Below are 132,766 nucleotides of genomic sequence, written 5' to 3' on the forward strand. Positions count from 1 at the left end.
CAGCAAAGCAAAAAGCCTATTTGATCAACTATAGTTATATAAATTATTATCAGGCCAAGTTTACTAAAACCAGACTTTTTTATTTGCCAGAATTTAGTTTTAATTTGGATATATTTGGTAGAAATGAGAGAAATTTTAGAGACAAAAAGATTATGTTTCAATGAACATTAAATACAAGTTACACTAATGATGGGGAAACAGTGGAAACAGTGTCAGACTTTATTTTTTTGGTCTCCAAAATCACTGCAGATGGTGATTGCAGCCATGAAATTAAAAGACGCTTACTCCTTGGAAGGAAAGTTATGACGAACCTAGATAGCATATTAAAAAGCAGAGACATTACTTTGTCAACAAAGGTCCATCTAGTCAAGACTATGGTTTTTCCAGTGGTCATGTATGGATGTGAGAGTTGGACTGTGAAGAAAGCTGAGCACCGAAAAATTGATGTTTTGAACTGTGGTGTTGGAGATGAACTGTGGTGTTGGAGAAGACTCTTGAGAGTCCCTTGAACTGCAAGGAGATCCAACCAGTCCATCCTAAAGATCAGTGCTGGGTGTGCATTGGAAGGACTGATGCTGAAGCTAAAACTCCAATACTTTGACCACCTCATGCAAAGAGTTGACTCAATGGAAAAGACCCTGATGCTGGGAGGGATTGGGGGCAGGAGGAGAAGGGGATGACAGAGGATGAGATGGCTGGATGGCATCAATGACTCGATGGGCATGAGTTTGAGTAAACTCCGGGAGTTGGTGATGGACAGGGAGGCCTGGCGTGCTGTAGTCCATGGGGTTGCAAAGAGTCGGACATGACTGAGCAACTGAACTGAACTGAACACTAATGGAGGTCTGTATTTACTGACTCATTTCACAGATAGTTCTTTGATGTTATGCTTTAAGTTAATTAAATTATTTAAAGGACACTCTAAGTTTTGTTTCTGAAGCTTACCTCAATAATCTCTGGATGAAGATCAGATGCCTCATGACCTGCAAGCAGGGGATTATGTATACTGGAAAAGACACAATTTAAAATACTGTCTCCAACCTGGATGGAAGGACTTTTTATCATGTACTCTTTTTTTTTTTTCAATTATTTTTATTAGTTGGAGGCTAATTACTTCGCAACATTGCAGTGTACTCTTAACTAGCTCATGTACAGTGAAACAAGGGAAACTGACACTTGGATTAATTGCCACTTCTAAACGCCCCTGCACCAAACTGGTCTATAGAGAGGACTACTGACCTCAAACTCACCTTGAAACAATGCTCAAAGGAAATGACGTTTAAAACAGGCCAAGAAGAAGACAACATCAGAAAATAGCTTACCCAAGATGCTGGACCTGATTCATATGATCATTTAGTTTATAATGTTTTCTTGACTTCTTGGACCTTTGCATATAGATCAAATGTTTTCTATCATGGACACAATCCTATGCTAATTTTAAAAATCAATAAAATTGCGGGTTCTGGCAAATTACCTGTATGTAATACATATCTGCTCTGACCCTGGCCATAAATATGACTTTTCCTCTAAGTTACTCAAGCTCAATCAGAGCAACAAGCAAAAATTTAGCCAGGGAATAAAACTTCCCACAATTATGGGATGGATTTATGTGGTTAACACCAGGCTGTGGTCATTTAAATTTTAAGGCCCTCCTTTATCTGAGAACAATCAAATTATACTAAGGATAACCAGCTTAGTGACACTGGGAAACTGGGCTGGGATCCTTATGAACAATGCCAATGTATAATTTCCCTGAAAGATAAAGATTGGTATAGAATAGACAAAGTTAGATGATCTGAGTATAAACTGGGCTACACTTGGCCACCTGATGTGAAGAGCCGACTCACTAGAAAAGACCCTGATGCTGGGAAAGACTGAAGGCAGGAGGAGAAGGGGAAGACAGAGGATGAGACGGTTGGATGGCATCACCGATTCAATGGACATGAGTTTGAGCAAACTCTGGGAGATAGTGAAGGACAGGGAAGCCTGGCATACTGTAGTCCAAGGGGTTGCAAGCAGTCAGACACGACTGAGCAACTGAATAACACCTAATGGAAGTTCTTGGCTTAATTCTTACTTATGACTTTAATAATACTGCTAGCTTTGTCAGTTTTATAAGACTGTTGTTTCTTATATTACCAAATGTGTGACACAGCCTCCTACAAAAATAGCTTTATATTAGATCAATGATTGTAATAGTATAACTCTAGATATGGATACAACAAGAGGGCATTTTTCCTGGACCATAACAAACTGAGTAAGACAGATTGGCCTAGAACCCTTTGATTACTGTTGATAAGACCTAGTCCAGTAATAGCATAATGAGGGGACTATCAGCGAAACCATCGCCAAACATAGAAATGAGACTCCCTAGGACCATGGAATTGAAATGGTCATGAAATGTCTCCCAAAGTATGGTCAAATTTAGGATCAAGAGGGGGCCCTGTCAACTACAAATTGGCACTTGCCATGGGTACTTGTCATCTGCCTCGACAAGGATTAAATCATGTGCTGCTATAGCTGCTGATCCTCAACACCCCCTGAAAGGAGTTCGTTGTGTAGAGTAGAAAATGCGGTACTTTGTGTTCAAGGAAAAACTGGCAGGACAGATTTTCAGTTAGATATTTTCAGGAACTGATTTTATGAACCCAATTCTTGTATCTCTGCATATATAGAAAAGCACTAAAAATCCCTCATGGAGATGACTATTCCACATGACTAGCAAAAACTTCATGAGACTGGTAGAAACCTTCTAGAAAAGTATGTGCTTAATTGCATGTATTCTTTAATTGCATGCTTTCTTTATAATACCACACAGGGGATGAATTCCCCAGTGAAACATGCTTATTCCACAATATAATAAACAAAAGAGATGTAATCATCTTATTTAAGGTGCATTCAAGTCTACCAATTTTATACACTTTCATCTCAATTCTGTCAACTTTTATATCATTAACTTTACTCTTCATTAGGATCATATCAACAAGCTTTCATCTTACAGGAGGAGTTTTAAGACTTCTTTTTTCTTCTTTATTTCATTTCCTGCCCATTTTATCCACTTTTATATAAAAGGCTCCAGGATCCCCACAGGGGTATTGAGCGAAGGAATTCAGGCTCTTTGGCCTAATTGTTGCCCCAAATATTTGCTGGTCAGGCATCTCAGTGTAAATTTTTTTAGCCTCTTAAATATTTTAAAACTGGGATAAATAGAATGCTCTTGTCTAGCTTTCAATGCTAGGGACCAGTAGGGAGTCACTTTCGGCCCGTTTAACTTTAAGTAGTGTAGTAATATTAAAACCTTCTATTTTAATCATATAAATGTCCGTTTTGTTTGTCTCATTTTAAATAACCATCTAAAGATTTCATTATTCACTTGAGATAATTTTTAAAAATTTCTACCTTGGACACGTGTACCCCAATGTTCATCGCAGCACTGTTTACAATAGCCAGAACATGGAAGCAACCTAGATGTCCATCAGCAGACGAATGGATAAGAAAGCTGTGGTACATATACATGGTGGAATATTACTTAGCTATTAAAAAGAATGCACTCGAATCAATTCTAATGAGGTGGATGAAACTGGAGCCTATTATACAGAGCAAAGTACGTCAGAAAGACAAACACCAATACAGTATATTAACGCATATATATGGAATTTATTTTAAAGATGGTAACAATGACCCTATATGTGAGACAGCAAAAGAGACACAGATGTACAGAACAGACTTTTGGACTCTGTGGGAGAAGGCGAGGGTGGGATGATTTGAGAGAATAGCATTGAAACATGTATATTATCATATGTGAAATAGACCACCAGTCCAGGTTTGATGCATGAGACAGGGTGCTCAGGGTGGTGCACTGGGATGACCCTGAGGGATGGGATGGGGAGGGCAGTGGAAGGGGGTTCAGGATGGGGGACACATGTACACACATGGCTGATTCATGTGAATGTATGGCAAAAACCACCACAATATTGTAAAGTAATAAACGTCCAATTAAAATAAATTTTAAAAAAAGAAAGAAAAAATCTCTACCTTGTTAGAAATAGCATCTAGACTCTCCTTACAAGGTTTTCCTGTTAACATTAACTATTCTAACACTCTTATTAGCATCTGTAAGACCCACTGAGGGGAAGCAAAGACCACAAAGGAAGCTTCCCAAGCCAGTTTTTCTTACTTGTTTTAAACTAAAGAATTTCTTAGGTTAATCATTAGATATATTTTTTCAAAGTGTAATTTGATTTTTGTTTTCATAGGTGCCAATAAAACAGCTGTTTACAATGAGAGTGCTCTAAATTCACTGATTTGTTAGTGTTGCCAACATGTGGCCATTAATAAAACCATTATATATATACTATAGTGATTCAAACCACTAAGATGCAAGAGATTTCTTCATAAGAGAGTGATGGAGGACATAACCTAAGTAAACTCTGGAGAGTTTACTTTCAAAAATAGTATGGCAGAGGTCAAGTTTTCAAAACATGTACATACAAATGCACACGTACAAAGAAAGTCCTAGGAAAGTCATTTACATCTCAAAGACACTGAGAAACGCAAGCTCCCCTTAGAAGGCCTTTGTTTAAAGTCAGAATTCTGAAATGATATTTTTACCAAGTCAACTTTTTAACCTTAACTGCGTATGTAATAAAAGAGCTCCCTTATTTTTAGGGCAAAATATCCTTTAATTTCCAAATGAGTAAATACTAATTGATGCTGATCGAAAAACCTGGGCTTGTAGGTCTGGATAGTTAATTCAAAATCCTTAGCAAATCCCAATGGATTTTGACTCAGATGGGGAAATTCTTTAGCCAAGACTCTAAGTTCTGCTAGGGTCCAGGGTGTGTATTTAAGCACCAAGGACAGTTTACCTCTCCCTGTAATAGGTTTCACCTTAAAGGGAGATATAATCACTTCTGATTTTTTTTTTTTTTTTAATATTCCCTTGCTGGGGAAGGGAGCAACAGGAGGCAAAGGAGTTGGAAGAGAAAAAGAGCATCAGAGCCAGGTAATTCAAATAGAAGAGGCTACATAGAAGAAGCAGAGGGACAGTCAGTGCTAGTGATCTTTTTTAGTCTTCATATAGTTTCAAGCAATTTCTTGTTGGTTTCCTGCAAAGAACTTACCCTACCATCTCCTCCTCTAGATGCTTCTAAATGCCAATCAAAATAAGCATTCTATTTAGCCTATTTGATCTTATGGCCAGCTGTTTCTAATTGTGTGTGCAAAAATATCAATTTTGAAATATCAAAAGAATCCCAACTTGGCCATTTTAAGTTGAGATCTCCTTTAGTATATTTTTCCCAAATAACTAAGTACTTGCAAGTATGAGCTCCGTATATATTGTACATGAATCTGGCTGAGGTGTTAGTCAGAGGTTGATTTCCTAGTGTTCCTTGTTTCTCCACTTGAGAGATCCTATTTCCCATTTTACTTGAATTTGTTAGGGATAAACTTTACAAATGAAGTTGTGTGGTGGGCCAATGTGCTGCTGTGAGCTTCACTCCTCTAAGGCACCATTACAGCATTGTTTCAGGTTTCTTATGTGTCTTAGTTTTCTTCCTTTAGCAGTCTAAAATCACTGAGGTTTCTTGGATCGTTAAATGGCCAATTCTTACTTTAGATTCCTGGCAGGCAAGTGTTTTATTTAATGAATGGGTTTCCCTATGAGACCACTGCACATTATAAGGACTCTCCTCCACCACTCCTGTAAATTTCTCAATCATCTGAGAAAGCTGTAACCAGCCAGGAGGAGTCTTGCCCCTTTGCTTCAGAGCAAAGCTCTCATGTAACATCTTCACTTTTCAGTTCAGTTCAGTTCAGTCGCTCAATCGTGTCCGATTCTTTGCTACCCCGTGGACTGCAGCACACCAGGCTTCCCTGTCCATCACCAACTCCCGGAGCCTACTCAAACTCATGGCCATTGGGTCAGGGATGCCATCCAACCATCTCATCCTCTGTCGTCCCCTTCTCCTACCACCTTCAGTCTTTCCTAACATCAGGGTCTTTTCAAATGAGTCAGCTCTTCACATCAGGAGGCCAAAATATTGGAGTTTCTGCTTCAGCATCAGTCTTTCCAGTGAATAGTCGGGACTACTTTCCTTTAGGATAGACTGGTTGGATCTCCTTGCAGTCCAAGGGACTTTTAAGAGTCTTCTCCAACACCACAGTTCAAAAATACCAATTATTCAGCACTCAGCTTTCTTTATAGTCCAACTCTTACATCCACACATGACTACTGGAAAAACCATAGTTGACTAGATGGACCTTTGCTGGCCAAGTAATGTCTCTGCCTTTTAATATGCTGTCTAGGTTGGTCATTACTTTTCTTCCAAGGAGCAAGCGTCTTTTAATTTCATGGCTGCAGTCACCATCCGCAGTGATTTTGGAGCCCAAAAAAACAAAGTCTGTCACTGTTTCCACTGTTTCCCCATCTATTTGCCATGAAGTGATGGGACCGGATGCCATGATCTTAGTTTTCTGAATGTTGAGTTTTAGGCCAACTTTTTCACTGTCCTCTTTTTCATCAATGGGTTCTTTAGTTCTTCTTCACTTTCTGCCATAAGGGTGGTGTCATCTGCATATCTGAGGTTATTGATATTTCTCCCAGAAATCTTGATTTCAACTTGTGATTCATCCAGCCCAGTGTTTCTCATGATGTACTCTGCATATAAGTTAAATAAGCAGGATGACATTATACAGCCTTGACGTACTCCTTTCCCGATTAGGAACCAGTCTGTTGTTCTATATCCGGTTCTTATTTTTGCTTCTTGACCTACATACAGATTTCTTAGGAGGCAGGTCAGGTTGTCTGGTATTCCCATCTCTTGAAGAATTTTCCACAGTTTCTTGTGATCCACACAGTCAAAGGTTTTGGCATAGTCAATAAAGCAGAAACAGATGTTTTTCTGGAACTCTCCTCCTTTTTCGATGATCCAACGAATGTTGCCAATTTGATCTCTGGTTCCTCTGCCTTTTCTAAATCCAGCTTGAACATCTTGAAGTTCATGGTTCATGTACTGTTGAAGCCTTGCTTGGAGAATTTTCAGCATTACTTTGCTAGCATGTAAGGTGAGTGCAACTGTGCAGTAGTTTGAGCATTCTTTGGCATTGCATTTCTTTGGGATTGGAATGAAAACTGACTTTTTCCAGTCCTGTGGCCACTGATGAGTTTTCCAAATTTGCTGGCATATTGAGTGAAACACTTTCACAGCATCATCTTTTAGGATTTGAAATAGCTCAGCTGGAATTCCATCACCTCCATTAGCTTTGTTCGTAGTGATGCTTCCTAAGGCCTACTTGACTTCACATTCCAGGATGTCTGGCTCTAGGTGAGTGATCATACCATCGTAATTATCTTCACTTTTATCCCCACAATTTCTATTAAGGCAGCAGAATTGAGGGAAAGCATCAGATCGGTTTATCTAAGCACTCAGCAAAGACCACTCAGTCTCCTACAATGGAGCCAAACACTGCTGTCTTTTAACCAGCCCTCACTCCCAGTATCTTCACCTGGGCAGGCATTCCCTGGTATCTCTCAACTGGGTTTCCAGTATCTTTCAACTTGGAGTGGAGAAGTACATGCTATACACTGCCCAATAAAACTCAGGATCACCAAACAATACAAGAGATCTGAGAACCAGGGGAAACTTACTCAGTTTGTCTGGAATCCCTAAGGAGATGGAAGAGGGCTGGTACCAAGGCTCTGGTTCCTTGTGGCGTTCAGGTGAAAGAGGGAAGTCCACTCTGGTTCACTTCATTGGTTGCCATAATGGTTGAAAACAAAATTTTGCACAACATGAGAATTCTATTTGGGGCAAAATGAGGACTGCAGTCTGGGAGCCCAAGTTTCAGATAGCTCTGAGAAACTGCTCTGAAGAGGCAAGGGGTGGGGTCAGGTTATATGGAAATTTTACAACAAAGGGCAGGTAGTCTGAACAACAAAACATTATTAAAGAAAACCAGAGACATCAAAGGGCTTCCCTCATAGCTTGTAGCTCAGTCAATAAAGAATCTGCCTGCAACGCAGGAGACCCGGGTTCGATTACTGGGTCAGGAAGATCCCCTGGAGAAGGAAATGGCAACCCACTCCAATATTCTTGCCTGGAGAATCTCATGGACAGAGGAGCCTGGCAGGCTACAGTCCATGGGGTTACAAGAGTCGGACACAACTTAGCGACTAAACCACCAAGGAATTTAGTGTTTTTCTATGTATGGAAAGATAAGTGTCTGGGTTCATGGAAATCATTCCTTTGATATGCACATCCCCTATGTAGAGCCTGAGTCCTGTGTTTACACATCCTGAGTTTCCTCAGGGCTCACTGTAGCAAGTGGCTGCAGTCTGATTGCTGCTAGATGGCAGGTATTTTTTCCTTCCTGAGTTCCCTCAGGACTCACCAGGCTCACCATCTGTGGTGGCTGCATTTGCTGGAGACTGTGACATCCTTGTTTACTGCTATGGCAGGAAATATTTTATTTCTCACTCTAACTCCAGTTCCTGCCCATGTACTTTGAAAGCTTTTCTCCTTGTAGTCCCTAAGAAGGAGCAAGATCAGATTCCCAGGACTTCCTTCCATCCCCTTCCAGAGGGTGCTCTTATTCAGAGCAAATAAAAAACATTGGGAAAACCTCCTGAGTGAATCTTTCAGCTTTTCTTCCCCCAATCCATGAATGTATCAGGGATCCTTAATGGGGATCCTGAACTGGCCCTAGGCTCAAGGAGGAAGTAGGGACAGGAGTGGGAGTAGAGGGAAGGAAGCTCAAAGGGCAGAAAGGAAATAAGAAAGCAGGGAAGAAAAAATATTCTTAGTATGAACACCCTTCCCTTCCCACCAGCCCTACCAATAACTATACACAGACATCTATATAACTTTCTATAGACCCTACAAGTCCCAGCCTTATCAGGCAACCTCTTCTCCTAACACTCTCCCTCTTCCTCTTTTTCCTCTCATTTTACAATTTTTGCCATAGAAATGAAGTACACTTTACATTTCTAGGTTTTATTTATACTCTGGCCACTTTATAACCTCACTGAGGGCAATAAGAATTGAACCTTGAGGCTGAGAAGGATGGAGGTCCTGGAGAGGTTGAAAAGTTGTGCCATACTGGTCACACCTCATCCCCAAGTTATTATAGCTAACAAACATCAATTTAATGACCTTGAAAACACAGAGATCATTTTAAGGGAGCACAAGAGTCTGTCTGCAACTTTCTCTTCCCCAAGGAGGGCTCTTTTCTCTTACCACTTCACAGGCTATAGAAGATCAACCCACAGAAAGTGGCAGGGAGCACTTTGGAAGATTGGTCTACTTAATGAGATTCTAGAGTCCATATAGCTGCCATTTTCTTCCTATATGTGTCTGCTGGTAAGCTTTTGTAGTGTTTGAATGCAGATCTTATAATATGTGTTTTCAAATAAGGTGTCATGACCCCATCCCCTCCCTCCAGCAGTTTCATTTTAAAGCTCTAAACCGCTATGGGTGGCGGGGGAGGAAGGAACAGTTAGGGAATTTGAGATGGACAGGTAGACATTGCTAAAGCCTTTGACTGTGTGGATCAAAGTAAACTGTGGACAATTCTGAAAGAGATGGGAATACCAGACCACCTGACCTGCCTCCTAAGAATCCTGTATGCAGGTCAAGAAGCAACAGTGAGAATCGGACATGGAACAAGGGACTGGTTTAAAATTTGGAAAGGAGTAGGTCATGGCTGTATATTGTCATCCTGCTTATTTAATTTATATGCAGAGTACTTCATGGGACATGCTGGGCTGAATGAAGCACAAGCTGGAATCAAGATTGCCGAGAGAAATATCAACAACCTCAGATAGGCAGATGACACCACCCTAATGGCAGAAAGCAAAGAGGAACTAAAGAGCCTCTTGATGAAAATGAAAGAGGAGAGTGAAAAAGTTGGCTTAAAACTCAACATTCAGAAAACTAAAATCATGACATCTGGTTCCATCACTTCATGGCAAATAGATAGGGGAAAATGGAAATTGTGACAGACTTTATTTTCTTGGGCTCCAAAGTGACTGCAGATGGTGACTGCAGCCATGAAATTAAAAGATGCTTGCTCCATGGAAGAAAAGCTATGACAAACCTAGATAGCATATTTAAAAAAAAAAAAGGACATCTCTCTCTTTTTTTTTTTTTTTTTTTAGTTGGAAGGCTAATTACTTTACAATATTGTAGTGGTTTTTGTCATACATTGACATGAATCAGCCATGGATTTACATGTATTCCCCATCCTGATCCCCTCTCCCACCTCCTTCTCCAACCGATTCCCCTGGGTCTTCCCAGTGCATTTGAATCAGTTCTAATGAGATGGATGAAACTGGAGCCCAGTATACAGAGTGAAGTAAGTCAGAAAGATAAAGACCAATACAGCATACTAACGCATATATATGGAATTTAGAAAGATGGTAACGATAACCCTATATGCAAAACAGAAAAAGAGACACAGATGTATAGAAGAGAATTTTGGAATCTGTGGGAGAAGGCGAGGGTGGGATGTTTCGAGGGAACAGCATCGAAACATGTATATTATCAAGGGTGAAACAGATCACCAGCCCAGGCTGGATGCATGAGACAAGTGCCAGAGACATCTCTTTGCCGACAAAGGTCCATATAGTCAAAGCTGTCATTTTTCCAGTAGTCATGTACAGATGTGAGAGTTGGATAAAGAAGTCTGAGCGCCAAGGAACTGATGCTTTTGAACTGTGGTGTTGGAAAAGACTCTTGAGAATCCCTTGGACAGCAAGGAGATCAAACCAGTCAATCCTAAAGGAAATCAACCCTAAATATTCACTGGAAGGACTGATGCTAAAGCTGAAGCTCCAATATTTTGGCCATCTGATGCAAAGAGTTAACTCTTTGGAAAAGACCCTGATGCTGGGAAAGACTGGAGGCAGGAGGAGAAGGGGACAACAGAGGAGATGGTTGGATGGCATTGCTGATTCAATGAACATGAGTTTGAGTAACTTTGGGAGATTGTGAAGGACAGGGAAGGCTGGTATGCTGCAGTCCACAGGGTCACAGAGTAGGACATGACTGAGCGACTGAACAACAAAAATGTACACACTGCTATATTCAAAACGGATAACCAACAAGGACATACTATGTAGCACATGGAACTCTGCTCAATGTTGTCTGGCAGCCTGGATGGGAGGGAAGTTTAGAGGAGAATAGATACATACACATGCATGGCTGAGTTCCTTCAGTGTTCACTGGAAACTGTTACATCATTCTTAATTGCCTATAAGTGCACAGATGCTCAGTTGCTCAACTGTATCTTACTCTGTGACCACTTGAACTGCAGTTCACCAGGCTCCTCTGTCCATGGAATTCTCAATGCAAGGGTACTGGACTGGGTTGACATTTCCTACTCCAGGGGATCTTCTTGACCCAGGGATCAAACTTGCATCTCCTGTGTCTCCAGCATTGGCAGATGGATTCTTTACCACTGAGCTACATGGGAATATCCCAGTACAAAATAAAATGTCTTAAAAAAAAGTAAAAGCTCTGAAACTATATGGTGCATGTACTAAATTCACAAAGTTTTTATCAGGTATAAAACAAACTGTAAGGATATTTTGTACAACTTGCAGAATATCCATGGAAGGGCAGTAATTAAATTGTTCCATTTGTCTGACGGAAAAACCACTGGATTCTTTTGGATTTTTTAAAGGTTAGGTCATATAATCTGTGAACAGAGGCAGCTTTAGCCCTTCATTTTCAATGCTGATGCCAAAGTTTTGTCTCACATAATAGTAAGAAATGAATGGCAAATGATGAAAGTGCAAATCCTTCTCTTGTTAGCGATCTTAGGGGTAAAATTTGCAGCCTTTCAGCAATGAATATGATGTTAACTGTGGGGTTTTTCATAAATGTCCTATATCATGTTAAGAAATTTTCTCTATGTTCTTAGTTTTCAGAGAGGTTTTCTCATGAAATGATACTGGAATTTGTCAAATGCCTTTCCTGCATCAACTGAGATGATCATAAGGGCGTTTGTCCCTTTGCTGTAATCATATCAAGTCCTACATTGATTTTCTTACGTTGAACCAACTTCACATTCTTGGAATAAATTTGACTTTTTCATGATGAGTAATCCATTTAATATGCACCTGGATTTGGTTTGATAACATTTTATTGAGGAGTTCTATATCTATTTTCATAAGGGATATTGAACTTCAGAATTTTCATCATTATGGCTTTATTTGGTTTTGTATCAGAGTAATGCTGCTCGCACAGAATGAATTGGCAAGTGTTCCCATCTTATTAATTTTCTGAAAGAGTTTTATAAGTATTGTTTTATGTCTTCTTAAATGTTTGGTGGAAATACCACCAAAATTAATTCAGGACTTAATTTTGTTGTCACATGTTATGTTAGTGATTCATTCTTTTTACTTGTTATGGGTCTGTTGAGATTTTCTATTTCTTCCTGAGTTAGTTAAGGTAAATAGTGTGTTTCAAGAATCTATCCATTTCTTCAAAGTTATCTAATTTGCTGGTGTACAATTTTTCATACCATTTCATTTTTTACAAACCATTTAATTTTTTTAAGGTTAGTAGTCATGTCACCACTTTCATGTCTCATCTTATTTATATGTATTCTTGCTCTTTTTCTTAGTGATGGACAGGGAAGCCTGGCATGCTGCAGTCCATGGGGTCGCAAAGAGTTGGACATGACTGAGCAACTGAACTGATGGACACTGTATTCTGAATTGATTGAGGAATCTCCATAGCATTTTCCATACTTGGCTGCACAATTCCATTCCCAACAAAGTGTATGAAGGTTCCTTTTCACTATAACCTCATCAACATTTGTTAAGTCTTACTTTTTTAATAATAGCTATTCTGAGAGACATGAGGTAATATCTCATGGTTCTGATTTTCAATTATTCATGCTGAACATGTCTTCATGTACCTATGTCTTTGTTGGGAAAATGTCTTCTGTATGTCTCCTTTGGGAAAATGTCTATACATTTCCTCTGTTTTGTTCATGATTTCCTTTGATAGGCAGACTATTTAGTTTGATGTAGTCCCATTTGTTTATTTTTGTTTTGTTCCCCTTGCCCGAGGAGACATATTCAGAAAGATAATACTGAGACTGATGTCAAAGGGCATACTGTCAGCTTTCATCTAGGAGTTCTATGGTTCCAGTTCTTACATTCAAGGCTTACATACATTTCCAGTTTCAGTCTGGTTTCATTTTTTTCACCATGTGATTGTCCAGTTTCCCCAACACCATTTATTGACAACAAGATTGCTTTTCCATTGTACATTCTTTGCACCTTTATCATAAATAATTGTCCATATATGTGGGTTTCTGCCAATACTATGATGTTTTCATTAACATAGTTTCATAATACACTTTTAAATTAGTGAGGGTTATACCTCCAAGCTTGATCTTTCTCTCAGGATTGCTTTGGCTATCTGGGGTAATCTGTGGTTCCACATAAATTTTACAATATTTTTTGTTCTATTTCTCTGAAAAAATGTCCTTAACATTCTGATAGGAATTGTACCGAATTTATAGACTGCTTTAAATAATATGGACATTTAAACAATATTAATTTTTCCAGTCTATGAGCAGGAAATATCTTTCCATTTATTTGTGTCTTCTTCAACTTCCTGCAACAATGTCTTATACTTTTCACAGTACAGGTATTTCACCTGTATTTATTGCTGAGTGTTTTATTCTTTTTGGGCTTCCCTTGTGGCTCAGCTGCTAAAGAATCCTCCTGCAATGCAGGAGACCTGGGTTCAATCCCTGGGTTGGGAAGATCCCCTGGAGAAGGGAAAGGCTACCCACTCCAGTATTCTGGCCTGGAGAATTCCACAGACTGTATAGTCCACGGTGTAGCAAAGAGTCAAGACACGACTGAGAGACTTTCACTTATTCTTTTTTTTTTTTTTTTCATTTATTTTTATTAGTTGGAGGCTAATTACTTTACAATATTGTAGTGGTTTTTGTCATACATTGACATGAATCAGCCATGGATTTACATGTATTCCCCATCCAGATCCCCCCTCCCACCTCCCTCTCTACCCGATCCCTCTGGGTCTTCCCATTGCACCAGGCCCAAGCACTTGTCTCACTTATTCCTTTCTGATACAACAGTAAATGGGACAGTTTTCTCCACTTCTCTGACAGTTCACTATTAATGTACAGAAATTCAACAGATTTCTGTATATTAATTTTGTATCCTGAAACTTTACTGAATTCATCTTTTACTTATAATAGTTTTTTGGTGAAGGCTTCAGGGCTTCATGATCTGTGGTTGATGAAAGTGGTGTCTTAGGTCTGCTATTATTACTATATTGTCAATTTCTCCCTTTATGTCTGCTAATACTTGCTTTATATACTTAGGTGCTCTTATATCAAATTCATAAATGTTAACAAGTAAAATATCCTATTCTTGTGCTGATCCCTTTATCATACTATAATGTCCTTCTTTGTCATCTGTTAAAGACTTTGCTTTAAAGATGTCTTCTGATATGAGTATTGCTACCCACACTTTTCCTGACATTTCCTTTTCCATAAAATCTTTTTTCCATCCCCTAATTTTCAGCATCTATGTGTCTTTAGCTCTGAAGTGAGTCTCATGTAAGCACATATATATGAGTCTTGTTTTTTACCCAATCAGCCACCCTAATGTCAACGGGAGGCAGGAGAGGTGGGCACTTTACAGGTAACTTTACAGAAGGACATCATAATTTCTCTCTGAAATTTTTACCTTTTCATTTCTATAAAACTGTTTCTATAGGGTACAAATCCTTCTTCCACTGTTTTAGTTTCAGCACCTGTATCATGGAAGGGTCCATGTTATCAGTTCAGTCAGTTCAGTTGCTCAGTCGTGTCCGACTCTTTGCGACACAATGAACCGCAGCACACCAGGCCCCCCTGTCCATCACCAACTCCCGGAGTCCACCCAAACCCATGTCCATCAAGTCGGTGATGCCATCCAACCATCTCATCCTCTGTCATCCCCTTCTCCTCCCGCCCTCAATCTCCTCCAGCAGCAGGATCTTTTCAAATGAGTCAGCTCTTCACATCAGATGGCCAAAGTACTGGAGTTTCAGCTTCAACATCAGTCCTTCCAATGAACACCCAGGACTGATCTCCTTCAGGATGGACTGGCTGGATCTCCTTGCAGTTCAAGGCACTCTCAAGAGTCTTCTCCAACACCACTGTTCAAAAGCATCAATTCTTCAGCACTCAGCTTTCTTTATAGTCCAACTCTCACATCCATACATGACCACTGGAAAAACCACAGCCTTGCCTAGATGGACCTTTGTTGAAAAAGTAATGTCTGCTTTTTAATATGCTGTCTAGGTTGGTCAGAACTTTCCTTCCAAGGAGTAAGCGTCTTTTAATCTCAAGGCTGCAATCATCAGCTGCAGTGATTTTGGAGTCCAGAAAAATAAAGTCAGTCACTGTTTCCACTGTTTCCCCATCTATTTGCCATGAAGTGATGGGACTAGATGCCATGATCTTAGTTTTCTGAATGTTGAGCTTTAAGCCAACTTTTTCACTCTCCTCTTTCATCAAGAAGCTCTTTAGTTCTTCACTTTCTGCAATAAGGGTGGTGTCATCTGCATATCTGAGGTTATTGATATTTCTGCCGGCAATCTTGATTCCAGCTTGTTCTTCTTCCAGCCCAGCATTTCTCATGATGTACTCTGCATATAAGTTAAATAAGCAGGGTGACAATATACAGCCTTGACGTACTCCTTTTCCTATTTGGAACCAGTCTGTTGTTCCATGTCCAGTTCTAACTGTTGCTTCCTGACCTGCATACAGATTTCTCAGGAGGCAGGTCAGGTGGTCTGGTATTCCCAACTCTTTCAGAATTTTCCAGTTTACTGTGATCCGCACAAAAGCTTTGGCATAGTCAATAAAGTAGAAATAGATATTTTTCTGGAACTCTCTTGCTTTTTTGAGGATCCAGCGGATGTTGGCAATTTGATCTCTGGTTCCTCTGCCTTTTCTAAACCAGCTTGAACATCTGGAAGTTCACAGTTCATGTATTGCTGAAGCCTGGCTTGGAGAATTTTAAGCATTACTTTACTAGTGTGTGAGATGAGTGCATGTTATAAAATAAGTCAAAAGTAGTCGAGTAATTGGACAGTTTGCTAGATTGTCTAATGTCAATTTGTTTTCTGGCATTGCTACTAAGTCTTCTTCCTTGTCATCTGGTACTGGTTCAGAAACACTCATCTCCATCAAGTTGTTCTCTGTAATTCTCTGGTGTGGTGTCTATTAGCTCTTGAGTTTCTCCAAGATCCATCTCTTAAAACACTCACCCCTTCCCATTATTTCTTTTTCTTTTTTTTTTTGGTCATATCCACAATCCATTTCATGATTTATTTGATTGGCTCTGTAATAAATCCTGTGAAGTCATGCACAACATCTGGACACAGTTTTCTCCATCAGAAACTTATTGGTTGGGGCTTAATGGCTTTTTATATAACAATGATGACATCTCCAATGGTGTAATTCTTCTACACTTTTATGACACTCTATCGTAAATCTCTTCCATAGCACTGGGAAACTTTTCCATATAGTACTGTGTATGTAATGAGCTTTAAAGGATCTTATGAACCTCTGATCTATAGGCTGAATTAGAGACATTGTGTTTGGGGGCATAAATCACTCACTTTGATGCCTTCAGTATTGAACTAATGGGGTTCTGGACCACCAGGGGCATTGCCCAATATCAGAAGAACCCTAGAAGGCAGTCCCTTACTGGCAAAGTATTTCTTGACTTCAGGGACAAAGTATTAATGGAACCAATCCACAAAAAAAGGGTTTTCATCCAGTCCTTCTTCCTGTACAACCAAAAGAATGGCAGATGGTGTTTATTCTCTCTTGTCAAGGCTGAGGGGTTAGCAGCTCTATAGGTAAAGGCAGTCCTATTCATAAACTGAAATCCATTTGCACAAAACAGAAGTTATCCTATCCCTTTCTTCCTTAAATCCTGATGTTTGCTTCTGTTCATTACTAATAAAAGTCCTTTGTGGTATTCTCCCCTCAGGATAGGGCACTTCTGTCTATATTTAAAAAACCTGCTCAAGAAGGTATCCTTTCTCCTCAGTGATTTTCTTAATGGTATCTGGGGACTTGTTTGCAGTCTCCTCAATGGCAGAAGTTGCTTCTGTTGTTATTTTGACATTTTTATAAGTTAACCTCTTTCTAAAATGATCAAACCATACTTTGTGGGCCTTCACCTTGCTTTCACTTTGCCATATACTGACATTGCTTTATTTTGAATATAGAGTCTATAGGTGGTGACTTACTAATATTCTGCACCTACACACAATTTTTCAATATGAGATTAAATTTTCAATTTAATTTTCAATTAATCTCAATCTTCAATTTAATCTCAATTTTCAATATGAGATTTAAAAAAAAGTTATTTCACAAAAAGTGGAAGGTTTTTAGGTTTGCTGTTAGCCACAGCAATGACTTTCCAAATTTACTTTTTTTTTTTTACAATGGATTTTTATACTGGATTTATCTTGAAATGGCAGGTATATGTAATGTCATTCTTATAATGTAACAACTTTTCCCTGCTTCTTGGGAGCACTTCCAGCATCACTAGTGGCATTTCAAATCAGTACCATGATGTTACAGTAATACAAGGTTTACAGTATTGCACTAATATGAAAAATACACAAAAACAAGGAAAAATCACTTTTTACTGTGATACATAATTTGCTGGAGACAAACTGCTCACACGAACACGATTAACATCACACAGTGTTTGAAACAGATCCTTCCAACACTTCCCTCACTGCCACAGCAACAGGTGTGTTGTGTGCCCAGTCCCTGAGTCGTGTCTGCCTCTTTGCAACCCTATGGACTAAAGGCCATCAGACTCCTCTGTCCATGGGTTCTCCAGACAAGAATATTAGAGTGGCTTGCCACATCCTTTCCTAGCAGATCTTCCCAACCTAGGGATTGAACCCAAGTCTATGCTGTCTCCTGCACTGGCAGACGTTTTTGTTTTTGTTTTTAACCACTGAGCCACCTGAGAAGTCTGCAACAGGAGGTGGCTGCAAAACAGAAGTGATCGTACATGACTCAGGAGGACTATATCACAAAAGGTATTGCATGTTCCTTCCTTGATCTCTCTCTTGGATTATTCACTCTGAAAAAATCCAACTGCTGCACTGATGCCCACATAGAAGGAATGAAGTATTCCTACCAAAAGCAATGTGACTCAGCAATGTTACAAGTGAATCCTACAACCCAGTCAAACCTTCAGATGATTCCAGTCTCATCAGACTTCCTGGCTCCAATATTCTCAGAACTGCTGTGCCAGAGCTATTAGCTAAACTACACGCAAAGTTCTCACACCTACAAACTGCAAGGAAATTAATGTTTGTTGGTTTAAGCCATCATATTTTGGGGCAATGTTTTCTTTTTGGTCGCTCCAGACAGTTTGCAGGATCTTAGTACCCTGACCAGAGACTGAACTCAGACCCCTGGCAGTGAAAGTGTGGAGTCCTAATTGCTGGACCACTGGGGCAATTTTTTACACAACAGTAGATAGCTCATAAACATACTTGTATTGAAAACAAAAGTATTAAAATTTTTAAAGCAATTCTAAAAAATATACTAGATGATAATCCTTTCCAATGGTAACCAGAAAAAGATATTTGTAGAACAGGTCAAAGAGTATTCAAAAGGATTCAAGATATAGACAGCTTCTCTGTTAAAACTCTGACCTCTACAGAAAAGGAGACATTTAAAAGCTTAGTGTCAATTTCTAGCATGAAACTCTGAGCTTCAGGGGGTTTCTGAGGTTGAGGAAAAATATGTGACCACAAGGTGGCAGTAACATACAATGAGCTTTATTTGCGTGCTTCTTTAATAGACTTGTATGAACGATAGGGTATGTGGAAGTTATTCAGAGCATGAGACCTTCCAGAGGCCCATCAATCAGAAGGATAAGAAGGCAAAAGAACTCCCAGGAAAAAAAGGGACTAGGAGAAGGGACTTATTGTCGAGATGGTATCACTCAACAGCAAGATGGGGCATCTGGTTCAGAGAGCTGTGAAGGGCATCAGTGGCTCGGGCATCATTCATACTACCAGGGTTTACCTTATTTGTGGCCAACAGATTTGTAAGTGCAGTTTTTCCAAGTATACAAATCAGGCAAGCCCTAAAAGTCTAAAAAATATGCTTATAAGGGCACATTTAAAGCAATTGTGTACAATGTATTATTTGTAAAATGTGTTAATAACTGAGTTAAACACTGGTGGGCTTTCATGTTAGGTATTCTGGACTGCTGTGAAGGAAAAAATGTAGGGCCAATGTACTGGGACTATCTTTGGCTTACTTATGTAACAGCATACCCTACCACTTCATATGTTGACAATCTTGGTATGTTGTTTAGAAAATGTCATTCAATACAACATAACCTTTTTCCATCTTAGGTTACAGGGATTCTTCATTGGGTTCTCTATAGGTTAAATAAATTAAATAATGATTAAACTCTGACCTTGGAGAAAAAACTTGAAAGATGGGTTATTTACAGACAACCAACTAAGTTTCACTTTAAATCTTGTATTTGTTTTCTATTCCTGACTAGAATTACCATGAACGTAAAAGCTTTAAATAACACACATGTATTTGATCATGTTATCTGTGTGCCAAGGATCCGGGACACCTTAGCTGCCTCCACTTAAGAGTCTGACTAGACTGTAATCAACATGTTGGCTAGACTATACTCTCATCTGAAGGAATAGTTAGGAAAGAATATACTTCCAAGTTTATTCAGGTTGTTGACAGAAATCACGTTATTGAATTGAAACCAAACTTCCAGACATTTTGCTGGCTGCCAGCAGGAGACTGGTGCACACAGTATCTGTTTCCCATGTGTCGCCCCAACATACTGCTTATATTTTCAAAACAGTAATGAGTTTCTTCCTGCAGTCTGATAAGATAGTTTTATATAACATGATATAATCATAGAAGTGATTTTGGATCATATAATATAACCTAATCAAGCCAATGACATTCCATTACTTTTGCCATTGTTTATAATTTGTTATTGGTTACAAGTTACAGGTACTGTGTGCACACAAGGGGAGGGGAATAAACAAAGACGTGAACACTAGTAGACAAGAAATCATTAGGAGTTATCTTATGGTTTGTCTGCTACAACTTATTTTTTTCTAAAAATTGGAATAAGAGAGGCTGTTACTTACACATGATATCTCCCAGGGCTTCTCTGGTGGTTCAGACGGTAAAGAATCCACATGCAATGCAGGAGACCTAGGTTTGATGCCTGGGTTGGAAAGATCCCCTGGAGGAGGGCATGGCAACCCACTCCAGTATTCTTGCCTGGAGAGTCCCCATGGACAGAGAAGCCTGGTTTAAGAAGATACCCAACTACTATCAATTTTATATACATATTTATATGTGTGTGTGTGTGTGTGTGCATATATGCATATGTGCACACACATATACACTTGTGCCTCTGTTGTTATATGGGCTTCCCAAGTGGCCAAGTGGTAAAGAAGACATCTGCCATTTGTAAGAGATATAAGATATAAGCCCATAAGAGATGGGATCTTTCCCTGGATCAGTAAGATCCCCTGGAGTAGAAAATGGCAACCCACTCCAATATTCTTGCGTGGGAAACCCCATGGACAGAGGAGCCTGGCAGGCTACAGTTCATGGGGTTGCAACGAGTCAGACTGTGTGGTTGAGTACATACATAGACAGTTGTTATATATGACATGTATTCTTGGGAGAGGCCAGTGTCAGTTCAAGCCCTTGCAAGAGACTGAACCATACAAAATGGAGGCTGAGGAAGCAAAATTGCACAGTAGTTTAAATGTTCAACAACATATGAAACTAATCCTCACAGTAATCAACTTCATAATACTATATCTCGTTCTTTATACATTTTAAAAAATACACCGATAAAAGGAATATAGAGAAATACAAAAGTTTGGGGGAACCAAATAAGAAAATGTATAACAGAATATCATTTATAAAAAGTTTGAAAATATAGGATTATGTCATTATGTCAATTAAATATGTTTTATATCTATATGATACCTTGTACTGAATCATTTTAAAAAATTAAGATCTCATAGTTGTTAAATTAATTTGACTAATGGAAAACTGATGTTCAGAGGAGGCTCAAGCTGAAGAATAAGTTCTGCAAAAAGATTATTTGTAATGTATTTTTTGGTCACTAATTTCAACAGTCAATCATACAAAAATAACTGAAATTATTTAGTAGGTAGACAGTGTACTAACTGCTTGGATCAAGTTTGGAATACTATTAATTCTACAGATAAATTTGAGAATTGACATCCTTACTATTGATGAGTCTTCAAATCCATAAAGTACATTTCTCAATTAATTGACTGTTTTTTAGTTTTCCTTCCCATTTATGTCACCACAGAGCTCTGAGTAGAGTTTTCTGTGCAATACTCAAGGTTCACATTAGTTATCTATTTTACATTTAGTAGTGTATATATGTCAATCCCAATTTCCCAATTCATCCCAGACCACCCCTTCACCATTTCCCACCTTGGAAAACATGTCAGTTTTCTACATCTGTGACTCTTACTTCTGCTATGAAAATAATTTCATCTATACCATTTTTCGAGATTTCACATATAAGTGATATTACACAATATTGTTTTTTTCTTTCTGATTTACTTCACTCTAAATGACAATCTCTAGGCCTACGCAAATGCCATTACCTCGTTCCTTTTTTTTACAGCTAAGTAATGCTCCATTCTATATATGTACCACTTCTTTATCCACTCCCCTGCTGATAGACATTTAGGTTGCTTTCATTTCCTGGCTATTGTAAACAGTGTTGTAATAAACACAAGGGTACATGTATCCTTTAGAATTACGGTTTTCTCCAGATATATGCCAAGAAGTGGGATTGCTAGGTCATATGGTAGCTCTATTTTTAGTTTCCTAAGAAGCTTCCAGACTATTCTACACAGTGGCTATACAAATTTACATTCCCACCACCAGTATAGGAGGGTTTCCTTTTCTCCACAAGCTCCCCAGCATCTATTGTTTATAGATTTTATGACAGCTATTCTGACTGGTGTGAGGTCATATACCTCTCACTATAGTTTTGATTTGTATTTCTCTACTAACTAGTAATGCTGGGTGATTGATTTCCTCCACCAAAATTTACAATCTGAAAGATTATTTAAAAACAAATTTTAATTGATTCATAAGTATAGGTTTATTCAAATAATATATTTTGAGGGAGGTTAAACTAGTTGGTGTCTTAATATCTTTAAATGTCTTTACAATTTGTAATAATGTCACTTATTTTATTCATGATATTGATAATTTTATCATCTCTTTTTTCTTGGAGATTATAACAGGTAGCTTATCAAATTAATTGATTTTTAAAAGGTTTGCTTACCCTCACTAACACCAATGGACACATCATCTACACTGAAAACTAATAATGAAACACAAGCCTTAAATGACACATCAGACCTTATAGATTTAACTGTGATATAAATCCTGTGATTTATAGGACATTCCATCCAAAAGCAGCAGAATACACTTTCTTCTCAAGTACACATGGGACATTCTCCAGGGATTACAACCTGGGCCACAAATCAAGCATCTGTAATTTAAGAAAATGGAAATCATATTAAGGAGCTTTTCGAACCACAATGCTATGAAATTAGAAATCAATTACGGGGAGGGGGATGTAAAAAACACAAACACATGAAGGATAAACAATATGTTTCTAAATGACCAATGACTCACTGAAGAAATAATAGAGGAAATCAAAAATACCTAGAGATGAATGACAACAAGAACACAATGATGCAAAACCTATGGGATGCAGCAAAAGTTCTAAGAGGAAAGTTTATAGCAATATAATTGTACCTTGGCAAACAAGAAAAATCTCAAATAAATAGCTTAACCTTATACCTAAAGCAACAACAACAAAAAAGAACAAACAAAACTGAAATTTAGCAAAAGCAGACAATTCATAGCAGAAATAAATGAAATGGAAATGAAGAAAACAATAGCAAAAATCAATGAAAAACAAAAGTTAGTTTTTTGAGAAGATAAAATTGATAAATCTTTAGCCAGACTCATCAAGAAAAAAGGAGAGAACTCAAATCAATAAAATTAGAAAAGAAAAAGGAGAAGTTACAACTGACACCACAGAAATACAAAGGCTCATAAGACAATACTACAAGAAACTATATGCCAATAAAACAGACAACCTAGAAGAAATGGACAAATTCATAGAAAGGTCAAATTCACAGAAAAGCAGGGAATGCCTTTGAAGGAAAGCTGAGCAGCCACGCTGAGTCACACAATGGGTAGAGCCACCACTGTAGCCTCTCTCTCTCCATACACCAGAACCAGCAATTGAGCAATAGTGAAAGAGAAAGTCACTCATTCACATCTGACTCTTTTGGACCCCATGGACTGTATAGTCCATGAAATTCTCTAGGCCAGAATACTGGAGTGGGTAGTCTTTCCCTTCTCCAGGGGATCTTCCCAACCGAGGGATTGAACCCATGTTTCCTGCATTGCAGGCGGATTCTTTACCAGCTGAGCCACAAGGGAAGCCCAAGGGAAAGATGCTAAAAAAAGGTGGCCCTTGAGTGCCTGATGCACTGAGCAATAGACAAAGACGAGCCAGGGAAGCTCTTTGAGCACCAGCTGCCAGAGGCTAGAAAAGAATCCTAACAGAGTGATACTTCCTGCACCTGTGACCACCAACTTCCCTGTGCTTCTGATGCCACTGGGGTCCCTACAATCCAAGCAGCTCTGCAACCTTCACATCCAGAACTTACTGGGTCAACCCAAGTTTTCCACAGCAGCATCCAGAGGAAACTCCTATTAGTAACCCATGTGTAGAGGTAGGAATAAAACTATAATTGAGCACCAGAAGCAGAGAGACTAAGGTAGAAAATAAAAAACTTTTCCACCAGCTGCACAAGCTGCAGACTAAATCCACACGATCAACTGTGTAGACTCTGTGTCTGAAGAATATATAAAAAGACAATGAGTGTTTCCACAAAAGAAAACATTCTAGCTCTGTCACCTACGGACATTGGAGGCAAGCACACATGGGAGTAGGGTCAAATTAGAGTCCAAGCTGTAACCACAGGGACCACAGCAGGTCCAGAGACCAGCCCTCCTCAGCACTGGAGGTCTTTCTAGGGAGGCAGAAATGGGCTGTGGCTCACAAAGGGGACAAGGACACTAACAGTTGAGACCCTAGGAAAACATTTATTATTATTTTTTGTTGGGATTCATTGTTATTGATTCTGGATTTCCTTTTTTTTTTTTTCATTTTTACTCCCTTCTTTTTTCTTTGTTGTTGTGGTTGTTTTTATTATGATTATTTCTACTTAGGCTCTTGGGAAGTTTTTTCTAATCACACTTTCATTTCCTTAATATATCTCCGTCTACTTTGGCCTTCTGCTCTTCTATGTATTCAGGGGTGTTCTCTATTTGTTGTAGCTTTTCTTTAATATATATGGCTCTTTTTTATATTCTTCTACTTAACTTCGCCTTTTTATTTTTTTCACCATTTTTATTTATGTGTTTTGTTTTACTTGCTTTATTCCTCACTTGGCACTTGGGTTTCATTTCATGTTCTGTTTTGTGTTTCAGTTTTGTTTTTAATTGGTTGATATCACGTTTAGTTTCTTTTGTTCTCCTGGTCACTCTCTTGTACTTTTGTCTTCTTTGGTCTTTCTTTTTTCTTTGTTTCTATGTATATATCTGTGTGTGTTATGTTCCTTTCTTTTTGTTTCTGTTTGTCTGATTTTGCTTTTACTATTTGTCTAGGCTTCGTTTTTTGTTTCTTCTACTGGGTTTATTGTTCGTTTGTTTTAATCCCCTTTATTGATATAACAAATGGCTCATGCGGTCTTGGTACCCTGACCAGAAGTCGGGCCTGACCGTCTGGAGGTGGAGTGCCCAGTTCAGGAAGCTAGTGCCAGAGTAATCCTGACCTCAGAGATTATTAATCATGACAACTTCCACAAAGGCTTCCATCTGAATCAGAGACCTGAAACCACAAAACTGCCTGCAGCACCCAGGGCTGAACACATCACTGAAACAACAAGCAAGACAGTAATATAAAACCAATTATGAACAGACAGGCTGACAGAGACACCACAATACACATCACCTCACAAAGTCCTGCCCATCGGGGGGGGAGGGGGGGGAACTAACCTCCACCCACCAGAACGCAGGAACAAGTGCCTCCCAACACAAAGCCTACACAAGCAACTAGATGAACCTCACCCACCAGAAGCAGAGACCAAAAGCAAGAAAAAGTATGACCATATAGCCTGAAGAAACCAGACCTCAAACACAGTAACTCAGACAAAATGAAAATACACAGAAATATGATGCAGATAAAGAAATAAGGTAAAACCCCACAAGACCAAATAAAGATGAAATAAACAAACTACCTGAAAAAGAATTCAGAGTAATGATAGTAAAGATGATTCAAAGTCACAAAAACAGAATGGAGAAAATGAAAGTATCATTTAACACATTTAACAAGGACCTATAAGAAATGAGAAATAAGCAAACAGTAATAAACAACTTAATTACTAGAATTAAAAACATCTTAGAAGAAATCAATACCAGAATAACTGAGGCTGAAGAATGGATAAGTAAGCTGGAAAACAGAATGGTGGAAAAAAACTGCTGAAGAGCAGAATAAAGAAAACAGAACAAAAAGAACTGAAGATAGTCTCAGACACCTCTGGAACAATATTTAATGCAACAACATCCTAATTATTGGGGTCCCAGAAGAAGAATCAAAAGAGAAAGGGTCTGAGAAAACATTTGAAAAGATTATAGTCAAAAACTTCCCTAAGATGGGAAAAGAAATAGTCAATCAAGTCCAAGAAGGACAGAGAGACCCGTACAGAAAAAACCCAAGGAGAAACACACTGAGATATATATTAATCACAGTAATAAAAATTGAACACAAAGAAAACATATTCAAAACAGCAAGGGAAAAGCAGCAAGTAACATAAGTAACATACAAGGGAATCCTCATAATGTTGAGAGCAGATCTCTCAGGAGAAATTCTGCAGGCTAGAAGGGAGTGACAGGATACATTTAAAATACTGAAAAGGAAAACCTACAATCAAGTTTACTCTATCCAGCAAGGATCTAATTCAAAATCAATGAAGAGCTGTCTACAAGAGACCCATCTCAAAACAAGGGACACATACAGACTGAAAGTGAAGGGCTGGAAAAAAATATTTCACGCCAACAGAGACCAAAAGAAGGCAGGAGTCACAATACTCATATCAGATAAAATAGACTTTAAAATAAAGGCTGTGAAAAGAGACAAAGAAGGACACTACATAATGATCAAAGGATCGATCCAAGAAGAAGATATAACAATTACAAATATATATGCACCCAACATAGGAGAACTGCAATATGTAAGGCAAATGCTAACGAGTATGAAAGGGGTAATTAACAATAACACAATAATAGTGGGAGACTTTAATATCCCACTCACACCTATGGATAGATCAACGAAACAGAAAATTAACAAGGAAACACAAACTTTAAATGACACAATGGACCAGCTAGACCTAATTGATATCTATAGGACATTTCACCCCAAAACAATCAATTTCACCTTTTTCTCAGCTGCACACGGAACCATCTCCAGAATAGATCACATCCTGGGCCATAAATCTAGCCTTGGGAAATTCAAAAAAAATTGAAATCATTCCAGTCAAATCTTTTCTGACCACAGTGCAGTAAGATTAGATCTCAATTACAGGAAAAAATTGTTAAAATTCAAACATATGGAGGCTAAATAACATGCTTCTGAATAACCAACAAATCATAGAAGAAATCAAAAAAGAAATCAAAATATGCATAGAAATGAATGAAAATATGATACACACCACCCAAAACCTATGGGACACTGTAAAAGCAGTGCTAAGGGGAATGTTCATAGCATTACAGGCTTACCTCAAGAAACAAGCAAAAAGTCAAATAAACAACCTAACTCTACACCTAAACCAACTAGAGAAGGAAGAAATGAAGAATGCCAGGGTTAGTAGAAGGGAAGAAATCTTAAAAATTAGGGCAGAAAAAATTGCAAAAGAAACAAAAGAGACCATAGCAAAAATCAACAAAGCTAAAAGCTGGTTTTTTGAAAAGATTAATAAAATTGGCAAACCATTAGCCAGACTCATTAAGAAACCAAGGGAAAAGAACAACAAAATTAGAAGAACAACAAAATTAGAAATGAAAATGGAGAGATCATAACAGACAACACTGAAATACAAAGGATCATAAGAGATTACTACCAGGAGCTCTATGCCAATAAAATGGACAACTTGGAAGAAATCGACAAATTCTCAGAAAAGTATAACTTTCCTAAACAGAACCAGGAAGAAACAGAAGATCTTAACAGACCCATCACAAGCACGGAAATCAAAACTGTAATCAGAAATCTTCCAGCAAACAAAACCCCAGGACCAGATGGCTTCACAGCTGAATTCTACCAAAAATTTAGAGAAGAGCTAACACCTATCTTACTCAAACTCTTCCAGAAAATTGCAGAAGAAGGTAAACTTCCAAACTCATCCTATGAGGCCACCATCACCCGAATTCCAAAACCAGACAAAGGTGCCACAAAAAAAGAAAACTACAGGCCAATATCACTGATGAACTTAGATGCAACAATCCTTAACAAAATTCTAGCAAACAGAATCCAACAACATATTAAAAACATCATACATCATGACCAAGTGGGCTTTATCCCAGGAATACAAGGATTCTTTAACATCTGCAAATCAATCAATGTAATACATCACATTAACAAATTGAAAGATAAAAACCATATGATTATCTCAATAGATGCAGAAAAGGCCTTTGACAAAATTCAACATCCATTTATGCTAAAAACTCTCCAGAAAGCAGGAATAAAAGGAACATACCTCAACATAGCTATATATGACGAACCCACAGCAAACATTATCCTCAATGGTGAAAAATTGAAAGCATTTCCCCTAAAATCAGGAACAAGACAAGGGTTCCCACTCTCACCACTACTATTCAACATAGTTTTGGAAGTTCTGGCCACAGCAATCAGAGCAGAAAAAGAAATAAAAGGAATCCAGACACCAGCCCAGGTTGGATGCATGAGACAAGTGCTCAGAGCTGGTGCACTGGGAAGACCCAGAGGGATGTGATGGGGAGGGAGGCGGGATGGGGGATCGGGATGGAGAACACATGTAAATCCACGGCTGATTCATGTCAATGTATGGCAAAAGCCACTACAATATGGTAAAGTAATTAGCCTCCAACTAATAAAAATAAATGGAAAAAAAAAACCAAATCCAAAACAATTAAGAAAATGCCAGCTGGAACAGACTTATTAATAATCACTTAAAATGTAAATAGATTAAACACTCCATCCAAAAGTCACAAACTGGCTGAATAGACACAAAAACAAGACCTGTATATATGCTGTCTTCAAGAGACACGGAAAGTGAGGGGATAGAAAAAAAATTCAATGCTAATGGAAATCAGAAGAAAGTCAAAGGAGCAATTCTAAAATAAGACAAATCAGACTGCACAATGAAGAATATTACAAGAGATCAAAAATGACACCACAAAATCATGAACAGATCAATTCAAAAAGAAGACATAAAAATTCTGAATACTGATGCAAAGAAGAGCATCTCAAAACATAATGCTAAAATTAACTGTAATACAATAATAGTAGGGTACTTTAATACTCAACTTACACTAATGGACAGATGATTCACACAGAAAATCAGTAAGAAATTAAGTGGTGTTAGTGGTAAAGAATTGCCTGACATACGAAATTTGCCTGACACATGGATTCGCCATACATACAGACAGACATACAGACCAAAGGAACACAATAGACAGCCTTGAAATAAATCCACATACCTACTGTCAATTAATCTTTGACAAAGGAGGCAAGAATATGCAATGGGAAAAACTCTCTTCACTAAGTGGTGTTGAGAAAGTTGAACAGCCGCATGTAAATCAATGAAGTCGGTGATGCCATCCAACTATCTCATCCTCTGTCGTCCCCTTCATTGATTTACATCACTGACTCAATGGACATGAGTTTGAGTAAGCTCCAGGAGTTGGTGATGGACAACAGGGAGGCCTGGCATGGGGTCGCAAAGAGTCAGACACGACTGAGCAACTGAACTGAACTGAATCAAACTTAAAAGCTATTGCACAGCAAAGGAATCCATTAAAAAGAAAAAAAAAAAAAAAAGAAAAACCATACGGAAGAAAAATAAATGCAGGAATTCCCTAGTGGTGCAATGGTTACGACTCTGTACTTTCACTGCTCAGGGTATGAATTCAATCCCAGGTCAGGAAACTAAGATCACATAAGCTGCATGGTGCAGTCACAGAGAAAATGAAAATGGTTCCTAATCAAACTTACAAGCTTTTTCACACTCTCAGAAAACATAAACAAAACAAAAAGACAATCTATGAATGGGGAAAATACTTGAAAGAGATGCAAGTGACTAGGGCTGAATTTTCAAAATACAGAAACAGCAAACACAGCTCAACAACAAAAACAGACAACCCAATCCAAAAATGGGGAGAAGACCTAAAGAGACATGCCGCCAAAGAAAACACAGAGATGGCAAATAGGCACATGAAAAAATGCTCATCATCACTATGTATTCAGTTCAGTTCAATTCAATCGCTCAGGCGTGTCCGACTCTTTGTGACTCCATGAATCGCAGCACGCCAGGCCTCCCTGTCCATCACCAACTCCCAGAGTTTACTCAAACTCATGTTCATCGAGTCGGTGATGCCATCCAGCCATCTCATCCTCTGTTGCCCCCTTATCCTCCTGCCCCCATTTGCTCCGAGAATCAGGGTCTTTTCCAATGAGTCAACTCTTCGCATGAGGTGGCCAAAGTACTGGAGTTTCAACTTCAGCATCAGTCCTTCCAATGAACACCCAGGACTGATCTCCTTTAGGATGGACTGGTTGGATCTCCTTGCAGTCCAAGGGACTCTCAAGAGTCTTCTCCAACACCACAGCTCAAAAGCATCAATTTTTCGGCGCTCAGCTTTCTTCACATTCCAACTCTCACATCCATACATGACCACTGGAAAAACCATAACCTTGACTAGATGGACCTTTCTTGCCAAAGTAATGTCTCTGCTTTTTAATATGCAATCCAGGTTGGTCATAACTTTCCTTCCAAGGAGTAAGTGTCTTTTAATTTCATGGCTGCAATCACCATCTGCAGTGATTTTGGAGCCCAAAAAAATTAAGTGTGACATTGTTTCCACTGTTTCCCCATCTATTTCTGATGAAGTGAGGGGACCAGATGCCATGATCTTAGTTTTCTGAATGTTGAGCTTTAAGCCAACTTTTTCACTCTCCTCTTTCATTTTCATCAAGAGGCTTTTTAGTTCCTCTTCACTTTCTGCCATAAGGGTGGTGTCATCTGCATACCTGCAGATATTGATTATTGGGGTTATTGATTGATTACTGATTATGGGGTTATTGATATTTCTCCCAGCAATCTTTTTTTTTTTTTTTTTTTAAATCCCGGCAATCTTGATTCCAGCTTGTGCTTCTTCCAGTCCACCGTTTTAGAGAAATGCAAATCAAAACTACAATGAGGTACCAGTTCACACTGGTAAGAATGGCCACCATTAAAAAGTCTACTTGCCTGTGCTATACACTAGGTCCTTGTTGGTTACCCATTTGAAGTACAGCAGTGCATATATATCCATTCCAAATTCCCAAACTATCTGTTCCTCCTAATGTTATGTGACAGCCTGGATGGGAGAAGAGTTTGGAGAAGAGTGGATACGTATATATCTATGGCTGAGTCCCTTTGGCTGTTCACCTGAAACTATGACAACACTGTTAATCAGCTAAATCCCAATATAAAACAAAAAGATTAACAACAACAACAAAAAAACAAATAACAAGGACATAGGAACTTACCTGGTAGTCCAGTGGTTAAGATTCCACACTTCGACTGCAGGGATCACGGGGTTCGATCCCTGGTTGGAGAACAAAATTCCAGAGGCTGTGTAGAGCAGCCAAAACAAAACAAAAAACACCTAAAAGAGAAAAAAGTCTACAAATTACAACTGCTGCAGACTACATGGAGAAAATGGAAACCTCCTATAGTGTTGGTGGGAATGTAATGTGCACCCACTGCGCAATATATTATGGAGGTTCTTCAGAAAAATAAAAGTAGAAATACCATATGACCCAGCAGTCCCATTCTTGGGCATATATCCAGAGAAAATTATAGTTGAAAAAGATACATGCATAAATGTTCATGGCAGCACTAGTCACAATAGCAAAGACATGTAAACAACCTAAAGGTACACTGACAGATAAAGTATAAAGATGGTATGGTACACATACACAATGGAATAAAACTCAGCCATGAAAAACAATGAAATGCTGCCATTCACAGCAATGTGGATGCAAATACAGATTATCAGACTAAGTGAAGTAAGTCCGACAAAGACAAATACCATATGATATCTATATGTGGAATCTAAAATATGACACAAATTAATCTATCTATGAAACAAAAACAAATTCAAGGACATAGAAAATAGAATGGTTGCCAAGGGAGAGGGTTAAGTTAGGGTTTAGGGGGTTTAGGGGAGGCATAGAGTGGAAGCTTAGGGCTAACAGATAAAGACTATTATATATAGAATGAATAAACAAAAAGGTCCTACTGTATAGCAAGGAGAACTATATTCAATCATAATGGAAAATAATATTTTTTAAAAGGCATGTATATATAACTGAATCATTTTGCTGTACAGCACTGTAAATCAACCATACTTCAATTTAAAATTTTTAAAAAATAAAACACTAGAAAAAAAGAAACTAGCCAAGCATAGAAAATTATTTCAAAAAAGGATATAAATTTGATTTGATTTACCCACTAAGAATGTATGAGAGTTTCAGTTTTTTCTCATCTACATCAGGATTTCATATGGTCAATATTATGTATTTTAGCTCTTCTATCAAGTAAATGATGGTATCCAATCCTGCTATTAATTTGCATTTCTCTAGTTGTTAGCAATTTTAAATACCTTTCCATGTCCTTGGTGATACATCAGTAAAATGTTCCTACGTGCATTTTGCCCAATTTCTAATTATATAGTTTGCATTTCTATTGTTGAATATTGAATATATAAATAGGAACATGCCCAGTGACACACTAGTGGTTTGTGGATATTTCCTCTGAGAATACAAATTATCTTTCAATTTTCTTCATAGGGACTTATGCAGAGCAAAAGTATAAAATTTTAATGTCATCCAATTATCAATTCATTTTATTGAATGAATATTTTTTTGGCTGTCATCATTAAGAACAATTTGCCAAGTGCTAAGTCAAACAAATATTGTCCTATAGTTAAGTTTAAATGTTTTATACATTTGGGCATTTTACATTTAAATCCATGATCCATTTTGAATTAATCTGGGCAGATGTGAGGTTTAGGTCAAAGTTCACTTTGAAAATTTATGCCTGTTTAATTGATCCAGAAACTAGTATAAAAAAGTGATTCATGAAATTATCCTTCAATTAAGAAATAAATAAAAATTTTTAAAAGACTGTCTTTCATCCAGTAATTTGATTTTAGACATGAGTCAAAAATAGGCTGAGTAAATTTCTGAAAATCAATTTCTGGTTTCTTTTTTTTTTTTTTTTTTTTCATTGATATATGTCTCTTTTCCTCCACCAAAACCATGCAGACTTGATAAATGATAACAGTTTAATGACATAAAATCAGGTAGAGAACTGTTACTGGGAATGAAATTGGTATTGCCCCTATGGAAAATTATATGGAGATTTCTTATGATCCAGCAATCCTGGGCACACAGTCAGAAAAAACATAAACTATAATTTGAAAAGATACATGCACACCAATGTTCATAACAGCACTATTTAAAATAGATAAGACATGGAACCAAACTAAATGTCCACCAATAGATGAATGGATAAAGAAGATGTGCCATATATATGTATATATATATATATACACACACACACATATATATGGAATATGAGTGAACCATAACAAATAAAACAGTGTCATCTGCAGCAACATTTACTAAGTGAAGTCAGACAAAGAAAGATAAATATCATATGATATCACTTATATGTGGGATCTTTTTTAACAATGATACAAATCACCTTATTTGCAAAACAGTAATAGACTCAGAAAACTACGTTATGGAAATCAACACAAAATTGTAAAGCAGATTTCCTCCAATTAAAAAAAAAAGATAAAACTAAGTTATGGTTACCAAAGGGGAAATGCAGGAAGGATTAATTGCAAATCTGGGATTAACAAAAACAAACTACTATATATAACATTATCAACAACAGTCTACTGTATAGCACAGGGAACTATATTCAATATCTTGTAATAACCAAGAAAGAAAAACAATTTTTTAAAAAACCATAAATACACACATAACTGAATCACTTTGCTGTAAACCAGAATCACTGTAAACAACTATCAGTTCAGTTCAGTTGCTCAGTCGTGTCCGACTCTTTGCGACCCCATGAATCGCAGCACACCAGGCCTCCCTGTCTATCACCAACTCCTGGAGTTTACTCAAACTCAAGTTCATTGAGTCCGTGATGCCATCCAGCCATCTCATTCTCTGTCGCCCCCTTCTCCGCCTGCCCCCAATCCCTCCCAGCATCAGGGTCTTTTCCAATGAGTCAACTCTTCGCATAAGTTGGCCAAAGCATTGGAGTTTCAGTTTCAGCATCAGTCCTGCCAATGAACACCCAGGACTGATCTCCTTTAGGATGGACTGGTTGAACCTCCTTGCAGTCCAAGGGACTCTCAAGAGTCTTCTCCAACACCACGGTTCAAAAGCATCAATTTTTCGGTGCTCAGCTTTCTTCACATTCCAACTCTCACATCCATACATGACCACTGGAAAAACCATACCCTTGACTAGAAGGACCTTTGTTGTCAAAGTAATGTCTCTGCTTTTTAATATGCTATCTAGGTTGGTCGTAACTTTCCTTCCAAGGAATAAGTGTCTTTTAATTTCATGGCTGCAGTCACCATCTGCAGTGACTTTGGAGCCCCCCCAAATTTTTTTTTATTGAAGTAAACAACTATACTTCAATAAAATAAATGTTAAAAATCAGGTAAAAATGTAATGCTCACTGTAGAATTCTTTCAGTAAATTGTTTATTCTACTTACATTGTCTCTCCTATTGAGGGACATCTTAACTGCTTCCAAATTTGGTAATTAATGAATTAAGCTGATAAAAGTATACATGACCAAGTGTTTCTGGGGACACAATTTTACAACTCCTATGGGTAAATACCAATAACCACAATTGGAGAACTGAGTGTTAACGGTATGCTTACTTTTTAAGAAGCAACTGAACCATCTTCAAAAGTGGCTTTACTACTGTGCATTCCCACCAGCAATGTACAATTCCTGTTACTCGAGGCCCTCACCAGAATGTAGTTTTTAAGTGTTCTGATTTTCATCATTCTAATATGTGTACAGTGGTATCTCCTTTTTATGTTCATTTGCATTTTCCTGGTAACATATTTTCCACCTGTATATTTTCTTTGGTGAGATGTACATTAGTTCTTCTATTTACTATTTAATCAGATTGCATTCTTACTATTGAGCTTTTATTAGAGTTTTTGTACAACCTGGATGATAGTCTTTTACCTGATGTTTCTTTTGCAAATATGTTCTACCAGTCTCTGGCTGATCTTCCTATTCTCTTAACATTATCTTTTGCAAATACAACTTTTTAATTTTTTTTAAACTTTTTACTTTCTATTGGAAAATACCCAATTAACAATACTGTGATAGTTTCAGGTGAACAGCTAAAGGGTTCAGCCATACGTACACATGTATCCATTCTCCCTCATAGTCTTCCCTAGTGTCTCAGATGGTAAAGAGTGTGCCTGCAATGCGGGAGACCTCGGTTTGATCCCCGGGTCAGGAAGATCCCCTGAAGAAGGGAATGGCAACCCACTCCAGTATTCTTGCCTGGAAAATCCCATGGACAAAGGAGTCTAGTGGGCCACAATCCATGGGGTCACAGTGTCAGACATGTTGAGTGACTAGCATACATTCTCTCTCAAACTCCCCTCCCATCCAGGTTGCCACATAACAATGAGCAGAGTTCCATGTGCTATACAATAGGTTCATGTTGGTTCTCCATTTTGGATATAGCAACAACTTTTTAAGTTTAATGAAATCCAGCTTTTCACCTATATATTTCATGAATTGGGCCTTTTTTGGTGTTGTACCAAAAATACACTGCCAAATCAAAGATCATCTAGGTTTTCTGCTAGATGACACGACTGAGTGAATAACACTTACTGTTTAGAACAGGGAACTCTATTCAATATATTCTAAAATCCTACAAGGAAAAGGAATCTTAAAAATATACATATATTCAGTTATACATATATATGTATATATTTATGTATAACCATATCACTGCGCTATACAAATAAAACTAAAACAACATTGCAAATCAACTATTTTTGAAGTAGAAAAAACAAAACAGAAATAAACCCATGCACTTATGGTCAATTAATCTACAACAAAAATGAGCAAGAACATAAAATGAAGAAAGTCTCTTCAATTAGAAATGCTGGAAAAACTGGAGAGCTACAAGTAAAAGAATGAAATTAGGGACTTTCGTGGTGGTTGAGTGGTCAAGAATATGCCTTTCAATGCAGGTTCAATCCATGGTTGGAAAACTAAGATCCCACATACCAAGGGGTAACTAAGCTTGCATGCCCCAACTACTGAGCTCCTGTACTCTGGAGCCCACAAGCCAAAACTAGAAAGCCCACATGCCACAACTAAGACTGAATGCAGCCAAATAAAGAAGGAATGAACTTAGAACATTCTTGAACAAGACATACAGAAATGAACTCAAAATGGATTAAAGACCTAAATATAAGAGTGGAAACCACAAAATTCCTAATGGAAAACACAGGCAGAACAGTCTGAAATAAATCAATAGTAGGAATATTAGAGGATTTTTGTATTTCCATACAAATTGTGAAATTATATGTTCTAGTTCTGTGAAAAATACCGTTCACAGAGTGATAGGGATTGCACTGAATCTATAGGTTGCTTTGGGTAGTATAGTCATTTTGACAATATTGATTCTTCCAATTCATGAACATGATATATTTCTCCATCTATTTGTGTCCTCTTTGATTTCTTTCATCAGTGTTTTATACTTTTCTATATATCGGTCTTTCGTTTCTTTAGGTAGATATACTCCTAAGTACTTTATTCTTTTTGCTGCAATGGTGAATGGTATTGTTTCCTTAATTTCTCTTTCTGTTTTCTCATTGTTAGTGTATAGGAATGCAAGAGATTTCTGTGTGTCAATTCCACAATTCCAGAAAAATAAATGGCCCAATCAAAAAATGGGCCAAAGATCTAAATAGACATTTCTCCAAAGAAGACATACAGATGGCTAACAAACACATGAAAAGATGCTCAACATCACTCATTATCAGAGAAATGCAAATCAAAACCACAACGAGGTACCATTACACGCCAGTCAGGATGCCTGCTATCCAAAAGTCTACAAGCAATAAATGCTGGAGAGGGTGTGGAGAAAAGAGAACCCTCTTACACTGTTGGTGGGAATGCAAAGTAGTACAGCCCCTGTGGAGAACAGTGTGGAGATTCCTTAAAAACCTGGAAATAGAACTGCCATATGACCCAGCAATCCCACTCCTGGGCATACACACTGAGGAAACCAGATCTGAAAGAGACACATGCACCCCAATGTTCATTGCAGCACTCTTTATAATTGCCAGGACATGGAAGCAACCTAGATGCCCATCAGCAGATGAATGGATAAGAAAGCTGTGGTATATATACACTGTGGAATATTACTCAGCCATTAAAAAGAATTCATTTGAATCAGTTCTAATGAGATGGATGAAACTGGAGCCCATTATACAGAGTGAAGTAAGCCAGAAAGATAAAGACCAATACAGTATACTAACACATATATATGGAATTTAAAAAGATGGTAACGATAACCCTATATGCAAAACAGAAAAAGAGACACCAATGTACAGAACAGACTTTGGGACTCTGTGGGAAAAGGCGAGGGTAGTGAGAGAATAACACTGAAACAAGTATACTATCAAGGGTGAAACAGATCTCCAGCCCAGGTTGGATGCATGAGACAAGTGCTTAGGGCTGGTGCACTGGGAAGACCCAGAGGGATGTGATGGGGAGGGCGGCGAGAGGGGGGATCAGGATGGGGAACACATGTAAATCCATGGCTGATTCATGTCAATGTATGGCAAAAACCACTACAATATTGTAAAGTAATTAGCCTCCAACTAATGAAAATAAACGAAAAAAAAAAAAAATAGTAGGAATAGTTCACTGGATCTCCTATCCAAAAATAGAAGGATATAAAAGCAAAAATAAACAAATGGGATCTAAGTAAATTAAAATGCTTTTGCACAGCAAAGGAATCTATAATGAAATGAAAAGACAACCTAGAGACCGGGAGAAAATATTCACAAATGAAATGATGCATAAGAAGTTAATATTCAGCATGTATAAACAGTTCATACAATTCAACACAAAAGCAACCTGATTTTAAAATGGGCAGAAGAACTGAACAACCATTTTCCAAGGAGGAAATGCAGATGAGCAACAGACACATGAAAGGATGCTCAACACTGCAAATCATCAGGGAAGCCCAACACAATGCTTCACAATGTGCTGAAACTACAACACATCACAACCACAATGACATATCACCTCATACCTTTCAGAATGGCTATCATCAAAAAGTCTATAAATAACAAACATTGGTAAGGAAGTGGTAAAAGAGAACCCTAGTACACTGTTGATGAAAATGTAAATTAGGGCAGACACTATGGAGAATAGCATGGTGTTTTCTTAAAATACTAAAAAATTAGAGTCACCATATTATCCAGTGATCCAACTCCTAGGCATACATCCAGAGAAAACTCTAATTTGAAAAGATACATATTCACCCCATGTTCCTGGCAGCAGTATTTCTAATAGCAAGACATGAATGCAGCCTGTTTCATTGGACAGATGTACACATAATGTGGTACATACAATACAATAGAATACTACACAGAAAAACAAAAGAAAAAAATGTAATTTGCAGCAACATGCATTGGCCTAGAGATGATCATACTAAGTAAATTCAGACAAAGACAAATATAATGCTTATATATGTAATGTAAAAAATTATACAAACTAACTTATTCCAAAACAGTAACAGATTCACACAGAAAGAAAACTTATTAAGGATACCAAAGGGGAAAAGGAAAAAGAAGGATCAATTAGGAGTTTGGGATTAAAATATACACTAATATACATACTTTATTGAGCCCATCTTTGCATGAAATGTTCCCTTGTTATCTCTAATTATCTTGAAGAGATCTCCAGTCTTTCCCATTTTACTGTTTTCCTCTATTTTTTTGCATTGATCACTGACGAAGGCTTTCTTATCTCTCTTTGCTATTCTTTGGAACTCTGCATTCAAATGGGTATATCTTTCCTTTTCTCCTATGTTTTTCACTTCCCTTCCTTTCACAGCTATTTGTAAGGCCTCCTCAGACAGCCATTTTGCTTTTCTGCATTTCTTTTTCTTGGGGATGGTCTTGATTTCTGGCTCCTATGCAATGTCACAAACCTCTGTCCATAGTTCATCAGGCACTCTGTCTCTCACATCTAGTCCCTTAAATCTATTTCTCATTTCCACTGTATAGTCATAAGGGATGCAAAAATGGCAGGGATCTAACAGAAGCAGAAGATATTAAGAAAAGGTGGCAAGAATACACAGAAGAACTGTACAAAAAAAATCTTCATGACCCAGATAATCACGATGGTGTGATCACTCACCTAGAGCCAGACATCCTGGAATTCAAAGTCAAGTGGGCCTTAGGACACATCACTACGAACAAACCTAGTGGAGGTGATGGAATTCCAGTTGAGCTATTTCAAATCCTGGAAGATGATGCTGTGAAAGTGCTGCACTCAATATGTCAGCAAATTTGGAAAACTCAGCAGGGCCACAGGAATGGAAAAGGTCAGTTTTCATTCCAATCCCAAAGAAAGGCAATGCCGAAGAATGCTCAAACTACCACATACTTGCACTCATCTCACACGCTAGTAAAGCAATGCTCAAAATTCTCCAAGCCAGGCTTCAGCAATACGTGAACCATGATCTTCCAGATGTTCAACCTGGTTTTAGAAAAGGCAGAAGAGCCAGAGATCAAATTGCCAACATCTACTGGATCATCAAAAAAGCAAGAGAGTTCCAGTTAAACATCTATTTCTGCTTTATTGACTATGCCAAAGCCTCTGACTATATGGATAACAATAAACTGTGGAAAATTCTGAAAGAGATGGGAATACCAGACCACCTGACCTGCCTCTTGAGAAATATGTATGCAGGTCAGGAAGCAACAGTTAGAACCGGTCATGGAACAACAGACTGGTTCCAAATAGGGAAAGGAGTACGTCAAGGCTGTATATTGTCACCCTGCTTATTTAACTTATCTGCAGAGGACATCATGAGAAACGCTGGGCTGGAAGAAGCACATGCTGGAATTAAGATTGCTGGGAGAAATATCAATAACCTCAGATATGCAGATGACACCACCCTTATGGCAGAAAGTGAAGAAGAACAAAAGAGCCTCTTGATGAAAGTGAAAGAGGAGAGTGAAAAAGTTGTCTTAAAACTCAACACTCAGAAAACTAAGATCATGGCATCTGGTCCCATCACTTCATGGCAGATAGATGGGGAAACAGTGGAAACAGTGACAGACTTAATTTTTCTGGGCTCCAAAATCAGTGCAGATGGTGATTGCAGCCATGAAATTAAAAGATGCTTGCTCCTTGGAAGAAACGTTATGACCAACCTAGACAGCATATTAAAAAGCAGAGACATTACTTTGCCGACAAAGGTCCGTCTAGTCAAGACTATGGTTTTTTCAGTGGTTATGCATGGATGTGAGAGTTGGACTGAGATGAAACTGAGTGCCGAAAAATTGATGCTTTTGAACCGTGGTGTTGGAGAATACTCTTGAGAGTCCCTTGGACTGCAAGGAGATCCAACCAGTCCATCCTAAAGGAGATCAGTCCTGGGTGTTCATTGGAAGGACTGATGTTGAAGCTGAAATTCCAATACTTTGGCCACCTCATGCAAAGAGTTGACTCATTGGAAAAGATCCTGATGCTGGGAAAGATTGAGGGCAGGAGGAGAAGGGGATGACAGAGTATAAGATGGTTGGAAAGCATTGTTGACTCAATGGACATGAGTTTGGATGGACTCTGGGAGTTGGTGATGGACAGGGAGGCCTGGCGTGCTGTGGTTCATGTGGTCGCAAAGAGTCAGACACAACTGAGCGACTGAACTGAACTGAATATACACACCACTATATATAATGTATAAATAGATAGTTAAGGAACTACTATATAGGACAGGGAACTATAGTCAACACCTTGTAATAATTTTTCATGGAAAATAAACTTGAAAAGAAAATATATATATATATATGTAACTTTGATGTATACCTGAAGCTAACACACTGTAAATGAACTGTATTTCAATATCACTTAGAAAAATACAATTAAAAAAACATTGCCTGTGTAGGATTTTTTAATAAGTTCTTTCTTTTTTCTTTTGAAAAAAAATTATTTACATTGGAGGATAATTACAATTGGAGGTATTGTAATGGTTTTTGCCATAGATCAATATGAATCAGTCATAGACATACATATGTCCCCTCCATCCTGAACCCCCCTCCCAATGCCATCTACACCCTATCCCTCCAGCCTGTCACAGAACACTTGCTTTGGGTTCCCTGTGCCATATACTAAATTCACACTGGTTATCTATTTTACCTATGGTAATGTATATGTTACAAAAGTATTCTCTCAAATCATCCTGCTCTGTGCTTCTTCCAGTAAGTCCAAAAGTCTGTCCTTTATGGTTGTCTCCTTTGCTGCCCTGCATGTAGGATCATCACTACCATCTTTCTAGATTCTAAATATATTTGTTAAAATACAGTATTTGTCTTTCTCTTTCTTACATTGCTTTTCTTTCACTCTGTTTCATAGACTCTAGGTTCATCCACCTCATTAGAACTGACTCAAATGCATATCTTTCTATAACTGAGTAATATTCCACAGTGTAAATGTACCACAACTTCCTTATCCATTCATCTATCAAAGGACATCTAAGTTGCTTCCAAGTCCTAACTATTGTAAACAGTGCTGCAATGAACATTAGGGTCTGTGTGTATTTTTCAATTCTGGTTTCGTCAGGGTACATGCCCATGAATGGGACTGCTGGGTCAAATGGTAGTTTTATTTCTAATTTTGCAAGCAATCTCCATACTGTACTCCACAGTGACTGTATCAGTTTGCATTCTCATCGACACTGTCAGAAGGTTCCATTTCCTGCACATCCTCTCCTGCACTTATTGTTTTCAGTTTTTTCTGATGAGGGCCATTGTGACCAACGTGAAATGACACCTCACTGTGGTTTTAATTTGCATTTCTCTAATAATGAGTGATGTTGAGGATCTTCTCATGTGTTTACTAGCCATCTACATTACTTTGCCAACAAAAATCCATCCAGTCAGAGCTATGGTTTTTCCAGTAGTCATATACAGATGTGAGAGTTGGACCATAAAAAAGGCTGCATGGCAAAGAATTGATGCCTTCAAACTGTGGTGCTGGAGAAGACTCCTGAGACTCCCTTGGACTGCAAGGATATCAAACAAGTCAATCCTAAAGGAAATCAACCCTGAATATTCACTGGAAGGACTGATGCTAAAGCTGAAGCTCCAATACTGTGGTCATCTGATGCGAAGATCCAACTTACTGGAAAAGATCCTGAACTGGGAAAGATTGAGAGCAGGAGAAGGGGACAACACAGGACAAGATGGCTGGATGGCAACATGGACTCAAAAAAGAAGAACTAAAGAGCCTCTTGATGAAAGTGAAAGGGGAGAGTAAAAAAGCTGGCTTAAAACTCAACATTCAGAGGGAGGAGCTAAGATGGCAGACGAATAGGACGGGGAGACCACTTTCTCCCCCACAAATTCATCAAAAGAACATGTGAATGCTGAACAACTACACAAAACAAATTCTGATCGCTAGCAGAGGACATCAGCCACCCAGAAAAGCAACCCATTGTCTTTGAAAGGAGGAAAGACAAAATATAAAGGATAAAAAGAGAGACAAAAGAGTTAGGGATTGAGATCCGTCCAAGGAAGGGAGTTTGTTTTTTTGTTTTTTTTTTTTATTAGTTGGAGGCTAATTACTTCACAACATTTCAGTGGGTTTTGTCATACATTGATAAGAATCAGCCATAGATTTACACGTATTCCCCATCCCGATCCCCCCTCCCACCTCCCTCTCCACCCGATTCCTCTGGGTCTTCCCAGTGCACCAGGCCCGAGCACTTGTCTCATGCATCCCACCTGGGCTGGTGATCTGTTTCACCATAGATAGTATACATGCTGTTCTTTTGAAACATCCCACCCTCACCTTCTCCCACAGAGTTCAAAAGTCTGTTCTGTATTTTTGTGTCATTTCTGTGTCTCTTTTTCTGTTTTGCATATAGGGTTATCGTTACCATCTTTCTAAATTCCATATATATGTGTTAGTATGTTGTAATGTTCTTTATCTTTCTGGCTTACTTCACTCTGTATAATGGGCTCCAGTTTCATCCATCTCATTAGGACTGATTCAAATGAATTCTTTTTAACGGCTGAGTAATATTCCATGGTGTATATGTACCACAGCTTCCTTATACATTCATCTGCTGATGGGCATCTAGGTTGCTTCCATGTCCTGGCTATTATAAACCAGGAAGGGAGTCTTAACAGAGGAAGTTTCCAAACACCAGGAAACCCTCTCACCGGCAGGTCTGGGGGAAGTTTTCAAATCTCGGCGGGCAACCTAACTGGGAGGAAAACTAAATAAAACCCAAAGATTACAAGCCTAAAAGCAACTCCCAGCAGAAAAGTACCCCAGACGCTCGCATTCGCCACCAGCAAGTGGGGGCTGAACAGAGAGGAGCGGGCGGCATTGCTTAGGGTAAGGACTGGACCTGAATGCCCTGAGGGCAATCTGAGGGAGCTAACAAGAGATAGCAACTTTAACTGTGGGATAGCAAGAGAGACAGACAGAGAATTAACCTGCGAAAAGCCCTAACCTAAGGCACAGCTGGCCCATTCGCAGAACAAAGGACTGAGCAATACCAGAAAAGAGCTATCCAGCTATGGACCAGGCCATCCCCCACCAGAGGCAGCAGGCAGGAGGGAGGCAGGCGCCAGCCAGAGCCGGAAAGGGGAAAGGGTCAAACTTGGCCCCAGAGACAGCATCCCCTACCAAACCGCAAACAGGCTTCCAGTTTCTAACCAAAGACTTCCTGAGATTCTGGATGGTTGACATCCGCCGGGAGGGTCACAGAGAGATATCAGCTCCCCAGAAGAGACACAAGGCACACCTGACCGGGCATTCCCAGAAACTGAGGCAGGGACGGGGAGGGGAGAAGTTGTTCTGCACCTGAAGAGAGTGCACTCGTCAAGCTAATGGTTGCCTAAGCTGCTCGGACCAGGGAAGGCACAAAACGAAGGCCCAACCAAGTCTGCGCCTTTGTGGAGTACCTGAGAACCTGAACCTGAGCGGCTTACGCCTGGGAAGTGCACATAACTCAGGGCCCACTCCATGGAGAGCAACCTGGAGCCTGAGCAGTGTAGATGGGGAAAGCACACATGCCATTACGGGGGGGCTGGTGGGGGGCTGCAAACCCAGTGTGTCCAGAACATTGTGAGTACTCCCCACACACACCAGTGATATTTGCTTGCAGTACCCCTCTCTCCCCACAGCACAACTGAACAAGTGAACCTAAACAAGAGACCACCTCCGCCCCCTAGTGTCAGGGTAGAAATTAGACACCGAAGAGACCTGCAAACAAAAGTCAAATAAACAAGGGAACCGCTTTAGAAGTGACAGATGCAAATCCGTGTAGTTAACACCAATTGCACTGGAAGGGGCCTATAGATACTGAGAAGTATAAGATGGAAAAAGGAATTATCTGAAACTGAACCAAATCCAAACTGCCTGCAACAGCTTAAGAGAAATTCTTAGATATATTTTTACTATTATGATTTTTTTTAATTAAAATATTTTTTCTTTTTTTTTAAAGTCCTCTATTGCTCCTATATTACTCCTTAAATTTTTTTAACCCACTACAACCATGCAAAAAAAAAAAAAAAAAAAAAAAAAAAAAGACCCTATTATTAAAGCAAACTTCATATGTATTTCTTAAATTTTCTGTGTTTTTATTTTTTTTAATATGGTATTTTTAAGAGTCTAACCTCTACTCTAGATTTTTAATCTTTGTTTTTTGTATTTGATATCAATTTTGGACATTTAAGTATTCAATCTTCAGTACCCATTTTTACTCAGGAGTGTGATTACTGGTTTGATTACTCTCTACCCCTTTTGACTTTGCTTTTTCTCCCCCAGATCACCTCTATTTCCTCCCTTGCCCTTCTCTTCTCAGTCCAATTCTGTGAATCTCTGTGGGTGTTCTGGGCTGCAGAGAACACTTACAGAACAGAGTACCACCTAGATCGGTTTCTCACCTCTTGAGTCCCCCCTTTTCTCCTCCTGCTCACCTCTATCTCCTTCCTCCCACTCCTCTTCTTCATGTAACTCTGTGAACCTCTCTGGGTGTCCCTCACTGTGGAGAATCTTTTCATCATTAACCTAGAAGTTTTACTATCAGTTCTGTATGGATGGAGAAGTCTTGAGGCTACAGAAAGAATAAGACAGAAATCCAGAGGCAGGAGGCTTAAGCCCAAAACCTGAGAACACCAGAGAACTCCTGACTACAGGGAATATTAAGTAATAAGAGATCATCCAAAAGCCTCCATACCTACACTGAAACCAACCACCACCCAAGAGCCAATAAGTTCCAGAGCAAGACATACCATGCAAATTCTCCAGCAACACAGGAACATAGCCCTGAGCGTCAATATACAGGCTGCCCAAAGCCACACCAAACTCACAGACCCATCTCAAAACTCACTACTGGACACTCCACTGCACTCCAGAGAAAAGAAATCTAGCTCCACCCAGCAGAACACTGATGCAAGCTTCCCTAAACAGGAAACCTTAACAAGCCAATTGTCCAAACCCACCCACAGGGAGAAACTTCCACAATAAAAAGGAACCACAGACTACCAGAACACAGAAAGGCCACCCCAAACACAGCAATCTAAATAAGATGAAAAGGCAGAGAAATGCCCAGCAGGTAAAGGAACACGAAAAATGCCCACAAAGCCAAACAAAAGAGGAGGATATAGGGAATCTAACTGAAAAAGAATTTAAAATAATGATAATAAAAATGATCCAAAATCTTGAAAACAAAATGGAGTTACAGATAAATACCCTGGAGACAAGGATTGAGAAGATGAAAGAAATGTTCAACAAGGACTAGAAGAAATAAAACGAGTCAATTAAAAATGAATAATGCAAACCTTCTATAGAGACACAGAACTTCAGATGTCTTCAAAGATTTCAAAAGGAGGAAAGGAAGCCAGGTTGGAAGAAGGAGGAGGAGGAGGCGGGAAAGGGGGGCAAAAGGGGTGGCCTTACAGACGTCTCCTGCCACCTGCAGACACCCAGGCGTTACGGGACTTTTCCCTGGGCTTCCAGGGAAGGGAGGATGGAACTCGGCCCTACCAGAAACCAGACCAGAATTCGAGTTCTCTGCCAAGAGGAGGTGATCAGTCTCCAATCCATAGCTCAGGCTGAGGCCCTTCGACCAGATTCCTGCATCCAGGACCGGGGGACTAGAAAAACGGGAAGGATAGGAAGGGCTAGGAGAGGAAAGAGAGAGGGAAGGGGAGAGAGGTCAATAAAATCTCTTGTTCCTTACTGGTCGGGGCACTCTGGCCAGTTGTCCGCATCAGGAGGAGACCAGGGACAAAAGGGTCCCAGTCGCGGCCGCTGGGTCTGGTCCATTGGCAGTCAAGCTGGCCCCTAAGTACCCCGAGTGGTCAGGATGTCAGTCTCAGCGAAGAAGATGTCCCTTTGTGGTTGCCATTTGTTGCAGGAAGGGGGACCCTTTCCAGGGCCTGAAACTGGACTCTTGTCTAACACTCGGAAATGAATTGTCCGAGGAGACACATGCTGACAAAGCAAGAGATTTTATTGGGAAAGGGCACCCGGGTGGAGAGCAGTAGGTAAGGGAACCCAGGAGAACTGCTCTGCCGCGTGGCTTGCAGTCTTGGGTTTTATGGTGATGGGATTAGTTTCCGGGTGGTCTTTGGCCAATCATTCTAATTCAGAGTCTTTCCTGGTGGCGCACGCATCGCTCAGCCAAGATGGATGCTAGCAAGAGGGATTCTGGGAAGTGGACGGACAGGCAGTGTCTCCTCTCAACCTTTCTGGAACTCTTCCAGTTGGTGGTGGCTTATTAGTTCCATATTCCTTATCAGGATCTCCTGTCATAAAACAACTCATGCAAATGGTTACTATGGTGCCTGGCCAGGGTGGGCAGTTTCAATCAGTGTGCTTCCCCTAACACATCCATTTACAAATTTTTAAGTTATTTTATTACAGCACTCATGCCCTCAGCTGTGTTTTACTCCCTCCAAATATTATAATTCCAGTCTTCTGCCAGGGTGAGAGAGGAGAAATAATGTGGAGTGGGAGGAGGGAATTATTTCTCACACAGCTTTCAACTAAGTCCTCCCAATTTCTAATTTTAATCTCCCACCTTTACTTTCATTTCTAAAGGTATGTGGTGCCACCATTTCCTGAGTCTTTTGAATTTTCTCCACATTCCCCACTGCCAATTTAGAATTTGGCTTCCTTCTGTTTGTCAAGTTGATTAAAACTCATCTGTCTGCTCTCTGGGCTTCCCAGGTGATGCTAGTGGTAAAGAACCCACCTGACAATGCAGGAGACATAAAAGATGCCAGTTTGATCTCTGGGTCAGGAAGGCCCCCTGGAGGAGGGTCTGGCAACCCACTCCAGCATTCTTGCCTGGAGGATCCCATGGGCAGAGGAGCCTGGTGGGCTATGAGAGGGTAACAGGCAGGAAGGCCAGGGGTCTCCAAACGGAGGAAATAGGCTGCAAGTGCCAGACATTTTTATCTCTCTTAAGTGGCAAAGAGGAAACAAACCAGTGACTTTTTTTTCTTCTCTATAAAAAAAAGAAAAAAAAATTAAAAAAAAAAAGAATAATGCAATAAATGAGATCAAAAACACTCTGGAGGGAATCAGCAGTAGAATAATGGAGGCAGAAGATAGGATGAGTGAGGTAGAAGATAAAATGGTGGAAATAAATGAAGCAGAGAGGAAAAAAGAAAAAAGAATCAAAAGAAATGAGGACAACCTCAGGGACCTCTGTGACAATGTGAAACGCCCCTACATTCGAATCATAGGAGTCCCAGAAGAAGATAAAAAGAAACACCATGAGATAATACTCGGGGAGATAATAGCTGAAAACGTCCTCAAAATGGGGAAGGAAATAGTCACCCAAGTCCAAGAAACCACAGAGTACCAAATAAGATAAACGCAAGGTGAAACACCCCAAGACACATATTAATCAAATTAACAAAGATCAAACACAAAGAACAAATATTATAAGCAGCAAGGGAGAAACAACAAATAACACACAAAGGGATTCCCATAAGGATAACAGCTGATCTTTCAACAGAAACTCTTCAGGGCAAAAGGGAATGGCAGGACATACTTAAAGTAATGAGAGAATAACCTACAACCCAGATTACTGTACTCAGGAAGAATCTCATTTAGAAATGAAGGAGAATTCAAAAGCTTTACAGACAAGCAAAAGCTGAGAGAATTCAGCACCACCAAACCAGCTCTTCAACAAATGCTAAAGGATCTTCTCTAGACAGGAAACACAGAAAGGGTGCATAAACACGAACCCAAAACAACAAAGTAAATGGCAACGGGACCATACTTATCAATAATTACCTTAAATGTAAATGGGTTGAATGCCCCATCCAAAACACAAGACTGGCAGAATGGATACAAAAGCAAGAACCCTATATATACTGCCTACAAGAGAACCACCTCAAAACAAGGGACACATACAGACTGAAAGTGAAGGGCTGGAAAAAAATACTTCATGCCAATGGAGACCAAAAGAAAGCATGAGTCACAATACTCACATCAGATAAAATAGGCTTTAAAATAAAGGCTGTGAAAAGAGACAAAGAAGGACACTACATAATGACCAAAGGATCGATCCAAGAAGAAGATATAACAATTATAAACATATATGCACCCAACATAGGAGCACCACAATATGTAAGGCAAATGCTAACGAGTATGAAAGGGGTAATTAACAATAACACAATAATAGTGGGAGACTTTAATATCCCACTCACACCTATGGATAGATCAACGAAACAGAAAATTAACAAGGAAACACAAACTTTAAATGACACAATGGACCAGCTAGACCTAATTGATATCTATAGGACATTTCACCCCAAAGCAACCAATTTCACCTTTTTCTCAAGTGCACACGGAACCTTCTCCAGCACAGATCACATCCTGGGCCATAAATCTAGCCTTGGGAAATTCAAAAAAATTGAAATCATTCCAGTCATGTTTTCTGACCACAATGCGGTAAGATTCTATCTCAATTACATGAAAAAAATTATTAAAAATTCAAACATATGGAGGCTAAATAACATGCTTCTGAATAATGAACACATCATAGAAGAAATCAAAAAAGAAATCAAAATATGCATAGAAACGAATGAAAATGAATACACAACCATCCAAAACCTATGGGGCACTGTAAAAGCAGTGCTAAGGGGAAGGTTCATAGTATTACAGGTTTATCTCAAGAAACAAGAAAAAAGTCAAATAAATAACCTATTCTACACCTAAAGCAACTAGAGAAGGAAGAAATGAAGAACCCCAGGGTTAGTAGAAGGGAAGAAATCTTAAAAATTAGGGCAGAAAAAATTGCAAAAGAAACAAAAGAGACCATAGCAAAAATCAACAAAGCTAAAAGCTGGTTTTTTGAAAAGATTAATAAAATTGGCAAACCATTAGCCAGACTCATTAAGAAACCAAGGGAAAAGAACAACAAAATTAGAAGAACAACAAAATTAGAAATGAAAATGGAGAGATCACAACAGCAACACTGAAATACAAAGGATCATAAGAGATTACTACCAGGAGCTCTATGCCAATAAAATGGACAACTTGGAAGAAATCGACAAATTCTCAGAAAAGTATAACTTTCCTAAACAGAACCAGGAAGAAACAGAAGATCTTAACAGACCCATCACAAGCACGGAAATCAAAACTGTAATCAGAAATCTTCCAGCAAACAAAACCCCAGGACCAGATGGCTTCACAGCTGAATTCTACCAAAAATTTAGAGAAGAGCTAACACCTATCTTACTCAAACTCTTCCAGAAAATTGCAGAAGAAGGTAAACTTCCAAACTCATCCTATGAGGCCACCATCACCCGAATTCCAAAACCAGACAAAGGTGCCACAAAAAAAGAAAACTACAGGCCAATATCACTGATGAACTTAGATGCAAAAATCCTTAACAAAATTCTAGCAAACAGAATCCAACAACATATTAAAAACATCATACATCATGACCACGTGGGCTTTATCCCAGGAATGCAAGGATTCTTTAATATCTGCAAATCAATCAATGTAATACACCACATTAACAAATTGAAAGATAAAAACCATATGATGATCTCAATAGATGTAGAAAAGGCCTTTGACAAAATTCAACACTCATTTATGATAAAAACTCTCCAGAAAGCAGGAATAGAAGGAACATACCTCAACATAATAAAAGCTATATAGACAAACCCACAGCAAGCATTACCCTCAATGGTGAAAAATTGAAAGCATTTCCCCTAAGTCAGGAACAAGACAAGGGTGCCTACTCTCACCACTACTATTCAACATAGTTTTGGAAGTGTTGGCCACAGCAATCAGAGCAGAAAAAGAAATAAAAGGAATCCAGACAGGAAAAGAAGAAGTGAAACTCTCACTGGTGGAGATGACATGATCCTCTACATAGAAAACCCTAAAGACTCTACCAGAAAATTACTAGAGCTAATCAATGAATACGGTAATATTGCAGGATATAATATTAACACACAGAAATCCCTTGCATTCCTATATACTAACAATGAGAAAACAGAGAAATTAAGGAAACAGTAGTGTTCACCATTGCAACAAAAAGAATAAAATAGTTAGGAGTATATCTACCTAAAGAAACAAAAGACCTATACATAGAAAACTATAAAACACTGATGAAAGAAATCAAAGAGGACACAAACAGATGGAGAAATGTACCGTGTTCATGGATTGGAAAAATCAATATTGTCAAAATGACTATACTACCCAAAGCAACCTATAGATTCAGTGCAATCCCTATCAAGCTACCAACGGTATTTTTCACAGAACTAGAACAAATAATTTCACCATTTGTATGGAAATACAAAAAATCTCGAACAGCCAAAGCAATCTTGAGAGAGAAGAATGCAACTGGAGGAATCAACCTGCCTGACTTTAGGCTCTACTACAAAGCCACAGTCATCAAGACAGTATGGTATTGGCACAAAGACAGAAATATAGATCAATGGAACAAAATAGAAAGCCCAGAGATAAATCCACATACCTATGGACACCTTATCTTCAACAAAGGAGGCAAGAATATACAATGGAAAATGACAACCTCTTTAACAAGTGGTGCTGGGAAAACTGGTCAACCACTTGTAAAAGAATGAAACTAGAACACTTTCTAACACCATACACAAAAATAAACTCAAAATGGATTAAAGATCTAAATGTAAGACCAGAAACTATAAAACTCCTAAAGGAAAACATAGGCAAAACACTCTCTGACATAAATCACAGAAAGATCCTCTATGACCCACTTCCCAGCACACTGGAAATAAAAGCAAAAATAAACAAAGGGGACCTAATGAAACTTAAAAGCTTTTGCACAACAAAGGAAACTATAAGCAAGGTGAAAAGACAGCCTTCAGAATGGGAGAAAATAATAGCAAATGCAGCAACAGACAAACGATTAATCTCAAAAATATACAAGCAACTCCTGCAGCTCAATTCCAGAAAAATAAATGACCCAATCAAAAAAATGGGACAAAGAACTAAACAGACAGTTCTCCAAAGAAGGCATACAGATGGCTAACAAACACATGAAAAGATGCTCAACATCACTCATTATCAGAGAAATGCAAATCAAAACCACAACGAGGTACCATTACACGCCAGTCAGGATGCCTGCTATCCAAAAGTCTACAAGCAATAAATGCTGGAGAGGATATGGAGAAAAGTGAACCTTTCCTCTTACACTGTTGGTGGGAATGCAAACTAGTACAGCCACTATGGAGAACAGTGTGGAGATTCCTTAAAAAACTGGAAAAAGTACTGCCATATGACCCAGCAATCCCATTCCTGGGCATACACACCGAGCAAACCAGAACTGAAAGAGACACGTGTACCCCACGTTCATCGCAACACTGATTATAATAGCCAGGACATGGAAGCAACCTAGATGCCCATCAGCAGACAAATGGACAAGAAAGCTGTACTACATATACACAATGGATCCTTACTCAGCCATTAAAAAGAACACATTTCAGTCAGTTCTAATGAGATGGATGAAACTGGAGCCCATTATACAGAGTGAAGTAAGCCAGAAAGATAAAGACCAATACAGTATACTAACACATATATGTGGAATTTAAAAAGATGGTAACGACAACCCTATATGCAAGACAGAAAAAGAGACACAGATGTATAGAACAGACTTTTGGACTCTATGGGAGAAGGCGAGGGTGGGATGATCTGAGAATAGCATTGAAACATATATATTATCAAGTGTGAAACAGATCGCCAGTCCAGGTTGGATGCATGAGACAAGTGCTCAGGGCTGGTGCACTGGGATGACCCAGAGGGATGGGATAGGGAGGGAGGTGGGAGGGGGGTTCAGGATCAGGAACACATGTAAATCCATGGCTGATTCATGTCAATGTATGGCAAAAACCACTACAATACTGTAAAGTAATTAACCTCCAACTAATAAAAATAAAGGGAAAAAAAAAAACCTCAACATTCAGAAAACTAAGATTATGTCATCTGGTCCCATCACTTCATGGTAAATAGATGGGTAAACAATGGAAATAGTGACAGACTTTATTTTTGGGGGGGCTCCAAAATCACTGCAGTGACTGCGGCCATGAAATTAAAAGAGCTTGCTCGTTGGACGAAAAGTTATGATCAACCTAGACAGCTTATTAAAAAGCAGAGACATTACTTTGCCAACAAAGGTCCGTCTAGTCAAAGCTATAGTTTTTCCAGTAGTCATGTACGGATGTGAAAGTTTGACTATAGAGAAAGCTGAGCGCTGAAGAATTGATGCTTTTGAACTGTGGTGTTGGAGAAGACTCTTGAGAGTTCCTTGGACAGCAAGGAGATCCAACCAGTCCATCCTAAAGGAAATCAGTCCTGAGTTTTCATTGGAATACTGAAGCTAAAACTTCAATACTTTGGCCACCTGATGCAGAGAACAGACAAATTTGAAAAGACCCTGATGTTGGGAAAGAATGAAGGTGGGAGGAGAAGGGGATAACAGAGGATGAGATGGTTGGATGGCATCACCGACTTGATGGACATGAGTTTGACTAAGCTCCAGGAGTTGGTGATGGACAGGGAAACCTGGCGAGCTGCAATCTATGGGGTCACAAAGAGTTGGACACGACTGTGTGACTGAAATAAACTGATACTTCCCAGGCGGTGCTAATGGTAAAGAACTCACTTGACAGTGCAGATGATGTAAGAGATGCGAGTTCAATCCCTGCATCAGGAAGATCCCTTGGCAGAGGGCATGGCAACCTACTCCAGTATTCTTGCCTAGAGAATCCCACGGACAGAGGAGCCTGGCAGGCTATGGTCCATAGGGTCGCAAAGAGTCAGACACGACTTAAGTGACTTAGCACGAAAATATACACACATACATAAAAATTATTTTCCATGATATCTTATTACAAGATATTGAATAGTTTCCTATGCTATACAGTAAATCAATGTTGCTTATCTATTTTATGGGTAGTAGTAGTTTGTATCTGTTCAGTTCAGTTCAGTTGCTAAGTCGTGTCCGACTCTCTGCGACCACATGAATCGCAGCACGCCAAGCCTCCCTGTCCATCACCAACTCCCAGAGTCTACTCAAACTCTGTTAATCGCATACTATTTTTTCTAATTTTTTAATTTTTAATGAAGTATAGTTGATTTACAATGTTGTGTTAGTTTCTGATATACAGCAAAGTGAATCAGCTATACATACACATATATCCCCTTTTCTGGGTTTCTTTCTTATTTAGGTCACCACAGAGCACAGACTTCCCTGTTCTATACAGCAGGTTTGCATTCGTTATCTATTTTAAAAATTGTTGTTTAGTCTCTAAGTTGTGACCAACTCTTTTTTGATCCCATGGACTGTAGCCCACCAGTCTTCTTTATCCATGGGATTTCCCAGGCAAGAATACTGGAATGAGCTGCCCTTTCCTTCTCCAGGCTATCTTCCCAACCCAGGGATCGAACCCACATCTTCTGCATTGGCAGGTGGAATTTTTTTTACCACTGAGTCACCAGGAAAGCCTATTTTATACATGTGTGCTCAGTTGCTTCAGTCATGTCCAACTATGCTACCCTATCGACTGTAGCCTGCCTGGATCCTATGTCCTTGGGATTCTCTAGGCAACAATACTGGAGAGAGTTGCCATGCCCTTCTACAGGGGATCTTCCCAACCCAGGGATCAAACCCACATCTCTTACATCTCCTGCATCGACAGGAGGGTTCTTTACCACTAGTGCCACCTGGAAAGCCCATTTTATACACAGTATTGTATATATGTCAATCCCAATTTCCCAATTTATCCCACACCCACTTCCATACATTTGTTCTCTATTTCTGTCTTTATTTCTGCTTTGAAAATAAGTTCAACTGCTTTATTTTTCTAAATTAATTTTTCTATATTAGCAATATCATACAATATTTTTCCCTTTCTGACTTAATTCACTCTGTACGACAGTCTGTATGTCCATGCACATCCTGAAAATAGCACAATTCCATTTTTATGGCTGAGTAATATTCTATTGCATATATGTACCACATTTTCTTTATCCATCCCTCTGCTGATGGACATGTAGGTTGCTTCCATGTCCTGGCTATTGTGAATAGTGCTGCAATAAACACTAGGGTGCATGTATCATTTTGAATTATGGTTTTCTCTGGATTTATGCCCAGTAGTGCAATTCCTGGGTCATATGGTAGCTCTATTTTTAGCTTTTTAAGGAATCTCCATACTGTTCTGGATAGTGACTGTATCAATTTACTTTTCCACCAAAAGCGGAAAAGGGTTCTGTTTTCTCCATACCTTCTCCAGCATTTATCATTTAAAGATTTTTTTGATAATGACCATTCTGACCAGTGTAAGGTGACACCTCATTGTAGTTCTGACTTGCAGTTCTCTACTTAATTAGTGACGTTGGGCATCTTTTCGTGTGTTTGTTGGCCATCTGTATGTCTTCTATGGAGAAATGTCTATTTAGGTCAGACATTCATTTTTTGATTGGGTTGTTTTTTTGAGGCTGAGCTCCACGTGCTGTTCCTACATTCCTAATTTATCCATCGCCAGCCTCCCCTTGCCCTTCAGTAACCATAAGTTTCTTTTCTATGTCTGTGGACCTATTCTGTTTGGTATACAGATTCATTTGTATTATTTTTAGATTGCACATATAAGTGGTATCATGTAGCATTTGTCCTTCTCTGACTTACTTTATGAAATACATTATTCTCTATGCCCATTTGGGTTACTGCAAACGTCAACATTTCATTCTCTTCTATGGCTGAGTAGTTTTCTATTGTGTATATACCACATCCTCTTTATACATTAATCTGTTGATAGACACCAAGTTTGCTTTCTTATACCTACTATAAACAATGCTGCTATGAACATTAACTTGCACATATATTCTCTAATAGTTATCATTTTCTTTGGATATATATATATATACCCAGGAGTAGGGTTGCTGGATCATACAGTAGTTCAAAATAACTGGTTCTGACAGTATTTAGTAGCTTGATATTTCAGTAATGAGACATATTTATTATGTTCTCTACTTGCCCATCCCCACTGACATCAACTTACAGCCTATTTTATAAATAAATTTTGATTGGAACACATATGCATTCATTAATCTGCATGCTTTCCATGACTATAGAGTTCAGTAGTGTGACAGATACCATATGGTTTAAGACACAAGGTTTAAGACATTTACCATCTGGCACATTAATGGAATAAGTTGTTAGTCTCTCTAGTAAGATATGATCAAAGAAGAATTACATTGATTTATTTAAATAGTACCAAGCATCAGGAAACATTTTGATAACCAAAAAAATCACTTCTTTTTTCTGCTTCATTTCACACTTAACCTCAGGAAAACATCACTTTATTTGCTCCTGTTATACTTCCATGTGCCAAAACATCATCTCTGTATCTACACTTTCACTATGGACACTTCTATATAACAAAATCCATTTGCGATTCATCTATATTGTTATCAGTTCAGTCGCTCAGTCGTGTCTGACTCTTAGCAACCCCATGGACTGCAGCACGCCAGGCCTCCCTGTCCATCACCAACTTCCAGAGTTTACCCAAACTTATGTTCATTGAGTCGGTGATGCCATCCAACCATTTCATCCTCTGTCATCCCCTTCTCCTCCCACCTTCAATCTTTCCCAACATCAGGGTCTTTTCAAATTAGTCAGTTCTTCACATCAGGTGGTCAAAGTATTGGAGTTTCGACTTCAACATCAGTCCTTCAATGAACACTCAGGACTGATCTCTTTTAGGATACACAAGCTGGATCTCCTTGCTATGCAAGGGATTCTCAAGAGTCTTCTCCAACACCACAGCTCAAAAGCATCAATTCTTCGGCACTCAGCTTTCTCTATAGTTCAACGCTCACACCCACACATGACTACTGGAAAACCATAGGTTTAAATAGACGGACCTTTATTGGCAAAGTAACGTCTCTGCTTTTTAATAAGCTGTCTAGGCTGGTCATAACTATCCTTCCAAGGAGTAAGCGTCTTTTAATTTCATGGCTGCAATCACCATCTGCACTGATTTTGGAGCCCAGAAAAATTAAGTCTGCCACTGTTTCCACTGTTTCCCCATCTATTTGCCATGAAGTGGTGGGACCAGATGCCATGATCTTAGTTTTCTGAATGTTGAGCTTTAAGCTAACTTTTTCACTCTCCTCTTTCACTTTCATCAAGAGGCTTTTTAGTTCCTCTTCACTTTCTGCCATAAGGGTGGTGTCATCTGCATATCTGAGGTTACTGTTATTTCTCCCAGCAATCTTGATTCCAGCTTGTGCTTCCTCCAGCCCAGCGTTTCTCATGATGTACTCTGCATATAAGTTAAATAAGCAGGGTGACAATATACAGCCTTGACGTACTCCTTTCCCTATTTGGAACCAATCTGTTGTTCCATGGCCGGTTCTAACTGTTGCTTCCTGACCTGCATACATATTTCTCAAGAGGCAGGTCAGGTGGTCTGGTATTCCCATCTCTTTCAGAATTTTCCAGTTTATTGTGATCCACACAGTCAAAGACTTTGGTATCAATAATTCATTATGCTTTTTTTTAGACAGTAATGCTACTCTGGAGAGTAATGGATGGAGAATATTTTATAGATCTACTAACCTGTTGTGGGCCATTTGACTTCTTTCAAGTTTGGGCTGACAAAATAAAGCTACTAATTTTAAGGGTATACATTAATGAATAGTTCTATACGAGAAGAAATGTTGTTATTTCAACTTAGATAAATACATATGAGAGCAATTGCTTGGCTATACCATAGCTATAGAATTAATTTTATTTAAAAAAAACTGACAAATTGCTTTTACAAGGTACCTGTTCCATTTGACAAACAATACCTAAAACTTCCATTTATTCTATATCTTTAGCAGCACTTGGAAATACTGTTTTTTTTTTTTTACTCAGCCACTCTAGTAGAGATTTATATCACAGTGATTTCCAATTGGCATTTCCTTACTGACAAGTGATGTTAAGTATTTTTTGATTTGCTTACGTATCACTTTATCTTTAATGAAGAATATTTCCATCTTTTGCATATTTATTTTATTGTAACTCATGTACAACAAAGTTCAATTTTTAAGATCCTTCTAGCCTCTATAAACTACTATGTCTTTATAACTTTTTGCATTTTAGACATATCACATAAATAAATCATGTAGAAAGAAGCATCTGAATCTGGCTTCCACTTGAATAGTATTTTCAAATTCATCCATGTTAAACAACGTATCAGTACTTCATTCTTTTTATTATATTTTATTTCACTTTCTTGACAGTATCTCTTCAAGGACAAAAGCTACCGTATTTTGATTTTACTGTTTGTGGTTTAGACTTAATATCAAATCTAAGGTCCTATAGATGTACAACTATGTTTTCTCTTAAGAGCTGTGATGTTAGCCTTAAAATTTAAGTCTTTAATTCATATTTTACTCATCTTTGCAAAGTATGAAGTTGCTGGACCAAATTTATTCATTTCTATGGGGATATTCACTTGTCCCAACATTATTTGTTGAAAAGACTGATATTCCCCACTGTAGTGTCTTGACACTCTTGTCAGGAAATTAATCAATCATATATAAGTGGGTACATTTGTGGATTTTCCATTTCTGTCCTTCCATATACTTATATAACCTGTTTGTTTACCCTTACAATTTTACCATGAGGTCTTAATTATTGGATCTCTGTGCTAAGCTTTTTTAACCGTTTACTGTTTTCTTTTTTTAAATTTTATTTATTTTTGGCTGCATCGGATCTTAGTTGTGGCACACAGGATCTTTGTTGCAGCATGCACGTTCTTTTGTTGTGGCATGGGCTCCAGAGTGTGTGGGCTCAGTAGTTGTGGCATGTGGACTTAGTTGCCCCATGGCACATGGGATCTTAGTTCCCTAACCAGGGATCAAACCCATGTGCCCTGCACTAGAAGATGAATTCTTAACCACTGGACCACCAGGGAACTCCCTGTACTGAGATCTAAAATCAGGAAATGTGAGTTCTCTAATGCACTAGACTGCTTTGTCTATTCTGTATCCATATTTCCATATGAATTTTATACTCAGCTTGCCAATTTCTACAAAAATCCAAGTTGCGACACTGATAGAGGTGTCACTAACTCTCTAGGTCAATTTCAGGACTAATGTCAATTGTATTCATTTCTGAAAGCTGCCTAACAGTCAACAACTGGAAAGCTTAGCATCGACAGTTCTGGAGACTGGAAGTCTGAAATTAAACTGTCATGTTAACACAAGTAAAATTAATTATCTCACAGTTCTAGAAGTCTGAAATAAAAGCACTCATAGAGTCATGTTTCCTGTGAAGGATCTAGGAGAGAACATATGCCATGTCTTTCTAAGCTTCTATTGTGGCCATCAATCCTTTGTGCCTCTATTATTGTAGACACATCACGTCAATCTCCGCCTTTGTAGTTACACAACATTTTTCCTGTATATCTGTCTCTGTGTGCCCTTTCCTCTTATAACAACACCAGACACACTGGATTAAAATTCCACTCTCCTCAGTATGACCTCAGATTAACTTAATGACATCTGCAAAGTCCCTACTTTCAAATAAGGTAAATTCATAAGAAGCAGAGATTAGAACATTAACATATCTTTTAGGGATACATAATTCAATTGATGATACCATTTTAACATTACTAACTCTTCCAATCCATGAGCATGAGGTATGTTTTGAACTGCTCAATTCTTCTTAAATTTCTTGCAATATGGTTTTTCTGGATCTCAATGTAAGTCTTACACTTATTTTGTTCAGTTCATGCCTAAGCATTTTATTCTTTTGGATATTATTGCAAACTGAATTGGTTTTGTATTTATTTATTCAGATTATTCATTGCTACTATACAGAAAAATAACTCATTTTTCTATAGTTTCTTATATCATGCAATCTTTCTGAATTCATTTTTTAGGTCTAATTACGTAATGTGGGTTACCTAGGATTTTCCATACACAAAATCATTTCATCTGTGAATAAAGTTTTTGTGCTTCAGTACCAATCTAGATGCAATTTGTTTTTCTTGCCTAGCTGACCTGGATAAAAGTTATACTATAATGTCAAACAGAAGGAATAAGAGAAGACATTCATATCTTGTTCCTAAACTCAGGGGAAAAATACACAGTCACTGAGTACATTAAGTGTAGGTTATTCCTAGATATATATTATCTGGTTAATAATGTGTATTACCTAACTTCTCTTCCTAGTTTGTGAAATGTTTTCAATGTGAATAGGAACTGGATATTTCCAAATGCATCTATTGAGTTTATGTGCATTAAAGAAAAAAAACAGGGTTACTTCTTTTAATGTCATATTTTAAGAGTATTTCATAAATATGTTGGAAATATACTCTTTCACTCTATGACTGCTTTTTCTCATTTTCCTAGCACTTTCCTTTGAGAGAAAAATTTAATTTTTGTGAAGTCTAATTTACTTATTTTCTCACTTATGGGTAATCCTTTTGGTGTGCATGCGTGCATGCTAAGTCACTTCAGTCATATCTGACTCTGCACCCCATGGACTGTAGCCGACCTGGCTCCTCCGTCCATGGGGATTCTCTAGGCAAGAATATTGGAGTGGGTTGCTGTGTCCTCTTCCAAGGGATATTCCCAACTCAGGGATCAAACGTGCATCCCTTATGTAATACCGTAAATGGTATTAACTAATTTTTTTTTCCAAATATTCATGGCTGGTATACTGAAATGCATGCCCTTTATTGGTTTTTCTTACCTTATAGTATTGGCTAAAACTTCCAGGGCAAATTTGAACAGTAATGGTGAAATGTGATACTCGCCCAAGTTTCTGTTCATAGAAGGGGAAACCATTCTGTCTTTAATGATTAATACTACAAGTGTTTCTGAGATTCCACTTATGACATTAATGAGGTTGCCTTCTATTCTAAATCTGCTAAGCATTTTTATTATGAATAGGTTTTAAATGATGTCAAATGCTTTTCTTTTTGCACCTACTGAGATATGCTTTCTTTTCCAGTTATATGATTGCCTTCCAAATACTGAATTACTCTTTCAGTTCTGAACCAAATCATTCTATTCTCCTTTAAATAGGCATGCTCTCAAAGGAAACTATTTTATCACAGTCAAACAAACCTCATGAAAGGGAAATACCCAACTTTTGTTCCCTACAGCCTTTGATATAGAGAAAAGAAAATACCTAACTCCAGAATCCTTGAGCTTCTGACAGGAGGAAGTTCAGTTCAGTTCAGTCACTCAGTCCTGTCCACCTCTTTGTGACCCCATGGACTACAGCACGCCAGGCTTCCCTGTCCATCACCAAGTCCCAAAGCTTACTTAAACTCATGTCCATCAAGTCACTGATGTCATCCAACCATCTCATCCTCTGCATCCCCTTCTTCTCCTGCCTTCACTCTTTCCCAGCATCAGGGTCTTTTCAAATCTTTCCCAGCATCAGGGTCCTCCAGCCTCTAACGAGAGGAAGGGAAGCACCCAAATCCAGCCCTTTCTAGCCTTCCTGTCCAATCTGAAGTGGGAAAAAAGCAAGAATCATTTGGGAAGGTCACAGACAAGGGATATAGGTCAACTAAAAGACTAAAAGACTGAGACTTTATAATCACTTATAACCATAGGATTATAAACGCTACTCTTCTCCCCTATATACCTCACCAGTATATTAACAAAGCTCCTATTTACACTTCTCAGAGGTCTCCTTGAGTTGCCTCCTATTTCCAAGGATTATAGTATACTTAAGAGTAAAGAAACGGGGGGAAATGTTTCTATGTCACCCTTTCTAAAACAGAAGTCCTGGTACCTGTTTTATAAATAAAGGCTTAATGGAAAATAGTCACACTCATTCATTTACTGTCAAAGGTGACTTGTGCTACAAAAACAGAGGTAAGTAGTGTCAGAGATCAGGTTGTAAAAAGCTTAAAATACTTTTGATTTGGTCTTTACAAGAAAAGCTTTCTGATCCCTGTGTTAGAGGGCATAATGATGAAATCTCAAATACAATAGTAACAAAAAGGATAAAATATTACAAATAAGCAGAACAAAAATGTTTAAAATATATATTAAGATAACCATAAAATACACATTAAAAATTCAAAAAGAGCCTTCGATAAATAAAAAACCATCCTTTGTTTTTGGATTAAGCTGTCCCATGATCTTCAAGACATTATTTATAAGTTTATAAATTTTACAAACGTAATTTTATAAATGTAATGAAATCCTCCCAAAAAAAATCCCAATGAATTTTACAGAGGTACATGAATTGATCCTGAAGTTCAAATGGAAAAATAAATTCACATTAATTTCAATGGAAAAGAACAAGAAATTCCAGAAAGAGATCCAACTATATGTAAAAGCTTACTGTATCACAGTCCATATGCAGTTAATAATGTATTGCTTTACATCTTGCAGTGTTATAAGCTCATATCTCCCTGTTCTTTGTTACTTTTTTATATATAATACATGTATAAATGTTATAGACCTCATAAGACAATGTTACAGTTTTAATTTTTAATAAGGTATCCATCTTATAAAGCTATTAAGAGAGAAAAGGGGGAAAAAAATGATTTTGTATTTACCCAGATATTTACCAGTTCTAATGCTCTTCATTTTTTTCTGAAGATCCAAGTTTCCATGAAAGTTCATTTACTTCCATCTTAAGAACCTCCTTTATCATGTTATAATATCCATTTGTAACAAATACTCTTATAGCTTTCCTTTATTGAAAATACCTTTATCCCATCTTCATTTTTGAATCTTTTCACTGGATATTCATCAAGGGTTGACAGGTTTGTTTCTTTTTTCCCCCCTAACAACTTAAAGTTGCTGTTGCATGCAGTTTCATTGAAATGGCTTCTAATGAGAAGTCAGAAAGTAATAGGATCATTGTGACTGATTATATGTAACTTTTCTGTTGCTAAGATTTACACTTTGTGTTTCGTTTCAGACACTTTAATTATGATGTGCCTCAGGTGGACATCTTTACCTTTATCATACTTAATATTTAACATATTCTATCTGCAAATTTTTACATTTATTCAAGTTTGAGAATTTTTCAATCACTAACAAAAAGTTTTTCCCCATCTCCCTCTCTATCTCTTCTGATATCCCAATTACACAGGTTTCTGTGGCTCTGTTCAGTTTTTCTCACTCTTTTTTAACTCTTTTCTTCACATAAGATAATTTCTATTGATCTGGCTTCAAGTTCACTTTTTCTTCTGTCATGTCTATATATATATATGTAAACAAAAGTTAAAGCCCTTCAATGAACTTTATATTTCAGAAATTATATTATTCCTTTCTAAAAATTTCACTTATTTCCTCTTCATGAGTTCCTTTCTGAGAGTTCCCATTTTTCTGCTGAGATTTTCATGCATTGAAAATATGTAGTTTCACTTCTTTGAGAATAGTTTAAAATGCCCACTTTAAAATTCTCAAATCCTAGTTTACAATTTCGGTTTACCTTAGAGTAGAAACTTTCTTTTCTATAAAGAATGTGTAACATTTTTTTTTTTTTTTGGTTCTTCATAAGAATGAACACTGTAATCCATAGAAAAGCCACTATAAAAATAATGCACAAAATATAAGCTAAATATTAAATAGAAAAACTCAAATAGAATTTTAAAAATATTCAACTGTTCCCAGAAAAGCAAGAAAGGAGAAACAAGGAAATTAATAATAGAGGAAACAAATAAAAAGCCAAAAATAAAATGCTAGACTGCAGCTGAGGCACATCAATAACTATATTGAATGTTAATGGAATAAATGCTCCAATTAAAAAGCAAAAACTGTTAAGAACAGATATAAAAATTAAGATAAACTAAATATGAAGTACAGAGATTAACTTTAAATATAAAACACAAACAGAATGAAATGGATGGAAAAATGGCATCACAAGGAAATGATAAGCATAAGTAGACTAGTTGTATTAACAGTAGATAAAACAAATTTTAAAACAAAACTTATTACTAGAAATCAAGGATTCAGACTGGGACTTCCCTGGCAATTCAGTGGGGAAGACTCTGCACTCCCAATGCAGGGTGCCTGGGTATGATCCCTGGTCCGGGAGCTTGTTGCCATATGCCACAACCAAAAGATTCCACAGGAGGCAACAAAAACCCCAAATGCCGCAACTAAGACCCAGCACAGCCAAATAAATTAAAAAAAAAAAAAAAGAAAAAAAAAGGACTAAGGTCTAAAAAAGGACTGATTCAACAAGACAGAACAATCACAAATGTATCTGTACTTAGTAACAGAGTATCAAAGTACTGGAAATAAAGACTGACAAAAGACAATTCCACACTCATGACTGCTAATTTTAAACCGCTCTCTAATGGAATTCCAGTGGAGCTATTTCAAATCCTGGAAGATGATGCTGTGAAAGGGCTCCACTCAATATGCCAGCAAATTTGGAAACTTGAGCAGTAGCCACAGGACTGGAAAAGGTCCATTTTCATTCCAATCCCTAAGAAAGGCAAAGCAAATGAGCACACAATTGCACTTATCTCAAACGCTAGCAAAGTAATGCTCAAAATTCTCCAAGCCAGGCTTCAACAGTACATTAACCGTGAACTTCCAGATATCCAAGCTGGATTTAGAAAAGGCAGAGGAACCAGAGATCAAACTGCCAGCATCTGTTGGATCATCGAAAAAGCAAGAGAGTTCCAGAAAAACATCTATTTCTGCTTTATTGACTATGCCAAAGCCTTTGACTGTGTGGATCACAATAAACCATGGAAAATTCTGAAAGAGATGGGCATACCAGACCACCTGACCTGCCTCTTGAGAAACCTGTATGCAGGTCAGGAAGCAACAGTTAGAACTGGACATGGAACAACAGACTGGTTCCAAATCAGGAAAGGAGTACATCAAGGCTGTATACTGTCACCATGCTTATTTAACTTATATGCAGAGTATATCATGAGAAATGCCGGACTGGATGAAGCACAAGCTGGAATCAAGATTGTCGGGAGAAATATCAACAACCTCAGATATGGAGATGATACCACCTTTATGGTAGAAAGCGAAGAAGAACTAAAGAACCTCTTGATAAAAGTGAAAGAGGAGAGTGAAAAAGTTGTCTTAAAGCTCAACATTCAGAAAACTAAGATCATGGCATCTGGTCCCACCACTTCATGGCAAATAGATGGGGAAACAGTGGAAACAGTGGCAGACTTTACTTTTGGGGGCTCCAAAATCACTGCAGATGGTGACTGCAGCCATGAAATTAAAAGACGCTTACTCCTTGGAAGGAAAGTTATGACCAACCTAGACAGCTCATTAAAAAGCAGAGACATTACTTTGCCAACAAAGGTCCGTCTAGTCAAGGCTATGGTTTTTCCAGTAGTCATGTATGGATGTGAGAATTGGACCATAGAGAAAGCTGAGTGCAGAAGAATTGATGTTTTTGAACTGTGGTGTTGAAGAAGACTCTTGAGAGTCCCTTGGACTGCAAGGAGATCCAATCAGTCCATCCTAAAGGAAATCAGTCCTGAATATTCATTGGAAGGACTGATGCTGAAACTGAAACTCCAATACTTTGGCCACATGATGGGAAGATCTGACTCATCTGAAAAGACCTTTATGTTGGGAAGGATTGAAGGTGGGAGGAGGAGGGGATGACAGAGGATGAGATAGTTGGATGGCATCACTGACTCAAGGGACATGAGTTTGAGTAAACTCCAGGAGTTGGTAATGGACAGGGAGGCCTGGTGTGCTGCAATCCATGGGGTTGCAAAGAGTCGGACACGACTGACCAACTGAACTGAACTGAACTGAGCTGAAACAACTGAGAGACCCACAAAAGAATTTAGCAATTTATACATGCATAACATATATGAACAATATTATCAATCACCTAGATTCAATTTATATTCTTAGATAATACACCAAAAGTGACATAATGCACATTATTTCCAAATGTACCAAGTAGGTTTACTAAGATGGACAATATTCTGGACCATAATACAGTCCAGGTATAAATAAAAACATTAAGATCATACAAAATATAAAGTAAACAGGAAACCCCCAAATATATGGAAGTTAACCATTCCTTTAAATGAACACTGACTCGGTGAAAAAAATTATAGGAAAAACTAGATGACATTTGGCATTGAACAATAATGAAAGATATTTTAAATCCTTCTGTGTGCTAAGTCTCTTTAGTCATGTCTGATTCTGTGCTACCCTGTCAACTATAGCCTACCAGACTCAGATGTCCATGGGATTCTCCAGCAAGAATAGTAGAATGGGTTGCCACTCCCTTCTCCAGGGGATCTTCCCTACGCAGGGATCAAACCCACATCTGTTACATGTCCTGCATTGGCAGGCAGGTTCTTTACCCCAGCACCACCTGGGAAGCCCTTTAAATCTGCGAGATCAGCTAGAGAAATTTATGACTTTAAATGTCTATGTTAGAAAAGAAGGAAGGTCTCTGATCAATGCTCTAAGCTGAGGGCTAGGGTGGGGGAAGGGCACTGATCTACAGCTCCCAGGCCTGTGTTGTCTTTGTAAATAATGTTTTATCAGAACACAGCCACATTCACTCATTTAAGAATTATCTACGGCTGACTTCTGCCACAATGCCAGCTCTAAGCAATTGTGAAAGGCCACATAGTCCATAAAGCTAAAATATTATCCTGTCCTCTAATAAAAATTTTGCTTAAGCTTCTATAAGAAGACAAGTCAAATTCAAAGCAAGCAAAAGGAAATTATAACGAAAAGAACAGAAATCACTGAAATAAAAATTGAAAAACATTAGAGAAAATTTAAAAAAAAAAACTCAGAACTGATAAACTAGATTAAAAAAAACAAATGTCTAATATCAGGAATTAAATAAGGAATATCACTACAGATGTTTCATACATTCGAAAAATAATACAGGGATATTATGAACTGATATGTAGTTTCCAAGAAGTACTATTAAAAGGAAAATTCAAAGTGCGATATATTAAAGAACAAATATATCATGCTATCTATTGTGTGAGAAGGGAAAATAAGAAAACACGTATCTGTATTGGCAGAATAGAGCAGAAAACAATGAACCTGGTTACCCATAGGGATGAAGAGACAAATGAGGTAGAAAGGATACAGGAGAGAGTGATTTACATTTCTCTGAGTGTAACCCTTTGTATATTTTCTACCTTTTGAAGCACATTACTATCCTAAATATTCAAAAAATAAAATTATATCAATAAGAACATAATGGAAGGAAAACTAAAACTAAACAAATGAACACAGTACATTTTGAGTTTAGACCATAACCACAGGGAAAAAAGGAAAGGAGGCAAATGAGATGGGAAAAAGGAAGAGAAAGAGGAAGGATCACGGCAATGGACAAGGAAAGGGGAAGAATGGAAGGAAGGGAGGGAGGGAGGAAGAAAGGATGGATTCAAGTATCTTATAAACATAGTATCTGACAATATACCCTCAGTCTTGGGGGATGCAGCGGGGTGTCAGGGGGTGAGCAGCCGGAAATGTGAAAATTAACCCTTAACTATTTTTAATAGGTTTGTTTATTGACTTATGTGAAGCAGTTTTGAAAATATTTTAGATACATTGTAAGATTGCACAACTGAGTAAATATTTTTGGTGTTGTAGGAGCCAGTTTTCTCACTGTGCACAGACAGAAAAGACAAACATGGGGTGAGGTAAAGCAAGAAAGAACACTATAAGGATGGATTAGAACTAAAGGTACAGTATGAACACATGAAATATGTATATGTTTGCGTGTATATATATTTATGTATCTGTGTGTATATATGCATATACCTTCTAACTCTATACACTGAAAGGGCTAAGAAGAAAAGACCTCAAGAGCAATGAGCAACCAAGCACTGAAGTCTTGGTTTGTAAATACTAACCCTCCATTAAAAGGAACCAAGGCTCCTAGAAAAAACAGACAATTGCAGGATGAGTCAGGATAGGTATAAGATGAATCTTATGACGACAAAAGTAAGGAAATGTTCAAATAAATGTTGGGGACATTACAAGCGCATAATAAACAGTTTTCAAGGGCTTCCACTGGCCATATCTAGAACATTTTGAACACAAAAATAATTAAGAAATATAATGAATTATAAACCATTGAAAAAAGGCTAATTTCAATCCCTCATAATAATAAAAAGAGGAGAGGGTAGGTCTTGTTCTTATAGTATTATCCTGAGGCCTGACTGGTAAATGTGAAGGCAGTACTAGAGTTACAAAACAATCACAGTAAAGAATGGGCAAGGAAAAAGGCTACAGGGGGATATTTTTATGGTATGCAAGATATTTTCATGATTTCAAAATGTCTCACTACATTTTGATGGAAGCATTAACAATGTGAATATTCTAGTTGCCATACTGTACTATAGTTTTGCAAGGCTGTAGAAATCCTGCCGATTGTAGAAATGCTGCAGATTAAAGAAGACTAAAAAGATTATGACAACTAAATTTAATATTTACCCGTAGGCTGGATTTTGGAGAAGGAAAAGGCAACCCACTCCAGTATTCTTTCCTGGAGAATCCCATGGACAGAAGGAGCCTGGCAGGCTACAGTCCATGGGGTAACAAAGAGTCAGACACAACTTAGCAACTAAGCAGCAGCAGGCTGGATTCAGGACTAGACGGGGTAAAAATGCTATAAAGAACATTGTTATGAAATGTGAAGAATAGTTTAGAAATATGAGGTTGACAAATGTACTGTAGTTATTAAAAAAAAAAAAAGTTTGTTTAGAAAGTATCCACTGAAGTATTTAGGGGTAAAGGACCAAATATTCTAGAAAAAAAAAATTTATACAGAGTGGAAAGGGAGGAGCACAAAAGATAAAACTAATAGTGGAAAATGTAAACAACAGACAAATCCTGATAAGAGAATACATGTGTTCCTTATACTACTTTTGGTATGTTTCTGTAAGTTTAAAATTATTTTCAAGTGAAAAAAATTTTTAAAAGGAATGATATCCAGAACATTTTTAAAAAACTACTATAGACTGGAATCCAGAATATTAAAAATAATACTGCTACAAATCAATTAACAAAATTAAAAGACAAAACAACCTAACAGATAGCATTAAATGATAAAAACAGAAACATTCAGAAAAAGTAACCAGAATTTTAATAAGCATATGAAAAGATCTTCAACATCACTAATAATTAGTGAAAGGCAAATTAAAGCACGATATAATTTCATATCAATCATATTGGCAAATTATAAAAATAATAACAAAGTTTGCAAAGAATAAGCAGAGGGGAAAAGAGATATGGAGAGGAAAGAAAATGTTACTGAGAAACCAATATTTTCATATTCTTTGGTGAGAGTGTAAATTGGGACAATCACTCTGAAGAGTAACACATATTTCAATTTACATACTACATAATTTCACTTTAACAAAAACACTACAGAAATTCTCATCTATGCATAAGAAGTCCTCTAAAGATTTTACTATAGCCTGGTATTTCATAGTAAATAACTGGAAACAACCTAAACATCTATCAGTGGGATAACAGATCCACTGTATTTTCACCCAGTGCACTATGATACAGTAACTGAAATGAATTTGCTAGACTAATATACTTATCAATATAGATGAATCCCACAAAAGATACTGTAAATAGCTACTATGGCTACACTGCTCCACAGTTACTGAATATCCTGTATCTCAAAAATAATGATGAAAAAAAACAAAAAAATAATGATGAGTGAAAAAACCAAGTTGTGGAATACATAAAATATGATAGAATTTTAATAAAGCTTAGTAGCATGGAAAAACTATTACTATATATCTAAGCAGTGAAAGTATTTTAAAAATCACATGGTAAGGACATACAACTTCAGAAGAGGACTTACTTGTGGCATGTGATGAAGAGGAGGCTTTGACTGCACTGTTTAAAGTTTTTAAAAATCTGAAACAGAATACGATAAGGTTTAAGATTTGTTAAAGAAGGGTGGTGATAACAAGCACTCAGTTTGTCATTCTCAATATATTCTGTTTGAAATATTTCATTTAAAAATTTCACGAAACTCAAACAGGGACTTTGTGTCAACCTAGAGGGGTGGGATGGGGAAGGAGATGGGAGGGAGCTTCAAAAGGGAGGGGATGTGTGTATACCTATGGCTGATTCATACTGAGGTTTGACAGAGAACAGCAAAATTCTGTAAAGCAATTATCCTTCAATAAAAAATAAATTAATTAAAAAAAAATTTAGATGGCTTACTTTCCAGGAGAACCAGAGGGTAGAAGAGATTCAACTCTTAAGGGGCACACCCAAAATCTCACATACTCAGATTCTGGGAAGAAGCAATAATGTGAAAGGATCAGATGCTCCTGCTGATCCTGCAGAGGCTCTGGGAGAGGCATGAGGCAACTATAGCTCACAAAAAAATGAAATCTGACCTAGAGGGTATTATGCTATAGTTCAGTTCAGTCACTCAGTTGTGTCCAATTCTTTTTGACCCCATGGACTGCAGCATGCCAGGCTTCCCTGTCCATCATCAATTCCCGGAGCCTACTCAAACTCATGTCCCTTGAGTAGGTGAAGCCATCCAACCATCTCATCCTCTGTCATCCCCTCCTCCTCCTGCCTTCTATCTTTCCCAACATAAAGGTCTTTTCAAATGAGTCAGATCTTCCCATCAGGTGGCCAAAGTATTGGAGTTTCAGCTTCAGCATCAGTCCTTCCAATGAATATTCAGGACTGATTTCCTTTAGGATGGACTGATTGGATCTCCTTCCTGTCCAAGGGACTCTCAAGAGTCTTCTCCAACACCACAATTCAAAAAGCATCAATTATTATTATGCTAAGTGCAATTTAAAAAACAAACCAAATGAACAAATATAACAATACAGAAATATAAATACAGAGAACAGATGGTTGCCAGAGGGGAATGAGTGGGCAGAAGAGAGAGATAGATGAGGGTAAGTTTAAAGGGGCAAACTTACAGTTTCAAGATAAATGAGTCACAGCTATGAAATGTACAGTGTGGGAAATTTAGCCAATAATTAAGTAATAGCTTTGAATGGTGACAGATGCTAAGTAAAGTTATCATGATGATCATTTTGAAATATACAGAAATATGAAATCAGTATGTTTGCTGTACAACAGGAACTAATAGCATTGTGGGTGAATTATACTTCAAAATAAACTGACTCATACAAAAAGGCACCAGATTTTTGGCTACCAGAGATTGACAGGATGGTGTTGGGGGGACTGGATGAAGGCAGTCAAAAGTACAGTAATTTAGTACTTATATAAGATAAATAAGTTCTAGGGATGTATGTTACAACAAAATAAATTAACACTGATATATGTTATACATGGAAACTCTTAAGAGTAAACCAATCCTGAGTCCTCAACACAAGAAAAAATTTTATTTCTTTAATTTTGCATCTATATGAGGTATGGATAGTCACCAAATTCACTGTGGTAATCATTTCATGATGCATGTAAGTCTAATCATTATGCTATACACCTTAAACTTATATACAGTGCTATAGTCCATTATATCTCAATAAAACTTAAAGAAAAATATAGAAAAAAATAAAACAAAAATGAAAAATATTGGTAAATCAAAAACATTTACAAATAATTTCATTAACCTAGAATTAAATCACTGCTGCTAGGTAGGGAGAGGTGAATTGATTGGAAAGGAGCACAAGGAAACTTTCATAGGTGATGGAAATGAAACACTTAAGATGCAAAATTTGCCACCTCAAAATGTTTCTCTTTGGCATGAGGATTAATTTTGGCTGATTATTTATAAATAACAGAAGACTCTGGAAGACTTTCTTCATACCTATCCTGAAACTACCTAAAGAATATAGATTAAGGGCCTGTTCCTGGAATAGAGCTATCACCAGAAATATCTGCAAATAATATGGACTAGCTGTGATGGGAGGAAATTCAGCAAGACCTAGAGATCAAGAGTCTACTCCTTGTCAGGTTGTCTGCATTTACATACCAAATGTTTGCTTTTCCATGTGAATTGCCTTCCTTCCCTGTGAGGTCCCAAACCACTACCCCCAACAACCTCTTTTGTCTTTAGCTATGAGAAACTGGGCTGGAAGAAGAACAAGCTGAAATCAAGATTGCCAGGAGAAATATCAATAACCTCAGATATGCAGATGACACCACCCTTATGGCAGAAAGTGAAGAGGAACTAAAAAGCTTCTTGATGAAAGTGAAAGAGGAGAGTAAAAAAGTTGGCTTAAAGCTCAACATTCAGAAAACTAAGAACATGGCATCTGGTCCCATCACTTCATGGGAAATAGATGGGGAAACAGTGGAAACAGTGTCACATTTTATTTTTTTGGGCTCCAAAATCACTACAGATGATGACTGCAGCCATGAAATTAAAAGACGCTTACACCTTGGAAGGTGCAAGAAAACGTGTACAGGCCATACTCTAAGACCCAGAATCAAAGAACCAGTTTAAAAGTAAAATAATATACAGTGGAAAACTGAAGAGGAAAGACCCTCTCTGGGAAGAAATGCAATGGGGGAAACCCAAAGCCAAGCAAGAACAGAGAAACAAGCTATCATTATATGCTTCAAAATCTCTAATGCACTGAGATAACATAGGAACAAGCTTCAGAAAAAGCCCACTTCTCACTAATGTGATACAAAATTCCACATTAAAAGCCTAGACAAAGGAAAGGTGTGTTTTTCTCAAAGAATAAAACATATTTACTTCAATATCCACTATCTTATATAACATATCTGACTTTCAATAAATTATCATGTAAATCAAGAGTGATAAAAATAAATGTCTGAAAAAGTGTAATCTTTAAAACCAGACTCAGATACAAGTTGTGTGAACTAACAGAAAATAGAAGAACAAGTTTGAAACATAGGCAACAGACAAGATCACATAAGTAATATCAGAAGAGAGGCAGAAACTATAAGAAGCAGTCAAATTAAAATGATAGAAATTAAAAACACATTAACAGAAATGAAGAATGCCTTTAATGGGCTCATAATTATATTCAACACAAATGAATAATCAGGTAACTAGAATGCCGGGGTCCAGCCTCAGCAGGATCCAGGGGTACCCTCAGGATGAACGGCATCGGCGAGAGAGAGACACGTGAGACCAGCCTTGATAGGGAGAGGGAGAGAGGGGGAGGGAGAGGGTATTTAATGGTATTTAATGAGATTATCCAGGGTGAAAGGAGTGTTTTAATTTAAACTCCTTTGCTGTATTTTAGTTTGTTTGGCAAATGGTACTAATGCCCTTATGGTACTAATATGCATGAGGGGGGTGTTTGCAGGGTCTGGCAGAGTCTGGGAGTCTGGCAATGCTTTATTTTTTACCGTGGCTTTTATACCCTAAATTAGTGCATTTCTAAGGAGAAGATAGTTTAACATTACATCAGCTTGTTCTTCATGAAACCAGGGTGTTTTCTGCATACTTCTTTGTTTATGAGGGTCTTGTACATTATCTTCTGGCCTTGGGGCCTATTGACATTTTATGACCTAGGTGAATGCAAAGCTGTTTTCTGTAATCTATTCTTTAATGAACACAAAGGTCAGTCCTTTGGCAGAAGTTATCAGTTAAATTTATCTAAAAGGTTTACCACACAAAGACTCTGCAGCTCCAGTGAGGCAGCCCCTGTTTAGCATTCCTGGTTAAAATTAACAGGTTTAAACTCTTATTTTTCTAAATCTTTAACTATAACCACTTTTAGAATAATATTTTTATGTTCTCTAATAGGGCTTCCTCACCCCCAAGGGCTCTATTAGGGCCTTTATGTGATCAGGTTCTTTATGCTGTTTTATGATTAGGGTATTATAAGCAATCATGCATATTAGTACCATAAGGGCATTAGTACCATTTGCCAAACAAACTAAAATACAGCAAAGGAGTTTAAATTAAAACACTCCTTTCACCCTGGATAATCTCATTAAATACCACCACCTGGGAAACTTATTGATTAAAGTTCTAAATTGATTCTTATTAGGAAAGAGATCAGGGAAGGCCTTCTGCCTGTGTCACAGAAATTAGGGAGTAGTCTAATATAGCAAGCATCAGAAAGACAGAGATCATCTTTAAGGTGAGGCAGCTTTTCGGAATCCCTGAAAACCTGATCCGCCTTGCCCGTCAGGTTTTTTCCCTCATGACCTTGTCATGGGTGGGATCTCGTGTGCTGGCTCCCAGCACTAGAACACAGGTTGACAGAAACTATCCAAAGTAAAATACAAAACTAAGAGGGAAAAAAAAAAAAAAACATTCAGGACAAAACTACGGAGACAGTAAAAGGATCAGTGGGTTTCCAGAGGTTAGGGGATGGAGGGAGGGATAAATAGGCAAAGTACAGAGGATTTTTTTAGGGCAGAGATTCTGATTAATAGTTTAATCTTGGGTATACTGTCATTATCAATTTGTGCAAACCCACAGAATATGCAACAGCAAGACTGAACCCTAATGTAAACTGGACTTGGAGGACGATGGGTTAATGTAGGTTCATCAATTGTAGCAGAAGTACCAAGGTGGTGGGGAATGTTGATAATGAGAATGGCATTATTTATGTGAGGGAAGGGAATATATGGGAAATCTCTGTACCATCCTTTCAACTTTACTATGAACCTAAAATGGCACTAAAACAGCAAATTCTGTTGTTTTTTTTAAATGACTTTAACTCAAATCCATACAAAGAAATAAACAGGACCAGAAAAGTTTAACTATATAGGTAAAAATAAATGATAGAATATAATGCTTTACTCTTTAAATTCTAAAATGATTTAAAAGAGAACTGGATAGAGACTTTCCTGGCAGTCCAGTGGCTAAGACTCCATGTTCCCAATGCAGGGGACAAAGGTTCCATCCCTGGTCAGGGAACTGAGATCCTGAATGCTGCACAGTGCGGCCAAAAATAAAAATAAAAGAGAGAGAGAGAGCTGCATAAAAGATACAAGGATAGAACAACTATAAAACAGTACTTTGGGTTATAACATGTAAAGACCTCATTTGCACGGCAATAGCACAAAGAAGAGAGGATGCAAAAAAAAAAAACAAGAATAATACTGGAAGATTTCACACAGTATTGAACATGAATTAGTATTAACCTGAAGTAGATGGTTTCAAGTTAATCTGCATGTTATAATTTCTTGAGAAAAATTTAAAAGTACACTAAAAATAAGGTTTCCTATCGCCAGCAATTGGTATGTATAGGTTTTAAAATTTTTAAATCATTCTAATATGGGAATAGGGATACCTTTTTTTAATTTGAATTCCCCTAAGGAAGATGGGCTTCCCTGGTGGCACTTTAACCAAAGTGCCTGCCTACAATGCAGGAGACCCGGGTTTGATCCCTGAGTTGGGAAGATCCCCTGGAGAAGGAAATGGCAACCCACTCCAGTATTCTTACCTGGGAAATCCCATGGACAGAGGAGCCTGACTGACTACAGTTCATGGGGTTGCAAAGAGTCAGACGTGACTGAGTGACTAACACACCCAGGAGAACATTTTGCAAAACCCCTGTCTGATAAAGGACTTTAACATACTGACAACTCTTAAAACCCACTCCAGTATTCTTGCCTGGAGTATCCCATGGACAGAGGAGCCTGGCTGGCTCCAGTCCATGGGGTCGCAAAGAGTCAGACAGGACTTAGCAGCTAAACAACAACTTAAAACTTGACAATAGGAAAACAAAGAAGACAAAATTGGGCAGAAGATCTGAACATAAACTTCACCAAAGAAAATACAGAGATGGCAAATGAGCCAATGAAAAGGTGCTCATTTGCAATTCAATTCAGTTCAGTCACTCAGTCGTGTCCGACTCTTTGCGACCCCATGAATCGCAGCACCACGAATTGCAGCACGCCAGGCCTCCCTGTCCATCACCAACTCCTGGAGTTTACTCAAACTCATGTCCATCGAGTCGGTGATGCCATCCAGCCATCTCATCCTCTGTCGTCCCCTTCTCCTCCTGCCCCCAATCCCTCCCAGCATCAGGGTCTTTTCCAATGAGTCAACTCTTCGCATGAGGTGGCCAAAGTATTGAAGTTTCAGCTTCAGCATCAGTCCTTCCAATGAACACTCAGGACCCATCTTCCTTAAAGTGAAAGTGAAATCGCTCAGTCGTGTCCAACTCTTTGCAACCCCATGGACTGTAGCCTACCAGGGTCCTCCCTCCATGGGATTCCCAGGCAAGAATACTGGAGTGGGTTGCCATTTCCTTCTCCAGGGGATCTTCCCAACCTTGGGATCGAACCTGGGTCTCCTGCATTGCAGGCAGATTCTTTACCGTCTGAGCCACCAGGGAAGCCCCAAAATGTTCTCCTAGTCTGTGGCTTTTGTCTTTTCATTCACTTGACAGTGTTTTGTCAGAGCAAACTTTTTTTTGGCTGCACCCCACGGCTTATGGGATCTTAGCTCCCCAACCAGGGATTGATTGAATCCAGACTACCTGCACTGGAAGCATGGAGTCCCAACCACTGAACCACCAGGGAATAACCAGAGCAAATATTTTTAATTTTAATTAAGCCCTACTTATCAATTTCTTTTTTGATGTCGTATCTAAAACTCATCACCAAACCCCAAATCACATGTTCTCCTGTATTTTCTTTCAGAAGTCTTACAATTTTCCATTTTCTACTTAGGTGTATGTTCTATTTTCAGTTTGCTTTTATAAAAGGGTGAGGGCCTCAAAGTAGGTTCACTTTTTAACCTGTGGACATACAATTATTCCAGTACTTGTTGATAAGACTATCCTTTTACCATTTTACAGCTTTTCTGCCTTTCTCAAAGATTAGTTTGCTATATTGTATGGATTATTTCTGAGTTGTCTATTCTGTTCTATTGATGCATGTGCCTATCCTCTTACTAGCTGCATGATGCTGTCATAACTACAGCTTTATATATACAGTAAGTTTTTAAACCAAGTGGTATTGAAACCAACTTTGTGCTTCTTCTACACTGTTACCAGTTATAGATAATTAGCCTTTCCATAAAAGGTTTAGTCAGCTTATCAACAAAGTATTTTGGTGGAATTTTGATGCAAATTACATTGACTCTATAGCTCAAGGTAGGAAAATTTGACATTTTAACAATATTGAGTTTTCCAAACCATGAACAGAAAGTATCTCTCCATTTATTTAGATCTTATTTAATCTCTTTCCTTAGTATTTTCTGGTTTTTCATCAACAGATCCTGTACATATTTTGTTAGATTTATACCTAAGTACTACATTTTTGTTTGGTGCAACTGGAAATGGTACTTTTTTTTAAGTTTGACTGCACTGGGTCTTAGTTGTGGCATGCAGGATCTTTGATCCTTGTTGCAGCATGCAAACTCTTAGCTGTGGCATGTGGGGTCTAGTTCCCCAACCAGGGATTGACCCAAGGCCCCCTGCATTGGGAGTATGGAGTCTTAGCCACTGGACTACCAAGGGTGTCTCTGGAAATGGGAATTTTTTTTTTTTATTACAAATTCCAATTGTTCATTCCTGGTATATAACCAAATTATTGACTTTTGTATATTCAAAATGTATCCTGCATCTTTCTTATTCTTACTTATTAGGTGTACATTTGGGGGTTAGTTTTATTACTGTTTCATAACTTTGCTTTAAAGAAATACATCACTAATACTTGTCTCTCTTATATTAATAATTAGAGAAAATGTGCATCTCTTTTTGTCATCAGAGGTGTATTTAAATGCAATGTTTCCAGTACTGTATTATGAATATGACTGTAATACTGTACACCATAAAGTTTTAATAACACTTCATTCAGTATAATATAGGTTATCATATTGATTACACTAGGCTACCATAAAGCAATCATACTGCTGCTTCTTCACTGTCAATGCATGAATCATTATACCTGTAAATATATATTAACTTTTGTTTTTACATTATGCTTTCATTTTTGGTATCTATTGTCAGTAATATGGAGGAGGGCATGGCAACCCACTCCAGGATTCTTACCTGGAGAATCCCCATGGACAGAAGAGCCTGGCAGGCTACAGTCCATAGGGCTGCAAAGTCAAATATGACTGAAGTGACTTAGCATGTCAGTAATATGTATAACATTTATAGTGTTTTGTATCATACAATACTGATGGAGATACTGATAGAAATCTTGTAAACAGATGACATATGCTTACAGTCTTGATAAATACAGTAGAGTACCATAGATGTATTTTCCTTATGATTTTCTTAATAACATTTTCTTTCTTTTAGCTTACTTAATTGTAAGAATAAGTATATAACACATACATCATATACAATATATGTTAACTGTTTATGCTATAGGTAAGGCTTCTGGTTAAGTTCTTGAGAAATCAGAAGTTAATATGTGGATTTTCAACTGCCTGGAGGATTGGTGCCCCTAACTCTTGCACTGTTCAAGGGTCAACTTTACCTGCAAATCACATATCTGCTAAGAGCCTAATATCCAAATTATACCAAAAGTTATAATAACTCAATAATGAGAAGGGAAACAATCTACTTAAAAACTTGACAAAATGTTTAAACAGACATTCCAGAAAAAAAAAAAAAAAGATATATAAAAGGCTGATTCATGTCAATGTATGGCAAAAACCACTACAATATTGCAAAGTAATTAGCCTCCAACCAATAAAAATAAATGGGAAAAAAAAAAATGGAGGGAATTCCCTGGCAGTCCAGTGGTTAGGACTCCTCACTTTCACTGCCAAGGGCACAGATTCAATCCCTGGTCAGGGAACTAAGATCCGGGAAGCAGCAGGGCAGAGTCAAAAAAAAAAAAAGGAAACATCCCGTAATTCATTAGTCATTAAGGAAATGCAAATTGAAAGTACAATGAGATGTAATTTTACTACAACAGAATGCAGTAACACAAGTAGAGAAAAATATAAAAATCATTAACCATACTACACTGCTGGTGGGAATGTAACATTAAGGTTAATTTAAAAAAAATTTGGAAATTCCTTAAAAAGTTAAAGATAAATTATCCAACATGATCCTAAAATTCATACATAAGAGAAATGAAAATATCCACACAAAGATTTCCATGTGAATGCTCACAGAAGCATAATCTATAATAGCCAATAAAATAGAAACAACCTAAACTCACAAGTGTTTAATGCAAAAGCAAAAACTGGCATACTCATACAACTGAATATTATTTACAAACAAGTGAAATGTTGATACATATAAAAATACAGATGAATTTTTAAATAAATAACCTATGTAAAAGAAATCAAATACAAAGACTACATATTATATTATTCCAGTTGTATAAAAGGTCCACAAAAGGCAAATCTACACATGCCAAAGTAGATTAGTGTTTGCCAGTAGTTAGAGGTAGGAACAGAAATTAAATGTAAACTAATATGAGGAATGCTACTGGGATGGTGAAAATGTTATAAAAAGGAATTAGGGTAATGCTTGCAGAACTCATTAAATTTATTTTAAAATATTTAATTGTATACTTTAAATGATCAAATTAAATGGTATGTAAGTTTTATCTAAAAAAAAAAAGTCAATTTTTAAAACTGGAATGGTATAACACCAAAAGAAAGATGGACACTATCATATGGATAGCCAAGCCACGTATCTATTTACTCTAATTATTTGACTTAAAAAGTGGCTCACATGGTAAAGAATCTGCCTGCAGTGTAGGAGACCTGGGTTTGATCCCTGGATTAGGAAGATCCCCTGGAGGAGGGCATGGCAACCCACTCCAGTATTCTTGCTTGGAGAATCCCCATGGACAGAGGAGCCTCGCAGGCTACAGTCCACAGGGTTGCAAAGAATCGGACATGACTGAGCAATTGAGCACACACACAAAAACCCAACCACCAACTTACTGTGAAACACACACACACAAACTTTGCATATACACAAAGATTAAAAGTGATGAAACAAGATATAGCATGAAATATTAACCGAAGTAAAAAGTTGAGAAGCTATACTAATTTGAAACAAACATCAGAACAAGAAAGATTATCAGAGAATAAAGAGAAATAATATGGAAAGATAAAGGAATGACATCTCTCAAAAGATGTAATAACTCCATATGCATATGCACCTAACAAGATTTTAAAAATACAGAAGACATTAAATGATAGATGTGAAAGGGAAAAAAATTAAAAAGTATTTTGACATTTCAACATTGCTCTCTCAAAAGTTCACACAGTTAGAAAACCAGAAAAAATATGGAAGGCCTGAACAAAACTATCAACCAACTTGATATAATTAAAGAACACACCAAACAACACAATAAAATACATACTCTTCTAAAATACATATGTTTAATACTGATCTATAAAAATCACGTTATCTATAAAACAAATCTCACTGAATTAAAAAAACAGTAATATAAAGGGCATTCTAGAACATAAAATTAATCTAGAAATCAACAACAGAGACACATCTGGAAAATTCCCAAATAAATGGAAATTAAACAACAAATGTCTAAATAACAGATCAAAGAGAAAATCTCTAGGAAAATTAAAACTGAAGACACTGAACTAAAAGACAATGAAAATATAATACATAAAAATCTGTGGGATGCAGCTAAAGCAGTGCTAATAGAGAAGGGGCTTCCCTGATAGTTCAGTTGGTAAAGAATCCGTCTGCAATGCAGGAGACCCCGGTTCAATTCCTGGGTTGGGAAGATCCCCTGGAGAAGGGAAGGGCTACCCACTCCAGTATTCTGGCCTGGAGAATTCCATGAACTGTATACTCCATGGGGTTGCAAAGAGTCAGACACGACTGAGTGACTCACTTCACTTCATTTCACTTCACAGCACTAAATACCCATACTGGAAAATAATAAAGACCTAAAATCAATAACCAAAGTTTGTATTAAAGAAACTAGAGAAAGAAGAGCAAATAAAGCAAGCAAAACGAAGAAAACAGTAAAATCTAGAACAGATATAAAAACAAAAACACCAAAAAAAAAAAATCAATAAAACCAAAAGTTGGTTCATTAAAAGCCTTGAATAACACAGGTTTCAACTGCATGGCTCCATTTATACAAAGTTTTTTTCAGACTTTCCCAGTGGTCCAGTGGTTAAGAAGTGAAAGTGAAAGTCACTCAAAGAGTCGTGTCCAACTCTTTGCAACTCCATGGACTATACAGTTCATGGAATTCTCCAGGCCAGAACACTGGAGTGGGTAGCCTTTCCCTTCTCCAGGAGATCTTCCCAACCCAGGGATCGAATCCAGGTCTCCCGCATTGCAGGTGGATTCTTTACCAGCTGAGCCACAAGGGAAACCCAAGAATACTGGAGTAGGTAGCCTATCCCTTCTCCAGTGGATCTTCCTGACCCAGGAATCGAACTGGGGTCTCCTGCATTGCAGGCAGATTCTTTACAAACTGAGCTATTGGGGAAGCTGACTCCACCAGTCAATTCAGGGGACACAGGTTAGATCCCTAGTCCAGGAAGATTCCACACGCTGAGGCAATTAATCCCATGCCTCGCCACAACGACTGAGCTCACGTGCCACAATTACTTAAGTCTATGACCCTAGAGCCCGAGCTCCACAACAAAAAAAAAGCCATAGCAATGAGAAGCCCACACATCACAACTAGAGTAGACTCTGCTCATCACAACTAGAGAAAGTCCACACGAAGCAACAAAGACCCAATGCAGCCAAAAATAAACAACAAATAAATCTTTGGAAAGCAAAAAAGTTGTTTTTCAATAGTAAATACAACAATACCACATGATCCACAACTGGTTGAATTCGCAGATACAGAGGATATAGACAACTGGCCTATAAGTTATACATAGATATTCAACTGTGCCCAGGGTTGGCTGACCAAAATAAACAACAAAAAAGAAACCACAGAAGAGAAAGAAACTATAAATTATCAGTATTACAAATAATGCCAAAGACTTTCTTTATAAGGAAAATAAAGTAGTACTACAAACAACTTATGCTTATGAATTTGATAAATTACATGAAATAGAATAATTATTTGAAAGATGTAGACTACCAAAACTTGCTCAGGAAAATCTGAATAGCCCTATATCTTGTAAATAAATTGGACTGGGAAGTTAATAACCTACTAAAGGTGAAAAACCCAAGCCTAGATGGTTTCATTGGTGAATTCTACCTATCAAAAAAGAAATAACACCAATTCCACACAATCAATTCCATTAAAAAGAAAAGGAGTGAACAGGATCCAAATATGAAACCAATACTACTACCCTGTTCACAAATCCGGAGAGAAACATTATCAGATTATTACAAATCAATATCTCAGCAATCTTTTTGTAGATTTTTTAAAAGGTATTTTTGCAGATAACCGTAGGACAATAAAATGGAAAGAGACCTCAAAGACACAGCACAAAGGGAAAATTTACCTAAAGGGTGACAATCATTTAGGAAAACCAGAGGCTACTACCCTAGGTAAGCACCCCTCCTCACTCAGTAGGTATGTCACTCAGAAAAGCAAGCCACTTCCTCTATGCTCAGCTCCAGATTAGTGCAGAGGTTTTGCCAAGGGGTAGGAATAGGCTATAATAAGAGAGCACAGAGGTATCGCCAAGGGAACCAAGTTAATTTGGAACACACTGGGGGAAAGTTGAATCCAAAAAGTACTCTTAAAAAGAATAGAAATTTTGATGGTAAGCAACTAAGAGGAGACTGGTAACTGCATGAGAGCAACACACTGAAAGAACACCAGTTATAAGTTTACCAGAGAGAACCAGGGAAAGAGATAGGTAAGAATAACCCTTCTGAGATCTTTACATATGCTCTCAGACTATAGTAAAATTAAACTAGATCAATAACTAAAAGAAAACTGAGAAATTCCCAAATACATGCATTTTATTTATTTTTTTTTGAATATGTAGTTTATTTTTTTCCATTTATTTTTATTTTATTTTAAATTCTCTTGAGATTTCTTCCTTGATCCATGTGCTACTTAGAAGTGTGTTATTTAAAATGCATGTATTTGTACCTCATTGAGGTTTTGATATTTTCAAAATAGCAAAAAAAATTAATAAGCCTCCAGTAAAGATAACTTGGGCTTCTCTTGTGGCTCAGCTGGTAAAGAATCTGCCCGCAATGCAGGAGACCTAGGTTTGATCCCTGGGTTGGGAAGATACCCTGGAGAAGGGAAAGGCTACCCACTCCATTATTCCGGCCTCGAGAATTTCATGGACTGTATAGTCCAGGGGTCGCAAACAGTCAGACATGACTGACTTTCACTTTCAAAGATAACTATGAATTAAAAAAAGAGAAGACACTAATTACTAGTATCAGAAATGAATGGGGGGGGTGGGCATCACTATAGATTCCATGGAAATTAAGAGGATAAGAGAAAAGTATTGTTAGGGGAAGCACACTGATTGAAACCACCCACCCTGGCCAGGCACCATAGTAACCATTTGCATGACTTATTAGGTTCTGGTAAGGAACATGGAACTAATAACCCTCCACCACCAGGAAGAGTTTGGGAAAGGTCAAAAGGAGACACCACATGACCAGCTACCTCCCAGAATCCTCCTCTCTGGCATCCATCTTGGCTGAACAAGGTGTACACCACCAGGAAGGACTCTGAGTCAGAATGATTGGCTAAAGACAACCTGGAAACTAATCCCACCACCATAAAACCCGAGACTGCGATCTCCTGGGTTCCCTTACCCTCCTGCTCTCCGCCCAGGCGCCCTTTCCCAATAAAATCTCTTGCTTTGTTAGCACATGTGTCTCCTAGGACAACTCATTTCCGAGTGTTAGACAAGAGCCCAGTTTCGGGCCCTGGAAGGGGCCCCCTTCCTGCAACACTATGAGTAATTATAACTACAAACTTGATAATCTAGATGAAACAGACCAAATTTCTTAAAAGAAATAATGCCAAAACTGATAAAAGAAAAAAGATGATTTCATCAGGCCTATATCTATTCAAGAAATGGAATCAATAATTAATAGCCTTCCAAAACAGAAAGCACCAAGTTCAGATGAGTTCACTGGTGAACTTAATCAAACATTTAAGATATTATACCAATTCTCTACAATTTCTTCCAGAAGATAGAAGCAGAGGGAGTACTTCCTCATTCTATGGAGGCCAACATTATCTTAATACCAAAACCAAAGACATTACAAGAAAACCATACACCAATATCTCTCATTAATGTAGATACACAAATCCTCAACAAATTAGCATTCTGAATCCAACAAGATAAGACAAGAATTATACATCATAAGGGGCTTCCCTGGTGGCTCAGATGGTGAAGAATCTGCTTGTAATGCAGGAGACCCAAATTCGATTCCCTGGTTGGGAAGATCCCCTGGAGAAGGGAATGGCTACTCACTCCAGTGTTCTTGCCTGTAGAGTTTGATGGACAGAGAAGCCTGGCAGACTACAGTCCATAGGGTTGCAAAGAATTGGCCATTACTGAGTGACTAACACTTTCACTTTTTTCACATGCACCATGACAAAGTGGGGTTTATTCCAAGTATGCAAAGCTAATTCAATGTTCGAAAAATCAATGAATGTAAACCACTGCATTGACAACTAAAGAAAAATCATATGATCATATCAATAGATACAGAAAAAGCATCCAACAAAACCCAATATCCACTCATGATAAAAACTCTGAGCAAACTAGGAATATAGGGGAACTTCCTCAACTTGATAAACAGCATCTACAAAAAAAAAAAAACAAAAAAAAAAACAACTAACACAGTTAATGGTGAGAAACTAGAAGAATTTCCACAACAATCAACAAGAAGTCAAAGAAGGCCCCTCTCACCATTCCTTTTCAGCACTGCACTGGTAGTTCTAGTTAATGTAAACAACAACAACAAAAGATAAAGAAATGGAAGTAAAAGGAATACAGATTGGGAAGGAAGAAATATAACTTTGTTTGGAGATGACATGCCCAGCCATGCAGAAAATACTAAAGAATTAACCCCCCAAAATAAATAAATTTTAAAAACCTGGAACTAGTAAGTAAGTACACCAAGGTTGCAGGATACAAGATTAATATACAAAAGTCAATTGCTTTCCTATATACCAGCAATAAAGAAGTGGAATTTGAAGTTAAAAACACAATAATATTTACACTTGCATCCCCTCAAAATAAGGATATAAATCTAAATATGTATAAGATCTATATGAGGAAAACTACAAAACTCTGATAATGGAAATCAAATAACTAAGTAAGCAGAGTTACATTTCATGTATATGGAGAGCAAGGGTAAATATCGTCAACATGTCAGTTCTTCCAAACTCAATAAACGTTATAGCAGGCAGGTAGCTAGGTAGGAGCAGAGAAATGGGGGCAGGGGCCAGGTGGCAGGAAATCATGCATCTTGTAAACTGCAGGGGTCCATAGAAAGACAAAGAAAAGCAGGAACCTTCAGAATGACCGGAAATAGGATGATTAGGGTCTCAGTAGTAGACAAAAAAGGTGAGGAAAGGCAGGAATCTCCTGAGTCCAAATGCAACCTTTTTCTCATTGTGCTCCTATTTTGAGAATGGTAACATTAGCCTTACAGATAAGTACGCATCATTCACCAACACCATAATACTTCTGATATAAGCTAAATGAGGACAAAAATCCCTCCTGCCCTCAGGAAAATGGAGCTGGAATGAAAACTTCGCCCCTTCATTTCTTTGCCCCTCATAACCCACTTGCCAAAGAGGCCAAGAGTGGCAGCTCCTCACCTGCCAGCCCACTCTGAGAGCTTATTCATGCTTAAATCAATCTTCTATACTTTCTCAAAATCTCTGCCTCTTCTCTGAATTCCTTCTAGAGGAAGAAAGAACCTCAAATTTACCAGCAACAAACAGACTCAACCAAATCCAAATCAAAATTTCAGCAAATTATTTTAGGGATATCAAATACTGATTTTAGATTTTATATAGAGGGGCAAAAGAGCCCAAATAGCCAGCACAATACTGAAGAACAAGGTAATGGGACAGACACTCTAACTAAAGACTTCCTGTAAAGCTATAATAATCAAGACGCTATGCTACTGATGAAATAGACAAAACAGGTCAATAGAACAGAATACGGAGCGTAAGCCCAAAACTAGACCCACATGAATGCAGTCAACTGATCTCTGACAAAGAAGTAAAGACAAGAGAAGAGTAAAAAATCTTATCAATAAATGGGACGGAACAATTGGAAATCCACATGCAATAAAATGAATCTAGACACAGACTTTACACTCTTTACAAGTGAAAAGTTTAAGTGAAGTCGCTCACTCTTCTCCGACTCTTTGCGACCCCATGGACTGTAGCCTACCAGGCTCCTCCATCCATGGGCTTTTCCAGGCAAGAATATTGGAATGGGTTGCCATTTCCTTCTCCAGGAGATCTTTCCAACCCAGGGATTGAACCCAGGTCTCCTGCATTGTAGGCAGACGCTTTACCATCTGAGCCACCAGGGAAGCCACCACTCTTTACAAAAATTAACTCAAATAGATCATACACATAAATATAAAATACAGGTAAGTCTATGAAATTCTTCTAAGGAAACAGGAGAGAATCTAGATGATCCTGGATATGGTGATGACTTTCTAGCTACAATATCACAGGCAAGATTCATGAAAAAATAATAGATAAGTTGGACTCAGGAATGGTTTCGGGTATCTCCTCCTGTATGAACCTCCATCCATAGGTCTTCAGGCACTCTATCAGAGCTAATCCCAGACAACAAGGAGAGACAAGAAAGCCTTCTAAAGGGAACAATGAAAATAAATAAAGGAAAACAACAGAAGGGGAAAGACTAGAGATCTGCTCAAGAAAATTACAGATACCAAGAGAACATTTCATGCAACACTATGGATCTAACAGAAGCAGAAGTTATTAAGAAGAGGTGGCAAGAATACACAGAAGAACTGTACGAAAAAGGTCTTAATGACTTTCAAACTACTGTACAACACTCTTAAAGAATGTTCAAACAACAGCATGATTGTGCTCATTTCACATGCTAGCAAGGTAATGCTCAAAATCCTTCAAGCTAGGCTTCAACAGCACATGAACCGAGAACTTCCAGATGTTCAAGCTGGATTTAGAAAAGGCAGAGGAACCAAAGATCAAATTACTAACATCCACCGGATCATAGAAAAAGCAAGAGAATTCCAGAAAAACATATACTTCTGCTTCATTGACTATACTTAAGTCTTTGACTGTGTGGATCACAACAAACTGTGGAAAACTCTTAAAAAGATGGGAATATCAGACAACCTTATCCACCTCCTGGGAAATCTGTATGCAGGTCAAGAAGCAACAGTTAGAATCAGACATGGAACAATGGACTGGTTCCAAATTGGGAAAGGAGTACGTCAAGGCTGTATATTGTCACCCTGCTTATTTAACTTATATGTAGAGTACATCATATGAAATGCCGGACTGGATGAAGCACAAGCTAGAATCAAGATTGCTGGGAGAAATATCAATAACTTCAGATATGCAAATGACACCACCCTAATGGCAGAAAGTGAAGAGGAACTAAAGAGCCTCTTGAAGAAGGTGAAAGAGGAGAGTGAAAAAGCTGGCTTAAAACTCAACATTCAAAATACTAAGATCATGGCCTCCTGTCCCATCATTTCATGGCAAATACATGGGAAAACAATGGAAACAGCGGCAGACTTTATTTTCTTGGTCCTCAAAATCACTGTGGATGGTGACTGCAACCATGAAATTAAAAGACGCTTGCTCCCGGGAAAAAAGCTGTGATAAACCTAGATGGCATATTAAAAAGCAGAGATATTACTCTGCCAACAAAGGTCCGTATAGTCAAAGCTATGGTTTTTCCAGTAGTCACTTGTAGATGTGAGAGTTGGACCATAAAGAAGGTTAAGCACCAAAGAATTGATGGTTTCAAACTGTGGTACTGGAGAAGACTCTTGAGAATCCCTTGGACAGCAAGGAGATCAAACCAGTCAACCCTAAAGGAAAACAACCCTGAATATTCATTGGAAGGATACTGAAGCTCCAATACTTTGGCCACCTGATGTGAACAGCCAACTCACTGGATAAGACATTAATGCTGGGAAAGATTGAAGGGAGGAGGAGAAGCGGGGAACAGAGGACGAGATGGTTGGATGGCATCACTGACTCAATGGATATGAATTTTAGCAAACTCTGAGAAACAGTGAAGGACAGGGAAACCTGTTGTGCTGCAGTCCGTGGGGTGGCAAAGATTTGGACACAACTGAGCGACTGAACAACAACATAGTTGGACATCATTAAAATTAAAAACTTCTGCTCTGTAAAATACACTGTCAAGAAAAGAGAGAAGAGAAGGCATAGACTGGAGGAAATATTTATAAAGACGTATCTGATAAAAGATTGTCATCCAAAATATATAAATATGTTTGAAACAATAAGGAAACAAATAACCCAATTAAAAACCGGGCAAAATGCTTGAATAGAAACACCTCATCTAAGATATACAGAAGGCAAACAGCATATAAAAAAATGCTCCACATCATGTGTCATTAAAGAAATGCATATTAAAATAACAGTGAGAAATCACTATGCATCTACAAGAATGATCAAAATCCAGAATACTGATAACAGCAAATGCTAGCAAGGTTGTACAACAACAGGAATTTTTTCATTCACTGCTAGTAGGAATACAAAATGGTAGAGCCACCTTACAAAACATTTGGGTAGATTTTTACAAAACTAAAGATATTCTTACAATATGATCAGCAATGAAGTTTCTTGATATTTACCCAAGGGAGTTGAAAATTTATGTTCCCACAAAAACCTACACACTGATGTTTGAAGCAGCTTTATTCACTAATTGCCAAAACTTGGAAGCAGTCGAGATGACTTTCTGTAATTGAATGAATAACTAAACTGGTATATTGACAAAATGAAATCTTCTTCAGTGCTAAAAAGAAATGAGCTATCAAACCATGAAAAAGTAAGCAGAACCTTAAATGCATATTACTAAGTGAAAGAAGCCAATATGAAGAGGCCACATATTGTATGATTCCAGTATCTGACACTCTGGAAAAGATAAAACCACTGAGATAGTAAAAAGATTGATGGTTGCCTGGGTCTAAAAGGGAGAGAAGTATGAACTGGCAGAGCACAGAGGATTTTTAGAGCAGTTATAGAAAAACCAAGAAACTAGGATAGCCAAAACAATTTTGAGGAAAAAAAAAGATTAGAGCTGGAGCACTGACACTGCTGCTGCTGTTGCTGCTGCTGCTAAGTCACTTCACTCGTGTCCGACTCTGTGCGACCCCAAAGAAGGCAGCCCACCAGGCTCCGCTGTCGCTGGGATTCTCCAGGCAAGAACACTGGAATGGGTTGCCATTGCCTTCTCCGAGCACTGACACTACCTATTTTCAATGTTTACTTCAACACTTACTATGCAGTATCAGCCAAATGACTGACACATGGATCAAGGGAACAGAAATAGGGTATCTAGAAATAAACCCATATATATATTCAACAAAGAGTACTTGAATTATTAAAGGATAAGGGAATAGGTTGACTTCAAAAGAGCATGAAAGAAACGTTTTAGGTTATGATACAATTCCATATTTTGATTGTAGTGATGTCTATACTATGGAATGTAAAAACTCAAACAACTGTAAACTAAAGAAAGTGAATTTCACATTATATAAATTATACTTCAAAAAATATAAATAAAAAATTTACCAGACACTGCATAGTGAGAAAATCAAAATCATGATATAAATATATTAAGATAACAGAAAGGAACAGCAGTGAATTCATACCTGAATTCAAGATGGGAGTAAGAAGGATATGTACATGAAGGAGAGTTAAATCATCATCTAGAATGGGCAATTAATAGATAATGGCTAAAACTTAAAAAATAAAGCTATACTAGCATATTATTTAGATATATTGATCTAAGTAATCAAAAGATCAAAGTTCAAAGTGATTTAGTTACCTTTGAGAATGGAAAATTAAGGGGTAAGGGAAATAAGACGTGGATTTTTCTTTTTTTTTAAACAAACTTAAAAAACTCTATAATTCTACTATATGCATATAGAACTTTTATTTTTAAATTTAAATTGTTCAAAGTATATCCACTTGGTGAATATGTGCCACTAGCTCACTGGTACATTAAACTACTGTCTAGTTAACCTATAAACTGCATTTTACATAAAGGTAGCTTCCCCAGTAGCTCAGTGATAAAAGAATCTGCCAGCAATGCAGGAGACACAGGAGACACTCAGGTTCAGTTCCTGGGTCAGGAAGATCCCCTTGAGAAGGGAATGCCTACCCACTCCAGTATTCTTCCCTGGAGAATCCCACAGACAGAGGTGCCAGGCGGGCTAGAGTCCGTGGGGTTGCAAGAGTCAGACACGACTTAGCCACTAAACCACCACCACCAAGAATTCTTTAAAGTATCCCCAGATGGGGATGAGGATACTTCTAAATATGAATGAAAAGCATCTTCCCTAAAACCAAACATTAACATAAACAGCAGGCAGCCATCTAGAATAAAATTGCAACTTCATCAGCTGTAACCTCTGAGACTGAGCACTGTCTACAAAAGTAAATCTTGAGTTTCACCCCAACCAATGGGTAGGACTGAAAATATTTCACTATAAAAACTTGATATGTAGTATCACAAAGGTGGGCCCTAATTACCTATACTTCCACCAAACTGGAGCTTTCCTCTAACCTACACTGTCAGTCTTTATGAATAGTCTTCACACCTATTAGGATAGGAATCTTGTTCTGTATCATCAGTTCTTTAGTTCAGGTCCTGACCAATAAAGAACAGAACTGGTATGGACCTAACAGAAGCAGAAGATATTAAGGAGAGGTGGCAAGAATACACAGAACTATACAAAAAAGATCTTCATGACCCAGATAACCATGATGCTGTGATCACTCACCTAGAACTAGACATCCTGGAATTCAAAGTCAAGTGGGCCTTAGGAAGCATCACTACGAACAAAGCTAGTGGAGGTGATGGAATTCCAGTTAAGCTATTTCAAGTCCTAAAAGATGATGCTGTGAAAGTGCTGCACTCAATATACCAGCAAATTTGGAAAACTCAGCAGTGGCCACAGGACTGCAAAAGGTCAGTTTTCATTCCACTCCCAAAGAAAGACAATGCCAAAGATTGTTCAAACTACCACACAATTGAATTCATTTCACACGCTAGCAAAGTAATGCTCAAAATTCTCCAAGTCAGGCTTCAGCAGAATGTGAACCGTGAACTTCTAGATGTTCAAGCTGGATTTAGAAAAGGCAGAGGGACCAGTGATCAAATTGCCAACATCCACTGGATCATCAAAAAAGCAAGAGAGTTCCAGAAGAACATCTATTTCTGCTTAACTGACTACGCCAAAGCCTTTGACTGTGTGGATTACAACAAACTGTGGAAAATTCTTAAAGAGACGGGAATACCAGATCACCTTATCTGCCTCCTGAGAAATCTATATGCAGGTCAAGACACAACAGTTAGAACTGGACATGGAACAACAGACTGGTTCCAAATCGGGAAAGGAGTATGTCAAGGCTATGCACTGTCACCCTGCTTATTTAACTTATATGCAGAGTACATCATGAGAAATGCCAGGCTGGATGAAGCACAAGCTGGAATCAAGATTGCTGAGAGAAATATCCATACCCTCAGATATGCAGATGACACCACCCTCATGGCAGAAAGCAAAGAAGAACTAAAGAGCCTCTTGATGAAAGTGAAAGAGGAAAGTGAAAAAGTTGGCTTAAAGCTCAACATTCAGAAAACTAAGATCATGGCATCTGGTCCCATCACTTCATGGCAAACAGATGGGGGGACAATGGAAACAGTGAGAGACTTTATTTTGGGGGGGGGCTCCAAAATCACTGCAGATGGTGACTACAGCCATGAAATTAAAAGATGCTTGCTCCTTGGAAGAAAAGCTATGCCCAACCTAGACAGCATACTAAAAAGCAGAGACATTACTTTGCCAACAAAGGTCTATCTAGTCAAAGCAATCATTTTTCCAGTAGTCATGTAGGGATGTGAGAGCTGGACTATTAAGAAACCTGAGTGCCAAAGAATTGACGTTTTTGAACTGCAGTGTTAGAGAAGACTCTTGAGGGTCCCTTGGACTGCAAGGAGATCCAACCAGTCCATCCTAAAGAAAATCAGTCCTGAATTTTCATTGCAAGGACTGATGCTAAACTGAAACTCCAATACTCTGGCCACCTGATGTGAAGAACTGACTCACTGGAAAAGACCCTGATGTTGGGAAAGATTGAAGGCAGAACGAGAAGGGGACGACAGAGGATGATATGGTTGGATGGCATTACCAACTCGATGGACATGAGTTTGACTAGGCTCAAGGAATTGGTGATGGACAGGAAAGCCTGGTGTGCTGCAGTCCATGGGGTAGCAAAGAGTCGGACACAACTGAGTGACTGAAGTGACTTGACTGCTCCAGTCTACACCAACCACCAGGGGACCATGATGCTAATATCAGTCTGCCTTAATAACATAACTACCTAGAAGTTTCCTGCTGAAATGTTCTACTTACCGTTTTGGATTCCATGTATCGGAAAGCCAGGCCAGATCAGGCACACATCTGCTCTGTCTGCTACCCTTCAAACATGAACTTCAAGCCAGTGGTTTTCAAGCCTTTAGAAGAGTTTACACTCTTAAACCTACTGAGCACCCAAAAAACTTTAGTTGATTTATTTACATTAGAAAGTAAAATAAAAGGCTCTAAAAATATTAGAAGAAATGGAGTAGCCCTCATAATCAACAAGGGTCCAGAATGCAACCTCAAAAATAACCGAATGATCTCAGTTCGTTTCCAAGGCAAGCCATTCAACGTCACAGCAATTCAAGTCTATGCCCCTACAACCAATGCTGAAGAAGTTGATCAGTTCTATGAAGACCTAGAAGACCTCCTAGAACAATCACCAAAAAAAGATGTTCTATTCATCATTGGGGATTGGAATGCAAAAGCAGGAAGTCAAGAGATACCTGGAGTAACCAGCAAGCCTGGCCTTGGAGAACAAAATGAAGCAGGGCAAAGACTAACTGAATTCTGCCAAGAGAATGCACTCATCATAGCAAATATCTTTTTCAACAACACAGGAGACAACTTTACACATGGACATCATCAAATGGCCAATATTGAAATCAAACTGATTACATTCTTTGTAGCCAAAGATGGAGAAGCTGTATAGTCAGCAAACACAAGACTTGGAGCTGACTGTGGCTCAGATCATCAGCTTCTCATAGCAAAATTCAGGATGAAACTAAATAAAGTGGGGAAAACCACTAGGCCAGCCAGGTACGACTTAAATGCCCTATGAATATGCAGTGGAGGTAACAGATAGATTCAAGGGATTAGAACTTTTAAACAGTATGCCTGAAGAACTATGGACAGAGGTCCATAATATTGTACAGGAGGCAGTGAACAAAACTCTACGAAAGAAAAAGAAAAGCAAGAAGACGAAGTGGTTATCTGAGAAGGCCTTCAAATAGATAAAGAAAGAAGAGAAGTGAAAAGCAAGGGAGAAAGGAAAAGGTATACTCAGCTAAACACAGATTTCCAAAGAACAGCACGGAGAGAGACAAGAAGGCCTTCTTCAATGAACAGTGTATAAAATTACAAGAAAACAACAGAAGGAGAAAGACTAGATATCTCTTCAGGAAAACCAGAGGTATCAAGAGAACATTTTGCGCAAAGATGGGCACAATAAAGGACAGAAACATAAAAACTTAATTGATGCTGAAGAGATCAAGAAGAGATATAAAGAATACACATAATTGTACAAAAAAGATCTTAATGAACCAGATTATTATGATGGTGTGGTCAGTAACCCAGAGCCAGACATTCTGGACCTTAGGAAGCACTGCTGTTAATAAAGCTACTGGATGCAATGGAATTCCAATGGAACTATTCAAAATCCTAGATGATGATGCCATCAAGGTGTTGCATTAATATGTCAACAAACCTGGAAGATGCAACAGTGGCCACAGGACTGGAAAAAGTCAATCCTCATCCCAATTCCCAAGAAGGGTAGTACTAAAGAATGTGTTAACCATTGGACAATTGCATCTCCCATACTAGTAAGGTCATGCTTAAAATCTTGCATGCTAGGCTTCAGCATTATATGAATCAAGAACGTCCAGATGTCCAAACTGGGTTTAGAAAAGGAAGACAAACCAGAAATCAAATTGCCAACATTTGCTAGATCATAGAGAAAGCTAGGGAACTCCAGAAAAACATCTACCTCTGTTTCATTGACTATGCCTAAGCCTTTGACTGTGTGGATCATAATAAACTGTGGAAAGCTGTTAAAGAGATGGGAATACCAGACCATAGTACCTGTCTCCTGAGAAACCTGTATGTGGGTCAAAAAACAACAGTTAGAACCCTGTATGGAACAACTGACTGGTTCAATATTGAGAAAGGAATACGACAGGATTGTCTGCTGTTACCCTGTTTGTTTAGTCTATATGCTGAGCACATCATGAGAAATGCCGGGCTGGAAGAGTTACAAGCTGGAATCAAGATAGGCAGGAGAAACATCAACAACATCAGATACGCAGATGATACCACTCTAATGGCAGAAAGCAAAGAGGAACTAAAGAGCCTCTTGATGAGGGTGAAGGAGGAGAGTGAAAGAGCCAGCTTAAAACTAAATATTATGAAGAAGGGCATGGCAACCCACTCCACTGTTGTTGCCTGGAGAATCCTACGGACAGAGGAGCCTGGCAGGCTACAGTCCATGGGGTCACAAAGAGTCAGACATGACTGAAGCGACTTAGTATGCACCTATCTTCCATAGCTTGATCAAAAATAAATAAATAAATATTAAAAGATAAAAAATAAATAAAAAACATTTAAAAAACTAAGATCATGGCATGAAGCCCCATTACTTCATGGCAAAAAAAAGGGTGAAAGGTGAAAGTAGTGACAGATTTCCTCTTCGTGGGCTCTAAAACCACTGCAAATGGTAACTGCAGTCATGAAATCAGAAGACGTTTGCTTCTTGGCAGGAAAGCTATGACAAACCTAAACAGTATGTTGAAAAGCAGATATTACTTTGCTGACAAGGTCCATATAGTCAAGGCTACACTCTTCCCAGCGGTCACATGTGGTTATGAGAGTGGGACCGTAAAGAAGGCAGAGTGCTGAAAAATTGATGCCTTCAAACTGTGGTGCTGGAGAAGACTCCTGAGAGTCCTTTGGACAGCAAGGAGATCAAACCAGTCAATCTTAAGGGAAATCAACCCTGAATATTCACTGTAAGGACTAATGCTGAAGCTGAAGCTTCAGTATTTTAGTCATCTGATGTGAACAGCTAACTCACTGGAAAAGTCACTGATGCTGGGAAAGACTGAGGGCAGAAGGAGAAGAAGGCATCAGAAGATGAGATGGCTGGATTGCATCACTGATGCAATGGACATGAACTTGGGCAAACTTCAGGAGATGATGAGGAACAGGGAGGCCTGGCATGCTGCAGTCCACGGGGTTACAAAAAGTCAGACACGACTGGGTGACTGAAAAACAACCACAGAGGTCATCTGGAAAATACTGGTTCAAAGAGTAACATAGATCTTCAAAATGTTGGCATATTTCATTAAATAATATTTTAAAAATCACATTCATCAAAATCTCATCTTATGTCATCAAAAAGTCTTCTAATATTGGGAAGCTATAAAGTTCACACAGGTGGATACAAGTTTACAAAAATTCTAAATTTTGTTTGAAAGCTCCAATTTAAGATGGGTAACAAGTAGTATCAGTTGTTTTCCTTGAAGAAATAAACTTATTTCATTTATTTAGGAAAGATATATATGCCTAATACCCAAATATGAAAGAAAACTCATAGTTCATCTATCAGTAATTCTTACAAGTAAAATGCTGAAAATGAAAAAACTTAGTAACACAGTTTGCAGTGCTTCAGGCGATTTTCCTCAAGGTGATCATCACAATTCAGTTTGCAGATGTGCTTCAAGTGTACTTCCCTTTTCATCACACAATATTAAGACATACAGTTAATAAAATTTTTAACATTTATTGTTCAAAGGTATTTTTTAAAGAGAAACTGGCTTTTTTTTTAAACTACAGGTACATGGTAAAGAATACCATGTCTACTGGTAGTTTGCTTCATACTCAGGCAGAAACAGATTTATTTTCTGCTGCTCTGACACCATCACTGCAGATGTCAACAAAGCAAAAACAAATTTAACAACTTAGTACTGTTATAACTTTTTCCCCCACTTTGCAGATCCTTCAAAAGCTGAAAAATGTTTTATACTGTTGGCCACCACCTCAGGTGATACATTACCCTAGATTTACTCTCACCCTCTTATGACTTATTGCCCATTCCCAATAGTACTACTGATGTCTAAACGAGTCTAAACAATGACAACTTCACTATAATTTAACTTAGTATCTTACAGGAAGCAAGGGATCAAAACAGACAATCCACTCATTCCCAAATCAATAAATGTCTGCTACCTCTCCCAGAAGCTTAAGCTGTGTCTTCTGAATTGTGTTCTCAATTAGCTGAAGGTTTTAGACCATTACCAAACTTCCTTTTTTTTTTTAACTTTGGAAGGGAATCCTAAATATATAACATATATTTCTACCTAACAAAACAGAAAATGTAACTATAACAACCTTTTCTGGATGCCCCCTACATTAAACTGTCTCAGATAACTCTGTTTCATATGTTTGTCTCCTCACTTGCAGTCAGACTTATGAGCTGCTATTTGTAATGATGATTGCTGTATCATGCTATCAACCCTCTTCTAAATCTGCCATGAACTTAGAAACCAGATTTATTAGAATCATGTATTAAAGGCTCCAAGTGAGGGATACATTGAAATGTATCCAAGTGAGGGATACATTGAAATGTATCCAAGTGAGGGATACATTGAAATGTATTCAGTACATTGAATATAGCTGATTTTCTTTCAGCTGTCCAAAATCCTTTTTATTCTACATTTCTGTGGTGTGCAAGACAAGTTAACTGGCTAAATAGATGAATTCCAGATACTAAGATACTGTACTTGTGTTTAAAATGAAGGTTTATCTAGATAACTCGAAATCCACACAAAAAGAGGTTTCACAAATCAACAACTGAAGACCAGAGTTTTAAATAAACCTTCAAGATAACAGCAGATTCACATAGTTTAAAGAAACAGTAAAAGATAACCCTTTTATTATTTATCCACATTCTTCCAATCCATCAGTATCCACCAGGATATCGATAGTCAAGATGCTAAACATCTCCATTAACACAAAGATACTTCATGTGATCTTTTATAATCACATCTACCACTCTCCTTTATCCAACCTCACCCCTAAAACTTAAAAATCACTACTCTACTCTCCGTTTCTATAACTCTGTCATTTCAGAATATTATACAAGTGGTAGCATACTTTTGAAATTGCATTTTTTTTCCCCCCACTCAGCACAATTCTCTGGGGATTCATCCAGAGAACTGTGTGTCATCAATTTCATTCTTTCTTATTCCTGAGTGGAATTATGTGTGTTGAGAGTTTGGCTAAGCTATTCCAGAGGTTTAATGCCCTGGCATCCATTTTGTTTGGCCAAGAGGCCTAAAGGTGCCTTGAACTGACACTAGCCCCTCATGCAAGCACATGCCCTAAATAACAGTCTGTGGAGTCACAAGCAAATTTAAGTCCTGATACAACTGCTCTAATGATCACTGTAATAAACAGTCCCCCCTGCTTCCCAGGGTTTTTCCCTTGTATACCCCTTGAATTACACTCTTGCTCTTTTTGGTTTGTATTGATCAGTCCAGCCTTAACCCAGAAACCCCAAAAGCACTCTACCTATAAACCCTAATAAAGGCAATTACCTCAGGTCCTGCTCCACTCTCTCTGCCTGCACCCTGCCTTGACCTTGACTTCTCCCCATGTGGCCCCTCAAGACAAGATATGTACTTCCCTCCAGGATTTGTGAGTGATAAACTTCTCTATTTCATTTTCCCTGTGGTCTCTTGTTGAACCTTGGCTCATCATCCAACAACACCCTAAGGGGCTCCACTTAACAAATGTTAATTTAACAAAGTCACAAGCATGTGTAATGAATGTACCACAATATATTTGGCTATACAACCAGTTAAAGACACCTGGGCATTTCTATATTGTTACTATTGAGAATAAAGATGTTATGAATATTCATGTACAGGCTTTTATGTGAACATAGATTTTTGTTTCTCTGGGATTTAACTTTTTTTTTTTTACACTCAAGAGTATAAATGCTGAATCACATGGTACCTTCATGCTTGCTTTAATAAGAAACTGTAAAACTTTTCCAGAATGGCTATACCATTTTACATTCCCATCAGCAGTGTATGAGTAATCCAGATTCTCTGTATCCTCATCAGTACTCGGTGTTAGAACTATTTTTCATTTTAATCATTCCAACAGGTAAACAGTTATATTTTTTGTGGTTTTATTTCAAACATGGCTAATGAGTGAATATCTTTTCTTTTTTCTGATTTATCTGCATATCTTCTTTTGTGAAATGCCCCTTCATGTCTTTTGTCCACGTTCTAATTGGATTGGTTGCTTGGCTTTTTACTATTTGACTTCCAGTTTATGTATTCTAAATATTAGCAACTTATGAGATATACAGTTTACAAATAACTTCTGCCACTTTTTAGCTTCTTTTTACATCCTCTTAAGAGTGTCTTTGGCAGAGTAAGAGTTCTTAATTTTATTAAGTTTACTTCATCAATTTTTCCCTTTACAGGTCATGTTTTTGGTATCAAGTATATGAACTCCTTGCCTAGTCAAATATTCTAGACTTTTTCCTATGTTTTCTTCTAGAAGGTTTATAGTTTTAAGTTTTGTGTTTTACCCTAAGTCTGTAATTTGTTTTCAGTTCATTTTTATATGACGTGTGAAACTTGGGTCAAAGTTCGGTTTTTGCCTATGGATATCCAGTCTTCCCTAGTGGCTCAGACGGTAAAGAGTCTGCCTGCAATGCAGGAGACCCAGGTTCGATCCCTGGGTCAGAAAGGTCCCCTGGCAAGGGGAATGGCAATCCACTCCAGTATTCTTGCCTGGAAAATCCCATGGATGGAGGAGCCTGGCAGGCCCCAGTCCATGGGGTCACAAAGAGTTGGACACGACTGAGCAACTAACATACTCACATCTAGTTGCTCAAGCACTACTGTTAAAAAGGCTCTTTTCATAGTGAACTATTTTTCCACTTCAGTCAAAAATTAGTTGGGCGTAATTATTTGTCTATTTCTCAGTTCTCAGTTTTTTCCTGCATTGATCTATGTGTCTATCCCTCTACCAATATAAAACTCTCTTGATTATTGCTAGGTATTAATAATAGTTTGATGGACATGAACTTGGGCAAACTCCAGGAGATGGTGAGGGACAGGGAGGCCTACGTACTGCACTCCACGGTGTCACAAATAGTCGGAAATGACTGGGTGACTAAACAAAAACAATTAATAACAGAATGATTCCATCAACTTATTCTTGTTCAAAATTGTACTAGCTATTCTAGGGCCTAAGCCTTTCATTATACATTTTATAATAAACTTGACTATACCTATAATAGAAAAACATACTAGGTTTTAAACAGGGATCCCATTATACCTATATTACTCTGCAGAAGGCTGACTTCTTTACTAAATTATCTAATTTATGAACATGGTAGGTATCTTCAGTTTTTTTTAGGTTTTCCTTAGTTTATTGCATCACCATTTAATGATTTCCAGAATACAGATCCTGTATGTGTTTAGTTAAGATGAACAAAGCTAGTGGAGGTGATGGGATTCCAACTGAGCTATTTAAAATCCTAAAAGATGATTCTGTTAAAGAGCTCACTCAATATGCCAGCAAATTTGGAAAACTCAGAAAAGGCCACAGGACTGGAAAAGGTTAGTTTTCATTCCAATCCAAAAAAGGGCAATGCCAAAGAATGTTCAAACTACCGTACAATTGCACTCATTACACATGCTAGTAAGGTAATACTCAAAATCCCTCAAGCTAGGCTTCAACAGTGTATAAACCAAGAACTTCCAGCTGTACAAGCTGGATTTAGTAATGGCAGAGGAACCAGGGATCAAATTGCCAAAATCTGCATAATATAAGAGAATTCCAGAAAAAAAACATCTATTTCTGCTTCATTGACTATGCTAAAGCCTTTGAATGTGTCGATCACAACAAACTGTAGAAAATTCTTAAAGAGCTGGGAATACCAGACCACCTTACCTGCCACCTGAGAAATCTGTATGCAGGTCAAGAAGCAACAATTAGAACCAGACATGGAACAATGGACTGGTTCAAAATTGAGAAAGGAGTACATCAAGTACATCAAGGCTGTCACAATATGTTACCCTGTGAGATGGACCATAAAGAAGGCTGAGCGCCAAAGAATTGATGCTTTCAAATTGTGGTGCTTGAGAGGACTCTTGAGAGTCTCTTGGACTGCAAAGAGATCAAACTAATCATTCCTAAAAGAAATCAATTCATTGGAAGGACTGATGCTGAAGCTCCAATACTTTGATCACCTGATGTGAAGAGCCAATTCATTGGAAAAGACCTTGATGCTGGGAAAGATTGAGGGCAGGAGGAGAAGGGGACAACAGAGGATGAGATGGTTGCATGGATCATCGACTCAATGGACATGAGTTTGAGCAAACTCTGGGAGATAGTGAAGGACAGGGAAGCCTGGCATGCTGCAGTTCATGGGGTCACAAAAAGCTAGACAGAACTTAGCAACTGAACAACAACAAATATCTAAGTATTTTATTTCCTTAGAGTAGTTGCAAATTATATTCTACTTCTAAATTTCACTTTCCACACATTCACTGATAGCATACAGAAATAAGAGTAATTTTCTGTATTGATCTTGTAGCCTGTGACATTGCTGAAATTACTAAATCTAGGAATTTCTTGGGCTTCTGGAGATTCCTTGAGATTTTCTACACAGACATATGTTATCTGCAAATAGGAACAAATTTCTTTCTTACTAGGTTATCTTTTATTTTCTTGCTTTACTACAGTGGCTTGAATTTATGGTACTCTGTTGAATAAAAGAGGGGAGAAAAGACATCTTTTTCCATTTTCTTGACTTTAAAGGTAAGTGTTCAGTCTGTCATCATTTTGTACGATAGTAGCTATGGGGTTTCTATAGATGCTATTTATCAAGTCAAGGGAGTCAGCCTATATTCCTCATTTTCCAAGAATTATCATGAATGGGAATTTGATTTTGCCCTATGACTTTCTGTCATCAATATAATCATATAATTGTTCTTCTTTAGCCTATTTATAAAGTGTGTTATATTGATTGATTTTCAAATGCTAAATTACCCTTGCATATACTTGGGAAAATTCCACTTGGTTATCATGTATAATTTTTTTTCATATCCTATCAGATTCAATCTGCTAATGTTGTGTGTAAAGTATTTTGGATTTAAAATGATGAAAGATACTAGTCTGTAGTTTACTGACTAATTTTGAAGTTTTGTACTAATTTTGAATGTTTTTGTACCCTGATTTCATATCATGGTAACACTAGTATCAAAATGAGTTCTTTATTTTAATGAGATTGTGTAAACTTGGTTTTCATTATTCCTTAAATAATTTGCAGCATGTAACAGTGAAGTCATCTGGGTCTTGAGATATCTATTTTAGAATCTTTCAAATTACACTTTCAATTCCTTTAATTGCTGTGGGACTATTCAAGTTGTTCATTTCACCTTGATTCAGATTTCATAGTTTGCTGATTTTGAATAACTGGCCTTCTATGCCTAAGCTGATGAATGTATGAGTATAAAGTTGTTTGTATCATACCCTTATTCTTCCAATGGCTGCAGGATCATTCCTAATACCATGGCTTGTCTTCTCTGTCTTTGTTATTCTGGCAAGAAGTTTACAAACTACATTAAACTTTTATTCTGCTTAGTTTCTCTATTGTTTTCCTATGCTCAGATTCATCCATTTCTTACCTTATTTTTTCCTTCCTTTTGCTGGTTTTGGTTAAATTATGTTTTTACTAGTTTCTTGAGATAGGAAATAGATTACAAAATTGAGACCTTTCCTCTTTTCTAATGAAAGTATTTAGTGGTATAAATCCCCCTCCATACAATGTTTTAATATTGTGTCACATATTTTTGATAGCTGAGCTTACATTTCTTTCAGATACATATATATGCACATAACATGCATGCACACACATACATAAAAATTTCCCTGTTGAGACTTCATCTTTGGCCCACAGATTATTTTAAAAATTATTGTTTAATGTCTAAGTGGTTAGAGAGCTTCCTGTTATTTTTCTATTATTAACTTTTAGTTTGAGTCCACTGAAATTAGAATATACTCTTTATAATTACAATTGTTTTAAATTTGTTAAGGTTTGTTTTATGGTTAAGGTTTGGCCTATCTTGGTAAATCTTACAATTACTATGGAAAATATTGTATACTATAAAACAGAATGTATTATTCAGGAACAAAAAGAAATGAGCCATCAAGCCAAGAGAAAACATGAAGGACCCTTAAAATGCACATTGCTAAGTGAAAGAAGTAAAGTGAAAAGGCTACACATAATGTATCAATATGATTCCAACTGTGTGACATTCTGGAAAAGGCACAACAATGGAGGTAGTAAAACTGTCAGCGCTTCTCAGGAATTTGGGGGGTGGGGTAGGATGAGAAGGCAGAGCAGGAAGGATTTTTAGGGCATGTAACTATTCTTATATGAAACTGTAATGATGGATGCATGTATCTATATATATTTGTCAAAAACAAATGAAGCGTATAATACAGAGTGAACCCTAATGTAAGCTTTTGTTTTTGTTGTTTTTAGTCACTAAGTCCTGTGCAACTCTTTTGTGACACCATGGACTGTAGTCTGCCAGGTTCCTCTGTCCATGGGATCTCCCAGGTAAGAATCCTGGAGTGGGTTGCCATGCCCTCCTGCAGGGGATCTTCTTGACCCCAGGGATCAAACCTGAGGCTCCTGCATTGCAGGTGGATGCTTTTAGCCTGGTGGGCTGCTGTTCATGGGGTCTCACAGTCGGACACGACTGAAGCGCCTTAGCATGCATGCATGCATTGGAGAAGGAAATGGCAACCCACTCCAGTATTCTTGCCTGGAGAATCCCAGGGACAGAGGAGCCTGGTGGGCTGCTGTCTATGGGGTCATACAGAGTCAGAAACGACTGAAGCAACTTAGCAGCAACAGCAGCAGCAGCTTTACCACTGAGCCACCAGGGAAGCATGTAAGCTTCAGTTAATAACATATCAATATTGGCTCAATTGAGATAAATGTACTGTGGTAATACAAGACAGCAATAGAAGAAACTAGTTTTATGGGGTGTGGGGTGCTAAGGGGACACCTAGGCATTTTCTGTACTTTCTCCTCAATTTGACTGTAAACTTAACACTGCTCTAAAAATAAACTCTATCAATTAAAAAATAATAGTGCAGATTCTTCCGTTGTTGGGTAGAGTGTTCTATGAACCCCAATTAGATAGAACCTGTTGATTTACAGTGCTATTGAGTTCTTCTGCATGACTACTGATTTTCCGATTGTTCTCCCAGTTTCTGTGAGAATATTGCTGAAATCTCCAACTGTACTTATAGATCTGTCTATATCTCATTTCGGCTTTATCAGTTTTGCTTCACATATTTTACAGTTCTATTGTTTGGAATACACACTTTGAGACTGGCGTATCTTCTAAGTGAACTTAATCACGACAAAGGTCCTTCTCTTTAGTAAATTATTTTGTCTGAAGCATATTTTACCTGATATTAACACAGCCACAACTGCTTACTCTTGATTAAGGTGTACATGGTATATCTCTGCCTATTCTTCTACCTTTGTTGTTGTTGTTCAGTCGTGTCAGACTCTTTGCAAACCCATGGACTACAGCACACCAGGATTCCCTGTCCTTCACCATCTCCCAGAGCTTGCTCAAACTCATGCCCATTGAGTTGGTGACACCATCCAACCACCTCATCCTCTGTTGTCCCCTTCTTCTCCTCCCTTCTACCTTTAATCTACCTAATCATATTTGAAGTGAGTTTGTAATTAACATATATAATTTCAGTCATGGTTGCTATTTCATTCTGACAACCTCTTGTCTTTTAAATGGTACCTTTAAGCCATTTAAATCTAATAGAATTAATAATATATGAAGACTTAAGTCACCTTTCTTATTTTTCTTCTGTTCTCTTAGCTTTCTATTTCTCTGTCTTCTTTTACCTACCTCTCTATAGGTTACTTGAACATTTTTTTTTTTAGAATTCTGATTTATCTCTTGTGTTTTTTTTAGTATGTTTCTTCATATAACTTTTGAGTGGTTACACCATATTATATATACATTACATATCACAGTCAATACTGTCAACACTTTACTACTTCAAGTGTAGAAACCAACCTTCCTTTATGTTCCTTCATCCTCCCCCACTTATAATTATCTTAAATATTTCCTTTAAATACATTTTAGATACAACAACAAAGCATGATTCATTAAAGCAAAAATTGCTAAGTTGGACTTAAATTAAATAGCACTACTCTGTGAAAGTGGCTCAGCAGTAAAGCATCCACCTGCAATGCAGGAGACACAGAAGGAGCAGGTTTGATCCCTAAGTCAGGAAGATACTCTGGAGAAGGAAATGGCAACCCACTCTAGTATTCTTGCAGGAAAATCCCATAGACACAGGAGCTTGGTGGGCTATATACAGTCCATGGGGTCAAAGAGTTGGAGATGACTGACATGACTGAGCATGCACACATTCACTTTGTGAAAGAGTGCAAAGAGGATGGAAAGACAAGGCAGATTTGGAGAAAATACTGCAAAACATATATGAGATAAGGAACTTGTACTCAGATAAACAGAGACCTCTAAAAACTCAATGATAAAGAAACCCAGTCAAGAAAATGAACAAAATACCTGAAGAGTTACCACACCAAATAAGATACACAGATGGCAAATAAGGACATGAAAAGATGCTCAACATCATAAGTCACAAGAGAAACTGAAAGTCACTCAGTCATGTCCACCTCTTTGCGACCCCATGGACTATACAGTCCATGGAATTCTCCAGGCCAGAATACTAGAGTGAGTAGCCTTTCCCTTCTCCAGGGTATCTTCCCAACCCAGGGATCAAATCCAGGTCTCCCACAATGCAGGTGGATTCTTTACCAGCTGAGCCACAGGGAAGCCCAAGAATACTGGAGTGAGTAGCCTGTCCCTTCTCCAGGGGATCTTCCCAACCCAGGAATCAAACCGGGGTCTCCTGCATTGCAGGCAGATTATTTACCAACTGAGCTATGAGGGTAGGTCGTAAGAAAATTACAAGTTAAAACAATGAAATGCCACTACATTAGAATGAGTGATTAAAAAAAAAAAAAAAAGACACATGCTAGCCAAAACAGCAACAGAAACTCTCATTCATTGCTAGTGAGAATGTAAAACACAACAGCCACTTTGAAAGATAGTTTGGCAATTTATAACAAAATTAAACATACTCTTAACACACAATCCAGCAATCATGTTCCTTGGTATTTACCCAAAGGAACTGAAAAGGTTTTGTCTACACAACAATCTGCATATGACTGTTTACAGTAGCTCTATTCAAAAAGCTATGGACTTTAGTTAATAATAATAAATAAATCACCAAAATTTGAAAGCAACCAAGAGGTTCTTCAGATGGTGAATGGTAAGTAAACGATGGTATGTCCAGACAATGCAATATTCAATGTTTAAAAAAAAAAGTGAGCTATCAAGCTATAAAAAGACATGAAGGAAACTAAAATGCATATTGTTAAGTGAAAGAAAACAGTCTGAAAAGGCCATATATTGTATAATTCTGACTACATGACATGGAAAAGGAAGGCAAATCTACAGAGACAGTAAAAGGATCAGTGCTTGTGAGGGGTTGGGAGGGAGGGGTGCACAGGAGAAGGAGGGATGAATAGAAGGAGCACAGGGGAAACTATTCTCTATGATACTGTAATGCTGGATACATGACATAACGCATTTATCAAAACCCATAGAGCTGTACAACACAAAGAGTAAACTTTAAACTATGGACTATAGTTAATAAAATATATGAACTGAAAGATGATACTGTGAAAGTGCTGCACTCAATATGCCAGCAAAATTGGAAAACTCAGCAGTGGCCACAGGACTGGAAAAGGTTCATTTTCATTCCAATCCCTAAGAAAGGCAATCCCAAAGAATGCTCAAACTACCACACAATTGCACTCATCTCACACGCTAGTAAAGTAATGCTCAAAATTCTCCAAGCCAGGCTTCAGCAATACGTGAACCGAGAACTTCCAGATTCAAGCTGGTTTTAGAAAAGGCAGAGGAACCAGAGATCAAATTGCCAATATCTGCTGGATCATCGAAAAAGCAAGAGAGTTGCAGAAAACATCTATTTCTGGTTTATTGACTACGCCAAAGCCTTTGACTGTGTGGATCACAATAAACTGTGGAAAATTCTGAAAGAGATGGGAATACCAGACCACCTGACCTGCCTCTTGAGAAACCTGTATGCAGGTCAGGAAGCAACAGTTAGAACTGGACATGGAACAACAGACTGGTTCCAAATAGGAAAAGGAGTACGTCAAGGCTGTATATGTCACCCTGCTTATTTAACTTATATGCAGAGTACATCATGAGAAACGCTGGGCTGGAAGAAGCACAAGCTGGAATCAAGATTGCCGGGAGAAATATCAATAACCTCAGATATGCAGATGACACCACCCTTATGGCAGAAAGTGAAGAGGAACTAAAAAAGCCTCTTGATGAAAGTGAAAGAGGAGAGTGAAAAAGTTGGCTTAAAGCTCAACATTCAGAAAACTAAGATCATGGCGTCTGGTCCCATCACTTCATGGCAAATAGATGGGGAAACAGTGGAAACAGCATCAGACTTTATTTTTTGGGGCTCCAAAATCACTGCAGATGGTGATTGCAGCCATGAAATTAAAAGATGCTTACTCCTTGGAAGGAAAGTTATGACCAACCTAGATAGCATATTAAAAAGCAGAGACATTACTTTGCCAACAAAGGTCCATCTGGTCAAGGCTATGGTTTTTCCAGTGGTCATGTATGGATGTGAGAGTTGGACTGTGAAGAAAGCTGAGCACCGAAAAATTGATGCTTTTGAACTGTGGTGTTGGAGAAGACTCTTGAGAGTCCCTTGGACTGCAAGGAGATCCAACCAGTCCATCCTAAAGGAGATCAGTCCTGGGTGTTCATTGGAAGGACTGATGCTGAAGCTGAAACTCCATACTTTGGCCACCTCATGCGAAGAGCTGACTCATTGGAAAAGACCCTGATGCTGGGAGAGATTGGGGGCAGGAGGAGAAGGGGACGACAGAGGATGAGATGGCTGGATGGCATCACCGACTCGATGGGCATGAGTTTGAGTAAACTCCGGGAGTTTGTGATGGACAGGGAGGCCTGGCGTGCTGTGATTCATGGGGTCGCAAAGAGTCGGACACAACTGAGCGAGTGAACTGAACTGAACTGAATGATTCATTAGTTGGAACAAATAAACCACCCTAATATAAGCTGAGCAAACATGCAATCTCTGTGATTGGGGTGAGGGGTAGTATCATAACACTATCCATACAGAATTTCCACAGGAACTCTCTATACTATCTGCTTGCTGCTGCTGCTGCTGCTAAGTCGCTTCAGTTGTGTCTGACTCTGTGTGACCGCATAGACGGCAGCCCACCAGGCTCCCCCATCCCTGGGATTCTCCAGGCAAGAACACTGGAGTGCGTTGCCATTTCCTTCTCCAATGCATGAAAGTGAAAAGTGAAAGTGAAGTCGCTCAGCCGTGTCCGACTCTTAGTGACCCCATGGACTGCAGCCCACCAGGCTCCTCCATCCATGGGATTTTCCAGGCAAGAGTACTGGAGTGGGGTGCCATTGCCTTCTCCGACTATCTGCTTGATTTTTCTATAAATCTAAAACTCTTTATAAAGTAAAATCTATTAATCTTAAATGTTTTTAGTTTAAGAAAAAAGACAACTAAGTAACTAGTAGGGAGAAGGGGGACAGGTTTTCTCCAGAATCATCCACAGCAATATTGAAAGGCCTAAGAAAAACAAAGTAATTATAAAAAAGTTCTGAGAAAAAGAAAGCATGAACTAAACTTATTATGCTCATTGCTATTTAAGTATAAACACAAAAGAACTCATTGTCCAACTTTAAAAATACTCAAAAACACCTATGAGAATTTTATGGAAGAAAAACACAAAATTATTTTTAGATGAAATAGACAGCTATTAAAATTTATATGGAAGTGAGAAGTCTGGAATAGTTAAAGTAATTTTTTAATAACATTTTTAAATGTTGTTACTTTTTTTTTTTTTGGTTGCACTGGGTCTTCTTTGCTGTACATGGGTTTTCGCTAGTTGCAGAGAGCACGGGCTATTCTCTAGTTGAGGTGCACAGGCTTCTCATTGTGGTGACTTCTCTTCTGGAGCACAGGCTCTAGGCACATGGGCTTAGTTGCTAAATAGCATGTGGGATCTTACCAGACCAGGGATCAAACCCATGTCCCCTGCACTGGCAGGCAGATTTTTATCCACTCTATTACCACGAGGGAAGTCCCTAAGCAATTTTCTTAAAAGAGAAAAAAGTTGGAAGGACATAAAGTACTTGACATCAAGAGTTAATAAAAAAGCTACAGTAATCAAGAGCATCGCATTGCTTGCTTAACCGATCAGCTGTGTCCAACTCTTTGCAATCCTTTGGACTGTAGCCCGCCAAGCTCCTCTGTCCATGGGATTCTCCAGGCAAGAATACTGGAGTGGGTAGCCATTCCCTTCTCCAGGGGATCTTCCTGACCCAGGGATTGAAGCTGTGGTCTCTTGCGTCTCCTGCATTCCAAGCAGATTCTTTACCCACAGACCCATTTCTTGGTATTTCTTGGTATTAGTAAGAGAGAAAAAACAAAGATCAGTGGAACAAAATGAAACAGAACCAGAGCAACAAATATGCAACAAACTGTTTCTGACAGAGGTATCAAATCAATTCAATAAGAAAAGGGAAATCTTTTCAAGCAATAATTCTAAAATAGCTGAATATCCATATGCAAGAATAATAAGCATTGACCTTAACTTAATGCCAAATGCAAAAATTAACTTGAAATAGATCAAAGACCTAAGCATAAGTAAAACTATAAAACTTCTAGAAGAAAACATTGAATATTTTCCCCACCTTGACATTATATAAGTATTTTTTAGATAAAACACACAAAAAATTAACCATTAAAACAATTATAAAATTAATTTTATCAAAAAAAATTGATTTTTGAATGACATCCTTTAAGAAAACCAAAAGGCATACCAGAAAATGAAAGAAAATATTCCAAATACATATATCTGAGAAAGGACTTCTATCTGGAAAATATAAAGAAACTTTCTACTTCAACATTAAGACAGACAATCCAATAAAAAATGGACAAAAAATTGGGACATTTCACCAAAGAAATAGATTTCAAATAACACATGAAAAGATACTTAACATCACAGTCACTAGGGAAATGCAAATTAAAATGACAAGATACTACTACACACCTATCAGAATGGCTTTAAGAAAAAAACATGAAGTGCCAGTGAGAATGGAAACTCTCATATATTTCAGGTGGAAATATAAAATGGTAAAGTTTTTTTTTTGGAAAACTGTCAGTCTCTTATAAATATACTCTTACTACATGACCCAGTAATCCTACTTCTAGGTATTTCCCAAGATAAAAATTAAAATATATCTCTATACCAAAACTAGTATCCAAATACTCATTGAGGCATAAACTGAAGACACCAAAAAGTCCTTTGGCAAGTGAATGAATAAACAAAAAATAGTGCAATAAAACTATGGCACTGTCAATTTTAAATTATTTGTAAATGATATCTAAATTGAAAAAAAGACAAATAACAAACTTGGAGAAAATATTTGCAATTTATCCCTTTAAACATATAAATAATTACTTGAAATTACAGCAAAAAAATAACCAAAAGCCCAATAGGTAAATGGGAAGAAAAGAAGCAACTACTTGCAAAAAAAAAAACAAAAACCTATAAAAATGATACTTAAATGAGAAAAAGTTCAAACCCCAAAATTTTTTAAAAAACACTGGGATGTCATTCCTCACCAGATTGGCAGTATTTTTAAAATATGAAAATTGGGAAATCTGAATAAGAACAATGGGCTGTATCAATGTCAATCCTTGTTTTATTTCCTCAAGTTTTGCAAAATGTTACGATTGGTAAAAACTGGGTAAACGATACATGGGCTCTCTCTTTATTATTTCTTACAACTATATGTGAATTTACAACTATTCCAAAATAACCACACCACTGTATATGATAGTGAAAAGACTAAAAAAAGTTTAATTAAGAGAGCCTTTGTTGAATATGGTAAACACATATAAAGGAAAAGTAAGAAGCCACTGCAAATAGAAGCATGTATGCATATCTAATGCATTATGTATGCATATATATGTACTTATAATCATGGTTTGTTTTTAAATGCAAAAAATATAAACAGCATGTTTGATAAGATCCTACATTTGCTTAAAACAAATACAAACATACATGCACATTCATGTATATATTATGTATAAGGAAAACACATTCAGTTGGTGAAGCTGTGAGGACATAGGCACTCTCACACATGGCTGGTACAAATGCAAACTGTACAATCATTTTGGACGGATATTTGGCAATACTTAAAACAGCAAAAGCAATTAATAACTCTTATACGAGTATCTACCCTATAGATACATCTTCAACAATATAAAAATTTATATACACAATTGTATTCATTGTAGCCTTGTTAGCAGTTGGAAAACACTAGAAAGAATCTGAATGCCTATACATAAGAGATTAGCTAAATAAACTATACTTCATGCAATCAATGAAGTATATGGCAATATAACTACCAGGTAAAGAACCAGCCAACCAATGCAGGAGATGTGGGTTTGATCCCTGGCTTGGAAAGATCCCCTGGAGGAGGGCATGGCCACCCACTCCAGTATTCTTGCCTGGAGAATCCCAAGGACAGAGGAGACTGGAGGCTACAGTCCATAGGGTCACAAAAGAGTGGGACACTAAATAACCAACTCCAAGCAGGAGCCCATGGGGTCTTCCCAGAACAGACCCCTCCCCCATACACTCCTGCTGTAGCTCCTCTCTGAAGTACCCAAATAATAGTACCTCACGCATATTTCCTAAGTTTTTCAGATGCTAAATACCACCACCAAATGGAAGCAATTAACCAGTTGATCATGCAGATATGGAGCCTAAGGACTGGTAATGTTGACCTAAACCAAAGAATTGTGCAGGAGCTGATCCCAAACTCTGGAATGCCCCTCCCTCACCCTGCCTTTAAAAATGCTTTGCTGAAACCCTTGGGGAGTTCAGTATTTTTTGAGCAGGAGCCACCCATATCTCCCTGCTTGGTCCTGAAATACACTTTTCTCTGCTACAAACTGGACATTTTGGTTTCTTTGGCCTCATGGTGCACCTCCTTCAGTAACAACAACAAAACTGAAAATATACAAAGTATTTTCTCAAACAATAATATAATTCAACTAGAAATTAATAACAGAAAGATGACAGGAAACTCCTTAAAGAAGTTAAAGACTATTACATTTTTCATCCTCAGAAGTTAAATCTTTCTTATATGTTTCATAATTCAACTTAACATTTTTAGTCATTCTTCTACATTCATAACAATTGTTTTATGCTCAAAATTCTCCAAACTACACTTCAACAGTACATGAACTGAGAACTCCCAGATGTTCAAGCTGGATTCAGAAAAGGCAGAGGAACCAGGGATCAAATTGCCAACATCCGTTGGTTCATGGAAAAAGCAAGAGAGTTCCAGAAAAAACATCTACTTCTGCTTTGTTGACTAGGCCAAAGCCTTTGATTGTGTGGATCACAACAAACTGCAGAAAATTCTTAAAGAGATGGGAATACCAGACCACCTGAACTGCCTCCTGAGAAACCTGCATGCAGGTTAAGAAGCAACAGTTAGAACCAGACATGGAACAATGGACTGGTTCCAATCTGTGAAAGGAGTAGGTCAAGGCTGTATATTATCACCTTGCTTATTTAACTTATATGCACAGTACATCATGAGAAATGCCGAGCTGGATAAAGCACAAACTGGAATCAAGATTGCCAGGAGAAATATCAATAACCCCAGATATGCAGGTGACACCACCCTTATGGCAGAAAGAGAAGAGGAACTAAAGAGCCTCTTGATGAAGGTAAAAGAGGACAGTGAAAAAGCTGGCTTAAAACTCAACATTCAAAAGACGAAGATCATGGCATCTGGTCCCATCACTTCATGGAAAATAGACAGGGAAACAATGAAAACAATGAGAGAATATTTACTTAGGCTCCAAAATCACTGCAGATGGTGACTGCAGCCATGAAATTAAAAGATGCTTGATCGTTGGAAGAAAAGCTAAAATCCTGCATGATAGGCTTCAGTATTTCGTGAACCAAGAACTTCCAGATGTACAAGCTTGACTTAGAAAAGGCAGAGAAACCAGAGATCAAATTGCCAACATTCATTAGATCATAGAGAAAGTAAGGGAATTCCAGAAAAACATTTACTTCTGTTTCATTGACTACACTAAAAGCTTTGACTGTGTGGATCATAATAAACTATGGGAAACTCTTTAAAGAAATGGGAATACCAGACCATTTTACCTGTCTCCTGAGAAACCTGTATGCCAGTCAAGTAGCAACAATTAGAACCTTGTATGGAACAACTGACTGGTTCAGGATTGAGAAAGGAGTATAAGGCTGTTTATTGTCACTCTGTTTATTTAGCTTATATGCAGAGCACATCACATGAAATGCTGGGCTGGAGGAGTCACAAGTTGGAAATCAAGACTGCCGGGAGAGAAACAAAAAAGATTGCTGGGAGAAATATCAACAACTTCAGATATGTGGATGATATCACATATACTTAGTGAAGAGGAACTAAAGAGTCTCTTGATGAGGGTGAAGGAGGAGTGAAAAAGCTGGCTTAAAACTAAATATTAGAAAAACTAAGGTCATGGCATCCAGCACATTACTTCATGACAAATAGAAGGGGAAAAGGTGGAAGTAGGGACAGATTTCCTCTTCTTGGGCTGTAAAATCCCTGTGGATTATGACTGTAGCCATGAAATAAGATGACAATTGCTTCTTGGCAGGAAAGCTGTGACAAAGCTAGACAGTATGTTAAAAAGTAGAGACATCACTTTGCCAACAAAGGTCCGTATAGTCAAGGCCTTTCCAGTAGTCACGTACGGTTGTGAGACCTGCACCATAAAGAAGGCAGAGCACTGAAGAATTGATGCTTTTGAACTGTGGTGCTGGAGAAGACTCTTGAAAGTCCCTTGGACAGCAGGGAGATCAAACCAGTCAATCTTAAAGGAAATCAACCCTGAATATTCATTGGAAGGATTGATGCTGAAGCTGAAGCTCCAGTACTCTGGCCATCTGATGCGAAGAGCCAACTCATTGAAAAGGACCCTGATGCTGGGAAAGATTGAAGGCAGAAGGAGAAGATGAAGACAGAGGATGAGATGGTTGGATGGCATCACTCATGCAGTGGACATGAACTTGGACAAACTCCAGGAGACGGTGAGGAACAGGGAAGCCTGGCATGCTGCAATCCATGGAGTCACGAGGAGTCAGACACGACTTGCCAACTGAAGAAAATAAAAAGACTAACTTGAAAAGACATTTGCTCTCCCATGATCACTGCTGCATCATTTACATAGCCAAGGCATGGAAAGAACTTAAATGTCCACCAATAGATTAATGGATAAAGAAATTGTGGGATGGGTGTGTGTATGTATGTGTGTGTGTATGTTTGCTTGCTCAGTCGTGTCCAACACTTTGTGACCTTATGGACTACAGCCTGCCAATCTCCTCTGTCCATGGGATTTTCGCTGCAAGAATACTGAAATGGCTTGCCATTTCCGCCCCCCCACCCAAGAGATCTTCCCAACCCGGGGATCTTCCCAACCCAGGGATCAAACTCACGTCTCCCACATCTCCTGCATTGGCAGAGAGATTCATTATCACTGATCCACTGGGGAAGCCCATGTCTGCCAATGCAGGAGACAAGGGTTTGATCAGTGAATTGGGACAATCCCCTGGTGAAGGAAATGGCAACCCACTCCAGTATTCTTGCCTGGGAAATCCCATGGACAGAGGAGCCTGACAGGCTATAGTCCATGGAGTTGCAAGAGAGCCGGAACTTAGCAACTAAACAACAACAACGTGTATATATAGTATATAAATACAATGGAATGTTAGCCATAAAAAATAATAAAATCTTGCCATTTGTGACAATATGGATGGACCTCAAGGGCATTATGTTAAGTGAAAGAAGTTAGACAAAGACAAACGCTGTATGATCTCTTATATGTGAAATCATTTTTTTTTTTTAAATCACAGATACAGGGAACAGACTGGTGGTTGCCAGAGGCAGGGGTGGAGGGTGGGAGAAATGGGAAAAGAAACTAAGAAACACGTAAACAGCATCAAGCATACCAACAAAATGAGGAAAAGAAAAAGAGGGAGAGAAAGGGATATCAAGAATATTTGAAGGAAAAAAAAAAAAAAAAGAAGTCAGTGTTGACATACTCACTAAGAGACTAGACATGTTCTCCAGCATCACATCTTTGAAAAATTTTCCCTGGGATATGTCCAGCAAGGCTTGCAATTCTTGATTGAAATCCACACTTACTTCCTTGCTTTCTAAAACATCATGGATACTTTACTTCTAAGAGGGCATCCCTGACAAGTTCTAAGGGAGGGTAGTTGACTTGATGGCATTGTAGAAGGGGATTATATGCATAGCATTTGGTATTTCAGGCATATGTGTCTTTCTGCTGACTTTCCATGTGTCCTTTAGACATAATCAGGGATATAGATATATACATTCTAAACAACAACTATTTATTGAAAAGAAATATCACATGAGGTATAGTGTAAAGTAACCTGGAAATGTTCAAATCAAGTCATAATTCTCACTTCCAGACAGGTTATTATAAAATTTGAGAACACAAAACAAAACTGTTTTCCCCATCCATTTCAAGTACATCTACAGATACATAATAAAGCAAACAAAATCCCTGAGCTGCCAATATTTAGCCATGACTATAGGTGAATCAGTCCCCAAATAAACTTCAAGTTCCTCATCTGTGAAATGGTTTACCAATTATTTAGAATTTTTAAGAGTTTCAATGAGTTGGTGAGTAAAGTATATCGAGTGTAGCAAATACGAAACAAACAGAAGTGACAGATCTGTTTCTATTAAAAATGACAGAGAACCTTGAAGAAATATTCAGAATCCTGCAGGACTAAACAGGCTTCATATATAACTTGGGATCTGAAGTTGTAACCTCTCTCATCTCTATACAACTCAGGTGTTCATTATAAGTTTTAAGACATACAATTCAGAAGCACAAGCCACGAGACTTCTGTATTGAAAGATGGGCCCAGTCTGACTCCTCTCAATTTTCTCAGTGATCTCCAAGTATCAGTTATCATTGTCTGCTTTGTATCTTCATCTTATCAATCTGTGAAAAGGTTACAGATTTAGTCTGATTTAGTCTAATTAAAGCTGTTCTAATTCTTCAATATTCTTCACAGGTCCCCAAATTATATTTCTGTATGCTATTTTCTTATCCAAAATGCAGACCAAAACTAAGGAAGCAATATTCTCTGTTCTTCATTCAGTTTTCAAATTCGAATAAAGGGTAATTATGAAAAAGGAGTGTTTGAAGAAACAGTGCCCAATCTACATATCTAGAATAAACTCAAAGGGATCCACACTGAGCCATAATATAATCGAAATGTTGAAACCCAAGAAAAAGAGAGAATTTTAAAATTAAGAAAGGTAACTCACCAACAGAAACCATGGAAGCCAGAGGCAATGGAATGACATATTTTAATTGCTGGGGGGTAAAAGAGCTCTGAATCAATGAATCTATTTCTGATAAAACAATCCTTCAAAAAGAAAGGAAAGAGATTAACTTATGGCAAGACAGCATGAGGAGCTAGAGTGTCCTGTTCCCCACTGAAACTGATAAAACAGTATTAAAAAAAAAAAAAAAAGCAACCGTTTAAACCCTCTGAAAGTGGTTTTAAGGACAAACAACAAATGAAGAAATATCTACTCAAGAACATCTTTTAAAATTCACTAAGAAAGGTGAGCCTATGGTATCTGAACCAAGACTACTTTCTCCCTCCCTCCCTCTCCCATTCCAGCTCAAGGAGGGGAAGACTCCACTCAAGACTCCTGAATTCAAGGCAAAAAACTCCCTCTCCACCACCACCCCTAAGTCCCATCTAAAGGGCATTCTTCTCTGGAAGAACTGGGCATTGGAGTTTCCCATCCAGCTACCTAGCCTGTTGCCAGGGCTGAGTCCTGAACAACTGTGGTTTAGAGGTAGGGGTTCCTTTCTGCCACCTCCCCCAGTGCTGGGATGGAGACTTTAACTGGATGTGGTATGTGGAGAACACTGGGGCCCTGAACATCCTTGCCCTGGGTTGTGAGGAGTAAATGGTAAATTGAGAGGACCTCTGGTTGCACTCTCCCCTCCACTAAGCACTCACCTAGCAGAACCGAACTGTCACTCAGAAAGTTGCCATTGTCCCTACCCCCACCTCCAGAGACCAGACTCAAAGCTTTTGCTTGAGGGAAAAAGTAGACTTTAAAACAGATAGCTCCTATTCTCTTCTCAAAGGAACTGAACTGACTTCATTTGCAAGACCAAGGAGAAAGTCAAGCCTAGAAGAACACTAAAAGAACACCAAGGTTGTAAAGAAAATCTGTATGTAGGTCAGGAGGCAACAGTGAGAACTGGACACGGAACAACAGACTGGTTCCAAATACAGAAAGCAGTATGTCAAGGCTGTATATTGTCACCCTGCTTATTTAAACTACATGCAGAGTACATCATGAGAAACACTGGGCTGGATGAAGCACAAGCTGGAATCAAGATTGCCGGGAGAAATATCAATAACCTCAGATATGCAGATGACACCACCCTTATGGCAGAAAGCAAAGAAGAACTAAAGAGCCTCTTGATGAAAGTGAAAAGGTGGCTTAAAATTCAACATTCAGAAAACAAAGATCATGGCATCTGGCCCCATCACTTCATGGCAAATAGATGGGGAAACAGTGACAATTTTGGGGGGCTCCAAAATCACCACAGATGGTGACTACAGCCATTAAATTAAAAGAGGCTTGCTCCTTGGAAGAAAAGTTATGACCAACCTAGACAGCATATTAAAAAGCAGAGACATTACTTTGCCAACAAAGGTCCATCTAGTCAAAGCTATGGTTTTTACAGTAGTCATGTATGGATGTGAGAGTTGGAAAGCTGAGTGCCAAAGAATTGATGCTTTTGAACTGTGGTATTGGAGAAGACTCTTGAGAGTCCCTTGGACTGCAAGAAGGTCCAACCAGTGCATCCTAGAGATCAGTCCTGGGTGTTCATTGGAAGGACTGATGAAGCTGAAACTCCACCTGATGCGAAGAGCTGATTCATTGGGAAAAGACCCTGATGCTGGGAAAGATTGAGGGTAGGAGGAGAAGGGGACAACAGAGGATGAGATGGTTGGATGGCATCACCAACTCAATGGACATGAGTTTGAGTAAACTCCAGGAGTTGGTGATGGACAGGGAGGCCTGGCGTGCTACAGTCCATGGAGTCGCAAAGAGTCGGACACGACTGAGCGACTGAACTGACTGACTGAACTGTAAAGAAAAGCAATTGGGAGAAGATTCAAAATATACTCCAAACTGTATGTCAACGAGTTTGCAGGTGAGAAATGGGCAATAAGGCAACCGGGAAGAACCCTCTTGGAGCCAAAACAAATATCAAACACTAACCTCTGCTAACTATTTCGTCAAAGGACCCACAATTTGACTGAATTACTTTTCAGAATAGTTTATGCCCTCGGGCATTATGGAAAACAATTAAAGGATCAGTAAATGGAACTTGGCTGCTGGCTGCTGGGTGTGGTCAGAGAAAGACAGCTCTAACAAAACTCAGTCATCCCAGGGTGATGGTAGGCATATTCAAATTGCACCTCCCTAAACAACAACATCAGGGACCTAACCTTGTGGGAAAGGAAATCACAGTGAGATACATTAACACCCTCTAGGATGGCCAGAATTGGATAAAGTCGATAGTGACAAGTGCTGGTGAGAATGTAAACCAGTTAGAGCCCTCATACTGCTGAGTGTAAAATGCTGCAGCCATTTTGAAAACAAGTCTAACAGTGTCTCAAATTATTAAACACAGAGTTGCTATATGATCCAGCAATAACGCTTAAATATACACCTATAGAAATGAAGACATATTTCTCTACAGAAACTTGTACGTGAATGTTTTAGCAGAATCATTCTTGATAGCCTAAAGGTAGAAACAACCCAAATGTCCAGATGGATGAACAAAGGAAATGTAGTATATCCATTCTATGAATGGAAGTCATAAATGGGATACAAAGTACTGATACATGCTACAACATACATGAACTTTGAAGCAGTATGCTAAATGAAAAAAGCCAATCACAAAAGGCCATATATTATGATCCTATTCACATGAAATATTCTAAACTGGAAAATTTATAGAGATAAAAGTAGATTAGTGGTTACCTAGGGCTGGGCAGGTGGGGTTCAAGGGGGTATTCAGTTCAGTTCAGTCGCTCAGTCGTGTCCAACTCTTTGCGACCCCATGAACCACAGCACTCCAGGCCTCCCTCTCCATCGCCAACTCCCGGAGTCCACCCAAACCCATGTCCATTGAATCTGTGATGCCATCTAACCATCTGGCTTATGGCTAAAGCATATGGACTTCCTCTTGAAGTGATGAAAATGTTGTAAGAATTGATGGTTGCACATATACTAAAAACTATTGAACTGTACACTTTAAATGGGTGAACTGTATGGTACGTGAATTATATTTCAATAAATCTATCAAAAGAGAACTGAAAAAGACATTAAGACATTCTGAGATAAACAAAAGCTGAGGAAGTTCACTGCTAATAGACATGCCCTACAAGAACTGCCAAAGGGAGTTCTTTAGAATAAAATGAAAGGATAATAGATGAACTCAAAACTATATGAAGAAATAAAGAACACAGGCAAAGGTAACTACAAGGGATTCCCAGGTGGTTCAGTGGTAAAGAATCTGCCTGCCAATGTAGGAAACCCAAGAGACTCAGGTTTGATCCCCTGGGTCAGGTAGATCTCCTGGAGGAGGAAATGGCAACCCACTCCAGTATCCTTGCCTGGGAAATCCCATGGACAGAGGAACCTGGCAGGCTACAGTCCGTGGGGTCACAAAGAGTTGGATACAACCAAATGACTGAGCATGCATGCAGCAGCAGCAAAGGTAACTACATAGGTAAATATAAAAGCTAGTATTATTGTATTTTTGGTTTGTAATCCCTCTTATTTTTTTCTATATGACTTAAAAAGAAATGGACAAGCTAATCCTAAAATTCATATGGAATTACAAGAGGCCCCGAATAGCCAAAACAATCTTGAGAAAGAACAAAGTTGGAGGATTGACACTTCTCAATTTTAAAAATTAACACAATCAACAGTAATCAAAAGTATGGCACTGGAATAAGGATAGGCACAGAGACAAATGAAATAAATTTGAAAGACCAGAATAAACCCATACACCTAAGCCAACTGATTTCAACAAGGGTGCCAAGACCATTCAATGGGGGACAGTCTCTCCAATGTGTGGTGCTGGGACAACTGGCTATGCACATGTAAAAGAATGAAATTGGATCTCATATCATATATAAAAATAATTCAAAATGGATATATGACACAAATATAAAAGCTAAAACCATAGAACACTTAGAAAAATACATAAAGATAAATCTTCTTAGATTTATTTGGCAAAGAATTCTTAGATTTGCACCAGAAGTACAAGCAACAAAAGAAAAAATAAAGCAGACTTTAAAAATCTGTATACCAAAGGACAGTACCAAGAATGCATAAAAAACATATACAGAATGGGGGGAAATTTGCAAAATTCTACATATTTTATATATGTATATATATATATATAAAATCAGACTACTATCCAGAATACGAAAGAATTTATAGTTCAACAATAAAAAGACACTCAAATTTTTAAAAAAGGGGTGGTGGTGGCAAAGGACTTGAATAGACTTTCTTTTCTCCGCAAAGAAAATACACAAATGGCCAATAAGTGCATCAAGGTGGCCAAAATCATTGGTGATTAGGGAAATTCGAATCTAAACCACAATGATATAACACTCCAAACACACTAGAATGGTTGTGATTTTTAAATTAAAAAAAAAAAAAAGATAACAAGTGTCGGCAAGGAAGTGTGGTAATTCTATGTTTAACTTAGAAACTGTCAAACTTTTTCCACAGTGGTTGCACCATTTTACATCCCAGCAGCAATGTATGAGAGCTCCAATTTTTCTACTTTCTTGCTGACACTTGTTTCCTGGTTTAATTTCTTAAAAATAAAAAATTAGATTCTGCCCTCAAATTTAGAAGAAATTTCAATTGGTCCCCGTTACTGCAGCCCAACACTTAAAATTCAACTTTTAAAAATTTCCGTTCAAAATGTATAAAAAATAACCCATGCTAGAAAAAGTTCATTACATCACAAAAGTTTAAGAAATGCATGGGAAAAAGAATCACTTTACTTTTTTTCTTAAATATTTATTTTGCTGTACCTGGTCTTAGTTGCTGCAGATCAATAGAGATAAATCTGCTTCCACAGTTGCAAAATATTTCATAATATGATTGTCACAAGATTTATTCAAGCACTCTCCTACTGATGGATATACAGGTTGTTTCCAGTTGTCACAAAAACAAAGCTACAAAAGCATCCTTGTTCATATATCATTACACATTGGTACATTTATTTTTGTAGAATGGATTCTTAAAAGTCAGAATTTAAGTTCCAGTATTTAGTCAAGCAGTATTTGTATTTTTTATTTCCTTACATATTGTCAGATCATTTTTTCAAAAGGCTGCAGCAATTCATAGTCTTTCCAGCAACGTATGAGTGAGATGTGGGCATTTCTTGAGGCAAATTTCTTTTAACCACATAAGCATTTAATAGATAAAATTCAGTTTTACTGTTTTCCCATACAGTAAACATGTAATGATATAATGCTTAACATAAATTTATTTTCACCAAGAGATCTGAACACGGGAAATTTAGCTCTTTTCTTACTTAGTGAGTAAACAAGCTAACAATTCACAATATAATGCAGCAACTCCCTGAAATATTATCTATACACACACACACACCCCTCGATCTCTAAGATGTTCCCGGACAAATGTTAAGTATTATAAGACCAAAAGTCCTCATTTGAAGTATATATAAAGGGCATAGAACAAAATTATTTTAATCTAGCCCACCATGAATATATTACAAACTGATTGGTTTATCAAAACTAAGTTTGCACATGGAAAGGCAGCCCTTAGGAATTAAGGACCCGCAGGCCCAACAGGTTAGGCAGTTCCTGAAAGCACTTTAGGGAGAGAGAATTTTGCGGCGGCATGGTGTCAATAAAAACCCATTTAAACAAGTTAAAAAAAAAAAACAAAGGAAAACGACCCAGAATACCCACTAGGAGCTAGTTTCTGCAACCACCTATCCTCATCCGTGATAGTAAGGTGATTAAGTTGAGAGCAATTATTCTCCAATATTTTGGAGAGAAAAATGAAATGTAGGCCGGCTCCTCCCCCACCCAGTCAGGCCATGCGATGCCGAAGTGTGTAACCTTACTAATGGTCACTTTTCAACTCGATGCGAGGTTCAGCACTCACCACAACGCAAATAGCGGCAAGTTTCTGGACATTCCTTAGGAGACTCGTCCTTTGGCCGTCTTTTCATATAAAGTATGCCTGCAGCGCTTACACCCTATGCAAATGCCGCCATCTTAGGTTTTAGATGAGCCCTAGGGCATACGACGGTAGAAACCTGGGCTAGGCGTCACAGCCAAATAGGCCCCGCGCCGATCCGCCGTGCACTCCCAAAATGGCTCCCCCGGCAACGTGACCCAGCCGCTTGCGGCCCCTCCCCCAATATTCTTGAGAGCTTGCGCTTCCTGTTACAGCCTTTATCGCCGCTGAAATTACCTCGTTATTCCTCGTTTTCTTTTCCTTCATTTCTTTTTTGTTTTTCCATCCCAAATTTCTTTTACCTTTGTCCTGACCGCTTTCCACATTTCTATATATCTCTCGTTCTAGTCAACTTTCACCTCACGCGTGTGTGACATTTTTTAATACACAAATTTATCTGTTATTTTACCGAAGTATCACAAAATGATAAGGTAAACTGAGATCTGATTTTTCGTATTTTATAGATGAGGAAAATAAGGCTCAGAAAGTGAAAGTGTTAGTCATTCAGTCCTGTCCAACTTTTGTGACCCCATGGACTGTAGCCCATCAGGCTCCTCTGTCCGTGGAATTCTACAGGCAAGAATACTGGAGTGGGTTGCCATTTCCTTCTCCAGCGGATATTCCTGACTTAGGGATTGAACCCAGGTCTCCCACATTGCAGGCGGTTCTTTACCGTCTGAGTCACCTGAAAAGCCCAAGTCTCAGAGGTGAACCAATTTTCCAAAAGCTGCAACAGCTGGTGAGTGTTACAGTGTACAAAACCGAATTCTTTTCACTCCACTGAGTTCTGTGCTCTTACAGATCACGGTCTATTTCAGCCAACAAATTGAAAATACGAGAAAACTGAAGACAGAGATGGGAAGACTTTAGGTCTAAATTCATACGGTAGATCAATAACAAAATTGAATTTAAAACAAGATACTTCCTTGTTTATGAATAATTCTGTAACAGATAACATCTTTGTAAAGGGGTTGGGATGCTATTCTCCGCCCCAAACTCCTTTTAGACTTTAGCTCAAGTCTTGATTCCTCTAAGATGCCTCTGTATTTATCAAAACGTTTGTCTTTTTTGGTTCCTCTCCATGAGGGAAAATGTACTAGCTGGATGTAAGCCGCCAAAACATTTTTTAAAACCCAGGCTGATTGGAGCCCCCAAAAATAAAGTCTGACACTGTTAAAAAAAAAAAAAAAAAAACCCAGGCTGAAACTTGTTTGTAATGCATTACATGTGAATGGTGTGAAAAGTTAGTGGGGGAAGGTTTGTGCGGCACAGTTAAGGAAAAGACAATTTAGAGGTCTTAATTCCTTTCCAAAAGAATAGTTTCTACATTCTAAAGTTATCTCTAACTTTCTCCAAGAACCCAGCATAGAACACCTCATTCTATTCATATGCATCATTACTTTCTCTTTGTTTATATTGATATTGTCACCCTCAAATAGGAGGTAATGGTAGAGAATTGTTTAAACACCTGGGCCTTGATGTGTGGCCATTCTTATGTAAAATACAGCATAGAGCCAATTTATGTTGTCAGTAATGTGTGTAGAGAGGTGAGACGGTCTTAACTTAAGCTTAAAGTACCTCCTTTCCCGGGGTTTAGACATATTTGAGCACGATTTGGAAACTGGTCGGTAGACACCAGAAATAAATTGCAAGAGGAACTGCTGAACTCTTGAGAAACAAGTCACTTTAAGAGAGGATGGAGTCAGGCAGGCAACCTAGGATAAATGGAAGATCAATTCTGGGTATTGCAGAGAATCTGTGGCTTTAATTAACTTTTTTCCATCAAGTGGCATATCTCTTGGTTGTACAACAAAATGTATTTATTTTAAGCTAGGTACACAACATCTCTCTACAGTGATTTAATTATAAGTAGAAAGGTAGTGAAGCCTATGACAGGTTTGCTCTGATACTCTCAGGATGTTTTCTGTCTGGAACAAATGACCATTTAGATTTTAAAGAAATACATATAAGTAATCAGCAGGACTCATTATAGAACAATAGGCTTGTGAAGCTGCTAATCAATTTTAGATGGGGAAAAGATCTCTGGATGCACTGGTTTTATTCAGTGGTGTTTCAAACTGAAAGGTGCTGGACCCAGAGATCTAGGGGCATAAAAACCCTATTAATTCCAAGGTGGAAGCCAAGGTGAAAGCTTCATACCCCTGTCCCCACCCACTCACATTATCCCTAGTTGGCCTGCCTTCATTCCAACAGGAGAAAAAAATGCCTCCAGAAAAACACAGAGACAGAGTTTGGTTTACTCTTCAAGGCTGATCCTCTTAGCTTTCTGGATTCTACTGGTCCAGTCAATACCTGTTCCATTCTCTATGAGAGTCCAGTTTTCCTCTTTCATAAATAATTGTTCCAAAAGTAATAAACTGTCTCCTGCAAAGATATAAAATTCAAGTAGGCAAACCATGTTTAGCTGGCACTTACTTGCAAAGAGCTCTCAGTTGGAGAATTTACGAAGAAAATTGCACAGACCTCTGAGACAATAGTTTCTGTTATCTTTGCATTCATAATCTAAGACAAATAAGTGAGTAATGGCTCTATAAGTGACAATCAAAATAATTGATGCATGCAAAGTTAGACTCTGCATTTGATTTGAATACATCCATTTTGAAACATGAATTTGATGTGGCAAATGGGAGAGCAGATATAAGTTTATTCATTCATTAATAAGAACTTACATGTACAGAATAGGGCTACACAAGAGGATAGGGAAGAGTATTAATAGTACAAATATAAATGCACCCAAGTATTGGTGCTCAAGGGGATTAGATTCAGGTTGGAGAGGGGAAAATAAGAGGAGTTGTAAGGAATTATAAGCAGTTATCATTGTATCAGGCATTGAACTAGATACAAGGTGGGAATGAAAGTGAAGCTTGGATATGTTAGCCACAAGGAATTTACAGGTTACTGGGGAAAAATAAAACCTGAAGTTTGGTAATATTTTTATTAGGGGACTCAAAGAGATGAAAAGTATTTAATACATACATCTCAACACATAAAATGATGTATAAAGTCATACATTTTGCAAGACCGAACTAAATGATGTAGTAAATGGAAAGAACAACAACAACAAAAATCTTTTGAATGTACTACAAACCAATGAGGGCAATATATTAGAAGGAAAATATATCATGTTTTTGTTCAGCTGCTCCGTCGTGTCTGACTCTTTGTGACCCAAAGGACTGCAGCACTCCAGACTTCCCTGTCCTTCACTATTTCCTGGAGCTTGCTTAAACTCATATCCATGGAGTCTATTGACCCAGTGCACCCCCTCCCCAACCATCTCATCCTCTGTTGCCCCCTTCTCCTCCTGCCCTCAATGTTTCCCAGCATCAGGGTCTTTCCCAGTGAACAGGCTCTATGCATCAGGTGGCCAAAATATTGGCACATCAGCTTCATCAGCAGTCCTTCCAATGAATATTCAGGGTTGATTTCCTTTAGAACTGACTGGTTTGATCTCCTTCTTGTCCAAAGGACTCTCAAGAGTCTTCTCTAACACCACAATTCAAAAGCATCAATTCTTTGGTGCTCAGCCATCTTTTTTTTTTTTTTTTTTTCATTTATTTTTATTAGTTGGAGGCTAATTACTTTACAATATTGTAGTGGATTTTGTCATACACTGACATGAATCAGTCATGGATTTACATGTATTCCCCATCCCGATCCCCCCTCCCACCTCCCTCTCCACCCGATTCCTCTGGGTCTTCCCAGTGCTCAGCCATCTTTGTGGTCCAACTCTTACATCCATACATGACTACTGGAAAAACCATAGATTTGATTAGATGGACTTTTGTCAGCAAAGTACTGTCTTTGCTTTTTAATATGCTAAGTTTGTCATATCTTTTCTTCCAAGGAGCAAGTGTCTTTTAATTTCATGGCTGCAGTCATCATCTGCAGTGATTTTGGAGCGGAAAAAAAATAAAGTCTCTCACTGTTTCCATTGTTTCCCCATCTATTTGCCATGAAGTGAGGGGACCAGATGCCATGATCTTAGTTTTCTGAATGTTGGGCTTTTTTTTTTTTTTCTATGTACAGTAGATAAAAGTTTTATTAGACTTGCAGAGTGTTGTTTCATGGAAATTAAGATAAACATGGTTCACACAAGACATTTTGCCATGAAGTGAAGTGAAGTAGCTCAGTCGTGTCCGAGTCTTTGAGATCCCATGGACTGTAGCCAACTAGGCTCCACAGTCCATGGGATTTTCCAGGCAAGTGTATTGGAGTGGGTTGCTATTTTCTTCTCCATGAATGTTGAGTTTTGAGCCAGCTTTTTCACTCTCCTCTTTCACTTTCATCAAGAGGCTCCTTAGTTCTTCTTTGTTTGCTGCCATAAGGGTGGTGTCATCAGCATATCTGAGGTTATTGATATTTCTCCCAGCAATCTTGATTCCAGCTTGAGCTTCATCCAGCCTGGCATTTCGCATGATATACTCTGCATATATGTTAAATAAGCAGGGTGACAACATACAGCCATGTGCATGCATGCTAAGTCACTTTAGTGGTGTCTGACTCTGTGCTACCCTATGGACTGCCAGACTTCTCTGTCCACAGGATTCTCCAGGCAAGAATACTAGAGTGGTTTGCCATACAGTCTTGAGACATCCAAAAATCCACTATTTACATTATGTGTAAAGTTAACTTATCCTAAAGTCCTTTTATAAGTTTTTTTTAAATTTTTTAAATTGAAATATAGATGACTTACAATATTATATTAGTTTCAGGTGTGCAGCAGAGTAATTCAATGTTTTTTATGGATTATAGTGCATATAAAGTTACTTTAAAATATTGGCTATATTCCATGTGCTATACATTGCATCCATAGAAGCAGAAGATATTAAGATGAGGTGGCAAGAATACACAGAAGACCTATACAAAATAGAACTTCATGACCCAGATAATCACAATGGTGTGATCACTCACCTAGATTCAGACATCCTGGAATGCAAGTCAAATGGGCCTTAGGAAGCATCACTACGAACAAAGCTAGCAGAGGTGATGGAATTTCAGCTGAGCTATTTCAAATCCTAAAAGCAGATGCTGTGAAAGTGCTGCACTCACTATGTCAGCAAATTTGCAAAACTCAGCAGGGCCACAGGACTGGAAAGGGTCAGTTTTCATTCCAATCCCAAAGAAAAGCAATGCCAGAAAATGCTCAAACTACCACACAATTGCACTCAAATCACATGCTAGCAAAGTAATGCTCAAAATTCTCCAACAAGGCTTCAACAGAATGTGAACCGTGAACTTCTAGATGTTCAAACTGGATTTAGAAAAGGTGGAGGAACCAAAGATCAAATTGCCAATATCCGTTGGATCATCGAAAAAACAGGAGAGTTCCAGAAAAACATCTACTACTGCTTTCTTGACTATGCCAAAGCTTTTGACAGTGTGGATCACAACAAACTGTGGAAAATTCTTCAAGAGATGGGAATACCAGACGACCTGACCTGCCTCCTGAGAAATCTGTATGCAGATCAAGAAGTAACAGTTAGAACTGGACATGGAACAACAGATTGGTTCCAAATCTGGAAAGGAGTACATCAAGGCTGTCTATTGTTACCCTGCTTGTTTAACTTAAATGCACAGTACGTGAGAAATGCTGGACTGGATGAAGCACAAGCTGGAATCAAGACTGCCAAAAGAAACATCAGTAACCTCAAATATGCAGATGACACCACCCTTATGGCAGAAAGCAAAGAACTAAAGAGCCTCTTGATGAAAGTGAAAGAGGAGAGTGGAAAAGTTGGCTTAAAACTCAACAGTCAAAAAACTAAGATCATGGCATCTGGTCCCATCATTTAATGGCAAATAGATGGGGGGACAGTGGAAATGGTGAGAGACTTTATTTTGGGGGGCTCCAAAATCACTGCAGATGGTGACTGCAGCCATGAAATAAAAGACGCTTGCTCATTGGAAGAAAAGTTCTGACCAACCTAGACAGCATATTAAAAAGCAGAGACATTACTTTGCCAACAAAGGTCCGTCTAGTCAAAGCTATGGATTTTCCAGTAGTCATGTATGGATGTGAGAGTTGGACTATAAAGAAAACTGAGTGCCGAAGAATTTATGCCTTTGAACTGTGGTGTTGGAGAAGACTCTTGAGAGTCCCTGGTCAGCAAGGAGATCCAACCAGTTCATCTTAAAGGAGATCAGTCTGAGTGTTCATTGGAAGGACTGATGCTGAAGCTGAAACTCCAATACGTTGGCCACCTGATATGAAGAACTGACTCATTGGAAAAGACCCTGATGCTGGGAAAGATTGAAGGCAGGAAGAGAAGGGGACAATAGAGGATGAGATGGTTGGATGGCATCACCGACTCAATGGACATGAGTTTGAGTAAACTCTTGGAGTTGGTGACAGACAGGGAGGCCTGGCATGCTGTAGTCCATGGGGTCGCAAAGAGTCGGACACAACTGAGTGACCGAACTGAGCTGAACTGAAATGTGAAGGCTTATTTCTGAACTCTTAATTCTATTGCATTAATGTATATGTCTAACTTTATGTCAGTATCATGAGTCTTAATTTCTGTAGCTTTGAAATAAATTTTAGAATCAAGAATAATGAGTGCTACATCTTTATTTCTTTTTCCTCAAATTCTTTTAGCTATTCTGATCTCTTGCAGTTCCTTTTGAATTTTAGGATTAGCTTGATAATTTTTGAAGTAATCAAGGTGGGGTTTTGATAGGGGTTGTGTTGGATATGTAGAAAATTGGGGGAAATAATGACATTAAGTCTTCCAACCCATGAACAGGAAATGAATGTTTTCTCATATACACAGGTTTGCTTAATTTTTTTCAGTGACATTTTGAACCTTTCTATGAAAAAGTTTTGTAATCTTTTGTTGAATTTATTCCTAAATTTTGTTATGCTATTTTAAATGGAATTTTCCTAATTAATTTTCAGATTTTTCATTGCAAGTGTATAAAGCTACAGCTGACTGTTATATATTGGTTTTGTATTGTACAACCTTGTTAAAATTGTTTCTTAGTTCTAGTTGTAGTAGTTTTGTATGGATTTTTTAGGGCTTTCTATATACGAGATTACATCATCTAAAAATAGATATAGTGAACTTCCATGGTGGGCCACTGGTTTAGACTCTGTGCTCCCAATGGAGAGGGCCCAGGTTTGATCCCTGGTCAGTGAACTAGATCCCACATACCTCAACCAAGAATTTGAATGCTGCAACTAAACATCCTGCATGCTGCAGCAAAGATTGAAGATCCCACATGCCACAACTAAGACCCAGCATAGCCAAATAAATAAATAAAATTATTTAAAATAAAAAATAGATATAGCTTTAATTTCTTTCTTAATTTGGATGCCTTTTATTTCTTTTTCTTGCTGAATTGTCCTGAACCTCTACTGCAAAGCTGAATAGAAGTGGTGAGAGCAAACATCCTTAGCTTGTTCCTGATCTATGGAAGAAAGGGATTTCATAGGTGCTATATTAACTTCTTATTGCCATTGTAACAAATTACTGCAGTTAGTGACTGAAAATAATACAAATTCATTCTCTTAACTCTTTTGGAGGCCAGAAATCTGAAATCAGTTTCACTTAGTTAAAATCAAGGTGCTAGCAGGCCCATGTTCCCTCTGGAGGCTGCAGGGGACAATTTGCTTCCTTGCATTTTCTTCCTTTAGAGACTGCATGCATCCCTTGGTTTACAGGCTCTTTTTCCATCTTCAAATCTAGCAGTGTAGCATCATCTCTAATCTTTCACCTCTGCTTCCTGTCTCTCATCTTTTCTCTTTGACTCTGATCCCTTGCCTCTGTTTTAGAAAGAACCTTGTAATTACACTGGGCACAACTGAATAATCCAGCATAATCGCCCCATCTCAAGATTTTAATCACATCTACAAAGTATCTTTTACCATATGAGATAACATGTTTATAGGTTCTGGGAACTAGGACAAGGACCATTATTCAGCCTGCCAAAGATACCCTTTGTGGGTAAGTTCCCTTCTATTCCTAGTTAGGTGTTTGTTTGCTTTTTTCATGAAAGAGTTTGAATTTCTTTAAAGGTTTTTCTACATTTATTGAGATGATCCTGTGGTTTTAGTGCTTTTTCTATCAGTAGGGTGATTGACTTTCCTGTGTTGAACCAACTTAGTATTCCTGCAATATATCCCACTTGGTTGTGACATATAATCCTTTTTATATTTCCAGGTCCAATTTGGTAGTATTTTGTTGAAGATTTTTGTGTCTATATTCTTAAGAGATATTGGTCTGTAGTTTCCATTTTACATGTTTTTATCTGGTTTTGGTATTAGGGTAATTCTGGTCTCAGAGAATCAGTTGAAAATTGTTTCTTCCTCTCCTGTTTTTCAGAAGAGTTTGTGAAGGACTGTTAATTCTTCAAACATTTAGTAGAATGACCAGTGAAGCCACCTGGGCCGGGGTTTATCTTTATAGGCTTTTCTTTGATTACTGTTTCTCTCTCTTCACTTTTGAAGGTCTATTCAGATTTTCTATTTCTTCTTAAATCAGTTGTTGATAACTTTTCTTTTTTCATGCTACCTATCTATTTCAGATGAAATTTCTACAGGACTTAAGTTATCAGAATGTTTATGAGCCAAGTCATTGGTTGCTTTTTTTTTTAAGTCAGAAGTATTCATAGAAGATAACTTTTCTCTGCTTAAAAATGAGGACTGGACTTCCCTCATGGCACTGGAGAAGGAAATGGCAACCCACTCCAGTATTCTTGCCTGGAGAATCCCATGGACAGAGGAGACTGGCAGGCTACAGTTCATGGGGTTGCACAGAGTCAGACACAACTGAAGTGACTTAGCAGATAGGAAGGCATGACACAGTGGACAGGAATCCACCTGCCAATGCAGGGGACACTGGTTCAATCCCTGGTCCAGGAATATTCCACATATTGAGGAGTGATTAAGCCCGTGTACCACAACTACTGAGCCCCACTCTAAATCCCATGAGCCCCAACTACTGAGCCTGTGTGTTGCAACTACTGAAGCCCACACATCTAGAGCCTGTGCTCTGCAAAAAAAGAAGCCAACACAATGAGAAGGCCATGCGCCACAACAAAGAGTAGTACTGCTCACTGCAACTAAAGAAAATCCATGAAAAACGATGAAGACCCACTGCAGCCAAAAAAAAGAAAAAAAAATTATGAGGATACTTTATTTTTTCATAGCTCCACTTCAAATGTGAAATTAGGGCATCTATAATTTCCTCAATTTCTATTTGATATGCATTTTCTCCAAAATAATTGATGCTCTCACCTGGCGATTTGAACATTTACAAATTATTTACTATTTTTCATTTATTGTTGATAAAGTTTTACATTTATAAAGCATACTTTCCAAGTTGTTTTTTTTATTAGCATTAAAAATATATAGAAAATGTATATGTGAACACGCATATTTTCTTTTGCTTCAGGCTCATATATGGCTCAGCACAGCACTGCCAGTTTCTGGCTTTACTTAAAATTTCAATATTTTGCTTACCATGGATCTATTGGGCTAATTTTATTTTTTTAATATTGCATTTGCAACTTCATGTCCACTAGGATGACTGTAATAAAAAAGACAAGCATTGGTAAGAATGTAGGAAAACTAGAACTCTGATATATTGTTGGTGGGAATGTATAAGGAAGGGTAGTTTGGCCCTTCCTCAAAAGGTAAACCAAGAGTTACCACATGACCCAACAGTTCTACTCTAAGTATATGCTCAAGACAAAATATGATATCTTTGGGCTTCCCTGGTGGCTCAGATGGTAAAGAATCTGCCTGCAATGTGGGGGACTCAGAAGGGAATGGCAGTCCACTCCAGTATTCTTGCCTGGAGAATTTCATGGACAGAGGAGGCTGGCAGGCTATGGTCCATAGGGTTGCAAAGAGTCGAAAGTATATGCCCAAGACAAAATATATGTCCACACAAAAATCTTGTTCATAACTGCATTATTCATAAGTCAAAAAAAATGTCCATCAACTCATGAATGGATAAACAGAATGCAGTATATCCATTGAATGGATGAACCTTGAAAACATTATAAAAAATTAAAGAAGCCAATCCCAAAAGTATAATTTAACTTACATAAGATGTCTAGAATAGGCAAATCCATAAAGGCAGAAAATACACTTGTGGTTGCCTAAAACTTAGAGGAGAGGAGTTGAGATTGAGGAGAGGGGGGACTGTCTCCTAATGGGTGCAAGTTTTCTTTTTGGAGTAATGAAAATGTTCTGAAAATATATTATGGTGATGGTTGTGCAACTCTATAAATATGCTAAAAAACTATTTTATTGTGCACTTTAAATTTAAAATAAAGCTGTAAAAATATATTATCATTTTACATATGATAAAAAAAGAAGTTAAGCTGAATGATAGTCAAGACTAGAATCCAGGTCTCATTGTGTTTTCACTGCATCCTGCAATTCCTGCACACAGATCCCTGTTTATTCTCATCAGGTCACATCCTCAAAATTTGCTCTCCTAGATATTCCCAAAGCCTCAGCCAACACTAGAAAAGGATAAGGGAGGCAAGAGTGAACACGTCTTTAGCCAAAGGATATATACATACTATACTGGATATACTAGGGTTCCCCATAATGAGCTCTGGGCCAGTTTCTTGCTTTTTGTCAAGTAAACTAATAAATGGCATTATTGATCATCTCTAAACAAAAACAGATAATCACGATGGTGTGATCACTCACCTAGAGCCAGACTTCCTGGAATGTGAAGTCACGTGGGCCTTAGAAATCATCACTACCAACAAAGCTAGTAGAGGTGATTTCCAGTAGAGCTATTTCAAATCCTGAAAGATGATGCTGTGAAAGTGCTCCACTCAATATGCCAGCAAATTTGGAATACTCAGCAGTGACCACAGGACTGGAAAAGGTCAGTTTTCATTCCAATCCCAAAGAAAGGCAATCCCAAACAATGCTCAAACTACCACACAATTGCACTCATCTCACACGCTAGTAAAGTAATGCTCAAAATTCTCCAAGCCAGGCTTCAGCAATACGTGAACCATGAACTTCCAGATGTTCAACCTGGTTTTAGGAAAGGCAGAGGAATCAGAGATCAAATTGCCAGCATCCGCTGGATCACCAAAAAAGCAAGAAAGTTCCAGAAAAACATCTATTTCTGCTTTATTGACTATGCCAAAGCCTTTGACTGTGTGGATCACAATAAACGGTGGAAAATTCTGGAAGAGATGGGTATATCAGACCACCTGACCTGCCTCTTGAGAAACCTATATGCAGGTCAGGAAGCAACAGTTAGAACTGGACATGGAACAACAGACTGGTTCCAAATAGGAAAAGGATTACATGAAGGCTGTATATTGTCACCCTGCTTATTTAACTTATATGCAGAGTACATCATGAGAAATGCTGGGCTGGATGAAGCACAAGCTGGAATCAAGATTGCCGGGAGAAATTTCAATAACCTCAGATATGCAGATGACACCATCCTTATGGCAGAAAGTGAAGAGGAACTAAAAAGCCTCTTGATGAAAGTGAAAGAGGAGAGTGAAAAAGTTGGCTTAAAGTTCAACATTCAGAAAACTAAGATCATGGCATCTGGTCCCATCACTTCATGGCAAATAGACAGGGAAACAGTGGAAACAGTGTCAGACTTTATTTTGGGGGGCTCCAAAATCACTGCAGATGGTGATTGCAG

The 132,766-nt window shown here is 38.2% G+C and overlaps 1 long non-coding RNA gene across 3 annotated transcripts; it reads right to left on the bottom strand.

Annotated features, from left to right (window-relative positions):
• Window positions 1–16,246: 16,246 nt before the first annotated feature.
• Window positions 16,247–121,242, bottom strand: LOC122434601. Of its 3 annotated transcripts, XR_006267428.1 has the most exons (5): window positions 121,035–121,242; window positions 69,138–69,193; window positions 31,013–31,131; window positions 22,507–22,639; window positions 16,247–20,385 (listed from the first exon to the last, which is right to left on the bottom strand). It is a non-coding gene; the product is annotated as an uncharacterized LOC122434601 (long non-coding RNA). The 3 variants fall into 3 exon arrangements; XR_006267426.1 differs by having other exon boundaries at window positions 16,247–22,639; XR_006267427.1 differs by lacking the exon at window positions 69,138–69,193 and having other exon boundaries at window positions 16,247–22,639.
• Between the last annotated feature and the right edge of the window lie 11,524 nt (window positions 121,243–132,766).

This window comes from Cervus canadensis, chromosome X (genome assembly GCF_019320065.1).
Source record: "Cervus canadensis isolate Bull #8, Minnesota chromosome X, ASM1932006v1, whole genome shotgun sequence".
Lineage (NCBI taxonomy): Eukaryota > Metazoa > Chordata > Mammalia > Artiodactyla > Cervidae > Cervus > Cervus canadensis.